General features: G+C 37.5%; 1 protein-coding gene across 1 annotated transcript; it reads right to left on the reverse strand.

Moving 5' to 3' along the window:
- Positions 1-9124: 9124 nt before the first annotated feature.
- Positions 9125-69810, reverse strand: PGM2L1 (phosphoglucomutase 2 like 1). Its single transcript, XM_044668139.1, has 14 exons — positions 69700-69810; positions 52511-52678; positions 50040-50146; positions 49310-49394; positions 41995-42078; positions 37044-37237; positions 32499-32688; positions 31829-31926; positions 31341-31521; positions 30423-30516; positions 28374-28503; positions 22496-22685; positions 11762-11895; positions 9125-9527 (listed from the first exon to the last, which is right to left on the reverse strand). The coding sequence occupies exons 1-14, from the start codon at positions 69808-69810 to the stop codon at positions 9425-9427; spliced, it is 1869 nt and encodes a 622-aa protein (XP_044524074.1). The 3' UTR covers positions 9125-9424.
- Positions 69811-144179: the final 74369 nt, after the last annotated feature.

Below are 144179 nucleotides of genomic sequence, written 5' to 3' on the forward strand. Positions count from 1 at the left end.
TTTGCAGTGGAAGCTATTCCCAGGTTCCCAGGGGTATTCTCATAGGCTACAAGCACTAGAGTTCTCAGAATAGATTTTGTTGACTAAGATGTTAGTTTGCATTTCAGATTATTGCCTTGGTCTTGGCCAGGTTCAGTATCCCCTTTCCTTCCAAATGCTCCTTCGTTATGGAACTGTTTTCCATAGTCATTGAACAGACTGGCCTGCCTACAATTAGCATTCACAGAAATATTCAGTTATCAGTTATACATTCAGAGGCATCCTGGGTTTTCATTTCTTAGGTCTAACTGAGCTAGCTGGTACTGAAATCGTAAGGAAGTGCAGCCAGCTGGAAAGTAGGGATTTAAAAGAGAGAATACTGCAATTATAACGGCCTTTAGGGACCCTGACTCCGATATTAGCTTACAGAGCAGGGAACAGAATGAAGTGATTAATGCAAGATGTCATAGCTTATTAAAAACAAAGGTAGGAGGGGGCATCTGGGTAGCTCAGTGGATTGAGAGTCAGTCCTAGAGTCAGGAGGTCCTAGGTTCAAATCTGGCCTCAGACACTTCCCAGTTGTGTGACCCTGGGCAAGTCACTTAACCCACATTGCCTACCCTTACCACTCTTCTGCCTTGGCTCCAAGACAGAAGGTAAGGGTAAAAAAACAAACAAAAAACAAAGGCAGGAGGGCTAGAACCCAAGCTTTCTGAGTCCTAATCCCTTGTTAGAGACATTTGGAATTTTGAAAGCCGTTCTTATTTCCAAGACAGCTTTAGTACAGTAGAAAGATCTGGGTCTGAATTCTTGGTCTGTTCTTCCTAAGGTGGGGAACTGAGCTTGCCACTTCTCTCCAAATTTAGGTTTCTTTGTTTGCATGTAAAAAAGGGACAATCCTATTGTCTCAAATACCTTACAGTGTGTTGTTAAACTACAAAGCACTAGATAGCTGTGCCCTATTAAGTATTTCCTAACACAATGATAGAAACACTATGCTATCTCAAACCTTAAAGTAGGTTTGAGAATATGGGCCTACTTTAAGCAAATATTCAGTAACTTACAACTGCACCACCATCACCGGAGAAAGTGCAAATATTTAAGTTAACATTAACAAAACAACTCAGATGGAAACTTACTAGGAAGAGAACAGTTTATTACTAACAACACTTTATTCAGCTAAAACCACGAAAATAATCCTTACACAAATGCTTAAGAAAAAGTGCAAATTTTCACAAGCAATATTTATAACACACCCTGGTCTCACAATGGGGAAATTATCGGCAACAAAGGTGCTGACCTGATGGAGTTAAGGTGGTTTAAACAAAGTCCCGATTCTCATTTCAGTTCCCTGGGTGCAAATCTTTTATCATCACACACCTAATAAGGAAAATAATTCTTCTTTTGTAACAATGCATGTAATCCCCTAACATTCAATAAAATAAAGCAAGAGGGTGTGCCGTTATGCCTGGAAGAACGTTCAAGGTTTCTGTAAACATTACTCATGCTATCAGTTTGAGCGTGTCTCATCAGATACATCTTTCTATGCGACATAAGAGGTTCAATAAGTTATGACACCCTTGGGAGAGTATGCTGCAGATTTAAGAAGGGAATTCTTTATGGAATCAACTCTATAACTCCAATAGCAATTGATCCTTCACCTACTTTGCCTTTAAAATGTAGACCGAGGGAATGTTAAGATACGTTACTGAATATTGACAATGAAATGGACTTTTGAGTTCAAGCTCACCCAGGCCAGTTCTCTGATTTCACAGTGGAGGAAACTGGAGCCCCAAGTGGAAAACTAGTCTCTCCAACGTCATAAAAAAAGGACCAGAACTAGAACCAAGGTCTCCTGGTCTAATGTTTTCCCACCATAATTTGTTGCTGCTAAGAGGTCTTTGAACATTTTGCAGATCTACAATAATCATTTTTCTCTGGACATCAAGACTTTTCTAAATCTAACACAACCAAACTCATTACTCTTATCACTCAGCTTCTGAGTGAGCTTCTCAGATAATACTTTGGGTGTAGGTAGAATCTTTGAAGCTTAGCTAGTTAGTTCAGTTCAACAAATGGAGGGCAAAACTCTCTCCTAAATGCTGATGGAACTGGGAGGTAGGTGGTACAGCACAAAAAGCCTGGATTTAGTCAAAGGACTGACCAAACTTTGAGTCCCAAGGTCACCTAGAGAGCAATCTATTCGATCTCTCCTAGTCTCAAGTTCTTCATATGCAAAACGAAGATATTTATCCTGCCCATTTCACAGGCTTAGATAATAAAATCAGATCACAAAGTACTTTGTAAACAATAAAGCACTATATAAATGTCATTTAATTATTAGAGTTGCATATAGCAAAGTATTAAAGACAATGTGCTATTATCCAAATAGGAATGGAAAGGCAGCATGGTATAATGGAAAGAGCAGTGGACTTGGAGCCAGGCCTCTGGAGCTCATGGTTCTGACACTGTACTTGAGTTAGGTGATTGTGGCCAGTTTTATTCCTCTAAGCCTTTTAAATACATTTTTATTTCTAAGCTTTATTTTGTTTCTCTAAGCCTTAGTTCTTCAACTATAAAAATGAGGATGATAATCTGTGTTCTATCTACCTTGCAATGGTGGGAATGCTCTATTGGCTGTGTAAAAAAAAAAGACACTGAAAATAGATATGTGGGTGCTTAATAAATATTATTTGAATAAATTTGGCAGAGAATACCTATTGCTTTTAATTTCTATAGGGCTATACAATTACAATGTTGAGTAATACTATAGAATTAGGGAGGTAATGAGCCAATGAATATATCAAACTACCATTAAGTAATAATTGTACAACTGAGTTTGATCCATACCAAAAAAAAATGATGGTTCCTTGAGGGCTGGACATGATACCTCACATGTGTCAATAGTTTTATATGACTCAAGTATTAAATGCCATGAGGATAATATTGTTGGTAACAGAACTAGGGGGATCCTTTAAGAGTTCAGTCTCCCCATCATTTGCAGATAAGTAAACCAACCAAGATGTGAAGAGACTTGCCCAGGTCACATCACAAATTACCCATGTTTTGGGGTTCCCAGTCCAATGCTTTTCCATTATACCATCTTGTTTCTAGTACCGAAACTAGAAAGAGTTTGAAGAAAGTTTGCTGACCAAGATAACAGAGTGGTGACTTTTGAAGTAAATAAGACTTTCTGAAAACTAAGACAGATAAGGGGTGGGAGAATAGCTGTGCTATTTAGAGAGGCAGAGAGAACAATTCTCTGACTTCTGACTTTCTCTCTCTGTCCAGTACTTTGAGGTTTGAGGACAAAGAACAAAGGTTTATTATGAATATTTTAAAATCCTTGGATCAATAGTAGTGAAAAAGAAACCTAACTAAAACCAAATGTTCAAATAGTCATTGTTTTGGGTAGAAACAATCGTTTCCCCATCATATTCTCAACATTTCTAAAAATATGAATTTCAAAAAAACCAATAATAAAGTAACAGTATTCAAACCCAAATAAGTTCTGAACAGGTTCAAATTTTTGTCTCCACAAATAATTTTTTTGATGGTAGCAAAACTAACAGTCCACAAATGAGCTCCATCAATAAGGTAATAGGATGTTATCTTTTCATGGTAGCAACATGTAGAATGGCAGTGGGGGCTGGGGGGGAGAAGAAAGGAAGTAGAAAACAGCAAAAGGAAACTTTTCTAAATGGAATCATATGGATGTTTCAAACATTATCAACATGAATAGAAAGCATTTGTAGCAAACACTGATAACAGCACTTTGCAGACCAATCATTTTCAAAATTAGTATGTCCTCCCACCTAAAAATGATGTTATTTCATTAGTCATTGACATATTCCAGAAATATATACTATCTGATTAAGAAACAAGGATTCATTTCCTGAAATAACATTCCCAAGTCTCCAACACTTCTGGATTTGACAAATTTCTTACATCTATATGGTAAATATTTTATGTGTAAAAACAAACAAATATTTTATGTGTAAAAACAAACAAACAAAAAAGCTCTGGGCATTCCTTAAAATGGAAAGGACATTATGGCAGGATGAATGAAAGGTGAAGTTTAAGAATATCTTTACTTGTTGCTGGGTTCTTTATTCAAAACTGGGAAAACCATTTGCAATATTATCTTCTAGATCCAGAATGAAACCCAATGGTAAATTTATTAGGGTTTTGAAACCCACCAAAAATGAATGCCTGCAGAAATTACAAAAAGTATAAGTAATTCATATTCCCATCTCCAGGAAATCTCATTCAGAAGAAAACATGGCTTACTTTTTTAAAGCATTCAAGAATTCGCTGCATCTCTTTGCACTCTTAACATTTAACACTTCTTGGTAGGAAGTTCCTCCTCCTTAACTTAAACCTCTCAGACCTTAAACTCAGATTCCTAGGAATGAAAAGGACCCATGAAATTATCTAATTCAAATCTCTCCTTTTAAATATAGGAAAACTAAGGCCTAGAGAAGGGAAATGATTTGCTCATATCACATAGCTCTCCTGCTACTTTTCCATCCCTTTGTTTGCTCTTGCTCTGTCTTCACTGGAAATGGAGAACAGCTACTTATCTTTCTCAGTTCAACAGCTGCCTTTGTTTTTGAGGACCTATTAAATTATCCTTCAGTCTTCTTTAAGATTGGAGGACTGGGATTCCTTTTAAACTTTTGTCATGTGTCTTAATTCCAAGCCCATTTATTTTAAAATTATCTTCCTCCTACATTAATCATCTGCTTCAAAGTCTTCACTTTGTTGTGGTGCCTGGATGGAACTTTATATACAATAATCACAACCACCAAGTACAAAGAGGAATTGAATTCTCTCTTGCTCTCTACTCTTTATCTTACTTATATTTGCTCTTAAAGCAGTAGACCGAGTTCACGTTTAGTTTCTTCACTATAATTCCTCTCTGTCCCTAAATTTTTTCATTTTAGAAACAGATAAATTCCCATAACAAAGCTGTTGTGAGCAAAGCTGGAGAGTAAATGTAAATTAATGTAAAACAACCTGGGTTCCCCATCATTAGAAGAGTTCAGGAGCTAAATTAGAGGCACTTAACCCTAGGGTCTATGAACTTAGTTAAAAAATGTGGTATACACATATAAATTGTATTTCAATGTAATTGGCTTCCTTTATAATTGAATGTATTTTAATTTTATGCATTTAAAAAGCATCATTCTGAGATGTTGTCCATAGGCTTCATTGGGCTGCCCAAGGAATCTAGGACACAAGTGAAGTTAAAAAGTCTAGATGGTCACTTCTTAGGAATACTGAATATTTTTTAAGTACACGAGTAGAGGTCCTTTGAGAACCTTTCCATCTCAAATTCTGTAACTATTACTATTCAACTTCCTTCTATTACTGTGATTCTGAACTGGTCTAAATATAATTCAGACTTTCCTTGACAAATCCAGCCTGAATGAAAATGAGTGTAGCCTCTTATCCTCTTTTTCAAAAGAGGATGGTCTATATTCAAATCAATACGGTATATATTTTTGTACTGTGTTTACACACGACCTCATTTTCATCTTGTTCTTGTCTTTCTAACAGCTTCCTGTTCTTCTACAAATGTACATCCCTATCTGTGCTGGCCCAATTGGTCTTTCTCATATTTGTTTCTGGAGACTTATTCAATTAATGTTTTTAAATTAATTAAAAAAATATGTTCCCAAACTTAGAATTCTAGACTCTCCCAAGTTTTTGGCAAGCTTCACAACTTTCTAACTTCTATAAACTAAAGCATATCCATCCCTATCCTATCTTCTATGTTGTAAGAGAAAATGCTAAACACTAAGTCTAAGACCTAGGTATGGATAACTCAGCTTGCCATTGTTTAAGTCTGATACTTTAGCCAGCTGTACATCTATCTATAGCCAAACTCTAGGATCCCAGAACTTCAAAGCTACATAGACTTCAGATCCAGCCTTTCATTGGACATATGAATCTTTCCTACAACACACAGGACAAGTGATCATCCAACCTCTGCATGACCATCTTCAGTGATGGGAAACTTAAGTACCGGAGTACTGCATTATTTATTTAACACATAAAATTGTTAGGAAATTCTTAAGGCCAAAATCTACCTCATTGTAAATTCTATATACTGGTCCTAGTTCTCTCCACAGCCAACATGAACATATATAATCACTTTCTTTTTTTTTTTTAAGCCCTTACCTTCCATCTCAGAATCAATACTGTGTATTGGCTCCAAGGCAGAAGAGTGGTAAGGGTAGGCAATGGGGGTCAAGTGACTTGCCCAGGGTCACACAGCTGGGAAGTGTCTGAGGCCAGATGTGAACCTAAAACCTCTAGTTTCTAGGCCTGGCTCTTAATCCACTGAGCCACCTACCTGCCCCCTTAGCATCATTTCTAAGACAGAAGAGTGGCAAGGGCTAGGCAATGGGGGTTAAGTGACTTGGCTAGGGTCACACTGTTAGGAAGTACCTGAGGCCACAATCTGAACCCAGGACCTCCTATCTCTAGGCCTGGCCCAAGCCACTTAGCTGCCCCCATTATTCCTTTTTAATGACATTCCTCCAGTATTTGAATCTGGTAATCATAATGGTCTTCTCTTCTTTGTTACTATTGAATCTATATTCTTTGAGAGTGCTTTGAAAGATCTGTGTAAGTTAAATAAATCTAGAGGCTGTGTGGTATACTAGTCAGGAAGACCTGGTGAAGTCCATCCTCTGACACAAATTAGCTGTGTGAACAAGAGCATGCCACTTAACTTCATAATGTCCCAGGCAACTTTCTAAAACTAAGTCATACATGAATTGTTGATTATTTGCAGAACAATTTCCACATCCAGAGATTTCCCACACAGATATAAATAACAGATCTAAACAAAATAAAGTAAAAAAGGATTGAAAATATTTGATTCTAGAAATAAAAATTCCAGAAACAAAGATTTTTTACCTTGAATTCAATGTTGTATACTAATGAAGTAGCCAAATAAAATTGTTCCCTTCATACTGGAACAAAAGAAATGTGGCTTTAATGATTGAAGGAGACAACCCATCTTTTTTAGCTTCACTCTGCAGAAACTTAAATACAGATTTTTACTAAAAAATATTGATCATATGGGTTCCTGGGCAACAAAGACAATCTCCTACATTACAATATACATTCATAAAGCTAAACAAAAAGTAATTTACAAGTTTTTTCCAATTTAGTGCAAAGCCTTTGTCAACATGAATTATACGCAAAAAATGTGGTTCTCTTTTATATCTCGTTACTTGCCTATATGCAAGTCATTTATGTCCAGCTTCAAGGACAGGGTTGGGGAGAGGTGAGGAGCAAACAAATGAGTAATTTTTCACATTAGAAGTGGAACAGTTTTGAAACTGAGCTCAATTAAATATGAACAGATGTAACAGCTTCAAACTGGAATCCTGATTTAACTGAACCAGACTGATTAGATAATGCCATGCATTAGACCACTAAAATCCTAGCAACTGTTTTTTCTTACTTGAGGGCCTATTAGTCCAGGAAGCTTTCACTCTTGTTACTTAGAATGCTTAATGTGATAAGTATGTTATAAAAGGTAACTGAGCAGTCCAAGAGGACACTAAATAAACCAATGAGTAAAATGGAAGGTTTTTTTTTTTTTTATAAGAGTGCTAAATAAACTAAGGAATAACAACTGTTTAAATATACAGCTTCTTGGAATGAAAGCAAATCTTCTGATCAGAAAGGCTGGAGAAATGAACCTAATTTTAAAGTAAATGTTTAAAATTTTTTGATAACTGTTCAGTAATATTCTGTTTCATAATACTTCACTGCTCTTTGTTTGGTTCAACATTAACAACGATTTGTCAGCTGTTAAAGAGCAGAGACTATATTGTAATATATGATATTTCCAAGCTGTTTAGTATTTAAATACTGAAACTAGAAAGGAGAGAAAAATTTGCTGTCCAAGATGACAAGAGCAGTGACTTATTTTCAAGGAAACAATACTGAAAATGAAGAACTTCTCTTTAACTATATTGGAAAACTAAGTTAGAGATATCTGAGGGTGTCACAGTTGGGCCACTGAGGAGGACAAAATCATTCCTGTCATCTTCCCACTTAAATATTCTATGCCTGTAAAACCTTTGAGATATATTAATGAAGAGGAAATGAGTGCAAGAAATACTTTCATATTTTGTGCACTAGTTAAATAGTAGTGTTAAAAGGATGAAATAAAATATTAGATTAAATAATAAAGGGTCTGGATTAGAACAACTTTCTCCACACTAATTTCTTAAACAATCTTGGAAAACAAGTGAATTTTAAAGAAGCCACAATAAATTAACATACTTTTCAAAAACTCAAGATGTGGTTCTTAAGTGAAATAAATATCTTTTTAGTTGAATATTTGGAACTCCATTTCTCTCTTTTTATCACAATTCTCCTTACAAGTAATGACACTGAACTTTAATATGGAAATTCTGAACAATAGTAGTATGTGATTTAAGACCTGCTTCTTATGAAGATCTTATTTGATATTTTTAAAACAACACCCTAGCTATTTGACAAAGTAGGTCAAACACCTTTGCCATCTAGAAGAATTTTTCAAAAAGGCGAGGAGCTGATGACACACACACACACACATACACACACACACACACATTCTCAAGTTCAATGGCTCCTGCTTGGGAGGGAAAATATCACTAGAACCTGTGGGAACATTATCTTAGCTCACACCAAACCCCTGGAAGGCACTGAGAGATCTGTCAAAAACAAAGCTTCCCAGGAGAATTGCCAGTATTGTTCAATAAACATCAGTATTTTTAAGATACACATAGGAAAAGTATGACTGATGAAGAATGCCTAAAATAAAGGTGCTATAACCGTATGCCATAACATCATATTGTCCTAATCTAGTAATTCTAACTATTCTAACATACTTATAAATAAAGACCTCTAACAGTGCCACGGGGGTGCTAAAAAAGTTGCATTGTATTCTCACCAACATGATGGTTTATTTTCCTAACTAACTTGACAACCACAAACAACATTTGGAATATTAGGTAATTTTTGTCTGAACTGTACCCAGACACAGATGACATAAATGAAATAAAAACATAGTCAAATTACAAAAGGAAAATTCACTCCTGCATGACCTCTATAGAGCTCTTCCAGTTGAAGGCTGGAGAGAATATGTTTTATAATGTTCAGTGTATATGACTTTTGGTAAAAAAATAAAACAACAACAACAAAAGTGAAAATCTCAATTATTTCACTTGCATCCAAATCTAAGTCTCTTTCCAACTTATGCAATTTGGTTAAATTAGCTGACAAGAAAGATCCTGCTTCATTTTAGGTCTTAAAGGAGTGAGTTCCAAAATAGACAAATGTACACAAGAACAAGGTTAAATGTAGGTCTTGAATCTTTTGTTCCACATGACAGTGCAAAGAGTCATTTGTAGAGCAATAGCTTGGAAGATGTCTAAGTAGATCGCCAGATCAGTCCATTCTTACTAGGCTCCAGAAAATTCTCAATTAGAGCTTCAATGAGTTTCTTCAATTCTTCTTCCAGTAAGGTGATATCACTGAGGGGGAAAAAAATTAAAAGCTTAGATATCCATAATTCAAAACATTACCCCGATATTTCAAGGGTCTGTAATTTCATCCATGTCAGAAATTGTTCAGACAGGACCTCTAGAAAACTGGTCAGTGAGTTGCCATGGTTGAAAAAGTTCATTTAATGGCTAAGTCTTAACGGGGATGAGCCTTTGATAACACACATAGTTTACTGCTAAAGCCCATACTCAAAGTCTTTCCAGTTTCATAGGACTAGCCAAAGTTTGTGCTCTTTTGGAACAGACATTAAGAACCTAGGAGTACACCTCTATGGAAGATGAGACATCAGAATAGGAATTAAGAATTACAGCTTTAAAAATAAAAATTAAATTATAAATCCTTTCCAAATTAAAAAAATCCAAAATGAGTGTCTCCCTGCTAAAATAATAATAGCTCACAATTATACAAGTGTTATTTATTACTCTTTAATTTGTTATTTTTAAATGTAATTTTATTTAGAAAAAGTTTTCATCACAATACAATTAGGTAGTCAGAATACATATTACTATGACCATATTAAATGTGAGAAAACTGATAATACATTAACTCTAAAGAAGGAATGGATTAAGGGATACTTGAGTGGGTTTCTGTAATGAATGAAGAACAGTGGCAGATGAAAAAGGTAGCTGGAATAAAGCAAAAGAATTTTCTTAGACCATGTAACTTAATGACGTGAAATAAAAGAAAAGGAATCTGAATAAAGTGGGATCCTGGAATCAGAATTATTCTTTAGCGTACAATCTTTGGACATCATTTAGTTCAATTATAGAATAATATGGTGGAGTCTTAATCTTCATGACACCAGATAAGGTATAACTGTCAAATAATAAAAAAGGGGTAAATCTTTATTGATGTGCCCAGTATAAGTTCTTTTATAGCAGGATCTTTCTTTTTTTTAGATATTTGCAACCTTAGAGAGTAGGTAAATGATTAATAAATGTTTGTTGATTGTTAAGTAGTACAGTATGGTAAAAAGAACAATAAATGTACAGTCAGATGACTTGAGTTCAAGACCAGGTTTTATCAAATCTTAGTTTAGGTAAATCATAATCTCTAAGCCTCATTTTCTTCTTCTGTAAAATGAGGACAGCAATATTAGTATTGTGAACTTCACAGGAACAAGAACACATTTCTTAAAACCACAAAGAGAGTAAACTGTACAATTTTAAACTCAGTTTAAACCTTAACTTGAAACTGTAAATGTGACTATTTTTTCTTAATATTGTATCTTATATGAGGGTTGTACTCAAAATTGTTACCTTAGGATGTTGGATATCTGTCACTCACAAAATCTCTGAAACTCTTCTTTATATAGCTTATAAATTGGACCTGAAAAGTATTTCATCAAAATCAATGTTTCTTAAATTGTGTGCCCATCTTATTTGCCAGTTTCAGCTATGAATTACTTTTGCTATTTACTCCCAAAGGAGAAATTTTGCCATCCCTGAAGACATTTTTAAAATGTGAAAGAGGCTATGAAGATAATTAAAAAAAAAAGAGAATTCCAAAACTATTTTGGACACTGAAAACATCTCTGAAATTAATACTCAATGTAGGTGGTAGGCAGCAAAGTGGAATATTAGTGCTGCTGGTTGGAGGGCTTGCATCTGAATCCTGGCTTTGCTACTTAGCACTTGTGGGCCCTCGTGAGGTCACCATTTCTCTAGGTCTCTGTTTCCTCATCTTTAAACTGAAGATGTGTTGCATTCTATCTCAAAGGTCCCCTTCTAGCTCTGCCTTTTACTCACTGGTGACAAGGGACCTCACCTCTCAGACTGAGTTCTCCTCATCTATAAAACTGAAAGAGTATTTACCAGACTTGTACCTTCATAAGTTGCCAGTTTAAATACCTACATGTTAGACTTATTGTGAGGAGTGTCTTCTAAATTGTAAAGTCTTGTCTAAAGAAAGCTACTATTACCCATAAGATTATGATTAGCATTATTACCTTCTATGAAACCTACAGTGAAATGGAAAACATTCATTTGTATAAACAAATTCTAGTTGAAAATTTTCGTGCCATATACTTTTAAGGACCACCAAAACTCTCATTTAAATAATAACACCATTTACCATTAAGAAATGAATTGTTGGCAAACAGAAAATAGAAAACTATTGACCTTTGTGTATTAAGAGATGGAAGGTTCACTTCTTGTGACTTGGTAAGAACATAAATGCCCTCAAGTTGGACCTCAGCTCTCACCTCTGCTCGGGGGATGCACACATCTCAGCATAATACTTTATCTTTGGTTCGGTTCCGCTTGTCCGTAGTGTGGCCACACAACCATTTTGAAAGGTAAATGTAATCATTTGGCTGTTTTTACTCACAGGCAGGACCTATGTATAAAAGTAACAACAACTGAATCCCAACGTGTCTTTTTTTTTTTGATTATCACATGCTGCACTTTACCATTTAACATTTATTAAGTGTTTACCTTGTTCCAGGTTTTTGGGCTTGGGGCTAAGGATAAAAAATTTAAACAAGATGTAGTCACTGTCCTCAGGCTGTTTACAATCTAATGGTAAAAGGAAAATAAATTCTAATACATATTAGAATGTGACAATGAATAGAGAGGTAACAAGCAATCTGCTAAGGAAGATGTCAAGAAAGAATGATTACTCACAGCTTGGGAGGTAGAATATACATTTACGGATGCCTTCTTAGAGGAGGTAGCTCATGAGTTTGGAAAGGAAGGAATTTTACTAAAGAATGGATTTGTATTTATGGAAATGTTATAACTAGATCATGTATAACTAGATCAACATGCTTACCTTCTCAGAGAGAAGGGAGGGAAAGGAGTGAGAAAGAGAATTTGGAACTCGAATTTTAGAAAACAAATGTTAAAAATTGTTATTACATATAATTGGAAAAAATGAAATATACCAAAAAAGAATGAATATGTATTTTTAAAAATACCTTTTCAAAGGCATCAGTCTTCCCAAATTTAAAAGGTCTTTTTCTCTATGAGATGCCTGAATGGAAAGAGTACTTGTCAATTGAGCTATCTATAGGTACATTACTATCACTACCTTCCACATAATGTGTATTAATAACATTTTATATTTTGATAGATATAAGTTTGAGTTCTTTCTCCACTAGTATAGATCAAAACTCCTCTCGCCACTGTAGCCTATGAAATTCTCATCCATATTCTCCATGGAGGATATAACCCAGGGCACTGGGGACTTCCATTGTTGGCAATGAACAGTACTCTAATGATGTCATATTGTAATTTTCCCCTTACTTCTTTGGATTCTTTGTTTTCTCTTTGAAGCGTACCTTCCATTATTCCCATGAACATTCTCCTAGATAACCTGATTTCTTCTGTATATATTTGGCAAGATCCAACCATTCTTCCCAGATCTCAGATACCTCATGGATACTAAGATGGTAGAGTCCAAATATGGTTTTCCACTCTGATCATTGATGAAGATAGATGACTAGACATGCTGGCAGACCAGTTCTATTTCGTATTTGTTTCTCCTCTTTCAGGCTTCACCTTCAAATATTCTTCCAATAATCTGGTTTAGCTGGATCTTATGCTACATTCTGTATGCAGGCCCATTCTTTACCTGATAGCTTTTTGCTGTTTTATGAGGCCAGGATGTTCATGATCTTTCATTTTCTTTATTAATGCTTTGCCAATTAACTTGTACTCTAAATCTGTGGCAGTCTCAGCTACCAAATCTCTTTATTGACAAAGAGATCAAATGTTTGCTAGTCCAGACAGTTTTGGTCTCTTATGATGATAACTATGCTGCATCAGTCATATTTGTCTATGGTTAATTTCCTTAACATCTGTATACTTCTAATTTTCAATAGTTTGTTAAAGTTCCTATAAATATACATGTGTCTTCTCATCTTTATACTTTATTTTAATTTAATATTTCCTTTGAAATTTGCTCCAAATAGTTGATAATATGACCACAAAAAGACAATTGATTCTAAAATGACTTATAGCTATAAAATGCTATCTTTTGCCTAAGATAGTCAACTTATTTTTTTGTATATCAAATCAATCAACAATTATCAGAGTGTGGGAGACAGTAATGTCAAGTGAAGATGGGAAGGTCAGCTGGACTTTGGTTGTGAAAGATTTTAAAAACTAAATAGAAGAGTTTATATTTTATCCTAGAAGCAAGCTAATGGAGTTGGCTGAGCAGTGGTGTTGCATTATCAGATCTATGCTTAATGAAGATTTATTTCGTAGCAAGGTGTAGAATGGACTGGCACGGGGAGACTGAACGAGAGTCTTGGGCTAGATATATAAATCTGGGAGTCATTGGAATAAAGATGATGATTAAGCCTATAGGAATTGATGATGTTATTGAGACTACAGAAAGAAAAGAGGACCTAGAATAGTACCTCAGAGAGCATCAACAGTTAGCTGTATGATGTAAATAATGAGTCAGCAAAGGAGACTGAAAAGGAGCAGTCAAGACAGATGAAGGAGAACCAGGAGAGAGCAGATTTATAAAAACCCAGAAAAGAATGTTTAGAATGAGAAAGTGGTCAGGTAGGTAGGGAAGAACTAGGAATGAGAAAAGACCATCAGATCTGACAATAAAGACATATAAAAATGAGAAAGAGAGAAAAAGGGAGAGAGGGGGGGAGGAGAGAGAGAGAGGGAGGGGGAGAGGGAAAAAGGAGAGGGAGGAGAGAGAGAGGGAGAGGGAGAGGTGAGAAGGAGAGGGAGAGGGAGAGGGAGAAGGAGGGGGAGAGAGAAGCACTTCAGAAAAAGTAGTTTCTCTTGAGTGATTAAGGTCAGAAGACAGACTGCAAAGGGTTGGTTAAGTAGGGAAGAGGAAGTGGAGACAGCAAGTATGGACAACTTTTTCAAGGAGTTCAGCTAAAAATGGGAGGAGAGATAGAGAGTAATAATTTGAGGGGACAGCAGAGTCTAATGAAAGTTTTTAAGGATCGGGGAGACTGGCATATTTTAAAGCAGTGGGGAAAAAACAGTTGATAGGAAGAAATTGAATATGAGTGGGAAAGAATACTGAAGGTGATGGACATAGAAAATACTTTCTGATTTTCTTGAATTAGTCATGATTTTCAGACATGAGGCTTTTGAATAATCTACAAACCTTTAGTATCTTTCATCTTTTGGTTTTGAATCATTTTCCAAAATTTTTTTTCATGGTAGTTTGTTTTTGCTTATCATGACCACTGAAAGGTGAGAAGACCAAGTCCCATCAAATGATGATGTTTCTTGTTGCCTGTGGGCATACCATAAAACCAACTCTTCCAACTTCTTAACTTGATTCTCAAAGGAGAATCTGTGAGCCATTTTTCCATTTAGTTGCAAATTCATGTCACCTAGTTTCATTTATAGGAAGAAAATCAACACATAGATGATTCAGCTCCTAAAGTTGACTATCAACTGACAATTACACAAAAATCTCATGCTGAATGTACAATCAACTAAATTTAATTCTTATAGATATTTCAAGAGCTATGTGAATTTCAGTACCCCATAACTCTCACTCTTTTCTTTTTTGCCATATTATGACAATCAATTAAAAAGTAAAAGAGGGTCATTCATATAATATTAAGGAATATTTTGAATTTATGTACGTAGTACAGAGTGCTGTGTACAAAAAAAAATCATGAACTATTAACTATTGGGAAATCCTTTAGTGGCAGGCCTTTGTGTGTTCAGGTAACTAGGTTCTTTGACAACAGAAAATCTATCACTAGCCTTGTATTTGAAGTCTTGTTAGCATGGCAGATACTTCTAAAGCTTCCGTTCTGCTGATATTGCCTACAAGAACAAAGGATCATCATCAAAGCAGCATCAAATTACATGGAGAAACATGGGGGTTTTATTTATGCTAGAGCATGTCTGGTTCTAAGACCCAATCAACATCTATTATCAACCCTAGGGTGTACAAGACTATGCCTTCTCAAGTTTCATAATTTAGGTGAAATGAAACTCCTGTTTTTGAGAAACTCATTTTCTCAAGGGAAAAATTAGATGATCCAAATGTTTATAAACATATTAGGGAATTAAGGAGAACCCTGTATGAATCCACCTAAATAAATGTGGTCTAATATAAATAACTGCAGAGTTCAAAACTGAATCTTAGGTCCAAGTCTTACTTCTACTATTTACTGCCTTTAAACAGATCACTCTGTTTCCCATGATGTCTACAAAGAATGCCACAAATCTGCTAGAGTGATTCAAATCCACTTAATCTGATTATTATCTGAACAAGAATTCCTTGTACAGCATCTCTAAAAAGTCAGAAGCATTTGCTTAAAGACTTTTGAAACCCATTCACTTGTGAGGCAGGCCATTCCACTTTTGGATAGCTCTACTGATTAAGAAGTTTCCTTCTACATTAAACTTAAATCCATTTCTTTGCAATTTCCAACCCCTATTCCTAGTTTTGCCTTCTGGACCAAGTCAAGTTTAACCTTTGCCTATGGATTAGGATTTCTGTAAATCTGCTGGTTCTGTCTCTCCTTTGCTGCTGGCTTGCACGGTGAGATATTTTGCCCTGGGGCTAGGTCTTTGCCCCAGTGCATGGATTTCTGGGCCTCACTGTGGGGTGGTGCCAAGGCCTGGGACTTCAAGGGGGTGGGTCTGGAGTGTGGGGTGCTCTGTTGTTGTTATACCTGGAGTCCAGAGATCCTGAAGTTGCCCTATGCCCAAGCCTGTTACCTGGTATAATAGGTGTGTGTGTGTGTGGGGGGGGCATTCAGCCATTACTCCACTGAATGTAGTTTTGCTTCCCATGAAAATTGATACTCTATGCCTATCTTTCAAGTTGTATTCAGTGGCAGAGCCCTCTCATTCTGTTTTGCTCTTGGTTTGCTCTTGGAAGGATTGGCAGAGTGGTTTCAGCTTTTGCTGCTACTAAGCCACCATCTTGGCTCTGCTCCCCCCCAAGTTTAACCTTTGGTTCTCACCCTGGCCCTTTAAATAGTTGAAGGTAGTTATAACTATATTCTGATTCTTTAGTACTGCTCCCCATCTCTATCAATTTTCACAAATCACTGATAGTGGCTCAGCAATGACATTCACCTGTTCTTTTAGGACAGAGGGATGTAGTACATCTGGTCCTGAAGACCTGAATACATCAGAGTTAAGTAGTTGAAGTCTTACTATCTCTCTACAAATATATCATTAGTATTAGCTTGTAATTAACCAGTCCAAAGATCACACTCTTTTTGGTAAAAGAAACAGAAGCAGAATGAGAGTTAAATAGTTTTATCTTCTTTGACTTTCTATCTGGTTTCCATTGTAAGCAATTATTCTTTTCTTCTTCTGATGTTTTTTTCCCTCCCAATATATGTGAAATGAACAATCCCTTTTTGTTTTTAACTTTTCCTGCCAGCCTCAGCTGAATGTCCACACACCAGATGAGGATCTTATAGGGCTGGACCACACTTTTCACTTAAGTTACCTGCCCTTGATTCAGTCTTCTGAATGTTTTTTAAAACTTCAAGTTGATGACTTCTTTGTACACCCATATCAATCTCTTTAGACAACTTCTCATTAAAATTTCCTTTGTCTTCAGAATTTCATATTTTTTGAGTTTTATTTTTAAATGTTTCATTATTGTCTTTCACCCTTATGTCACAGTCATTTCATCACCCCTTTCCTTGTAAGAAAAACAAAAAACATCTCATACAAATCTGACAATATTGTCATAGAAGTAGTTCTACAATTCTCACCCTCACCTGCCATGAAAGGAGGTGGTATGTTTCATTATCTGTCCTCAGTTACTCAAGAGATATTTTTACTTTTGATTCTGGTTATTTCATTCAAGCATCAATTCTTAAAAATTTTTCCATGTTTCTCTGAATTCTTCATGAGTCATTTGCTAATGCACAATAATGTTCCATTATATCCAAATACCATTATTTTTAAAGCCATTTTGCCAGTGGAGGAGAACCCATTTTGCCTCTAATTCTTTGTTAGCATAAGAACTGCTGCGATGAATATTTTGTTATATACTGAACCTCTGCTTCTGTCAGTAACTTCCTTGAGGTATGTACTTAGTAATGGAATCATCAGTTCAAAAATATTGATAGTTTAATTATTTTTCTTGAAAATTAAATTCAGAATGGCTGGATCAATTCATGGCTCTGCTAAGAGCATATAAATATTTCTCTCCAACATTGACTATTCCCACTTTTATTGAATTTTTGACAATTTTCATGGCAATCTTCTTTTGCATGGTAATTAAAAATTGTTATATAGTCAAAACTTTCTAGATGGCACAGTGGCTAAGTGATAGTATACTCTGAGAGCAAGACTGACAAGAGAGACTGATTTAGGGATGAACACAATGAACTGAATATACACTTAAAGTTGTATGTAATGAGATTTTTAAGTTTACACATAGTTCTCTTTTTCTGTTCTGGAATTGTAATTAATAAGACCCTGAAGGGAATCCTGCCTTAGCATTTAGTAGCTGGGTGACCTCATGCACATCTCACACTGTTTCCTTCAATATAACTCAGAGATGACATTGTCTATCTAATGCACTATGATAAGAACCCAACAAGGTAATATAAATACAATGGTTTGTGAACTCTAAGGTGCTAGATGTGTTAACTCGTTGTTTCATTTGTTTATTGTTTATTTTTTCATTCTGTATTATTCTGAACTTAAAAAATACCAAACATCAACATTTCTATAAGCCATATGAATCTCCTGATCTCATCTTTAAATGTTTCATTCTATTTTATCTTATATAATACCCTATTATCAATTCTCCTTCAAACTAAGCTATTGAAAGTATCAGATGTTGCCCTTTTCTAAATTTTTTAATAGTATCATCTCATATATTCAGATTATATGTCCATTTTGAACTTGTGGTATATAATGGTCTAGAACTAATTTCTGCTAAATTTCCTAAACGTTTTCCTAATAGTTCTTTGCAAAAAGGCCAATTACCCCAATAATGAATAAAAGAACATATTCTTGGGTTAAATATTAAGATTTCATTTTTGATTGCTTCTGTTTTCTGCTAATTTAGTATGTTAATCCTCTAATTTTTTTTCCTAACTGATAGCAAATATTATTGATGGCTATTGCTGTATGACATAGCTAGAGGTCTGGTAATATTATTCCCCTTTCATTCAGATATTGTTTTCATTATTTGATTTTTATTATTTTACTTGAGATTCTATACCTTTCTTTCAAATGAATTTTATTATTTTGTTAATTTTGAAAAGTGTTCTCAGAGAAATTTTACTTGTATAGCACTAAATCTACAAAGTAAATAATATTAACATTTTTATTATATTGCATGATATTATTATATGAGCATGGTTTGACCATGAGCAACAAATAGCTCTTCAATTATTTTATTTATTTATTTAAAACCCTTACCTTCCATCTTAGAATCAATACTGGGTATTGGTTCCAAGGCAGAAGAGTGGTTAAGCGTGGGCAGTGGGGGTTAAGTGACTTGCCCAGAATCACACAGCTGAGAAGAGTCTGAGGCCAGATTTGAAACCAGGACCTCCCATCTCTGGGGCTGACTCTCAATCCACTGTAGCTCTTCAATTATTAAGTCTCTCTTTAATTCTAAAAACATGTTTTATAGTTAGAGACAGAGATAAGGACTGGATTACTAATGCAGGTAGGTACTTTCTCTGCAACTTCTGGGCTATGTGAGTTGCCCTATGAGGTTAAGAATTTTGCTATGGTTTGAACAATCATTATCAGAGAGAAGCAGTACTTATACTTAGGCCTTCAACTCTGAAACTATCTACTCTTCCATACTACCTCTTTATAGTTGTACAAATCTTGTTTGTGTCATGATAGGTTAATTTCCAAATAATGTATACAATTTTCAGTTATTTTAAAAAGAATCTCATTATTTCTTCCTAGTTTTTGTTAGTAATTTTTTGTTGATAATTTTTGTAGATCTATTTTGTATTCTGCTATCTTACTGAAGCTATCATCTCAATTAGATTCTCCACTGATTTTCTGGGGTTTTCTAAGTATACAATCACACTGTTTGGAAAAGAGGATAATTTTGTCATTTCTTTGTTAATAGATGTCATTGTTTTCATCTTCTTGTATTGCTCCTTTTCTAGAAATATGTCAAATAATAGCAGAGGGGGCACCCTTGCTTTACCCCTATTTGTACTGTTAAGAGCTTCTTCTAGTGTTTCTCTAAATATAATAATCATATTAAAGAAGTCTTTCCATGCTTATGTTCTTTAAAGTTCTTAAAATCTTGCTTCCTGTCTCAGAATTGATTCTAAGTTTTGGTTCCAAGTTAGAAGAGTGGTAAGGGTTAGGCAACTGAGGTCAAGTGACTTGCCCAAGGTCATACAGTTAAGAAGTATCTGAGGCCAGATTTGACCCAGGACCTCTCATCTCCAGGCCTGGCTCTTTATCTACCAAACCACCTAGCTGTCTCTCTTTAGAGTTCTTGACATAAAATAAGTACTATGCTTTGTAAAAGGCTTTTCTGCATCTATAGAATTATGTAGTTTTTGTGATCTTTGTGGTATATTTGTTTAGTTAATACTAATTGATTTCTTAATGTTGTGGCTTCTTTTCTTCTCTGATATGACACCAACTTAATCACAATGAAATATTTTCAGGATTTATTGATATGGAATCCTTATTTTTTTGCATCCAATTTGAGACTGATCTATATTTCTCTTTCTCTGCTTTCTCTCTCTCTAGTGTAGGGAGATATTTGTTTTATAAAATGAACTTGATAGAGTACCTTTTCACTTGATTTTTTTTTTATGTTTTTTTTTAAACCCTTGTATTCGGTGTATTGTCTCATAGGTGGAAGATTGGTAAGGGTGGGCAATGGGGGTCAAGTGACTTGCCCAGGGTCACACAGCTGGGAAGTGGCTGAGGCCGGGTTTGAACCTAGGACCTCCTGTCTCTAGGCCTGAGTCTCACTCCACTGAGCTACCCAGCTGCCCCCTTCACTTGATTTTTGAAAATAATTTTTATAGATCTCCATCAATTGTGAAATATCTAACGAAATTATTGTACATATATGTGATAGGATATTGATGGATCATAAGAAATGATGAATATGAATAATTCAGAGAAGCATGAAAAGACATGATATATTTAGAAAGGTGATGAATGACTGTAAGTACAGAATGATGAATGAATGTAGGTATAGATTCTGACATACATTTTCAGATACAAACAATATATAACAAAATATAAAATATATAACAAATAATATAACTCAAATTTGTTTTGCTTACCTGTAATCTTTTATATAAGGAAGAGTTTTATTTAGGGGAAAGGTTTTGAAAAATTATAAGAGAAACTGTAGAGGTAGTGATAGTAATGCCAAAAATAATTACATCAATGAAACATAAGAAATACACAGAAGAGAAAAGAACAAAGTTCAGAAGGGGGAACAAGCAATATTGGTACTAGCACATTAAATTAATGGGACTACCATGGTATAGCTGAAGGAGCATAAGCAGCCATGGAGTCAAAAGACCCAAGTCCAAATTCTGATTTGAACCACCTCTGATGCTTACTACTTGTGTGTAGGCAAGTCACTTAACTTCCTTGGGACTCAGTTTCCTCTCTACAAAATGAAGAGTTGAGCTATATTGTCCCTGAGGTATTTTTCTATATATGTACATTTCTGTATATATACATATGATGTGTATGTGTACATATACATCAGTGATTCCCAAATTGTGGGTGCTACCGCCCCCGGTGGGTGCTGCAGTGATCCAGGGGAGTGGTGATGGCCACAGGTGCATTTATCTTTCCTATTAATTGCTATTAAAATAAAAAAAATTAATTTCCAGGGGGCTAAGTAATATTTTTTCTGGAAAGGGGGTGGTAGGCCAAAAAAATCTGGGAACCACTGATATACATACACATAGGGCTATAATGGAGTCAGAGTTTCACATACAAAAAAGAGATGATATTTCTCAAAACCAAAATTCTAATGCCAAAATGCAAATAATTCCAATGTGTAAGAAAAAGTAGAACTATTTAAAGAGACTAATGTGCATTAAAAACACCAGAAGTTTTAAAAGACTTAACTCTAAACAATGCAATGATTAATTATGATTCCAGAGGGTCAATGATAAAGAATGCTCCCTACCTCCTGACAGAAAAATGGACTAATATGAAGAATGAGAAACATACTTTTGGACATGGCTGATATGAGAATTTGTTTTATTTGACTATGATAGAATATTGTATTTAGTTCATTAGATATCATATTTTAGGAGAGACACCGTTAAATGGAAACATATCCAAAGGAAAGAAAATGAGACAGTGAAGAGAACTGAAAGTGTGCTGGTGAGATGGTGCAATGAATAGGAGGTTGGGGTTGGAGTACAAAAGACCCAAATGTCAATTCAGCCTCAGGTATATACTAGCACTGAATGTCTCAGTCTCAGTTCATAAAACAGGGATAATAATAGCACATATCTTATACTGCTGTTTTAAGGATTAAATGAGATAACATTTAATAATAAATGAGATAAATAATTAAAGTGTTCTGTAAACTATAAAATGGCATGAAAACACTATTATGTTATATTAGAAATGGTTGAAGAAACATGGGATTTTTAGTCTGGAAAAGTTAAGGCATAAGGGGAATGTAATCCTTTTCTTCAAGTATTTATTTGAAGAGTGGTCATGTGGCTTAACCATACATTCCTTGCTCCAGAGAACCAACTCCAAAAACAGGAGTATGTATAAATGCTTCAGAGTTGGGAGTTTGGCTCCATATAAGGAAAAAATCCTTACAATTTTGTTCAAAAGTTTTGTTCAATAAATGTTAACTTACTAACTGCCTAACAGAGCAAAAGTAACAAGGAAACAAAATAATGTTGTTATTTTTTTAAAGTGTAAGTCTCCTGACTCCAGATCCGGCATTCCTTTCCATTATACCATGTTGCCTTCAAGATGGCTAGAAAAGCCTTAAGAGAACTTTCAAAAACCACATCACTTACCGATTTCTGATTAAGTTGGCTGCTGTCATATCCAGTAGTAATATCTCGTATGTGCAATATGTCAAAAGCCCCACAAAATTTTGGATATTCTTTTGGAGAATGAAAATTGCGAAGCTTTTCAAATATACGTTTGATAGTAGGTGGGTCATAACATAAGAAATAAGATGTCTTTGAAATATGATATCCATATCTACACAAAAGAAAAACAAAAATCAGAATTTGAGTGTAAGTTAGCCTCTTACAGGCTTAAATAAGCACTTCATAATGCACACTACATTAAATTCTAAATGGAAACACAACCTAAATTTAAAAAATTTATGATTTAAAAATAATTTTAAAAAATAGAGAATGGAAAGATACCTTTCACAACAATTAGAAGAAAAATTCTTGATCAAATAATAGAAGTATTTACAAATGAGAAAATATATCATTTCAATCACATTTTGCATAAATAACAAAATCAAGAGTAAGAATGGAAACTGACTAGTAGGAAAAAATATCTTTGCATCTGATATTTGTCTAAGTATATGATGATTATAGCTAATTAATAGTTAATAATATAAGCTCCCCAAGCATAGGAACTGTTTTCTTTAAGTATTTATAGGAGAAAGGATTTGGGTGTAACTTCAAGGAAGCCAGGGAAATCTATTTTCACAGATGAGGAGAGAGCATTCCAGAAATGAGGGAGAACCAGAGAAAATTCTGAAATAAAAGATGGAATGTTTTGAGGAACTTAAAGGAGGCCACTATCAATGGGCTGAAAAATACATCAGGGAGTAAGGTATAAGGAAACAGGTGAGGTAGGAAAGGATTAGGTTATGAGGACTTTGAATCTGTATTTGATCCTGAAGGTAAGAGGGAACGACTGAGTTTATTGAGTAGTAGTGACATGGTCAGATCTGCATGTTAGGAAAATGACTTTGGTGGCTGAATGGAATGTGATTTGGAGTGGAGAAAGAGGTAAACCCACTAATAGGCTATTACAACTATTAGGCAAGAAGCACTGAGGGCCTGCACAAGGGTGGTGGCAGTGTCATAAGAGAGAAGGGAGAAGATTCAAAAATGTGGCAAAGGTGAAATAACAAGCCCTGGAAAAAGACTGTATGTGGGAGGTGAGAGAGAGTGAGGAGAGGAGGATGACACCCAGCTTATAAGCCTGATGTTGTTGCCCTCTACAATAGGGAAGGCAGGAGAGGGAGTTTTTAGAGGAAAAGATACTAAGTTCTGTTATGAACATTTTGAGTTTAAGACGTCCACTGGACATCCAGGTAGAGATGTCTGAAAGGCAGATGAAGATGCAAGATTGGAGGTCAGAAGAGAGAATGGAGTAGGAAAGATAGATCTGAGAATTATCAGCACAGAGATGGTCATTTAATCCATAGGAGCTGATGAGCTCATCAAGTGAAGTTGTATAGAGGGAGAAGAGAAGAGGGCCAGGACAGAACCCTTCCAAGGTGCCTATGGTTAGAGGGAATAATCTGGATGAGATTGAGGAGCAGTCAGAAAGGTAGGAGGAAAACCAAGAGAATGGTATCCCCAAAAGAGATGAGTGAAACAAAGGCTACAGAAAGGTCAAGGAGAATGAGGATTGAGAAAAGATTCTGGATTTGGTGATTAAGAGACCATTGGTAACCTGGGGAGAGCAATTTCAGAGGAATGATGAGGTTGGAAGCTAGATTGTAAGAGGTTGAGAGAGGAGAGAAAGTGGAGGCACCTACTGTAGATGGCCTTTTCAAGAAGTTTAGCTACAAAGGGCAGAAGATATAGGATAAGAATAGAATCAAATGAGGGTTTTTTGAAGATGGGGGAGACATAGGCAGCAGGGAAGCAGCCAGTAGACAAGGAAAAATTGATAAGTGATAGAATGATGATGACACCAGGGGGAGGAATTTGTTGGAGGAAACTGGATGGAACTGCTTGATCAAATAGAAGTTAGCCTTTTTAAGGAGCAAGGCCACATTATTATTTTATGCAATTAAAAACATTCTTTTTGCCTTGATGCACACCTACAACCTTCTTTCAATCTCTGTGGTGTAAGGCTTTGCACAAAATGCTCCTGGCTAGATCCTATCTAAAATGTCTATGGACTTCTCTGTTTCTCTATAATGACCTATGTGGAAAAATGAAAAGTTTTTCCTTGGATTTTCCCATTACAATTCAGTTTGATAAATTTTCTCAATCTTTGTAGAGGAGTTGTGATGAAAAAGCTCATATGTACTTCTTCCTATTACTCTACTAAACTTTGAGGCTAATTGATCTTTTAGGTGTTATTGTAATATTATCTCCTGAAATCCAATTTAAAATTTCCGACTGCCTACAAGAGTTTAAGCGAGATTATGTCTCCATAAATAGATCTTCATCAACTGCATGGCTGGAGGACTTTCCACTTTCCATCAGCAGCTCTGCTTTGTCTGTATTCTACGAAGAGCTGGTGGGTTATTGTAGAGGTTAAAATTAGGAGATTGACAAAGATAGGAAAGCAGTTTAACAAATTTTTGTTTTAATTGAGAAAAAATAGTAAAGACAGAAAGAAGAGAGAGATATTTAACTGTCTACCTTAGTACTACCTAAAAACTATCTAAATCATCTTATATATCAACCTATAAACTATGTAAAACTATTTTTGAGTCTCAATAATAACTTCAGCCTAGCTAACCAGGCCAAACCTAATATATATATACATGTATGTATATATACACACACACACACACACACATATGTGTATATATATTTTTTTCCTCCCCATACTAACTAAACAATGGACAGCTATCAACCCACACACTCTCCTTCAATTAGATTTTACAGCAGCCAACTGTCACCAGCAACTGCCAGCAGCACCCCTCAGGAAACCTTAGGAGCAAAAGGCCCCTTCTCATACTTCATGCTTACCTTAATCTCTCATTGTCATTCTTGTATCACTTCCTTTCTGAGAGTAGTTTCTATTTCTTTTAACTGTGGGCTGGTTTCCATGGTAACAGAACCTCTTATCTTTGGGCCTGGCTCTCTGTCCACTGAGCCAGCCAGCCAGCCAGCCAGCTCTTTCCCAGTTAAATTAGAGCAAGAGATTAAGAATTCCCTAAGTATCCTTTGGTAACACATGCTTAGTTCCCACTTTCCCACTTCTTTTTTTATTGTTTTCTTTCTCTGTTAGATTGTAAGCTCCTTGAAGGGAGCTGTCTTCTGCTTCTTTTGATTCCCCAACACTTAACACAGTGCTTGACACACAGTAGACACTTAGTAAATGTGAAATGAATTATTGAATTGGGATGATAAACCCAGAGGAGCTGATGAGTTCTATGAGTGTGAGTATAGAGAGAAGAGGGCCTAGGACAGGACCTCAGGATATATCCCAAGTTAGGGAGCATGATATGGATTATGATACAGCAAAAAAGAGTGAGAAGAATCAAGAGGATAGCTAGGAGAGACAAGTGCCACAAAGATCCAGGGAACAGAGAGTATCCAGGACAAAAGTATGGTAAAAGTCAAATGCAGCTAAAAGGTAAAAAAGGATGAGGATTGAGAAAAGGTCATTAGATTTGTTAATTAATAGAGCACTGGTGACTTTGGAGAGAGTGGTTTCAGTTGAATGATGAGGTCAGAAGTCAGACTGCAAAGAGTTGAGGAATTATGTGAGAGTAGAACAAGTTTAGAGGGATAGAAGCAAAAAGTTCTAGGAGTTTAGCTGAGAAAAGAAGACAAGAAATAAGATGGTAGAGTCTAGGGAAGTTGTTTAAGCATAAAGAAATTATTGTTAAATGAAGTAATGACCAGTGGGAGCTAATATAGAGTGAAGTAAGAAGCAGAACCAGGGAAACAATATACACAATGACTAAAGTAACCATCAGAATGAACACTAAAACAAAATGTAATTGTAAGAGTCAATATTGGTCAAAGAAAAAAGAATATGCCACCTCCTTCCTTTGTTGGAAACATAAGAAATTCTGGGTATGGAAATTTGTATCACACTTTCAGACAACATATGCCAACTAGTTTTGCTTAACTGTTTTTAAAATAATTTCTTAACTGCTTCATTTAATAGCTTTTTTGCAATCCTCACTTTTGACAGTTCTAAATATAATAGATCACTAACCCTTCTGGTGCTTTCTGATCTTCCTTTTCTCCTTGTTTTACTCCTACTTCTATGACTTCCTCTCTCAGCTTCCCTTCTTATTATTCATGTCCCATTCTCTAAGCATAGATATACTCCAAGACTCTGACCTAGGTCCTCTTTTCTTTACACTGTTTCTCTTAGTACAGTGATGGGCAACCTTTTGAGCTTGGTGTGTCAAAATTTGCCAAAAAACTGAGCATGACTTGGATGGTGTGTTACTTTGAGAAAAAAACACCATAATTTCATGATATTTATAGTTTAAATAACATACTTCTCTGAATGCTGCTGCATGTGGCAGCGAGTCATCAAAAATGGCTACACACATGTCATCAGTTTGCCATCAGGGTCTTAGTAGTATCAGTTCCCATGAGCTCCACTAACATCTCTATACAAAAGGTTCCCAGATACATCTCTAACCACCATCTCTCTTGAACTCCAATCCCATATTACTATTTGCAGCCATCTCATGGACATATTAAATTCAACATGTTCAAAACATAATTTATTATCTTTATCCGGTCGAAACCCATCTCTCTTCAAAACATCTTTCTTTTCAGTACCACCAATCCTAATCAGGTTTGCAAACTCAGAGTCATTTTCTATTTAACCCTCTCTATCCCACCTCCAATATTTTAATAAATGCTAAATCTTATCCATTCTACTTTTGAAACATGTTGTTTCAATCCTCTTATTTTCTCTCCTATAACAACCATCCTACCTTTAGTTTTCACAACCTCTTGCCAGGATTATTAAAAGTTTTCTAATTGTACTTCTTCTTATCTCTCCCCTTTCTAAACCATTCTTCACTATCAAGAAAATTGGATTATGCCACTCTCCTATTTAAGAATCTTCAGTAGCTCCCCCTAAATGCCTCTAAGAAAAAACTCAGTTCAGGTATGATTTATAAGGAGACTTATCTAGTGTCCTTTTGTAGTACTCTCTCCCAAGTAAATAATCGGTATGATAATTAATTTTGTATTTATTTGCTCTATCTCCACATAAAATGAAAGCTCTTGATGTCAAGGACTCTTTTAATTGTTTTGTCTTATATGCTCAGCATTTAGCAAGTCACATTGGGCTATTTTAGCTAGTACTTAAACATTATTTGTTTATTTTCTTTTAAGGGAGTAAATTCAAGGTTTCTTCCATTTTCCTTATCTCCTTCAGTGTCAAGAAGCAAGGGTGAATTAGAACAATGAATCATTTGCAGTCCAAGAGTACCACAGAATCTGTACCACAATTTAGGGGTGGGGAATTTCTATAGGTCAAAGAAGGGAAAAGGTGGGAGGTAGATGAATATTGCTAAAGCTGTGATTTACTGAAGGGGCTTAATCTTGTCTAAGCCATTTCTTCCTCAGGGGAGATTCTATTATCCTTGTTAATGTAGGGAAGGCATATATCCATATTCAGGTCTAAATAAAATTTATTAATAAGCATCTATAATAATTGCAAGGTACTGAGGAATACAAGGACAAAACACAACAAAAGAGTCCCTGCTCTTAAAGAACATTTACTAAATGTCCAACAGTCTAATATGAAGCCAATCTATTGTATTTTTAGATAACATATATAATCATATCACTTTCTAAGGGAAATTTAGAGTCTGATATGACAACCAAACTGAGAAAATTGGAACTCCTGTTCCTAGGACCTTTGCAATTTACAAAGAACAGTCAACAAGTGAGTGTTAATTCAATTAAAATCCAAAAAAAAAAAAAGATAATAAACAAGAGTCCATAATGTTAGGTTCACAACAACAGAACTTACCTTTCATAAACTTTAATAAGCTGTTGTGCCAATGTTAGGTTTTTGGTTTCCAGGTAAGTTGCCATTTCAGCAACAACAGCAGCTGCACTCACTCCATCTTTATCCAAAACAAAAGTCCCACACAGAAATCCTGGGAAACAAAAAAGAGCTTCAGAAAAAAAAAAAGTTTTTTTCAAGAGAAAACAGGCTTATGTTTCCATTAGTCTTATCGTTCTAAAGGACAAAATAAATCAAGGGTCATTTAATACCTGATGAAACCTACAAAGTAATATATTTAGTGTCTTTTAAAAAAAACCAGTTAATCACATCTTTTTCAGAAAAAGAAAAGATGGTTACAAATCAAAACTAAAAGACAAAAATCCCCTCTTTACAAGATTCCATGATGAATTCTTCTTGTTAGTTGTTTTAAGACAGTAATTTTCTATATTAAGAAATAAGTATTTTCTAATGAGCAAAGCTATCTGGAAATTAAATGATTTGTCTTGTGAGACAGTGAGTTTCCTATTAATGGAAATATTTAAGTAGAGGACGATAATATCGGAAGCTGAAGGGTACCCTGGAAAATCAACAAGTCCAAACCATTCATTTTATAGGAAAAAAAACGAAACAAAACCTGAGGCCCAAAGAAATGAATTGACTTTAAGTTTCACATAGCTAGTATGGGTTGGAAGCTATAACTGAAATCCAGGACTTCTGACTCCAAATCTACTATACCAGAAGATGAATAACTACATTTGGAGGATATTGCAAGTTTGTTTCATGTTTTCATCAATTCCCAGAAAAGTACAGTTGGAAGAGTCCAAAAGTCAAACTTCTATCTAAAGCATGAATCAATTTCCTCCACATGTCTAACACAGTCATTTAGATTTCTCTAGATAAGGAACTCACTATTTATCTAAAGGGAGGGATGTAAAAAAAAAATGTATATATTTTATAATTTATATTATATTATAATTATATTTATAATTTAATTCTACATCTACATACATTTATATATGTAGAATTAAATTATCTCTAAGGTCTTTTCCAATGCTGATATATATATGCATATATATGTATATGTACATATATACATATCTATCTTCTGTGTAGCTTACTTTAGACACTTGCTCTATTTTGCCCAGATTTCCAATTTTGCTTTCCTCATTTATACTAGACTCTGCCACACCCAAATTACATTGATTAGAAGGTTTTAAATCAGGAATCTCGATTCATAATGATTTCTTGGGTTTCGTTCCCATTTGAATGTATCTTTCCATATCATCTAATGAAGGGGAATGACTATATTTTTTACATGCATGGTTACAGCACGAACCATCATGTTTGTTATCATCATTTCTTTTTGATTCATTGTTGTTCTTAGACCATTTCGAATTATAGAAGGTTTTTCTGTTGCTTCTGTCTCTTTGATTTTGATTATTGTTTCTTGAAAAATCTATTTGCTGCTTAAATCTACAAAATCGAAGGATGTGCCCAATCCGTACACATAGGTAGCAACGTGGGGATGATTTTGTTCTTTGGGTGTTGCTAGTAGGTTGCCTATACTGATTTTGGCTCCTACTTGTTTGGAGAGCAAAATTTTTCACTTCCTCTAATTCTTTCTCCCGCTTTGCCTGTTTTAATTGTTGTTTCAGATTAGCTATCACTTCATCCTTATCAGTTTCAGATTGTCTAGCTAATCTTGGCTCTTTTTGTTTTGAGTTGTGAATGTAAGCTCCATTTTGCCTTACATCCTCCAGTGGTAGTGATTCCCACTGTGGACAACTCTGTCTAAAATAGTTTTGTATCGGGATTGAGGTTCCCTTCACAAACTGTCTACGTATGTGATCAACGGTATCCTGGGCATGTGTGTCTCTGAGACCAAGAATCGTTTCTGCAGCTTTGATGACCCTATCCAGAAAACTACTCCGGTGTTCTTCTTCCCCTTGTTTCAGTTTTTCTAAGCAGAAATATCCATTAGTAAAGTATTATAATAATACAGGTATGAGGTTATGAGTGCTACTAAAGTAGGAATAGCCACTATGGTCCCTCTGGTGTTCTCATACATACCAATGGACTCTTCAAATGCAAAAAGGACTTCTTTCCCATTTTCTATGAGTTCTTTTATTCTACTTCCAATCCATTTAAAACCTGGTAATGTTTCCTGAAATATAAAGTAGGATACTAAGTGACTTTTCTATCACGTGTATGTGTGTAAACTGATACATATATGTAACAATATGCATAGTGTTCATGTAGTAAAATGACATGGTTATTTACTGTAATACATTCCCAGTATCCATAGATGTACTTGACTGCTTTTCTGATTATTTACACTGAACTACTTATATACTGCTCCATAACTCTCAGACTTTGTGAAATACTAAATGAAATAACCTGTAAGAGTTATTGGTTTATCTTTAGTACTGAGATTGCTTTTCAACTGGCATGGAATGGAATGGAATAATACCACCACTTTAATAGTTAAATGCAAAATACAACATAAATTACTATAGACAATTAAAAAAAGAAAAATGTACATAATAATCTAACTTTAGACTCCAGCTTTCTAACTCAAAATACCATGAAGGATTCCTCATTTAAAAGCCTCATAATTATCAGAGGAAGCAATAATGTTGATTTTCAAAATTACTTGTTTGTTAGCTATTTAGTTACTTTTAAAACTTATGTTTCTTAAAGCTATCTCCAAAACACCAGAACGACTAGGTAAAAAAACAATCACTTTTCTAATGTTTTTTCTAACTTTGTTACTAATTAGCTGCATGACCTTGAGACAGTCATCATTTGTAAAATAAGGAAGTTGGATTCAATTTTTAATGTCCTTTCCACTGATAAACTTTACAAATGTAAACTAAGAAATAGCATTTTCTGAAATTATAAGTGAAATCAATGGAAATCAATACTTGTAAAAAATTTCTCTAACTTCCAGTTGTAAAAATAAACACAAAAATACTATCTAGCTCTTACTTCAAACTGAAATCCTTCTTTATGTGCAATTGCCTTCAAAATTTTGGAGGAGACTGTAGTGGCTAACATGTAAATGTTCTTCACATCAGCATTCTGTGACTTATTTTCCTTCCAGCAATCAAACATCCACCACCCAAACAACGCTGCTAACTCATTGCCTGTGAAAACTTTCCAACGGCCACTGCACAGAGAAGGGAAAAATCCATCAAAACCAAATTCTTTAAACTTTATATTAAAAACTATATTAAATTAAAATATTAACTATGTATTTACATTAAGACCTAAAATGGTAAAACAAAAACAAAAACAAAATCAACCCACATTTAACTAAACCCCAAATAGGATAGATGAGAAAAAAGATTGCTTTTTTTTAAAGCTATGAAAAAACCCAGCTATGCCAGGTAATAGTGCCATTGGGAAAAGGATAATATTGCTCTAAGGCAAAAGAACAATCAAATCAAATATTTAAGCCTTTATCAGGTACTTACTCCCCCTGCAGTTCAGCCACTGCCAGTCTGTCTGCATCAGGATCTGTGGCTACCACTACTCTGGCATTTTCCTTCTCAGCCAATCTCAGCGACAGCTCCTGGGACAACCATCCAAATATCCAGATTACATTGAAGAAATTGAGTTTATGCTAACTCTCAAATGTATGTAATATGTTCAAATATTAATCCCCTCTAATGTACTCTAGTTTTGGAATAACAGAGTTTAACCAAATTAAAAAAAAAAGGATCCTAGATTTTCCTAGAAATTATATGTTCATATCAAGGAGTTATACAGCATTAATACAGATTATAGAGCTCCCTTAAAATTTAAGAAAGATATAAAATATGACTTTTGCTTTTCTAACTCTTAAAACCTTAATTATTCTCTGACTTATGGGTGACAAAGGCAGCCTAGAAGAATGGGAAAAGCATTAGGTTTAGAATAGATCTGGATTGAATTTATGGCTCTGAAGGAAGTACAAGCCCCACTCTGGATCTTAGTTTTCCCAGATGTAGAATGAAGGGAATGAACTACATGATAAGATCATAAATTTGGGACCAGATGGGACCTAAGAAGATTGAAGAAGTCTATTCTAATTATGCTATTTTAAGATTCTTTCCATTTTAACAAAGTTAAATAATTCAATTTGGTAATAAAATACATAGATACCAGCACAGATTCTCCTTCTTCAGGATTTGGACATTTAACAGTAGAAAAGTCTGGATCCGGATCCTGTTGTTCTGGTACTGGAATTGGAGGCTTAAATCCAAACACTTTAAAAGCCAATTGTACATAATCATGACCAACTCCATGAAATGCTGTATGGACAAATTTCAAGCTTGTCTTTAAGTTCAGCTCTCTGAAGAGAAAAAACAGAATTCAATCAATATTATAAATACTTTTAATTATGATATAATGGAAAATGGCAATACTCTAATAAAATATAGTTAAAAATTCAGAATTCTGAGCAGAAATTTAACATGACTTAAAAATAAACCATGAAGTATTCAACTAAGAGAACAAAAATTTCTGGTCTGATCTTTCTAAGTCTAGAAAGCTTTGTTATGCTTGAAGGTCATTAAGGCAATAGGTACCTTGTGATACTTTTTGGCAAAATGGGCACCACCTTCCTTCAAGAAGCAAAACAAAACAGCTTTCTCTTCTGCTCATTTATTCTTATAACATCCAAATTCCTGTTTGTCACTCTTTTCCAGGTACAATAGCAAGGCATTCTCCTTCTGTTTCTCATTATCATTTTACAATGACTTAACTATATGGCCAACTCCAATCAAAGAATCTCAGAATTTGAGAGCTGGAAGGGATCTCAGTGGGCCCAAACCCAAAGCCATACAAAAAAGGAATTTCTACTAAAATATACCTAACAAGAGGTCATCTATGCTCTGCTTGAAGACCACCAAGGAAGCTGAATCCATGACATCTCAAGGCAACTCATTCGACTTTTAGATAGCTCTAATTATTTTTTCAAATTTTTTGGTTACATTTTGAGTTCCAAGTTGCCTCCCTTCCCCAACTCCCTCCCCCCCGCCACATGCATGTGTGTGCACAATATATACTTCCATAAATATCAGTTCTTTTTCTGGATGTGGATAGGATAGGATTTTCCTTTACAAGTTCTTTGTAGTTTGTTTGAATGGTCATATTACTCAAAATACTTTAGTTATCCATAGTTATTCTTTGAACAATATTGCTGTTACTATATACAATCTTCTCTTGGTTCTACTTGCATTATTTCATGCAAGTTTTTCCATGTTTTTCTTTTTTAACCTTAAAAATAAGTCACTTCAGTCTCTTCTACCCATTTACTTCCCCCCCACCCTGAGATGTCAAGCAATCTGATACAGATTTTACATGTGCAATCACTTCCATGTTTTTCTAAAACCAACTTACTTCTCATAGTATTCTATCAGAAACATACCACAACTTATTCAGCCATTCCCCAATTGTGGATATCCCCTCAATTTCTAATTCTTTGCCAGCACAAAGGGCTGCTATAAATATTTTTAAATATAAAGGTTCTTTTCCTTTTTTCTTTATTACCTTGGAATGCCACCCAATAGTGGTATTGCTGGGTCAAAAGGTTTTATAACTCTGGACATAATTCCAAATTGCTCTCCAAAATTAGTTCAGAATTCTAAAAACATTGTATTAGTGCCCCAGTTTTTTTCCATATCCCCTCCAGTATTTGTCATTTCCCCCTTCTATCATCTTAGCCAATCTGATAGGTGTGAGACAGGTACAACTCAGAGTTGTTTTAATTTGCATTTCTCTATTCAATAATGATTTCGGACATTTTTTCACATAACTATACATAGTTTTGGTTTCTTCTTCCAAAAACTGCTTGTTTGTATCTTTGATCATTTATCAAATGAGGAATGACTCATATTCTTATAAATTGACTTAGTTCTTTATGTTTGAGATATGAGGCCTTTAAATAAGAGAGTCCTTTAAATACCTGAAGCAGCTTTTATTTCTCTTCTTTAGTCTAAATATGCCCATTGTATCAATTGATCCTTATATGAAATAGACTCAAGTTTCTTCACCATTCTAATTACCCTCTTTGAGACTATCTCAAGTTAATTCAGTGTAATGTGGTGGTGCCCCAAACTCCCCTACAGGGGAGGTTTGAGGAGAGCAAGCGAGAACAGAGAATATCACTTTTATTTCCTCAAAGCTCTGCCATTCTTAATGCAACCTAAGACCCCATGATAGTTTTTGTCTACCACATGGTGTTGCTGCCTCCCCTCTTGAGCTTGTAGTCCACTAAAACCCCTAGATCTTATTCAAAAGGACTAATCTTCAGCTCATTCTGAAATAGAACCAGATTTTCAGAAAGGCTTTTTATTAGCAATTAAGGGAATAAGCTGAGGAATTTTAATAATACTATCATTATATCCTATATATTAATTTAATTTAATAATACTATCAATATATCCTATATATTAAAAAAATTAGGGGACATTAAGTGGCCAGACCAAACTATTAGACATCTTAAAAGAGCTTGGCCTTACCTCCATATGAAACTACTATTTTGCCTGAGAACAAACAGCTACAACTGGTCAACACATATCTCTTATTCTCTATGTTATGAAGCCTTTTGCTACTATTGGAATCTTCTACACCAACTTCGAGGCTGATCCAGAGCTCCCAGCAGTCATGAAAGGACAACATTAGCAAGATTCCAAACGTATTTTGAGAATTGACTGAGGGTGGTCCCTACTATTAGAAAAATCATACAAGTTGACAATACTGCATATAAAGACCCCGATATCTAAAAGGTGGTGTTGCATAGTGAATAGTGTATTAGATTTGGAGCCAAAATATACTACTTATTATGTGACCATAAGGAAGTGTGTTTCCTCTCCTATAAGACAGAAATGACCTTTGCACTACTTACTTCACAAAGTTGTTGTGAGAAAGCAGATTATAAATTGTAAAATGTTACAGAAATGTGGGTTATTAATTCTTATCCAGGAGAAGAAAAAGTCATTTCTTCCCATATACAACAAACATTTTATAGTTAAGGATATCTAAGTAAAAATACTGGTATTCAATTGACCAAACATCATTTCAAAAGAGTTACTTGAGGCCTTATATAGAAAAGGGAAAAAGTATATTAAAATGACTTAACAGATAATACATAATGGCTTACTAGGAAGAAAATTAGGAGAAATGAACAAGAAAAAACATTTCTAAAAATCTACATTGTGGAAGGGAAGCAACAAATTGGGAAAAATATAACAAAAACCTCTGACAAAGGTCTAATTATTCAAATATATAAGGAGCTAAATCAATTGTACAAAAAAATCAAGCTATTCCCCAATTGATAAATGGGCAAGGGACATGAATAGGCAATTTTCAGATAAAGAAATCAAAACTATCAATAAAGCACATGAAAAAGTGTTCTAAATCTCTTAAAATCAGAGAAATGCAAATCAAAACAACTCACCATCTCACACCTAGCAGATTAGCTAACATGACAGCAAAGGAAAGTAATAAATGTTGGAGGGGATGTGGTAAAATTGGAACATTAATGCATTGCTGGTGGAGTTGTGAACTGATCCAACCATTCTGGATGGCAATTTGGAATTATGCCCAAAGGGCTTTAAAAGACTGCCTGCCCCTTTGATCCAGCCATACCACCGCTGGGTTTATACCCCAAAGAGATAATAAGGAAAAAGACTTGTACAAAAATATTTATAGCTGCGCTCTTTGTGGTGGCAAAAAATTAGAAAATGAGGAGGTGCACTTCGATTGGGGAATGGCTGAACAAATTGTGGTATATGCTGGTGATGGAATACTATTGTGCTCAAAGGAATAATGAACTGGATGAATTCCATGTGAACTGGAACAACTTCCAGGAATTGATGCAGAGTAAAAGGAGCAGAACCAGGAGAACCCTATACACAGAGACTGATACACTGTGGCACAATCGAATGTAATAGACTTCTCTACTAGCAGCAATGCAATGATCCAAGACATTTCTGAGGGACTTATGAGAAAGAACACTATCCACATCCAGAGAAAGAACTGTGGAAGTAGAAACTCAGAAGAAAAACAACTGCTTGATTACATGGGTCAGTGGGGATTTGATTGGGGATGTAGACTCTAATCTAAAAGATCACCCTAGTGCAAATATCAATAATATGGAAATAGGTCTTGATCAATGACACATGTAAAATACAGTGGAATTTTGCATTGGCTATGGGAGGAGGGTGGAAGGAGGGGAGAGAAAGAACATGAATCATGTGACCATGGAAAATTTCTCTTAATCAAATAAAATTAAAAAAATTAAAAAGTCTACATTGTAGGGAGTTCTTTGGGAACTGGAAAAATGAAAACTGTATGGTACCCCCAAAAAGGGTAGTTTCTCAGTAATTTTCAGTGATAGCTAAAAAACCAATTTTAATAGCAATAATATAAAAGAAATATTATCTTACATAAGCTTCTAGCCTTTAAAAATAATTTCAGTATAATAAATACATAAGAGTGTTTGCCTTACTCTCTTCCCAGTAAAAAGTCAGAAAAGAATGATTATAAAGTAGCCAATGGACTACAAAACCCTGCTCCATCTACCCCCAATACAATGTGTCTATTTTCTCTAGGAGCTAAGGTGATTCTGTTACTGCAGAACTCAATCCTTATTTCTTTTGCCCTGCCTTAAAGTGAGATTATCAGATCTACCTAAGCAAGTACCTGTGAAAACAGATCTTTTTCAGATCTTCCTTGTAACGTGCACAAATATCCTGCAGAGGATCTCGCTTCAGGGGGCTGGTGTCCACTAGATTTTCATTCCAGGAATCAATCCAGGGCTCAACACTTTCTTCTATACATTTTAGGATCTCTTTATCATGAGGAGATGTAATCTGAGCACCTGTTTCCCAGTACACCTAGATGATTTAAGAACAATTAAAAAAAACTATTAAAGAACTTACTATGGGCACAGGGATACAAAATTGAAAGTGCAAGTCTCTTCCCTCAGGAAGCTTAAAAGTAAATGGGTAGATGTGGCATTTATACAAAGTAGTGTGATCTATGATAAAAACCCAAGACAAGAGAGAAAGAAGTATACTAAGACAAGTTAATAAAAGTGAGATTCCTTTTGGAGAAGAGGCTCAGGTAAACCTCCAGGGAAGAGAAGGTTCCTGTACTTGATAAGGATTTCAACAGAAGAGTTATACAATTTTGGGAATGGGAGACAATAAACACACATGAAGAAAAGAAACAAGAATTACAGAATTTAAAGTTGGAAGTGTGATGAAATTAGGGAACAAATTTAAAAAGGAGAGAGCTTTTGTTGCTGGATAGTACTTTATTATGAGTTAATTTGGTTCTTTAGAATTAAACCAATGAAGAGAAATTATATTATTTGTAACATCACAAAACAAGTCTGTACTTCCTTCTGTTTGAAAAATGTAGCCAACATATGATTCTCAGGCCTCCTTCCTTCAACCTCCTTCTCCCTTCCCTATCTCACTACTCCTTAATTTCTCACTCCTTGTGGAAGCATACAGATGCTTTTCCTCTTTAGGCAATATATCTTAAAATAGTATTAGACTAGTACTTAATATAAACCTCTTGGTCTAAATCTGAATGAAAAATCGCTCTCTAATATCAATTCCCAAACAATGTCCTGTACCAAAATCTTTCCATATCATTTTTACCAAAGGTCTTAATATTCCTGAGAGAAAACTGGGTCAATTTAAGAAGAAACTCTAAGCTCCTGGAAAATGGAAATAATGATAACCAGAATTAGATTGGAAACATTAGAATCTAATAAAAGTCATTCCCTATCTTTCTCTTGGAGTAGAATGAATAGTGCAGTCAATGAAGTCTCCAGGATGCACCAAAAGCTAAGTGATAAAATCACAATTGTTAACAAACTTTCGTCGAAGCTCTGGAGCTGTTGGTGTTGGGATTATGGCTTTATCTGGAAATATGATAAATTGTAACTCCAAAAAAGGTTACCAGAGATAGATTTCCCAGGGAAAGAGGAATGCCCATCCCCTGTTACTTTCTTTAGGCAGAGATCTTAAGATGGAGTCATGGAGCTAGAATGTGAATCTTGGCTTTGCCATTCAAACATGTTAGGCAAGTCACTGACTTTCTCTACGTCTTGGTTTTCTTTGACTAAGGGTCAAAGGAGATGGTTAGACTTGTATAGAGAGTCATAAATAAACAGTTTAATCTCTAAATCCTATTATATCCAGCTATAGCTGATGATTATAACTAATTGATGACTCCTTTCATTATTAAAAGTTTTCCTGTATAATAAATCATTTTAATTTAAAAAAGGGGGGAAATATGTGGGAAGCCAATAAGAGAACAGCTAAAAATCTGAGACTCCTCTTTTGACCCCTTTTGTGAACCTTGTGATTTCTTGTTGAAAAGTATTGTGGCCTTATTGTAAAGCTTTAAGTTCCTAGCTAACCAACAGTTAAAAGGTTAACACTCTTCCCTTTGGCCAGGAATGCAGCTGCCTGGTACAGCCAAGGCCAAAACCTTAGCTGGGGCAATTCGACCCTGAGAAAATATTCCCTGACTTGGCTTTCTGATAAGAACCTAGGCAAAATTCAGCCTTGGCTTTGTTCTGTTCTGAAGCCAATGAGACCTTTTGTGTATTGATATGACATAATTTGTAACTTCTGCGCATCTGCGAAGTTTCAGGGGGGTTCTTTTGTGTGAAATGAGTCTTGAAATATATATAATAAACTCCATGCTCTGAGAGACAGAGCTGGAAGCATGAGCTAAAAGATCTTCGTGACCTGTTATTTCCTTATCAACTAAACTGTCCTTATCAGATTATCAGAGATGATAAAAAGATCTCAAGAGAGACTTGGACCTTCTCAGAAGGCACTTCCCAGCTTCCACATCTCTGATCTAGGGTCTTCTTGACAAGTTCACAGTAGCAACTGTGTTTTTGTTCCTGTAGTGCCCAGTACTTTGAATGTCTATCTTTTGCTAATTGTTCTGCCCTTCTCTTTGGTGGTTGAATTCCTAACCATTGGCTTTTCTATATCTAAAACTAAAAAAAAAAATCATTCTTAGCTCTTAGGCATACAAAAATTGGTTATCAGGTTACAGTCTGCCAACTTCTGCTTTAAAGCTCAACTCAAAGTCTACTGCTCCTCTACAAGGTTTCTCCTCATCCTCTCAGTCAGGAATGAACTTGGAACTCACATAGCATATCTTTGAGGCTCTTGAATATTATTTGTGTATGGGTGACACCCTTCTTGTCCCCTAAGACTAAGCTCCCCCAAAACAGAGACTATGTGTCATCTAAACTTTGTGCCTTTACTCAGTACCTACCAAAGGTCTCTCCAAAATAATACTTAATCATTAATAATAATTTTGAATAATTTTTGCTTCTCTTTGTATCTCTGGAACATAGCACAGTGCCTGGCACATAGTAAATACATAATATATGCTGATTATTTGAGTTAATTAAATCAAACCTTTATGGTTCCTCTTTAATCTTTTTTTTTTCTTCTCTAGGCTAAACATTCATAGCTTTTCCTGTTTTTCAGGGACAAAGTTCAGCACAAAAGAACCAGAATTTCAGGGTTAGAGGAAACCTCAGTGGCTATCTAGTTGAAACAATAGTCACAAGTGAATTACCATTATGACATACTAGACAAGTGGTTATCCAGCTTCCCCTCGAAGACCAACAGTGAGAGGAAACACATCATTTTCCAAAGCAATATTTGGACAGTTCCAACTTGTTAGTAATTTTTCATGACACCAAAACTAATTTTTGCTACTGTTGTTCAGTTGTTTCAGTCATGCCTAATTCTTTGTGATCCCATTTGGGGTTTTCTTGGCAAAGACACTGGAGTAGTTGGCCATTTTCTTCTGCAGCTCATTTTACATATAAGAACACTGAGGCATACAGAATTAAACACAATACTACTTCAGTCTGAGTAGGGCACGGCATCTTCTTATACCAGGCATGCTCCTCTCAATTCAGGCCAAGCCCACATTCCTTCAATGGTCCTCCATATTACATTGCTGGCTTACTTTGAGCTTGTAGTCCACTACACCTTCAGGTCTTTTGGAAACAAACAGCTATCTAAACATGTTACCCTCATACTTGTGAAGTTGATATTTTGCATGTAAGTGAAAGGCATTATACTTATTTTTACTGAATTTCCTCTTATTAGATTCAGTTCAATGTTTTGGCCCATCAAGTTCTTTGTGTGAACTGACTGACATCTAGAGTGTTAGCTCTCTTTAGTTTTCGGTTGTATGAAAATTTCTTAAGTCTACCATCAATGTCTTAAAACAAATTACTCATGAAATACTTTTAATAAAAATGGTAAACAGAATAGGACAGTGATGGTGAACCTTTTAGAGATCAAGTGCCCAAACTGCAACCCTCATGTCACATGTGAGCCCCCCCTTTACCCCAGATAGGGGAGGGAAGAAGTGTGCCCATTGGGCTGCTGGGCAGAGGGGTGGGTGAAGTGAGAAATTATCTCAAATGCAGTGGAGGGGGAAAAGGGAGCGGTCCTCTCTGGGACATGTGCCATAGTTTGCTAACACAGGTATAAGATCAAACGAGATCCCTGAGCCATTCCACTGAAGAACTCTTGCTAAGGGTCACCAAATAATTACTTAAATTAAATATATTCACTGTTCTGAACCTATCAAATTGAACTATTGTCTAACCCAAATCTTTCCATCCTCTCCAAAAGAATGTATAAAAAAATTTATTAAATGCTTTCCTAAAATCTAGGTAAAGTACAGCCACAACATTCTTCCAATCTACTAATTTAATAAGCCTGTTAAGAAAGGAAATTAGTTTAACATGACCACTTGGTGAATCTTTTGAACTTTGGTTTTCTAAATGTTCACTATCTCTTTAAATTAATCTGTTCTAGAATTTTCCCAGAATAAAAGTCAAGTTTATTAGCTTAGAGTTTTCAAGCTCTATTCATTCCCCTATTCTTTTTTAAAAAATCAGGATAATTTATATTTCTCCATTATTGTGGCATCTCTCCTATTCTACACAATCTTTCAAATATGATTGACTGGGGCTTAGCAATCATACTAATCAATTTTGTCAGTACCCAAAGATGTAGTTCACTAGGGCCAAGAGGTTTGAATTCATCAAAGGTAGTTAGGTTTTCTTTTATGTTCTTCTTGCTTCCTATTTAATGAAAATAATATCTGTGCAGTTATTGTGGTAGAAACAAGGGCTTATGATAGCAGTCAGCAATTCTTTAGGTGACCTTTAAGCGACCCATGGCCTTTTGCAAAAATAGAATATGGCTGGACCTTTCACTATCCTGTGAGCACTCACTAATTTGTCAATGTCTCTTCTAAAGTATGGTGCCCAAAATTATACTCTTGAAGTGGTTTAACTAGTACAGAGCATGTCTATTTATCTATCATCTGTATTGTCATTATGTTAATAATGTTGCTTTTAGTTTTTCCTTTTACCTCATCATTATTTTTGCTTTTTAACTACTGTCAAGTCGGATCTACCTTATTCTAACTTTGGATGTTTAAATATTTTGAACTTAAATGTAACCCTTTACACTATCTCTGATAAATTCATCTTACTGTTTTAGCTCTAATATTTTATCATGTCAAGATCATTTGGACCTTGATTCTATCACACATCAATTGGACTCCCAAGATTTACCTTATATCCATTGTCTTCCTTACGATTATGGGAGGCAGTAATCATCACACCTGCAACTGCTTTCAGTTCCTGAACAGCATAGGGCTGAAAAAGAAAGTCATAATTCAAATTAATTATTTTGTTATTAGATTTTGATTTAAGAATAATTCTGAATGTTTTTATTATCTTTGTGTCCCCAGTGCTTACCACATTATAGGTACTTAATAAATAGCTGTTGGTTTTTTATATGCTGTAAGTATAGCTAATAATAAAAACAGATAGCATTTACATAGTACTTTAAGATTTGTAATCTGTTTTACAAATATTATTGAATTTTATTCTCACAGCAACCATGGGAGACAGATGTTATTATTGCCCCCATTTTGCAGATAAGGAAACTGAGGCAGACAGAGGTTAAATATCTTCTCAGAGTCACACAGGACGCAAATGTCTGAGGCCAAATTTGAACGCAGATCTTCCTGATTCCAGATCAAGCACTCTATCCACTGGGCCACCTTGCATTAAATATCATAATGCATTAAACGGAATAACATAAATAAAAGGCACAGACCCATAGAGAAGCTAAAAAAATATTAAATGGCTGTGTGAATGAGAAAATTAAAACACTATTATATTTAATCACAGTAAAGATACCAGAGAGACTAAAAAACATTTAGTAGGCACTATGTCTTAGGTCAGTGATGGGAAAACCTTTTAAAGGAGTAGGTGATGTGAGAAAAGTCCTTAGGTATGTGTGGAGAGGGGGAGGAGAGCAACCTGGCCCCTGCATCCATCTGGCTTTCTGGTAGTGAACTCTGTGCTGAGGCAACACATAGGTTCACCACTATTGTCCTACACACTGTACTAAGCCCTACGGATACAAATGCAAGCAAAGACAATACCTGTCCTTAAGGAGCTTTTAGCATTTTTTCCTTTAATCAAATTTTATTTATTTCAAAGAAAACCTGCCCTCCCCCGTTGAGAAAGAAAAATAAAACTCTGTTACAGACATAGATAAGCAAAACAAAACCCTGCATTGGCCACATTCAGAAAATGCACACGCGCGCGCGCGCACACACACACACACACACACACACGCACACACACACACACGCACACACACACACACACACACAGAGTTATCACCTCTCTTATCAAGAGGTGGGTAGCATGGTTCATCATCTGTCTCCTAGAATTGCATTTGGTCATTTCTTTGATGAGAATTCAAAAGTCTTTCAAAGTGATTTGTCTTTATAAAATTTGTTACTGTATAAATTATTCCACTGGTTCTGCTCACTTCACTCAGCATCAGTTCATACAAGTCTTCTTATGTTACACTGAAACCATGCCCTTAATCATTTTTTATGGACCAATAGTATTCCATCACATTCACAGCCTGTTCAGTGATCCCCAACTTCCTTAGTTTTTTTTTTGTTTGTTTTTTTTAAACCCTTACCTTCCGTCTTGGAATCAATACTGTGTATTGGCTCCAAGGCAGAAGAGTGGCAAGGGCTAGGCAATGGGGGTTAAGTGACTTGCCCAGGGTCACACAGCTAGGAAGTGTCTGAGGCCAGATTTGAACCTAGGACCTCCCGTCTCCTAGGTCTGACTCTCAATCCACTGAGCTACCCGGCTGCCCCCTCCCTTAGTTTTTTTTTTTTTTTTTTAAACCCTTGTACTTTTGGTGTATTGTCTCATAGGTGGAAGAGTGGTAAGGGTGGGCAATGGGGGTCAAGTGACCTGCCCAGGGTCACACAGCTGGGAAGTGGCTGAGGCCGGGTTTGAACCTAGGACCTCCTGTCTCTAGGCCTGACTCTCACTCCACTGAGCTACCCAGCTGCCCCCCTCCCTTAGTTTTTAATGGGGACTCCCTTAGTTTTTAAATCTTTACCACCAAAGAAAAGTTATTATAAGTATCTTTGTATATACTAGAGAATTGTTTTATTTAGAACCAATCCCTCCCTTGATTTTTGCTCCCTTATCTCTCTTTCCCTTCTCCTCTTTTTCTCCTATTTCCCTGTTGAGTGAAATGTATTTTTGTACCCAACTGTGTGTATGTGTATTCTACCTTTTTTAACCAGTTCAGATGAGTGACATTTAAGTACTGCCTATTCCCTCCCCACTTTTCTCCTTGTTTAGATAGATTTCTACTTTTTTACATAAATTTTGACTTATAATTATAAATTAAATTTCTCCACCCTTCCTCTCCTGTTCTCGTCTGATCCAAAATTATTCCTTTTCTCCCTTTCCATAATTCTTCTAAGATCAAAACATGACAAGACCACTTCCAGGTCCTCTGTTTAATAAATTTCTGTTTAAATAGATTCCCACTATGATCTCTAATGACAGGGCTTTAAGGAGATATATGTATCATCTCTCCATATTAGAATGCACAAAGTTTAACCCTGTTTAGTCCTTTATGATATTCAATCATATTTATCTTTTAATGTTTCACCTGACTTCTGAGTTTCAATTTCAGAGTTTTTCATCTTTTCATCAGGAATACTTGAAAGTCCCCTATTTCATTAAAGGTTCATTTTTTTTCTCCTATAGGATAATATACAATTTTGTTAGGTAAGTAGTTCTTTGCCTCCTGAAATATATCTAAGTTCTCCACTTCTTCAAAATGGTGGCTGCTAAATATATGTGAACCTGACTGACTCTTCAGTATTTGAATTCTTTCTTTCTGGCCTACTTTCAATATTTTTTCTTTGATCTGGAAGCTCTGGATTTGGGCCATAATATTTCTATTGCCATTTTGCCCTCTGTTTCTAAGAAATCTAGGCAATTTTTTTATGATTTCCTGAAACATGATTTCTCAGCTCTTTTTAGTTATAGCTATCAGGTAGTACAATGATTCTTAAATTTTCTCTCCTTGATCTGTGTTCTAGGTCTATTGTTTTTGCTATGAGATACATTATTTTCTTCTTTTTTTCAGTCATTTGTCTTTAATATTTTTTATTGCTTATGAAGTCATCAACTTCTATTTGTTCCATTCTAATTTTCAGCTGGATGAGCTTTTGTACCTCTTAATGCCAATTTGTCAAATCTATTTCCAATTCTTTCTTCCATTTGCTCATTTCTCTTCCAATTGTTTTCCTCTAACTCTTACTTCATCTCTGCCAGGAATTCTAGTTGAACTTGTGCCCACAATATGCTTTTAGTTGAGGTTTTGCTTATATGTGTTTTAGAACTGAGCTTTCCTTCTGGATTTGTGCCTTGAGTATACCTATCACCATAATAGCTCTTTAATGGTAAGACTCTTTGTCTTACCCAAGTGACTCTTTGTCTGCTCAGTCGTATAGCCTATATCAGTGATGGGCAACCTTTTGAGCATGGTGTGTCAAAATTCACCAAAAAACCAAGCATAACTCGGGCGGTGTGTCGCTTTGAGAAAAAAGCCATAATTTCACAATTTATAGTTTAAATAACAAAGATGTATAATTGTAATATATATATAACTGTATTTAATAAACCAAAAATAGGTAAATTAATATAGGTAGAATTGTCATCTATAGTGCACAGAGTGTCTACACTATACTACAGAAAATGTTTCATCCTCAGCATGTGGCCCCATACTTCTCTGTATGCGGCTGTGTGTAGCTCCCAGAATTAACCCCCTACTAATTGGTGGTTGGAATTTGGTCCTTGCCCTTGTACCTATCTCTCTACTTTTTAGACTTTAATGGGTTGTGTATCATTTGTAACCCCTTCACAGCTGTGACTCTTTCTTTGTGTTCTTTGTTTGAAACCAGTATAAAATAAACTCCAAACTCTATAGCGGTTAGATCAGCTATGGGTTAAACAATTAATCTGGCTGTTCTCATTTTCTGTTTCCTGTCTTTTCAACCTGATGCCATTAAACGCCACTTAGGACCCTATCATATAGAGTTGGCTCTCTATAAGAAACTAAGGGGGAGTTAGTATTTATCATTTGGGAAATGGCTGAACAAATTATTTTTGGTTTATGAATGTTATGGAATACTATTGTCTTATAAGAAATTATGAAAGGAACAGTTTCAGAGAAATGTAGGAAGAATCATATGAACTACTATGAAGTGAAATGAGCAAAACCAGGAGGAAAATTTATACAATAACTTCAACATTTTAAACATACACAACTATGAAAGGCTTAAGCTCTTTAATCAATAACAACTCCAGATGATGCTACTATCTATTTTCAGAAGTGATGGACTCAAGATTAAACTGAGACATATACATTTTGGACATAGCCAATGTGAGAATGCTATGTTTGAATATGCGAATTTGTTATGAGGGTTCTCTTTTTCTTTTCTTTCCACTGTAAGTGAGGGGGAAAGAAAAAAGATTGCTGTTCATTGAAAAAATTTAAATTACGCACATGTGTGTATAAACATGTGTATGTATACATATATAGTCTACAGATTGGTATTAAAAAAGTACTAAGAGGAACATTTATAACTATAAACATCTGCATCAACAAAACAAAGAAAATTAATGAATTTCGTATACACTTTAAAAACTGGAGGATGAAATTAATGAGCAGACAAAAAAACAAGATCGCATCAGAGGTGAATGCAATTCATTTTTAAAAAAACTGTAAATAAACCAAAAGCTAATTTTAAAAACTAACATAATTTATAAGTCTAAAAAAAAGTAAACCCAAATCACAAAAAACAGAAAAGCACAAGAAGAGACCATGAAATAAAAAATTGTCCAGAAAAATTAACAAAGATTACTATATACTGCTCTTAATATATTTGGGGAATCTAAAATAAATTAAATATCTACAAACAAGAAGTAGAAATCTAAATAGTCCCATCTGAGAAAGAAAAGCAGATTAAAAAGCTGCCCTTTAAAGAAACAAAGGCAATGGACCCAAATAGAATCACGAACTAATTCGAGCATATTTTTAGTCAATAAACAATTATTAAGTGCCTACTATGTGCCTTGCATTGGGCTAAGTACTGGGGATATGAATAAGAAAAAAGGAATAAAGTCTCTACTATCAAGGAGCTTACAATCTAAAGAGAGAAGGAAACACACAGAAGGAAGGTGAAAAGAGAGGGGAGGTACCCAATGTAGGGAAATGGTGAAAGCAGTCAGAGAAGTCCCAAAGTGGTGTAGCCAGGTGAGAAATGAGATGTTTGAGCTAATAATAAATGGAGGTTTGGAGTTCATGGCTCCACTCTCCAAATAGAGAGGAGGAGGGTAGTGATGAGATAAGAGTACAAAGGCTGATAAGATCTTACAGGATGATGAGGTTACCCCAGTAACATTCTTGGAGCATGGAGTGAAGTCAGAGATGTTCCAAAGTTGTATAGCCAAGTAAGAAATAATGCATACATGATATAAAATATTTCAAAATACTGAAAAAGACAGCTACCTAATTCCTATGGGTTAAATAGGATTTTGATGCCCAAACCAAATAAATGCAAAGCTAAGAAAAAAAAACAACACATGTAATGAGGAACTGGCGAATGAAGACCCCATCTTTTGATGCTAACTCACATAGATATATGGGGTTCCTGCTTCTGGAAGTATATTATAATATGTAATGGAGGTGGTACTCTGCCTCAATTCAGAGTAAGCATAGGTATTCTGTAGCTATTTTCTGTCTGCTTATTGAGTGGTAAAGAAAAGCCTTTTTACTGGCTACTGAGCAGGATTTGAGTGTGAATACAAAAGGTATTAACTGATCAGACTGAGCTCCCTTATTCTTCCTGAAGGCCATGAAGTATAAAGGAACCTCTCTGAGTTCCACAGGGCTAGAAGGTGGTGTTCTTTCTCCCACCAGGGCCAACCAGTGAAAGCCTGGTCTCCTAGGCTAGCTTGTGTCAGGTATAGGGGCACTACTTGTTTTCTTTCTTTCTTTTGGTATGGGGATTTGTGATATCTTCAGCTAAAGTAAACAGGTTATTAACCTAAGTCATGTCTGTAATCACACTCTTAGACTGAAGAAGAGATACAGTGTTGGGGGCAGCTTGGTGGCTCAGTGGATTGAGAGCCAGGCCCAGAGACGAGAGGTCCTGGGTTCAGATCTGACCTCAGATACTTCCTAGCTGTGTGACTCTGGGGAAGTCACTTGACCCCCATTGCCTAGCCCTTACCACTTTTCTGCCTTAGAAACAATACATAGTATGATTCTAAGGGCTAAAAAAATAATAAGAAGAGATACAGTGAGAAAACAACTGGCTTTGTATAGACCTGAATCTAACTTGCATCACTTCTCCTCAGAAATTAGTTTTCTTAGCTACAAAGGTTTTTTATATCTATGTAAGGGCTCTCCTGTTTAGGCTTATGTTTTAAGATAAAATGGATCTTAATGTTCTAAAGTTCAGATCTTAGCTGGTAAGGAGACATAAAAGGGGAGAAAAAAGTGATTTCTCACCTCCTAGATTAGTGAGAATTGTTTAATTAAACATACATTAAATATGTAATGAATAGTTCCAGTAAGAAATATTTGGAAAACTTAGCTTCAAAAGAATCCAAAATAGCAAGAACAAATAGAAGAGGAAGAGATCTTTAATTATGAAAATTCCTTGCAAGCCTATCCTGCAAAAGTTGATGCTAATATAATTCCATTTGCTTCTCTTTGGAGAATACTAGAAAGTTTGATGAGGATATATCTAGCAGGTAATGTTATAAAATGTTTTTGCTTATTTCTTTGAAGGGAAATCTTTGAAAATAACCTTTAATAATAATATATAACAAAGTTTTCTGTTAATAAATCAAGCTTTTAAGAAATAGTAACATCTCATTAATTATATAATGTTGGATAAAATCACTTAAAATGGGATAAAATCACTTAATCACACTATGTCTTTTCTGTAAAAACGAGAGGATTGGATTGAAAGATCTTTAAAGTCTCTTTCCAGCTCTAAAATTCCTATGATTATGAATTTCCCTAAAAATCATCATTTCTCTATAGGACCTAGACAGTAAGGCCATGTCATTCAGGTGCTAGGGGGCTTAGATGAAAAGGATTTTGTGTGCCATCTGGTGGCCAATAAACAACTGTTCTAGAAGTGAGAAATGCCAAAAGTGCAATGGCAAAAAATGATTTCTGGTCCTATTCATCTTAGAACATGGGTTGAAAACCAAATTGGCTATTTAAAATCATACACAACATGCCATGATATACTAAATGCCAAATGAGTTGTAGTTTATTTTTAGACTTTTAGTTAGTTGTGAGAAATTTTTTCAAGCTATAGTCTGTTATGTATTTCATATTTCCCCCAGCAGATAACGCAATGCTATGAATAGAAGAGTAACTCAAGTATTTGAATATTTGTTGATGCTGTTAAAAAGAAAATCATTAAATCAAACTGTGCAGCTACTTACACGGAACACTTACCACAAAAGGTGTAGGAACATATCTTGAAAACAAATACACAGGTACTCCTTTGGACAGCAAAACTGCAGCAGTTAGTTTTGCAAGCCTACAAAGAAAATACTGAACTTAGACTCATATTTTACTATTCTTTTTATAACTTTTGAAAAATATATGTTACCCCCCCCACACACACCCCAGAACTTCTGAAAGAATAGAACACTCTTTCCTTCTTTCAGATGATTCTAAAAGTCAATAAAGTGGAAAAAGGGCAAGAAAAACCAAAAAGGCAAAATAAAAGATATAGATAATCCAAAATCTACATATTTTGCCTCTAAAAAAGACTTCATATAAGACCATAAAATGATTATAGTCTACATACAAATATTTCATTACGCACCACAGTAAAGTTCAACAGGAGTAAAATGTGTTATTGGCTCTTTTCCCCAACTTGAAATCCTTAACCTGAAGTTAAAATTATATCAATAAAACAATATTTCCCTTAAAACTCTAAAATAATAACACTTTTTACTTTAATGAAATTTATTTCAGTTACAATTTAGCTTCTTGTCTTATTTGCTCTGGAATTCAAGTTCCTTCTTGACTTTTAAGTACAGTTCAGCAGCTCATGATTATATTTTTGGATTATCTTGTATTTCAGGGATCCTACTTAAAATCATTTATGTGACTGGATGAATTGCTTTCCATCTTGATCCAATTCAATACTTAATTTTCCAAAATATGTATCATGTACCTTTGGCTGCTGCAGCTGCTGGTCACCTGACCCCTGGTGTCATAGCCGACAACAAAGCCTCTCTGCTTTAAGTCTGAAAAACATCTTTCAAGGTATTTGTACATCCCCTAAAGCAGATAAAGCATAAAAAGTTAGCTCAAAGCTAATGCTTTCACATCATAGGCTTTAATTCAATTACTAGAACATTTGGTATTCAGTTTGTGTGTTCCCAGAGAACTAACTTTGCCCCTCAACATAAGTTCCTCTAGAGAGATTATTTGATATGCAAAGGCAATGTGATAATTCACTTACTACCTTTAGCTTTCCACACATATAATAGCACAAAACAAATTTTAAGAAAGAATAGTTTGGTTATTGTGCTATCCCCTACATAAATTACTCTGTTCTTGAACCAATACTTCCTTTAAAATACGTTTCTAACATTTATCCTTTCCTTTGTATTTCTATCAACTCAGGTTTACATTCTTCCAATAACCAAACTATTACCTTCTCCTTTACTTTTCTTCCAGATTAGCCTTCCTAAAATATCTGATGCTTCCCTACTTAAAACATTCAATGGTGTTTTGTTTTTAAAAGTGTTTAAAAGACCCAGTCAATAGTTATCATTCTAGCATTCATGATCCTATTAATATAACTTTGTCCAGTTTCAATGTCGTTAATTACTTTCAAGTATCATAATGTCTATGTTCCAACTAGTCTCACTTCCTAACAGTCCCCCCAAATTTCTCTTAGCTTAAAGTACCCTTCCTCTATGCCCAAATTCTACTTTGTCTTATAGATCCAACTCAAATTCTCTCTCTTTCATGACTAAAAGCTTTTAACTAGTTCCCAACTGCTATCCTTCCACAAATGAAAACTTTTCCCATTTATTCCTCTTAATCTTAGAGTAATTTTCTTTACTCTGCCTCCTGCAATATTTACTGTTTATAATACACACTCTAATATTTGGCTATATTTATAGTCTTGTTTATAATATGAATGTCTTATCTTACAAGTGGACTGTAAATGTGAAGACCATTTCTTATCCAGAGCTCACTGACTTAGTAGAAGGTTCGAAAGTATAGTGGGAAAAGCAATGGACTGAGCATCAGAAGAGCAATAGACTACAGGGGAAAAAATTGCAGGACAAAAAAAGATGACCTGATTAGGACCAGAAGACCCAATTTTGGATTTATCATATGATAGCTGCATGATTTATCTAGTTGTGACCTCTATCAGTATTGGTTTTTGGGCCTGGGAAGTAAAAATAATGTCTCTGGGTTATAGATTTAGAGCTTGTCTACCTCATCACCATTTCCCAGATGAGGAAACTGAGGCCCAGAAAGGTTAAATGTCTGGGCCTAAGGTCACAAAGGAAGTAAGTAGCAGATTGGGAATCTGAACGCAAGTCCTCTACTTCAAAGTTCAACACTATTGTCTTTCTCACAGATTTATTCTATGTTTCAAATGAGACAATGGACAACAAAATATCATAAAACTATAAACCATTATTTAAAATGTAGTGATTTGGCATATATCCTTTGTTATTTCTTTGGCACAAGATAAGACATTTAAGGAGGTGCCAGGTAATTAAGTAACTGAAAAGAAAAATTCTTTAATCCTATAAGAGAATTTCCTTAATGGTTTGTAATTGTCATAAGTGGGGAGGAAAATATCATATCACACTTACAAAGACTATTATCCCCAAAGCTACGTTATTTACAAAAACATTTACTACTAAGTCATCTTTTTAGGATAGCAAGGAATATTATAAAATCAGTTCCAGTTTGAAAGTCCCCAGAAACTTTGTGTTAATCACACAATGTCAATTGAAAGTACTATAGAAAATAATTCTGAAAGTTTTGAATGAATTTGAAAGGACAGAGGTAGAGCACTGGTGTTTGTCTAATCCTCCACTACTTTAAAGCTACCACCTTTTGGAGGTCACAAGGCAATTTATTCCCCCTTCCCCTGTAGACACCAGTTTCCTCATTTGTAGATACTACATGACCTCTAAGATCCTTTTTAGGCAATAAATCCACAATCATCATCTAATCCTTGAATACTTTACTATTGATACAGATTGTGATTCCCTTGGGAAAATGATGAAGAATCAATACTGTCAGATACCTGGGGTCTGATTTTTTAACTACTAGTCAGATGCCAGTTTAGATAATTTCTCACTTCCTTTGTATTAATTTGAAACACTATAATTCACTTCCTGTTTCAACCCACATATGGTTGCTAAGCAACTGAGCTATAACCCTCTCAGAATAACAAGAAGGAAACACATATGTAGAGCCAAACCTTGACCTTTAAGGTACACAGATGGCTTCCCAAAAGAGCCACAGGAATGTCCAAAGGTCACAAGTTGGTAAGTAATTTATACTGAAGAGAACATTCTTCCAAATAAAGATAGTTATTATCTGATGTATAAGCAAAGAAAAATGTAATTAAAAAAACCTCTGTACATGAGATATTTCAGTGCATACCTGTGTTGACTGGATCACCGTAAGGTCATTAATATAGCAAAATCCTGCTCCCATGGCAGAACGAAGCCCAGCAGTGCCAAAAGTCATCCTGCAGCAAAGACGATCTCTTAGCTCCTTATTCATTCCATTTCGTAAGAGATTTTCAATTTGTTCTTTTGTCTTGGGATTCTAGAAAAATAGAATTGTAAAATTTAATTTGCATGTCAAAATATAAGCAGAATCAAAAACTAATAAATCCTCAAGGCATGATATCTAGACCATTATAAACATAAAAATATTACATTTGGATACTTTAAATGCAAAATTCATACATACATGTAGGATAGGAATATTTGGCACAGTGAGCAAGAGTGCTTGACATGGATCAGGAAGTGAGTTCACTTCAGATGCTATGTGACCTTGGGCAAGTCACAACCTCTCTCAGACTCAGTTTCCTTATCTGTAAAATGAAGGCAATGATAGCACCTGCCTCAGAGTTATTTGTGAGGATCCAATAAGATAAATATGTACAACACTTTGCAAACCTTAAAGTGACATATGAATGCTATTACTATGATGAGAATGACAATGATTCTCTGTTAACCCAAGGAGGGTCAGCAATGCCTTCTTAATAACCTACAGTCTCCAAGAGTTGCCCTGAGCAATGAGAGATCTTACTCAAGATCAAAAAGTCATGATGCATGAATGAAATGAAATATTCTGCAATAAGAAATCATTCAAATGAGTGTGAAAATCATAAGAGGACTTATGTTGATACAGATCAAAACAAGTGGAACCAAGACAATATATACATAATGACATTATTAGTAATTAATTATAAAAATTAAAATAAGTGAAAAACTCTTAAAAAGAAATCAAATTCTGAGAAACTAAAAACCAAATGAAGGTACTAGAGAAAAGATAATATACCTTCACCCTCATAGCAAAGAGGTATGTTAGGGTAGAATACTATACACCAGTGGTTCCCAAACTTTTTTGGCCTACAGCCCCCTTTCCAGAAAAAATATTAGTTAGTGCCCCTGGAAATTAATTTTTTTTTAATTTTAATAGCAATTAACAGGAAAGCTATCATCGCCCTCCTGGATCGCTGCAGCACCCACCAGGGGGCAGTGGAGCCCACTTTGGGAATCACTGCTGTTACATATTCTCAGACAAGTTACCTGAATGTTTTTATTTAATTGATATTAGTTCCTTTCCTTTAAAGTTACCTTCCATGTGCTCTGTATTCATTTATTTATATAAGTTCTGTCCCCAATTAGAATGTAAGTTCCTTTAAGGGTAGGTGTGGTCTTGCTTTCTCTCAGTAACTACAGGGTTTAGCATGAATCAGAAAAGCTCTTAATAAATGCATATCCTCAATGCAAATTACAAGAACTCTGAGGTACCACTCTACTCTATCAGATTGGCTATTATGACAGAAAATGAAAATGGCAAATGTTGGGGGCGAGATGTGGGAAAATTGATCAAGTTATGAATTGATTCAACCATTCTGGAGAGCAATTTGGATCTATGCCCTAAGGGCTACAAAATCCAAGCACACCTGGGGCAGCTGGATAGTTCAGTGGATTGAGAGCCAGGCTTAGAGACAGAGGGTCCTGGGTTCAAATGTGACCTCAGACACCTCCTAGCTGTGTGACCCTCAGCAAATCATTTAACCCCCATTGCTAGCCCTTGCCACTCTTCTGCCTTGGAGCCAATACACAGTAGTGACTCCAAGATGGAAGGTGAGGGTTTAAAAAAAAAAAACAAACAAAAAACTAAGGGAGTTGGGGATCACTGAACAGGCTTTGACTTAGCAATACCACTACTAAATCTGTATTTAAAACACACACATACAAAAATTAAAAAAGGAAAAAGATTTATCTTTACAAAAATATTTAAAATAGCTCTTTTTGTGGTGGCAAGGAATTGAAAATTGAGGGGTACCCATCATTTGAGGAATGGCTAAAGAAGCTGTGATATGTGACTGTGACAGAGTACTAGTATGTCACAGAAAATGACTAAAATGATGATCTCAGATAAGCCTGGAAAGATTTGCATGAACTGATGCAAAGTGAAGTGAGTAGAACCCAGGAGAACATATTACATAGTAACAACAATATTGTATAATGATCAATTATAAATAATGTAGCTATTTTCAGGACTTACTATTAAAAAAAGCTATCTACATCCAGAGAAAAAATTGATGAGAATGAATGCAGATTGAAGCTTACTTTTTTTCCTCCTTTTATTTAACTTGGGGGTTTGGAAGGATGATTTTCTTTTACAATGTGACTAATTGGAACAATTTTGCATGATTAAATATATAATCTATACAAAATTACTTGTCTCCTCTGGGAGGGGGATAGGAAGGAGAAACAAAAACATTTTTAAATGAATGTTTAACATTGTTTTTACATGTAATTGGGAAAAATAAAATATTAAAAAATATAAATACATATCCTCAAGACAATGCCTATTTTCTGACCATCATCCTTTACTTTCCCAAAATTATAATTCTGCTTTTTGGTTCCTTTGCTCACCCAGGAAGCTTTCCTGTCATTTTGTTTGGTTTCCCAGACTCCAAGACACTTCCTGGCACCCTGATCCCTTTCAGATACCCTAGAAGGGCCATTATCTCTCAATAGAATGTAGGATTTTTGAGGGCAGAGAACTGTCTAGCTTAACTTGCTTTATACGTATTGTTAACAGATTGTTTCATCACAAGAATGTGGAAAGAGGAGGGCAATGACTTATGTAAAAAACCAAAGCATCAATGATATGTTTTTCTTTTTCAAGAAAACATTTGTCCTTAGAAAAATTCAGTTAGAGAGCAGCTGGGTGGCTCAGTGGACTGAGAGTCAGGCCTAGAGATAGGAGGTCCTAGGTTCAAATCTGACCTCAGACACTTCCCAGCTGTGTGACCCTGGGCAAATCACTTAACCCCCCATTGCCTAGCCCTTACCACTCTTCTGCCTTGGAACCAATACACAGTATTAATTCCAACATGAAAGGTAAAGGTTTAAAAAAAAAAAAGAAAGAAAAATTCAGCTAAAAACATGATAGGTAAAAACTATATAAACTCCTAAATTTCTACAGTTCAAAGTGACCAGAATTTAATCAACAAACCACTCAATTCAGGTTAATAAATGATGTTAAAAGTTGGACCCTCTTATAACAGATTTTGTGTATGAACTTGAAGTAACATCAAGGAAGCAGTCCAAGATACATAGCCTGTTAAAAAGGTCTTTGTTCTACATGTGAGTACATCTAGCATGAGTTGATTCTATTTACTGAGTAAGGCAGATCTCACCTCTCTCCCATAATTACATTTTGCTATCTCTTTTACAGTGAGAGAAATTCTTTGGGTGGGGCATAAGAGAATGACTACTGAGACTGAGGGATTAGAGCTTCTAATTCTAAACGCAAATATAGAAATAATTCAGTACATATTAAAAATAAACCTCAAATGTTATTTAGAACTTCAGTCTCTGGTATGAAATGGAAAATCAACAGAAAAATACTTCATATATTACAAGAGAAAGGCTTAATATGGAGAAAGTCACAACAAAGGCAATTCATTCTAAACATTTATCAATCTACCCTATGTTCAAGGAACCATTCTAACAGATACAACTCTAACATGATGCCAGCTTATAAACTAGTAGGGAAGATAAGACAAATACAAATAGAATAATAACTAAGTACACAGGAGAAATACAAGATCTAGGCAATAGGAAATTACTTGCTGTTTGAAGGCAGAAAAATATATTAGCTTCCTTGACAGTACCAACTGCTCAAGTATATGTATCACTTTAAGCTTTGCAAATTATTTTCCTCTCTCTTGTGAGAGAAATAATGCAAATGACTTCATTTTATAGTTAAAGAAACAGGTTCTGAGAAAGTTCATAATTTACACAAGTAACTAGTAAGTTAGGTAGGACCGAGTCCTATGTCTTCAGAGTTCAATTGCAGCATTCTCTCCATGCAAGGTCAACGGCAGTAGAGTTGGGCTTTGAAGGATCAATAAATAGAAATGGGGAAGTATCATACCTGAGGGAGAAGATTAATGAATTCTGTAAGGTCAAGGAACAACATGAGCAAATACTCTGAGACAAGAAAGGGCTGGACAAGACCAGAAATGACAATCAGTACTTTTGGGTAGGATAGTAAAATGTGGAAAGGGTATAGCATGAAAGAAAGCTGGAAATTTGGTTGGAGTCAAGTTACAGAAAATCTTAAAAGCCAGGGTAAGGAGTTTAAAATTTGAGAAGGTGGGGCAGCTTGGTAGCTCAGTGGATTGAGAGCCAGGCCTAGAGGCGGGAGGTCCTAGGTTCAAATCCGGCCTCAGACACTTCCCAGCTGTGTGACCCTGGGCAAGTCACTTGACTCCCATTGCCCACCCTTACCACTCTTCCACCTAGGAGCCAATACACAGAAGTTAAGGGTTTAAAAAAAATTAAAAAAAAAAAAAAGAAAAAAAATTTGAGAAGGAATGGAAAACCACTTAAAGTTATCAGGTATGTTTTAGAAGCAATTCATGTTGAGGAATGGGTTCAGCTGGATGGCTTCCATAGTCTCTGCCAGCTCTGAGATTCTGTGATTCTTTTTTTGAGCAAGTAAGTGACAAGCTCAGAGTTTTGACTAAGAAACCAAAGCCAGGAAGAATAGTAATAAGGCTATTACAATAATACAGGAAACTTCTAATGTGGATTTGAATGAAGCAATTTTTTAGGAAGGCATTAATTCTAAATATTAAAGAATGTCTTTATGCATAAAATTAATTCTAATTTGTGACACACTTTTTTACAGTGTGATATTTTTCCCAACAATGATACATTCTGCTTTATACTTTATATTATATTTATTTATAATAATTATATTATCATTTGTACTATATTTTGCTTTTTTAAGCTCAAAAAGAGATGCCTAGTATCTGATTGTTATGTCTGAAAACAAGCCAGAATGAAGATAAAGTTACTTTCACTTTTAGAGATAAAAACATGAAAGACATGTACAATAACAACAATATTGTAGATTAGAAAGACTTGAGATAATCACTTCAATGAACGACCATGACTCCAAAGGATCAGGGATGAAGAACACTTACGTTATCTCCTAATAGAGAGAGGATGAGTTAAAATGAAATGAGACATACATTTTTGGATAAGGCCAATGTAGGTATTTGTTTGCCTAACTATGCATATTTGTTACAAGGTATTTATTTTTCTTTTCAATTTGGAGTATGGAAGTAAGGGAGAGAGGCCCTAAAGATAGGCCCTCCACTCATCCCTCCCCAAAACATCAGAAGGAATCATAGATGACCAAGAAATCATTAAGGTTACATATTGAATTTATTATATGCTTAATTGAATTTATTACTTAAAAAGAAAAGCAAGCTCTATATAATGGAGATTTGCCATTTTCAATTACAATTCTCCCCCATATACTATATATCAAAATACTCTTCTTTTTTTGTGTTTTCAAAGTTCAAAATAAAAAAAATTTTTGAATTTTTTTTTACAGTAAAGTCCTACTATGTTTCACTATAATGCATTCATAACCCTGGGTTTTTGAAGACTATCCCAGATGTTTTGGTTGATCGTACCAGACCAAAATGGCTTCAAAAGTATAGACCTGCCAACAGATTGTGTATATTGTCTGAGGAACACCCTAGAAAAGTGGAGAGAGGTTCATAACAGAAAGTTAGCCGCCAGCCAATTTTTCCCCCTTGGTTACAGCAACTCACTAAGATCATCTGAAACCAAAAGATTGCAATTTGTGTTGGCAGAGGGAGTGCCCACACTAAGAAAAAAGATCTTTAAAATATTAAAATAAATATGCTTGAATCTGGATGCAAAACCATAAATGCCAAAATAAAAGTGAAAGAGAAACCTTTAAAGGAATCTGGAATTAAGCCATTTCTACTAGGATGTCAGTGTTATTTCAGATAATGTCTAAAACTAAACATTCTCCTATTCAGCCTCCAACTGGCTCCCCTTTTGAATATCTTTTCTATTCTTAAAATAATTGCTTGATTCTTCTCTTACATCCCATACATTCAATTGGTGACAAATCCTGTTATTTCTTCCTTCTATGTAATTCAACAAATTTATTATTAAGCATCTACATAGGAGTTTTTTAACCCTTACCTTCTGTTTTAGAAATGATACTATATTAATTCTAAGGCAGGAGAGAGATAAAGGCTAGGCAATGGGGTTATGTGAGGTTAAGTGATTTGCACAGGGTACATAGCTAGGATGTGTCTGAGACCAGATCTGATCCCAGCACCTTCCATCCCCAGGCTTCTCTACTGAGCCACCTAGCTGCCCCTTACACAGGAATTTAAAGTATAAAAGATTCACCAGGCATATATGCAAAGGTCTTCAAAACAAAAAGGAAAGCTATATATACTCCAATAATATCACAGGCGTCTTTTTTATGGTAGTAAATAATGGGAAACAAAGTCAGATGCTTACTGGTTGGAGAATGGCAAAAACAAGTTGTGATATCTAAATAAAATAGAAAATTACTTCGTTATAAGAAACAATGGATGTGATGAAAACAGAGAAGCATGGTAAAGTTTATGCAAAGTGAAGTAAACAAAACCAGGAAAAACAATATACATACTTACTAGAAAAACAAAACGGTCAAAACTGAATGCTGTATAATTATAAATGATCAATCTTTGCTCAGTTAAATGTGAAAAGGCACTTTTCCCCCTTCTTTGCCAAAGTGGGGAATTATGAATATGGAAGGTTCCATGATGTCAGATTTTTTTTTAAGTTTTGCTAAACTTCTTTCCCCTCTTTTTTGTTTGTTATAAAAGATAGGGATAAGTGGTGAGGAAGAATATGCTGGAAAATGTAGAAAATATACTAATAAAGTATATTAAGAAAAATCATTTTAAAAAAAGAAACAAGAGGCAGTAGAGATATAGTAGAATTAAGAAGATCTGGGTTCAAATCCTGACTTTATTATATTCTGGCTGTGTGACTAGGCAAATCACAAATAACAGTGCTCTAGGCACTTCTCCATAACTACAAATTGCACATTTCTGATCTGCTCTGGTATAGGGACAGAAAGTTCCTGGAGTTTCCTATACCAATAAAATTATAGAAATGGGAAAAAAAAGAAAAGAAAAGGAGAAGGGGGAAGGAGGGGGAAGAAAAACTATAAAGAATTCAGAGAGTGGGACAGCTAGATATCACAATTTTTTAGCCATTCCCTAACAAGTTTCTAGTTCATTACCACCATGTATCAATGGATAGAAAGCCAGGCTTGGAGATGGGAGGTCCTGGGTTCAAGTGTAACCTCAGATATTTCCTAGCTGTATGACCCTAGGCAAGTCACTTAACCTCAACTGCTTAGCCCTTACCTCTCTTCTGTCCCAGAACCAATACCTAGTATCTAAACTCAGAAAGTAAAGGTTTATTTTTTTTAAAAAAAGAAAGGAATTCAAAGAAGCACAGGTCACAGAATCATAAATTTTGAGCTTAGATCTTAGAGATAATTGAGTCCAACTGCTTCATTTTACAATGGAGGAAAGTGAGGCCCAGAGAGGTTCAGGAACTTGATCTCCCACCCCGAACCCCATTCAATAAACTCTAGTACCCCTCTCTCACCTCCAGGATCAAATATCAAATCCCCCATTTGGTATTCAAAATCCTTCATCACCTGCCCTGCTCCACTCACACACTTTTCCAGTCTTCTTAAACCATACAACTTACTCCATGAACCAGACTCTCTCATCTATCTGCCTCCTGTCTTCCCTGCCCTCCTCTGAGTCCGTTAGAGACTAACTTTTTATCTTTCTTTGTATCTTCAGTGCTTGCTTAGCACAGTGCCTGGCACAGAATAGGTGTTTAATAAATGTTTTAGTTGTAAGTGGTAGCTCCTCCAATGATAAATCCATTATCTCTGACCATTTCAGTCCCCTGCTTAAAATTTCCAGTGTCTATTGACTCAAGGCAAAAATACAAACTCTTCAGTTTGATATTTATTTTTTAAGAATATTTTTCCTGGTTACATGATTCATGTTCTCTCCCTCCCCACTCCTGGAGCTGACAAGCAATTCCACTGGTTTATACATGTCTTATTATCCAAAACCTATTTCCATATTATTCATATTTATAATAGAGTAATCTTTTAGAATCACAACCCCAAATCATATACCCTTCATTTTGTTATTTAAAGTCCTTCACAATTTGGCTCAAGTGTACCTTTCTGGACTCTTTTCTCCTTATTATCATTTCCCTTCACATACTCCATATGTTCTAGCCAAACTGACACACTTAACTGAATTTTTCATTTCACCCCATGCCTTAATAACTACTTTATTATGACTCCCTCCTCTTTTGTGCCCTGAAAAATGCTTAAATTCCCCTTCAAATATCACTTCTGTGTAGATGTCACCTAGATCTATATTTTCAGTGTTAGTCCGGCTCCTGAACTTCTTGTTCTGTATCACTATCTGTCTACTGGACAGCTCCACGTACATGTCCCATAAGCATTGCAAGCTCCACATAGCCAAAGTGGAACTCATTTCAGGATTCCTTTCAAGTATAGATTGAGATGGCTTGAGGTCCCTTCTGATTCTCAGATTCTATGATTCATCTTTCCCCCCAAATCTTCCTCTTTCTCTTACTTCTATGGCTTCTGTTTTAAACTGTAGTCATTCTGAATTCTTTTAATGTTCCTTACTCCCTCCTTATGCCTAAACAGTTGCCAAATATTACTGATTTTACCTTTACAACATTTCTCCCACTAACTAACAAGGCGACTTCCTTAATTCAGGTTCTTATCACTTCTCACTCAGACAACTCTTCTTCCTGCCTTCATTCCCCCATCCAGCGCCTGGTGACACCTCTTCTAAAGAAGCTGCAGTTGTTTCCTACTGCCTCCAGGATAAAAAATCAACTCTGTTGTATAGCAAATACAGCCTTTCACAAACTGGTCTCAGTCTCTCTTTCCAGTCTAATTTTACATTACTATCCATTCATACATTCTATGGTCTGGCCAAACTATATTTGGCTGAACAAGTTATGGAGTATGAATGTGATGTAATATTATTATGTTAAAATAAAAGAAATGGATAGGATGATTTCAGAAAAACCTGATAGACATAAACCAATACAAAGTGAAGTGAGCAGAACCATGAGAATATTGTACCCTACAGCATAATATAATGATGTTTAACTGTGAAAGGCTTAACTACTCTGATCAACACAATGATCCTAATGAAAAATACTATCTACCACTGAATAGAGAACTAAAGAATTTTGAGTGCAGACTAAAGTATTTTTTTCTTTATTTTTCTTGCTTGTCTTTTTTTTTTTTTTTTAACAAACTGGCTAATGTGGAAATGTTTTTTATGACTTCATTTCTGCAAGATGCATTATATTTCTTGCTTTATCAATGGGTGAGGAATCGGTTAGAGGGTGAGAATCTAGAACTGAGAGTAAATTTTTAAAAAATCATTTCTGCTCCCCCTCAAAAAAAACTGTTGCACCTTCTTGTCCCCTGTCCATGACATCTCAACTTCCATCTCCATGTCTTAACTCAAGCTGCTCTCATATATGGAAAGTATTCCTCACCTCACTTTTGCCTTAGGATCATTAATTTTCTTCAAGGTTCAGCTCAACTGCCACCTTTCACAAGTGGGAAACCATTCCAAATCTCCTGTGAGAGTCCTCCCTACCAGGTAAAATACCTTTGTATGTCTTTTATATGGACTTATCTATTAAGATGTTGTCTTGGATTAGAACAGTGATTCCCAAAGTGGGTGCTACCACCCCCTGGTGGGTGTTGCAGTGATCCAGGAGAGCAGTGATGGCAACAGGTGCATTTATCTTTCCTATTAATTGCTATTAAAATTTAAAAAAAATTAATTTCCAGGGGGCTAAGTAATATTTTTTCTGGAAAGGGGGTGGTAGGCCAAAAAAGTTTGGGAACCCTGGATTAGAATATAAATTCCTGAAAGTCAGATGTGTTTGTCTTCATATCCTCAGTGTTTAGCACCACATCTTACAAATAGGAAGTACTTGATAGAAGCTTTTTGAATTGAATTCAAGACTTCTTCAACCTATGTAAAGAAAGATTCTCCTGACCTCCCAATTGTTAGTGATCCTTTCTTCCCCCAATTATTTTATATTTAAATGTTTGAATGTTGGATCCTCCAGTAGAAGGTAAGTTAAGTTCCTTCCAAACAACTGTGACTTTATTTTTATTTTTATTGTATCAGTAGCACTTATCATATAGCCTCTTGAATGACTGACTCCAAAGAGGACAATGACAAAAAGTCTCTCATATGTACCAAAATCATCATAGTAGTACTTTTTATGAAAATAAATAACTAGAAACAAAGCAGCTGCTTTGTTTAGTCATCGAGAATGACTAAACAAAGTTATGCACTGCATTGAGCACTGGACCTGGGATCAGAAAGACCTGAGCTAAAATCTGACCTTAATTGTCATTAACTGTGTGACCCTGGACAAGTCCTTTAATCTCTGTCTTTGTTTCTTCTGTTATAATGGGGTCAAAAATAACACCTATGTCAAAGGACAGTTATGAAGATTGAATGAAATAATATGTAAGTGCTTAGCATGGTGTCTGGCACCCAGTAGGCACTTACTAAATGCTTGTTTATTTATTACTGCTATAATAAATGACAAAGATGAAAAATTCAGAGAAATATTTAGAGATTTTTATGAACTGATGTAAAGTATAATAAGCAACACCAGAAAAACTATATATATATATATGTGTGTGTGTGTATATGTACAAATATACACACACACATATATATAAATCATTTAGAACAATGTAAATGGGGGGGGGAAGAAACTTAAAGCTGAATAATTATAAAAGCCAAATTTAGCCCCAGGGTAGAATAAAGAAAATGTACCTCCCTCCCCTGTAGGCAGGTAAAGGGTACTATGGGTGTGGCCTATTGTACAAACTGTCAGATATGGGTAATAAGTTGATTAGTTCTGCTAAACTGCTTTTTTTCTTCTTTTTTAATCTTTGTTATAAGAGATTTTGCTTGGTGAGGGGGGAGGAAGGATATATTCAGAAATTAATGTATTATAAAAATAAAAAGCATCACTAAATATATCTTTACAATTTTAAACTTTTTTAAAAAATTGGGTGACTGATAAACTAAACTTCTCCAGCCTAAAATGTATACATAAGTGAGTTATTTCATATGTATGTGAGTGTGTTTAAAACATTATGTTACTTACCTTGGCAAGGTTATTTAACTTCTCTAGTTAAATTGTTTTATCTGTAAAATGAAAATAATACTTTATATGCCTGAAATGCAGGGAGCTGGAACTGCTGACCTTAAGGTCCCTTCCAGTTCTAAGATTTATGATCCTATGAATACATACATTATCTGCTTTAGAAACAAAAAGAATTTTTAGCTTTTGGTGTTAAGAACTATTTGAAGGGCAGCTAAGTAGCTTAATGGATGGAGCCAAAGTAGAGTCAGGAGAACTTGGGTTTGAATTTAGCATCAGATACTTCCTAGCTATGTGATCCTGGGTAAGCCACTTAACCCTGATTGCTTAGGCTTTACTTCTCTTCTGTCTTGGAACTGACTGATTCTAAGACAGAGGATAAGGGTTTTTGTTGTTGTTGTTTTTAAACTCTTACACCCCGGAAATTGGAGTTAAGTGACTTGCCCAAGATCACATAGCTAGGAAGTGTCTGAGGTCAAATTTGAACCCAGGTCCTCTTGACTTAGACCTGACTCTCTATCTACTGTGCTACCTAGCTGCCCCAGTAGATAAAGGCTTAAAAAAAAAAAAGTTGAGAAATATGGCAAGAGAAATAAATATTCACTAAAAATTTATGAAGGAGCAGTAACAATGTAATTAAATATATATGTATGTGTATATATGTGTATATATATATGTGTATGTGTATATATATGTGTATGTGTATATATATATATATACATATATATATATAAACTCTTACTCTTACTTTTTATCCTAGTAACAACTATAAAACAGAAGAGGAAGGGCTAGGCAAACAGGATTAAAGTGCCTTACCTAGGGTCACACAATTAGGAAGTATCTGAAACCAGATTTGAACCCAGGTCCTTCTGAATCCAGGCCTGGTGCTCTACATACTGTGCCACCTAGCTGCCCCTTAAAGTAAATATATTTTCTATCTAGAAAACTCAAAGTCAGTTATAGTGGCTTCATAACTGAGAACAATGGCAATTGACAGAACAAGGAAACTTTCATATATTTTTAAGGCCATGGTTATTATTGCTCCCAGTTTTTCATTATAGGTAAGAATGTTAGGATTTTTTGTTTTCTTAAAGGCACTAGTGGAAAATTTAATATAATAACTTTTTGGTGTGTACTAATTCTAAATCATTAATCATGTGGTCTATTCGGTATAATAACTCTGAACACCAGAGGGCAGCAACCTTAGTATTAATTAGCAATTATTGTTGATAGCAATTAACTGTGTAACAAACTCCTTAAGAAAAAATTCTCTAACAAACAATGTGACTTGATTTAGAAACCTTGTATGAAAAATGAAAGAGACGCTTTTCCCCACAGGGAATGATATAGCTAAATTAATGAAAAATCCTGAACATTCATTCAGCAGCAAATACATAACTAGTGATACCAAAAATATGTATTCTGTATATACTAAATAACTAAATGAAAATAAAATTTTATTACTCTGCAAAACATATTTAAAAAAAAATAAATGCAGACAGAGAATAGGGGAAATAATCCTCTATACCAGGAGTTAACTTCTTTTGTGGCATGGCACACTGATAAAGCTTATGGACCCTTTGTTGGAATCATGTTTTTAAGTACATAAAACAAAATGCATAGAAACACATAGGAAATTCATTATAGTGAAACAAGTAATTCTCAGTTATTAACATATTTGCACCAAGTAGTTCTTAGTCTCTACTATCCAGCCTCAGGTTATCAAAATATATATGTTTCTAAAAAACAAGTTCACAGACCCCAGATTAAGATCCATACTGTAGACCAAAGAGATAATATGGCAAATCTAAGAAAAGAATCAGAGATGGATTTTTGGAGAAAGTCAATTGATAAAGAAAAGCTTTAGAAAGGGAAACAAGGAGTCAAAGAAACTCAAAATAGAAAAGTCACAAAGATACAAGTATCTTTTTACTTGCACATGAAGAGAAAGACAAGGGAACTGTCAAAACTAGCTAGTTGTGAATCTATACAGTTTCATCTTTTTTATAAAAGCTGCTCACAGTTATTTAGCATTTTAAATGTTTATAAGCCACTTGCTTCACTACATTGTGATACAAGTGTAACTCTCATTTTACCAATGAGGAAAATTATGATAGAGGTTAAATGATTTGCTCAAAATCAGAAAAGCTAATGATATATAGCCTGTCTTGAGTCCAAACCTTCTGGCACTAGGGGCTAGTTCATGATACCATGCTGCCTTTCATAGAAGAGTATATGTTCAAATGAAGCCAGTCAGATAATAAACATTAAGTGTCTGTTTTATTATTTATTATTATTTACCAGGTACTCTGTGAAGCTTGGAGATTCAAAAAGTAACTTACAAATTTTAAAAGGATGAAGAAATGTAGGGAACAGAATTTTTAAAAGATAGAATTCCATTTTTCTTTTGTCAAAGGAAAGTATTAATTTATAAAAGGTTCATAAAATGTTTATATGCTATATGTTTTAGAAAAAAGTGATATTTAAAAAAATTATTTCCAAGGAAACTAAGTGACTGCTGCTTTGAACTGAATATTCTTTCGGCTCAGTCCTTATTTTTCACTGCCTGAATGTTAAGACCAGGTAAATAGAAAAGTCTGAGCAACTTGGGAGAATAGTCTGAGATAAAGCTTAGTGAGGTACAAAGAACTCTGATCTAGCATCCAAGAAAATGAGGGCTACAGTTACAGTTCTTTTACTTTATAGTTATGTGGCCATGGTCAAGTTTTTTTTTCCCTCTAATCTTTCTAAGATTTAATTTTTTCTTTAACTAGATGGTCTCTAAAAGCTCTTTCAGGGTAAACACATGCACACAAACAAAAATAACCAAAGACCAGTTATTAGTGAATTTTTTGTATGCATGCCACTTGTCCCTACAATTAAAATTTAAGCTTCTAGAAGATAGATGTTTATGAATCTTTGTATTTCTCACACTGCCTAGCATGGTGGCTTTCATTTGGTATGTGGCTCAATGAGTATTTAATTACAGGTTTCACATTTAGCTTTTTAAAAGAGTGATATAGTAGGTGCCAGAAGAGTGTATCAAAAATTATTCCTAATTATGTCCCCTATTTTTTAAAAAAGGACTTTATAGCAAAGAAGTACTATTTTCAATAACGTTTATATTTAGCCTTCTATGGACAAAGCTAATTGTTTAGCAAAGCTTTTTTCCTTAATTCTACATCATGAATAAATTAATCTTTGTTTGAATTCTGTACCCCCAAAGGGTACACTTTCCTTAAGGTTACAATTCTAATCAAGAATTAATTTTTGCTTACAATGAAGCAATTAGCCCAAAAGATATGCAAAAAGAAACAACATGAGATCTAGTCACTGTTTTCCCTTACATTAATATTTGTATAGTTTGTGCTGTATCATCTTAGTCATGGGATCCTTTCATTTAGACTGAAATTCTTCAAGGATAGTCATCTTTATTTCATTTGTAGTCTGCTATAGTACCTAGTACAATAAGAATTTAAGAAATGCTGGTGAAAATTATATTTAAGTCACTTGAGCCTTCCTGAGATAATAATAATAGTAATAAAACTAATAGCTAACTCTCATTAGCAATTTTAAGATTTGCAAAGCACCTGACATATATCATCTCATTTTTTCTTCACAACAATCCTGTGAGATAGTTGCTATTATTATCCCAATTTTGCAGATGGAGAAGCTGAGGATTAGAGAGGTAAAGCAACTTGTACAAAGCTGATAAGTGTCTGAGGCAAGATTTAAATTCAGTGCCTAGCATATAGTAGGTGCTTAATAAATCCTTGCTGACTTGAAAACTTCCTGACTTGGGAGTCGGGTACTTTTTCCACTACATCTCATCTAACTGTCTTGAAAGCAAGCCTTTCTAACAATTATTCCATCCTACAAATTTCACACACCTAACTTCACCAAAAACAAGACATAAATCTGATCACATCAGGCCACAAAAAAGAACTAGATTTACCAGCTCTGATCCAGGACACCTAAATATGCTTAGAAGGAACAAAATTCCCAGATGAAAATGACTCTGGTAATAGTACCCAAAGCAGAGACATTTTCCCATTTTCTTCATTTACTGAAGCACTATGTGCCAGGTGTTAACAATTCCAAGTAATTTAGACTAATCCTTTTTTAAAAGTCTTCCCAGTCATCATCTCATAGAAGTAATTACTACAATATTAATCTCTTAGTTTTTGTTCATTGTCGACAGCATTGATTTTGTTACCTGCATTTTGTGCATCTTGTTTTAGAGCATTCACCAGTTTCTTCCAAGCTCAATTCAATTGGAGAAACATTTACCACATATGAAATATCTGCACATAAACATCACTTTCTCACATACTCTGGTCCTTTCAAAACAAGGGATGGATATTTAGAATAAGAAGCATCAATCCCTCCCACCCAAGATAGCAGGAAAGGTGATATTTTTAGATAAATGGGAAAACACTGTCTGATAAATATTTACTGGAAAGAAAATGAGGGAAACACACTACTGACAGAACTGTACCTGAGGCTGGAAAGTAGAGACAGAACTACCTGGTGATAAAACATGGTAACGTAAGAGAAGGGAGTCAGGAATAACGGTTAGAATTTTGTCCAAGAATGTGCCTCCTACACACACCAACACATTCAATCGTATTAGGAAAAAGGAAGTGGAAGAAAGGAGAAGTAGAAATGGCATCACATAAGGAGAGACACCGTTTAGAATGAATGTTTTGGTGAAAAACGACAGGCACCTGCAGTTTTTTTTTTTTTTTTTTTTTAAATCCACTGCACTGCGAAGAGAGCGATTGCAGATGTCCCACGCAGAGGGGCACAAGGCGTATCCTCTTCCACTCTCTTGCAAACCATGAATGCCCTCCGCCCCATCCCCACAGGAACAATTTGGAGGGCAGGGTGGGGTCTAATCCAAGGAGGAATAATAAACACAAGGAGAATGTAAAGAGAAAGAAGCGGGTATCCAAACAGAACAGGAAGGTATTGGATACCTGGGAGGGGAGCAAAAGGAGGTGGGTTACTTGGGAGTCGAGAGGAAGGGAGCAACGGGGGTAGCTGTCAGTTAGGAGGGGACATTGATGGGTACTTGGGAATCAGAAGGAGGCAATGGGAAGCACTTGGCAATCGGCAAAAAAGAGAGTACTTGGAAATTGGCAAGAGGGAGTTAATTGGGAGTAACTGGGATTCGAGAGGGACACAATAAGGGGTACTTCCTATTTGGGAAAAGGGGGGCAATAGGAGGTACATGGAGGATTTAGAAAGGGAGGAATGAGAGATCCTTAGTGTGAGGAGGAAGGGCAATAGAAGTCCTTGGGCGTCAGGTAGGGGCGTCAGTGGGTTCTTGGAAGTAGAGAGGGGGCAATAGGTAGTACTTGGGAATCGAAAGGAGGTATTAGGCTTACATAAGCGTGTAGAGGGGCAATGGGGGTACTTGAGAGTTAAGAAAGGGTGTAGGGAGGTTACTTGGAAGTCTGGAGGGGAAAATGAGGGTTCCCAGAGTCAGAAGGAGACAATAGAAAGTACCTGAGAGAGAGGAGGAGGATAGCCATGAAGGGTACTTAGGAGTTAGGAGGGGATGAGAGCTCCTGACAGCCGAAGAGGCATAGGAAGTACATGGGAGGTGGGAGGGCAATGGATGGTATTTGGGTCGGGAGGGATGATGGGGGTACCTGAGAGTCGAGAAGGGGATAAGTAGGAAGTACATCGGAGGAGGGGGAAATGGCGGTATCTGGGGGTCCGGAGGGGATGATGGGGGGTACTTGAGAGTCGAAAAGGGAGCAATAGGAGGTACATGGGAGGAGAAAATGGGCGGTATTTGGTTGGGAGGGGATGATGGGAGGGGTACCTGAGAGTTGAGAAGGAGGCAATAGGAGGTACATGGGAGGAGGGGGTCGGTAAGAGGGACACGGGAGGAGAGAGACAATTGAGGGTCCTTGGGGGTCGGAAAAGAGAGAGACAAGGGCGGGTCGCGACGATACAGACCTTGTCCCAGCGGAGCCACTGGCCCACGGCGGTGTCCAGCTGCGGGTCTCCGGTAAGGTAGGGAGCGCAGGGCAGGTTGGAGTTCATGTCCCCCCCGGCGCCGTCCCCCATGGCGGCGAGCGAAGAGGCAGAGCGGGTGGCTGCTCACCGAGCTGTGGGCGCCCCTGTCTCCCCGCAGGGCATTGGGCAGTGAGTAAGTGGCTCGGGCACCTGCCGCAGCGGCAGAGCGCGGATACTGACGCGGCGACGGCGACCGCTCCTCAGCTCCTTTCCTTCCCTTCCTCCCTCCCAGACTAACTGACTGACAGACAGTCGGGGCGGGGGCGGTGGCCGCGGCGGCTGCGGCGCGAGCCGGGAACAACAGCGGGCCCCAGCTGTCTGGATCGTACCCGTCGCACGCGCAGCCCCTGGTCCCGCCGCGCGCGCGTTCTATCTCCGGCTCGGCTCCGCCCCCTCGCGCGGGCACGCGCCCGCGCTCCTGGCTCCGCAGCAGCTAGTCGAGCCCTCGATTCTCTTCACAGACCCCAAGAAAATAAAGAAGGGCATAAGAGGAGTCGTTAAGAAAGGGGTTCCTGTTCTCCCCTCGCTCCGACCCGTCCCATCCCTCTCCCCTTCCTTTCGCCCTAGAGGAGACTGCCCCACCGCCTCGGGCCACTCTTGGTGACCCGCTATTCGAGGGCACCCGTCGAACTCCGACTTCGGAGCACGAGCCTCTGCAGGAGTTGGGAGGGAGGAGAGATGTCTTATGGTCTCATGGGAAATGTAGTTCTCTTCTTTCCCTGGCCTTCTTGGGAGCTACTCTGGGCAGAGGGGAAGGGACTACCTCTTCCAGGAACCTCGGCTTCTTCTGCGCTCGAAATCCGAGAGTAGCTGTGTTGTGGTAACGGGTCCCCTCCCCGGACACTGTTGGTGCGAAATAAATGAAGCGGACTAAAGCCGGGGCAGCGACCTTCCTTCGGCTTATCAATGCAATTCAACAAATATTTAATAAGCCCTCCCCCCCCTTTTTTTTGCCTAGGACAATGCTAGGTGGTAGAGACACAAAAACAAAAATGAACTAGGCCCAGCCCTCAAGGAGCTTACCTTCCAATACAGGAATATTACTTAAAAACAGAAAGTGGGATTGGGAAGGAGGAGAAAATTAGAACTTGTGGGTTCACTGGAGGCAGCTCCCTTTGAAGAAAGTTCCAACTCCATTAAATATCTACAACTGTCCTGCATTTTAACAGAGTTGCTGGGGCCCTGAGAGAAAAATTAAATGATTTGCTCAAATGAATCAGAGGAGGAATTTGAACCCAGATCTTCCTGGCTCCAAAACCATCTTTCTATCCATTACCCAGACCCATCTGCTCTACCAACACCAAGTGTAAACACTGTAATAGAAAGTAATTTCAAGAAGCATCCAGGGACTAACAATGAGGAGAATCTCCAATAGACTGTTGTCCTTAGAAAAAAGCTGAGGATTCTGTGAGGGGTGCTATGTATATATAGCAATGTCACTTTGGGGACCTGAAGAATAGGTAATAAGCATACACAAATACACACACATTTGTTTTAAATCCAACATCCTGGAGTACTCCCCAAGAGATGAGCCTCTGTACTGTGAGCTGAGATGAGAAGATGTGCTTTGGGTCAATCCTGGATCTGAGTTCTGCCCTTTAGGATGTGAAAAACTTCTACTAATGCAAATTTATAATTTGGGAGGCTTGCCTAGAGGCAAGAACTGAAGTGACTTATTCTACATTCCTCATTTTGCACTGGCAACACTTGACCCCAAGTCTTCCTGATGCTAAGGTTTTCTCTGCTACCCCACACTGTTTCTATCCATGCCTTTTTTTATTTATTATTTTCTACTTAGAAATTTACTCTTAGGAGCAGTAAGGTAGGTTAGTTGCAGGACAGTCTTAGAGTCTGGTACTCTGATGTCTAAATTCTGCCTTCAATCACTTGCTAGCTGTGTTTTCCTGGGCAAGTCCCTTAACTCTTTTCTGCCTCGATTTCCTCTTCTGTAGAATAGCACTTATCTGGCAGGGTTGTTGTGAAGATCAAATAAGACCATATATGTAGTGTCTCCTAAACCTTAAAGCACAATAGAAATGGTAGCTATTACTTACAAATGACATGGCACAAACATTGAGCCAGGATTAGACAAAGAAAAACTCCTGAGTGAAATCCATAGTTATTCACAGTCATAGAATGTCAAAACTGTAAAAACCTTAAAACAGGGTATCAGAGCTAGAAGGGACCATAGATACCATATCATCTAACCATATCACTTTATAGAAGAGAAAACTGGGATTCAGAGTGGAGGAAGAATTTCCAGGATCAGCCAAAGCAGTAAATAGCTGAGCCTGGACTGAAATAGAGGTCTTTTAACTCCCAATCTAGTGTCCTTCCAACCATATCTCAATCCCTTTACACTGAAAAGACAGAGTATACACAATCCAATTTTGCCCATACTAGGTAGCTAGACAGGGAATCCATTGAATTAGCCCATTCATTCATTCATTCATTCATTCATCAAACCTTTCTTAAGTACCTATCTGTATGCCAGCAACTAGAGAAAATCCAGTTGATATGACATGATTCCTATCCTCTTGAGAAGTAGCATGAGATATGGCATGATAGGAAAAGGATCATGACACAAGCAGGGACCATAGAAACAATTCATTCCGTGTTCCACCCCCTCATTTTATAAAGGAGAAAAGGAGGTCATCTAGGTAGCACAGTCAGCATTAAACCCAGGTCTTCTGACTGCAAATTCATCATTCTTCCCACCATGTCATACTGCTGGAGGTGTACCTGTCTGTGCATTGAGAAGGAAAGACAATAAATCAACTAAATGCTATCTTGAAGATATTAAAAGAAACAAAGCAAGATTATTGGGGTATGGTTTAGATTTCCTAGAGAAGATTTGTAGATCATAAGGAATCAAGGTTCTTCATACTCAGGAGAGGACCAATGTCTTTTGAATAGTACATAAATTGGATTTAAGTGGGGCCAAATTGCACAAAACCGTCAGCCTCAATCTTTCTTACAGAGTCATTAAAGTCCAGTGGCAAGTCAAAAGTCAGGATGACTGGTGATGGCTCAGGATGAAGTAACTTCTCTGATGTCTAACCAAGCTCTAAGGTCTCCAGAGCACTTGCTTCAGCTTCCTTCATGGCCACTGGAACACATTGTCCTCATCCATCCCCATCTTTTCTTCTAATGAAGTCTTCACATGTTTGGGGTAGATACCTCACTAACTCATCAATGAGTTTGGGTCCTGTCAGTCACTCTCAATCTGGTTTAGCCTGCCTGCCAAGACAGTATTCCAGGGTATAGCTACATGCTACAAGTTCTTGGAGCTACAGGTGAGAGCTGGGTGATGGGTAGACACCAAGGAAGGAAAACAGTCCTGAAAAAAAAATAGGCTCAGCAAGCCCTCACATTAGAGATACCAGTCTTCCCTGCATCCCTGTAGCCCCCAATAATGAATAAGACAGGGTAAAAAAGAATATAATTCACACATGTAAAATACCCACCCACACACAGGTGATCACACATCCACCAAAGTACCTGAATATATTTATTTACATTTGTGATAACCCTACTAGATGTCAAGCTACATAAGGGCAAGAATATTATTTTCTTTAAGCTTTGTTGTCTATCTTTCAGTGCAGGACAGAGTGCAATGCTCTGAACATAGTAAGCACTTAAGGTTTGTTGAATTGAGATATAATAAAATTGATAGATATGGAGTCTTTGCTCTTGAATTAGGCCCTAGGAAAGGCTTTGTGAATTTGTCTATATCCTTTCCAACCCTATTCTAGGCATCATTTTGTTTTGGATGACCATAATAAAATGTTTCTTCCTGTGGGGCGCCTTAATAAATGGTTTTAGAAGGCTTTGAGGTTCGTAGATGAAAGGTGATATAAAAGTGCCATGTGTTATTATATTTCTCTTTAAAGTGCTATTTCCCAAACTGCTAGCATGTGGAAAGCCACATGTGGCTAGTACCTGAAAGATATGAAATGCGATCTTGGGAATTAATGTCTTTTGCTTAAACTTAGAATCTTTGAATAAAAAGAACCTCACAGGTCCTATAGTTCAAACTCCTATACCTGATACAGAAATATTTATTACATCTTTGGCAAATGGTCATCCAGTGGATACCTGAACATTTCCAGTGACAGGGAATTCACTATTTCCTAAGAAAGTCCACTTGTTGTTGGACTTCTCTAATTATGAGAAAAATTTTTTCTTACACTGAGCCAAAAATCTGCCTCATTTTTGTTTTTATTTTTTAACAATTGGAATTCACAAATTATTGGCAAAGTTCAAACCTCACGTGGTCATCACAAAAACCCTGTAAGAAGACTACTGAATTATAACCATATTATGGATAAGAAAACTAATAGAAACTGTCAGAGGTGGGGATTTGACCCCAAGTTTTTCTGATTTGAAATTTAATGTTCTTTCTACTTCCCCATTTCCCCCTGATTATCTTGTGAATATATTCTAAAATAATGGTCCTCCTCTTGACTCTGAGAGTTTAAGTATAGCAAATCATTATCATAATAGAAGATTAATTCGCTTCCTGGAAAAAAAAGGTAGCTTAGAGGGTGGAAAGAGCACTGGACTTTGAGTCAGAAGATGTAGGTTCAAGAAACTGTTCCAGTGCCTTTTATAAGCTCTATGACCTTGGTTTATGCCCCTTCACCTTTCTAGGCCACAGTTTAAACTCTCCCCAGAGAAGTACTTTCCAGTTCTCAAGGGCCACCTTGTGCTGACTCCTCTGGACCAGTACCCATGCCTTGGGGGACTTATCCTTTTCAGCTCTGGAACTCCTGCCCAAAAGAATTAATTCAGCGTTTGGAAGTAGGAACCTAGGAAGCAGACCTGTTTGTGGAATAGGAAAAAGCCAACCTTGATTTATCCCTGATTAAAGAGAACAGTCTTTATTCTTTTATTGATAAGATCCCAAAGCATGATAAGTAACAAGGTTCTGCCCAGGAGCAGTGGACTATTATTTAAGAACTGGAGTGCAGCCAAGGAGACCCAGCCTTCTCAGACCAAGTACAAATTGTCTAAAGATATCCAGAAGAGGAAGTATTGTTAGGATTCTTGCCAATATTGAGGAAGCTTGAATTTCTCCTGGAATTTTCTGAAAGATTTTCTTTAATCTGGAGGATAATAGTATATTCCAGCACTAGGAAATACTTGCATATCATCATATTCAATTCAGTTCACTTTTGTTGAGCTCCAACAACATACAAGACTGTCCTTAGCTTCAGAGATAAGAGTCAGTTTGATAAACATTTATTAAGAGTCTGTGATGGAATAATGTGGAATGATCAACTGTGAAAGACTTAGCAATTCTCAGCAATACAATGATCCAGGACAATTCTGAGGGACTTCTGACAACAAATGCTTTCCACCTCCAGAGAAAGAACTATTAGAATCAGAAAGCAGATGAAAGCATACGATTTTTCATTTTAATTTAGTTGGGTTTTTCTTTTTGTGTTTTAATTTTACATGACTATTCACTTATAAAAATGAACAATATGGAAATGTCTTGCATGATTTTATATATATATATATATAACCCAGATAGAATTGCTTGCCAGCTCCAGAAAGGGGGAGGTAAGGGAGTAAGGGAGACAATTTAGATCCTATAACTTCAGAAAACTCATGTAGAAATTTATTACATGGTACAATTGGTAAATAAATAAATTACCAAAAAAAAAAAACCCATCTGTGATAGGGCAGCCAGGTTGCTCATTCTATCAGTGGATAGAGTACCAGGCCGGGAGTCAGGAAATTCTGGATTCAAATCTGGCTGCAGACACATCCTAGCTGTGTGGCCCTGGGCAAGTCACCTAACCCCAATTACCTAGTCCTTACCATTCTTTCATACTTAGTATTTTGATTCTAAGGCAGAAAAGTAACAGGTTTAAAAAAAGGCTATATTGTATATGACACAGACAAAGACAAAATGAAATAATCTATATTCTCATAGAACTTGTATTTTACAGGGGGAGGTAGGGAGTGGAATCAAGCATTTATACAGATATATTGCATTAACTTGTAAATAACACAGAACTAATACAGAACTACTAAAGTAGTCAGAAAAACCACTCTTTAATCAGGAATAGGGATAGATTCAATATTTCAGCTGCCACACAGGGCCAAATGCTCTGGAACCCGTACCCCTGGGAGAAGACACCATACTGTAAGATACCAACTCCACCCTAGGAGAAAACACATTAGATGCTCTCTCTGAAAAGGAAAAGAAATTGGGAGTCCTTATATTCTCTGTATAATTAGGTATCACAAACAGGTTTGTAAACCTCTTTGCAGCCAGCAACTAGGGTATTAAGAAGCATCAGCTGTAACAAATCAAAGGCAAAGGTCAAACTAAGAAACTGGGCTTCATGAAACCTCCAAAACAAAACATTCAAACCAAAATAGGGGTACTTGGCACTGGAATTTCTCAAAAGTAAGGGTAAACTGAGTCATCCAAAAATTCATGTTGACAATTGTGTATGTATGTATGTATGTATATATATATATATATATCTCACTTATGCAGATATGTTATATAGTTAGTTGTATAAATACTAGATAATTTGAGGAGGGAAATTAGGAAAGGTTCAGGGTAGGAGATGACATCTGAGCTGAGCCTAAAAGGAAAATTAAAAATTCTAAGAGGAGGAGATGAAGAGGGAGTAAATTCCCTAAATGAAGAGGGAACATCCAAGACAAATCAGGAGGGGGAATTATAGAATTTGGGATAAAGCAAGTAAGCCACTTTCACTTTAGCTGGAAGAAAAAAAATACATACATATATATATATATGTATATATATATACACATATATATAATAGTCCTTGCCCTTGAGGAGCTGACAATCTAATAGTCTATGTGTGCATAAAAAATTATTTTCAAGGGAGCATAAGTACAAAGGTGGGATAGACAAAATGTATGACATTTGAGGAAGATGAGATCACTTTAAGCTGGGAGAATCAGTGAAGGCATCATGGCATCTGAGCTGGTCCTTGAAAGAAGAAAAAGGCATCAATAGATATAGAGGACCTGGATTTGAATCTCAATTCTGTTACATACTAACTATAAGACTTTGGGAAAGTCACTTAAAATTTCTTGGCCTCAGTTTACTGTTTTGTAAAATAAGGACCTAAATGATCTCTAAGTTTTCCTTCAACTTTATACAATAATAGCTAACATTTATACAACCGTTAAGGTTTGCAAAGCTCTTTACAAATATTTTATTTGATCCTTACAACAACCTTGGGAAATATGTGCTATTACTATTCTTATAGATTAGGAAACTGAGGTAGTTAGAAGTTCAATGACTTGCCTAGAGTGACATAGCTAATAAATGTCTGATGAATTTGAACTCATGTCTAACCCTCTATCCAGTATGCCACTTAGCTGCCTATAAGTCTATGATCCCATGATTCCAGTAGTATAGGGCAGAATTAGGGGATGGGGAGAGAGGAATCCATTCTGGCCATAGATGACAGAAGGATATGTCAGAACAAGAGAGAACAGAATAAAGATATGGCACAGAAAATGCAGATACAAAAGCAAGAGAGAAAAAACTGGTGTGAGGGGTTAGAGAGAGAGATCACAGAAAGCCTTGACTGCCAGGAACAGGAATCTATACTTTTATTGTCTGGTTAGTGAGAGCCACTGAAAGTTTTTGAGTAGGAGAGTGACATGAAGAGAATGGTGGTACATTGGAAAAAATACATGAGTATCTTGTGAATTAAGTATCTAAAGGGTATTGGGGATTTTAGATGGTCAAGGAATGATTATTAGGACCAGAGAGAAAAGAGTAGAGGCAGTATTGATAACACTAAGAAGGGAGTGATACTGACAAGTTAGAGTGAAAAAAACTGTTATTATTTGATTAATTTATCTAGCTTTAACTTAGTTAATGTAATCAAGATAATGATCCAAAATAATTCCAAAGGACCCATGATGAAAAATGCTTTCTTCCTCCAGAGAGAGAACTGATGAACTCTGGTCTGAGTGCAGATGGAAGCATATTTTTTCACCTAATTTTTTCTTGTTTCTTTGTGTGTGTCTTCTTCTGCAATGTAACTAATATGGAATATGTTTTGGGCAAGTTCACATATAAAATTGATATTATGTTGCTTGCCTTCTCAAGGAATGGGGCATAGAGAGGCAGAGAATTTGGAACTCAAATTTTTTTTAAATGTTAAAATTTTTATGTAACTGAAATTTTTAATGAAATAAATTAAATGTATTTAAAACTTTCTTTTAGTTGCCTATTTTTAGTAAAGTTGTCTAATGTCAGGTGACTGAATGCTAGAAGAAAAAAAAATGATTTTCAAGTATTGGGTCAGTCTTGCCTGAAAAGATTCAAAGAAGGAAATGAAATTTCACCACAGGCAAATTCATCAGACATGTTATTTTAATTACAGATATGTTCTACTTTAAGAAAACCACAGCTAGATCAAGGGAAACATGCCTGGGGCTTTACTCCATCTCCTTAAAATGTAGAGGGACACTGAGAGCAGCACTTTCAGGCTTTTGGCAGCAAAGAAACAGTCTCACTACCTAATAAGCAAGAATACTTGGTTAAAATAAGGAATGACTATATATAAAATGGCCCTCGGCAAGTCACTTAGCCCATTTGCCTTATTTTTCTCATCTGTAAAAGAGCTGGAGAAGGAAATGGCAAACCACTCCAGTATCTTTGCCAAGAAAACCCCAAAACAGGGTCACAAAGAACGAAAAATGACTAAAAAAGGACAGAAAAACAACAAAATACAAGATGGCTCCCTCTCCACCAGCAAGTTAGGTGAGGTTCTTCTCAAGGATGGCCTCCAGCCACTAGGTATTTGTTGTCCTGTGTAGTTTTCATATCTCAACTACTCCCAAATGACATGAGAGTGATTTAAATAGCATTTGCCCTGGCTACAAAGGCTGACAGTTATTGCTCTGCACCCAGCTTTGAAAATCGGAATTTATAAAACCAAGGAAAAACATGGGTCGTTTCTGCACATTACAAAAGGACTCGAACACAAAGGATTTGTATTTAATTTGCATGTAACCTTTGAGGGACCACATCTATTAAGGAAAGTGAGGAGAAAATTATAACAGCTCCTATTTCAATAATATTTTAAGACTTACAGAGGTCTTTTCCTGATCACAGGTGTATTACTTAGTGGATATAATGATTTTTTTGTTATGGATAGGGAAACTCAGCTGAGGGAGGTGAAGGGACACACGTATCCAAAGAAGCATAGCTTTTTAAGTATTAGAGCTGTGATTTGAAGCCATGTCTCCCATCTTCAGGTTTAATGCTCTTTCTATGATCCCTGATACATTATGGAGTCAGTACCAACCTTTGAAGCCTCAAGTCATTTAAAAAATACATTAAAAGACACTTCCCGGCTGTGTGACCCTGGGCAAGTCACTTGACCCCCATTGGCCACCCTTACCACTCTTCCACCTAGGAGCCAATACACAGAAGTTAAGGATTTAAAAAAATACATTAAAAGAAAACATGAAAAGAAAATGAAGAATTATTTAAATTTCTTATTTAGCAAATGCTTTCGTAGTTTTTGTTTTTTGTTTTTTTTGCAAATGCACTGGTTATTGAGAGAACAATCTGTTTTCAACTACTATAACAATTAATATTAAGCCTGTTGATTCACTGATTGATGAGACCAAATGTTCCTGTGACATAGTTAAATAGTTTGATTCGCTATTGTTAAAATTGAGAAGAACGCTGGGTTTAAAGTTGGAAGGTTTGAGTTTTGACCATGCCTCTCGTACTTATTTCATGCGTATTTTGCCGTTTGGAACCTTCCCCTCCCAGTTTCCTATTTTATTAAATGTTGAGGTCAAACTCAATGATCTCTAAAATAAGCTCTAACATTGTTGAGCTTCAAGCCCAGGAAAAATAGTTTTCCTGTGGAAAGCAGTGTGAAATAGTGGAAAGAATTTGGTATTTGGAACCAGATGGCCTGCATTTGAATCCTAGCTCTGCCACTTAATTACCCAAGTCATTTAATCTCCCCTTCTCTGGGACTCAATTTTCTCATCTGTTAAATGAGGAGATTAGAATGGATGATCCATAAAGTACTTTTCAACTATAAATCTATGATCCTGGTGTATTATCCCCATTTTACAGTTGAAAACACTTCCAGCTTTAAATCTAGGAACCTATGAATTTCATCCAGTTCAGCACAATGCCTGGCACATAATAGGTGCTTAACAAATGTTTTGTGATTTTATTGACGACTCCTGCTTTCTAATTATCTATAACTGTAACGTGTTCAAAACTATGATCAAAGCTTTTCAAGATGGAAACTTTTTTTCCTCTTTTTTTCTATGACTCGGAACCCTCTGGTCAGGTTCCAAAAGAATAAAATTAGCTTTTAATATGGCTAGCTACAGTTTCAATACTTTCAATTTCCTCCCCTTTCTTCCTACTCCTGCCCCACCCAAATTTCTGCCTTTTCTGTGAGTAAGCCTTCATCTTAACAATTAGACAGAGAAGTTTCTACTAGACTATAAGGGGCATAGAAGCAGGGACTCTGTCTTATCTATTTTATTTTTTTAAACTTTACCTTCTGCCTTAGAACCAATATTAGTTCTAAGGCAGAAGAGTGGTAAGAGCTAGGCAATAGGGATTAAGTTGCCCAGGGTCACATAGCTGGGAAGTGTCTGAGTCCAGATTTGAACCTAGGACTTCCTGTCTCTAGGCCTGGCTCTCAATCCACTGAGCTACCCAGCTGTGCCTGATTCAGTCTTATCTAAATGATGCATCTCTCCTAGACTTGGGCGTACTATTCTTGCACCCAGGAGACACCAAATAAATTTGTTTAATTTGAAGTTAAAATTTTGTCTTCCCTATTCTCTCTCTCCTCCTTGTCCTGGATCTGGGGGGGTGGGTGGGGAGGTCCCAGTCCTTTTATTCAATAACTGGGTAGTCTCTATGGGATGTATGGAATGTTTAGGGAAGACTAGCACCTTCGGTGTGAGGGCTTGCCTAGGTCCTTTCCAGGGCTGCTCATTCACCTTTAGTATTCACCTGGTACTCAACTCTCACCCATGGTTCCAAGAAGCTGTAGCATGCTTAGTAGCCACAGCCTGGTAAAACCATCTTGGCAGACAGGACAAAACAGGTTGAGGGTAACCGACTGGTCTCAAACCTGTGGGTGAGTGAGGGGGATGTGAAGTCTTCTTCCTGGTGAAATGAGAAGATTTGTTCCATCAATCATGAAGGCGGAGAAAGCAAGTGCTGGAGGGCACTTAGAGCTTGCCAAGGCCATCCACTGAATCCTGGTCCAACAACAGTTGTCCCAACTTTTCTCATGCCACTGGATTTAGAAGACTCTGGAAGAGAGAATGAGGTGGATGACTTTGTGCAATTCTGCCTCTCTTAAATCCAGTTAATGGACAAGTCCAAGATATCACCCATAATATCACTGGTTGTCTCTAAAAACTAAGGATTAACAACAAGAAATCACTTCATGCCCTGAGCCTTAGTTTCCCTTTCTGTACACAGCATGATGTGGAGGAAAGAGGGCCACTCTTGGAGTTAGGCCTGAATGTAATTCCTCCTCTGATATGTACTGGTTCTGTAATTATGGGGAAGGAAGTACTTTTGCTTCTCAGAATCCCAAGCATCTCTCTAAGACCTCTCTAAGGCACAGCAATGAACCATTGTGGCCAAAGCCACAATTTATTACTCAAGGGTCATTCTGCTGGAGATGAGCCCCTCTCCACTTAGGCTGGCTACTCTGTGGATAACAGTCACAGTCGTGTAACATGCTGATGCTTTACAAGTCTTGTGCAGTTTAATAAGAATCTGACATCCTCTTTAAGAATCCAGGATCATCTCTCTGCTGGGAAGGTATCAGCTCCCAAGGATGCAAGGAAAGGAAGAAGCTTTATGGCTGATGTTTGCCCTCAGGGATTAGAAACCAGCCTGAGTATGCTAAATAGAGCCAGACTTGTGGGCCCAGAGCTGGAGTTCACTATTAGAGAGATGAGGAAGGTACATGCAGAGAAGGACCAGAAGCTCAAGTGAGAGTCATCAAGTAGATGGAACAGAGCAGTGTGGGCACAGTAAGAAAGGGAACCTGGAGAAAATCATTGGGTGAGTTCAGAGGGACAGGAGAGAGGCACTTGAGTCACGAAGGGCAGATGAGGAGCTGGGGACTGCTGGCTGAAAACGGAGACTTGATCTGCAATCTGGAATAAAGCTGTGGCCTAGACCCTAGTGCCTCTTCTAACCACAGAGATGAAAAAAGCATTTTACCTCACACAACTTGTCTGAGCTGTGTTTCAGAGCACTTCCTGATTCCTTTTGGGAAGATATTCCTGGAGTACAGCAGGTCCAGGCACAAGTATGTGTGATTTTTTTAAACAGTTTTGTAATGAGGAACCATCATAATGGGACTTAAATTTTTTAAAAATTAATATCTTTTGTTTCCATATAACCTTTAATTTTGAATTTTACCCTGAATAGAATCTAACTTTAATCCATTCCCTATTGGGTAAGCTATCCCTTCTAACAAATGGTTCTTAAAAAGAAAAAGTTTAATGAAACAAATCATCCCATCAACAGTACCTGAAAGAGTACTCTGTACTCCGTACCCACATTCTCCCATCTCTACTAAGACAAGTTTTCTCTGGTCTCCTTGGAGGCCAAGTTTGGCCATTACCATCATATATATATAGAATGTAGTTTCATTTTTGTGGTTGTTTATTCTATGTACATCATTTTAGTCATCACAGATGTTTTATTCTATATCTGTTTATTTCACTCTGTATCCATTCATATTAATCTTCTAAGGTGGGACCTTTTTTTCTAAATAGCAAATATTTCCTCTATACAGAGCATTTTATTAATTGTATTTATGGAAGGTGGTAGAAATTCAAAATTTAGAAAAGGTATTATCATTATCAGGGGCATGCTGATAATTCTTTAATAACCAGGGAGAAAATGTACATGGCACAGTGTTAAATTTTCTTTGTAATATTAACATTTTCTCTATCACTTTCTTGTCTAGACAATCAACAAAACAATACTTTTTTTTAAAATTTGTGGCCTCTTCTCTGATTTCCAGAGTATAAATGTTCATACTGAAAATTTATAACTCATTCTTAAGATCCTGTTCAAGTTGGCTCCAGTATATTTTTAGAGTCTTTACCATCATGGAATTTATAGTCTAGGATTGATTAAAGCATAAAGAAACATGACTGATATATCCCATTACATGATAAGTGCATTAGCAAGGTACAGAGTTCTATATAAAATCTGACAGGAAAGGTTATTTCTGACTCAGGGATTCGGGAGGGCTTCCTGGAGGAGGTGATGTTTGAGTTGGGTTTTAAAACGTAAGGAATTCCTAGCTGTGTGACCCTGGACAAGTCACTAAACCATAAGTGCCTAGCCCTTACTGCTCTTCTGTCTTAGGATTTATAGTCTAAAATAGGTACTTAGTACCAATTCTAAAACATAGGATAAGGGTTTAAAAGAAAACATGGAGAGGAATTCAACAGGTAAATAGGAAGAAGATGTCTATTGCAGGTATAGAAAAGAGCCTGAGCAAAGACAAAGGAGGAAAACTAGTATGGGACATATTCATGGGACCGAGAGTCATTCAACTTGACTGGAACATGGAACACTTGGAAGATATGTCCTTATCTTTCTCGGAAAAAAAAGCTATGTGACCATAAGCAAATCTCTTCCCCTCTCTGAGCCTCAGTTTCTTTACCTGTAAATCCAGATTGGCCTTCATGATCTCAAAGGGTGGAAAGAACTTTAGAGAAAGTTTGGGCTTTAGAAAAATAAGTATTCAGTCTTGTGAATCTTCTGTTAATTGAGACACAGTTTCACAGTCTGTAAGAGAATGAAGGAGCTTGATTTAAAGCTTTATTCTTCTCCTATTCTTTATCCCAAGTATTATTCTACTTACTCTGCCCCTGGGAGCATGAGGCTTGATAGATGTCTCTCCTGTTGAAAGGAAGCATCTTCCCTCCAGGAGACTAGGTAGTTAGGGGACTGAGTTGTGGACAAAGGGAAACAGAATCCACAGAAGCCATCTCTGGGCTCTTGGAGGGATGCCATGGTTTGTAATGGTGATGTGATGTCTCCAGCCTGGTGCCTCCTGGGGCTGCCACTAGAATCAGAAGCAAGTGACTCATTCTGGACTCTAAGCCATGGGAAGAAGCAAATCATTTTTGAAAACATTTTTTTTCTTTTTAGTTCTGTTTTAAAACATCAATAAGCATGAACATTTCAATATATGACAAACAGGAAAGGATGAATAAAATACATGAAACTGTGAACTCTTTTGTAAAGATTCTTTTAGAGTGACTATTAACTTTAATATGACAGTGACAACACTGTCCTACTTGTCTATGTCCCCTTTTGAACTCCTGCTCTCTTCTGTGTATTTTTTCTAAATGAAGAAACATGCTATGTAGAGAGGCAAAGACTTAATCTAATACAGTCTGTTTTTGTAGGCACTTTGTCATGGAAAAGGAATTAGTTTATACAGTTGGCATGAACTTGAAACAGGCTACACTCTTGGGTTGGGAGGTCTGTCTGTTTAGCTATTATATAGGAGTTATAAGGGATACTTAGAGATTATCTAATTCAATCTTAACATTTTAAGGGTGAGAATAACCAGGGGGGGCAGCTGGGTGGCTCAGTGGATTGAGAGCCAGGCAGAAAGACAGGAGGTACTGAGTTCAAATTTGGCCTCAGGTACTTCCCAGCTGTGTGACCCTGAGCAAGTCACTTAAACCCCATTGCCTAGCCCTTTCTGCTGGTGAGGAGGAGCCCATGTTCAAACTTAGGTCCTATTTGTCTAAATATAGTAGTCTTTATATTAGTTACACTGTGTCGCCTCTCTTTCTTCTTTGACTTTTTTTCTGTTTTTGTCTCTCAGTGTCTCTATCTGTCTCTCTCCTATCAATTTACCTGTCTACTTATTATTCTATCTATCTATCTATCTATCTATCTATCTATCTATCTATCTATCTATCTATCTATCTATCTATCTATCTATCTATCATCTATCTATCTGTCTGTCTGTCTGTCTGTCACTCTGTCTTTCTGTTGTCCTCCTCTATGTGACCTTGGGTAAGCTACTTAGCTTTTCTGAATCTCAGTTTCTTCATTTGTAAAATAGGCTTAATATCTGCAGTAGGATCACAGTTTAGACCTGGAAAGAGTCTTGGAGGTAATCTAGTCCAATTTTGTAATTTTGCAAATGAGAAGACAGAGTCCTGAAGAAGTTAAATAAGAAAGAGATACTAAACTCAAACCCAGGACCTTTGACTCTGATCCCATTGCTCTTTGCAACACTCCAGGATCCTCCCTACCCACTTACCAGAATTTGGTGAAAATAATTTTCTAAACGTTAAAGTACTATTGGGTAACACTATTGTTATCCCTATAAATCTAGCCATGTCTATCCTTTTCTACCCATTACCCCTCTAGATCTCAATTATTCATGACAATAGCACCAAATGACTGTGTAACACATATAATCAAATGCACAAATATTCCCAAATCCTAATTTTAGCTAAGAAATGTGGATTCTTTTCCCATGTGTCAGAATGAGTAATGAGAAACGAACTAGATTTATTTCTGTTTCTTCCTGTTTGAAATTCCTTGCCAAACATCAGTTAGAGATATTAATGATTAGGTAAACAGCCAAAGACTAGTAGTAGAAATAGTCAAGACCCTGAAAATTACTCTTGTGAAAGCTGTGTCACCTTAGGAAGGGCCCTGATCTGGAACTCTAGAAACCTGGGTTCCAGTCCTAACTCTGTTAAAAAAAAAAAAAAAAGCTGTGTGACCTTTAGCAAATTCCTTCCCCTCTCTGAGCCTCATTTTGCTTCTCTGTAAATTCATCATTTTGGGCTATGTGATCTCTAAGATCCCTTCTAGGAACTAACCTCTTGTATTTTACTAATCAAAGTGACATGGACAGAATCAGGAGCCTATTATTTACAACAAAAACACTGCAAGGACATAGGACTTTGAAGAGCTGTAAGAGCTATAATCAATACAATAATCATCTATGATTCTAGAGGACCAATGATGAAACATACCATCTACCTCCTTGTGAGAGGTAATAGGTTTAGAGTACAAAATGAGACATACATATTTTCATATACAGTCAATGAAGGAAATAATTTAGCTCAATTATACAAATAATTTACAAAGAATTTTGTTTTTTTTTCTACTTTTTTCAATGAGGTGGGAGGTGGAATAAAGAGAAAATAGATTTTTTTGTTAAAAAACAATTAAAAATAGAGAAGTTGGGGTGGGGCTACAAGTTTAGAATGTTGCATGTTCTTTTTTTTTTAATCTTTACTTGCCATTTTAGAATCAATACTATGTATTGGCTCCAAGGCAGAATAGTGGGAAAGGCTAGACAATGGGGGTTAAATGACTTGTCCAGGGTTTCACAGCTAGGAAGTGTCTGAGGCCAGATTTGAAGCCAGGACCTCCCATCTCTAGGCCTGACTCTCAATCCATTGAACCACCTAGCCGCCCTCTTTTCATGCACTTTTAGATGAGTTCACCATATCATTGGCTTTACTTAATTGTTTTACTTTGTTAGAAGAGACTTCTCATGGGCTGGGAGTAATCTGCAAACATTTTTAAAGTTAAAACAAGACACATCAATAAAACTTAAAAAGTAATCAGAAAACTCCTACAAAGGTCATTAGCAATAACAGTTAATTTATATAGCAAATATTTGATTGGCTATGATGTTATATAGCATTAGGACTAGGCCCTCTAGGAAATTTAAAAAAAAAGTACTGTTTTTAACACATGTTCACTGTATTTGAGAAGCTGTTGTTCTGTCATGTCTTCATGACCCCATTTGGGCTTTCTTGGCAAAAAAAATACTAGAATAGTCTGACATTTTCTTCCTTCTTATAGATGAGGAAATGGAGGCAAACAGGGTGAAGTGACTTGCCCAGGGTCACACAACTAGGAAGTGTCTGAGGCTGAACTCAGATCTGTCTTCTCTAGACCCAGTATTTGATCCATGTGACATCTAGCTGGCCCTAAGCTGCTTAGAACCTAAATAGGGAGAAAAAGCATAGGTGTACATAGCAAAATTATATTAATGGATAAAATTTAACAGTTCTACTGTGGATCATCCTCTACACCTCTGTACTAAAGAAGATAAAAAATAGTAGCTGTAGTGGGTGAAAATGCTGGATTTTAGTTGAGGAGACCAAGGTTCAAGGTCCAATTCTGCTACACAGGGTAGTTGACTTAGGAAAGTCATTTTTCTTCCTCTGAATTTGTAAATAAGAGATTTAGACTAGCTAATCACTAAAGCCCTTTTTTGCTCTAAAATCCAATGATAAGACATGGCACCTATCTTCATGGAGCTGATATAAGACAAAACTAGAGGTATCAAAAGATAATATATAGGAAGAAGTGGAGGGCAACTAGGTGGTACAGTGGCTAGAGCACCAACTTTGGAGTCTAGAAGTCCTGAATTCAAATGTGACCTCAGACAGTTCCAGCTGTGTGACCCTGGGCAAATCACTTAACCCCATTTGTCTGGCGGCTCTTGCCCTTCTGCCTTAGAGTTGTTACTAAGACAGAAAATAAGGGTTTAAAAAAAGGAAGAAGTGGAGTTGCCACAGATGAAAATGGTAAGGAGGGCTGGTGGGGATGATGGAAGATGAGATCAGCAAAGCTCACACTGCCCAATCAGATGAGCACCATCTTTGGTAAAATAAATTTCAAGGAAATCCCAACCAAAATCATTTCTGAGGATGACTGATATTTTATTTTCCACACCTACAAGCCCCAACTCATTTCCTGGGGATACCTAAGAACCCATTACCCGGATATCTGTGGCAGAAGAGGATAATGGAGATCTTCTTGGACACTTAATGATCATTGGCAAGAAATGTGCAGCTGACCTGGGACTGAAGCCTAATGGTGATCAATGAAGGTGCAAATGAGGGAGCAAGAGGGCAACGCATTTGACACTCCTCTCCATTTGTGTATCCTTAGGGGACCTCAGATGAAATGGTCACCTGTATAAATTGTTAGGATGATTTCTTTTACTTAAACAAGGCAGGTTTCCAACAGAGATGTTAAGCTGAGTATGTTCAATGTTTTCTGTGAAACAAGAAATTGCAATCACTTCAAGATGTACATAATAAAAGAGAATTTTTTGTTTTCCATGCTTCTGGAAAAAAATGTAGTGGAATGATACAATCTATTACTCAATAAACAAGCATTTATTCATCCAAAGGCTGTTGTGAGTTGAGAAATCAGAAATCACTATGGGTAGCACAGTCAAGGAAGCCCTTTATGGAGGAACTGGGACTTGAGCAAGTCTTTTTTTATTTTTAACCTTTATTTTCTGTCTTGGAATTGATACTAACCATCAATTTCAAGGCAAAAAAGAGGTAAGGGCTAGGCACTTGGAATGAAGTGATTTGCCCAGCCTTATACAGCCGGAAATGCCTAAGGCCACATTTGAATTCAAGACCTCCTATCTCTGGGTCTGGTTCCCAATTAAGCCACTCAGATGTCCAGAACTAGTCTTTTGACAGATTAAAAAGTATAGAATCTTAATGGTAGGAGATGTCTCAAAGGCTCCCCAGTCCAACTCTTACCTGAAGCACGAATTCCCCTCGGACATACTTGTCCTCTTTCCCCACTGATGGTCCAAGCTCTGCTATACGTACACCTCCGGTCAAGCTACCTTCTAAGCTAGTTCATTGCATCACCAGAAAGAGGCAATTTGTAGGAAAAAGGAGAGAGGAACAAAAAGAAAGAAGAGGAGGAGGAGGAACATTTGGGGCATAGGGAGCAGGCAGATGATGGAAGTAAAGTAAATAAAAGTATGGAAAGTAAGTCAAAGAGAAATGTGGTCAAGGCCACAGCTTATGTGACAGGACACAGAAGGACATGTAGGAGAGAGCTGAGAGATGTGCTGATAAGAAATTCTCAACAGTTTCTCTTATCTATTTCCTTCTGGGATGAAACAAAGCTATACAGAGAAATGATACTCCATCCCCTTATGGCCTCTCCCTTTAGAATCCTCTGGACAAAGGCCTATACTGCAAGCTGTCCTCTTCCCTGTGAAATTTTCTCCTTATAAAGGTAGAGAAATGGTATACTGCATCCACAGTTGGCTCCAAATGATTCAGCAGAATAAGCGGTCTACTTCTAGCTCTTATCTTAATTCGACCCTGCCATTAGGGAAATGGAAATCTCTGTGTCTAAAGATTCAAATAGGTGGAATTGAATTGAATTCCCAAAGAGCTCACTTCTTTCATGTAGCAGGAAAAGCTAGATTTGAAGTCAGACAGCTGAGCTTTGATTATGAGTCCTCCCATTGACTAGCTGTGGGACTTTGGGGCAATCTTTTTCTCCTGACTGATCCTCATTTTTCTTCCTTTAAAAAATGAAGGGTTTGTACTTGATCAGGGACTCTTAACTATGTGTACATGTGATAGACCCCTTTGGCAGTCATCTGGTGAAGCCTGTGAACTCATTCTCACAATACTGTTTTAAAATACCAATTGTATTTAAAAGAAACCAATTGTGGTGAAATAGTTATCACAATATTAAAAAAAATACATGGGCTGCAGGTTAAGAATTCATGAACTAGATGATCTCTAAGGGCTCTTTCTTTCTTTTTTAAATTCTTACCTTCTTTCTTAGTAATAACTCTAAGGCAGAAGGGCAAGGCCTAGGCAAATTCAGTTAAGTGACTTGCCCAGGATCACACAGCTATAGAAATCATCCAAGGCCATATTTGATCTTTGCTCCCAGCTCCAGACTTGGCACTCTATTAAGGGCCCTTTCTGATCTAACATTATTGTCTGTTTCTAAATGACTTTGAGGTGCATTGATGGAGTGGTTAATAGAGAACCAACTTTGATGACAGGCAGACCTGGTTACAAGTGTCACTTCTGACCCATGTGAGCTATATGACACTGAGTAAAACACTTATTCTCAGTGCCCCAGACAGCTCTCTTTAAGGCTATAAGTTGGGAGAGATAGGTTCACTAGAAGAGAAAAAAAATGTCCTTATGTCAGAGGCTTCATGGTGTGTCATAGAAAGAAAACAGGATGTGGAATCAAGAGAGTCCTGGTTTGAATTATAGCTCTTTACACGCTTGCTCTTTTCTGTGTCGCCATGAGCAAGCCACTTCCCTTGTCTCAAGCTGTTTCCTTGTCTATAATACTTTGACAACTTGCCTTGGATGATTGTTATGAAGAAAGTACTTTGTAAAATTTAAGGTGCTAGAAAGTGTGGGTTATGTCCCAAGACCCTTGTCAGGTCTGATATTCTATGCTCTTAGGCACTTTCTAAGTCTGGCATTCTGAATTTTAGTTTTTTTTTTTCCATTTAATAATTTTTATTTTTTAGAAAAGTTAACATGGTTACATGATTTATGCTCTTACTTTCCCCTTCACCCCCTCCCCAGTCCCCCCCCCCCCACCATAGCCGATGGGCATTTCCACTGGTTTTAACATGTGTCATTGATCAAGATCTATTTCCAAATTATTGATAGTTGCATTGGAGTGTTAGTTTCCAGTCTACATCTGTAAGAGGGAGATTTTTGATATTATATAGATATATATTTAAAGTGTGGCCGCCAGGAATCAATAATTCAGATTGATTCCATAATTAAAATAGACTCAAGTCAAGATCGGGTTTAAGGTAGTTTATTTACAATTAGGAAGGTAAAAGGTAGGGAAATAGAGAGAGGGAGAGGCTAGTCCAGGCCTGGAGAGGCCTGGACGGAGGGAGAGGGTTAAAAGGCTGATTAAACTAAATTACACGCCACAAGGCCTTAGCAATCAGAGAGGATAGAGCCTACTTAAGGTAGAGTCTGGAAAACGCCAAGGTAGGCCAAGGAAGTCAGCCTAACTTACCCATGTGACCATTCAGAGTGGAAGCAGCCTGAGGTCTCAGCCGAGATCTTTCAGCACCAAGTTCAAAGCGGGGAACTGCCCCAACAGGAAGTAACCAACATATTTGAAGAGAAAGTGTCTCTCGTTACTTCCTGTGGGTCCACCTCTAATTTAAGTGGACAAATGGCAGCCTCTACACTGATTTGGACTGCCCAAAGGGCAGTCCCTTGTTCTTGATTTGTTACTTATTGTCAGGTGTGGGTAACTCGTCTCCCTCCCCACTAAGGGAGGTGGGGATGATATCATCTCTGGTGGTTAGAGTTTTGACTATGAATGGACTAGAGCTAATTCCATTTACACACATCCCCAATCATGTCCACCTCAAACCCATGTGTTTAAGCAGTTGCTTTTCTTCTGTGTTTCCACTCCTGCAGTTCTTCCTCTGAATGTGGGTAGCATCTTTACCATAAATCCCTCAGAATTGTCCTGTGTCATTGCATTGCTGCTAGTACAGAGGTCCATTACATTCGATTTTAGCATAGTATATCCGTCTCTGTGTACAATGTTCTTCTGGCTCTGCTCCTTTCACTCTGCATCAGTTCCTGGAGGTCTTTCCAGTTCACATGGAATTCCTCCAGTTTATTATTCCTTTTAGCACAATAGTATTCCATCACCAGCATATTCCAAAATTTGTTAAGCCATTCCCCAATTGAAGGGCATGGCATTTTGTATTTTAAAGCCTCTTCCAAATCTCACACAATACTCTAGGATCCCTCCTGGTTCTGATATTCTGTATTCTAGGGTCCCTCTCATCTCTGACACTCTTTGTTCTAAGGCCCACCCCTCCAACCTCCAAGCACTGACATTCTCTCTTCTGAGATCCCTCCTAGCTCTGAATTCTCCATTCTAAGGCTCCTGTCAGGTCAGACATTCTATGCCCTAAGGCCCTTTTCAGCTCTGGCATTCTGTGTTTTAAAGCCTCTTCCAGCTCTCACATCTTTAAAAAAATTTTTTTTATTGATTAATTAAGGAAATTCTTCCATGGTTACATGATTCATGTTCATTCCCTCCCTTCTTCTCAGAAATGTCTTGGATCACTGCATTGCTGCTAGTAGAGAAGTCCATTACATTCGATTGTGCCACAGCATATAAGGTTCTGCTCCTTTCATTTTGCATCACTTCCTGGAGGTCATTCCAGTTCACATGGAATTCCTCCAGTTCATTATTCCTTTGAGCACAATAGCATTCCATCACCAACAGATACCACAGTTTGTTCAGCTATTCCCCAATCGAAGGGCATCCCCTCATTTGCCAATTTTTTGCCACCACAAAGCCAGCTCTCACATCTTATGCTCTCAGGTTCTTCCTATTCCTGATATTCCCTATTCTAAGATCCCTCCCAGCTCTGACTTTCTCTGTTCTAAGGTCCCTGTCAGGCCTGCCATCCTGTATTTTAAAGCCTCTTCCAGCTCTCACATCTTATGCTCTCGGATTCCTCCTGGTTCTGACCTTCCCTGTTCTAAGGCCACTCCCAGCTCTGACATTCTGTATTCCGAGGCTTTTTCTAGCTTTGACTTTTTGTGATTATGTTTCGTCTTTCTATAAATCTGAATCAGTTAAAAAGGGAAATGACCTTCAAGATTGGCCATGAGCCTCTTAAAGACTGGTTGAGCCAGTTTTTTTTCCTTTCTTCCACTAACCAGGTCAAACAAGTGATTATTCTGACTGGCCACAACTGTAGCTTATATATTAAAAGAACTGAAGATGAAAAGGAATCAACCAGGCCAGTAAACCTTCTGGAGCCAACTCAGATTTTGCACCTGTTTTGTCTCTCTCACTGGGCCTGGCTCGGTTACCATGGCAACCAGAAAGCCCTTGGGGAGAAGCAATTACTTTGGCTTCTGCCAGAGAGCAGGGGTAGGAGTTGGATGGAGAGCTTCAGAGGGGGTATGACTAGAGGACTTCAAGCTTTGGCTAGAGAGTTGGAAGCGTTATTCTGGAGGTCTGGAGGGGGCAGAGTGAAGAGTCTCAAATTTCCCTGACTTCCTTCAAGTTTCAGCTCAAATTTCACCTTCTGCAGTAGGATTTTCCAGGGGCAGCTGGGTGACTCAGTGGACTGAGAGCCAGGCCTAAAGATGGGAAGTCCTGGTTCAAATCTGCCCTCACACACTTCCTAGATCTGTGACCCTGGGCAAGTCACTTAACTTCCATTGCCTAGCCCTTTCTGCTCTTCTGCCTTGGAACCAATACATAGTATTGGTTCCAAGACAGAAGGTAAGGTAAAAATGAATAAATAAATAAATAGGACTTCCCAGGCCCAACCCCACCAACGTCTCCTTACTGTTAGCATCTAGCTAGTTCCTTCCATCTATTCTGTACATACCTCATACCTTACCTGAGACTTGTGCCTGCAGCTATTTATTTATTTATTTATTTTAAAGATTTAAAGATTTTATTTTTTTAGAAAAATTTTCCATGGTTACATAATTCTTGTTTTTACTTTCCCCTTCATCCCCTCTTCATACTCCCCTCCCCATATCCAACACACATTTCCACTGGTTTTAACACGTGTGATCAATCAAGACCTATTTCCATATTATTGCTTGGTGTGGTTGTTTGGACATCCTCAACCATGTCCACATCAACCCATGTGTTCAAGCAGTTGTTTTTCTTCTGTGTTTCCTCTCTTGTAGTTCTTCCTCTGAATGTGGGTAGCATTCTTTGCCATAAATCCCTCAGAATTGTCCTGGTTCATTGCATTGCTACTAGTACAGAAGTCCATTACATTCGATTTTACCACAGTGTAAAGCCTCTGTGTACATCTGTAGCTATTTAAATTATAACTTGGGTTCCTTAATGGAAGGGACTGTCTATCATTTGCCTTCATTTATATCCCCAGGGCTTAGTACAATTCCTGGGATTTGGTAAATGATTATTAAAAGCTTGTTGACTGACTGACTGACTTAGGGCATGAAAGGATCATAGATTTTTTCAGAGCTGGAACAAAATTTAATATAAAGAATATTAGGAGAGCAGCTAGGTGGCTAATGGATTGAGAAGGAAGTCTGGAATCAGGAGTTCCTGGGTTCAAAACTGGCTTCAGAAACTTCCTAGGTGTGTGATCGCGGGAAAGTCACTTAAACCCAGTTGCCTAGCCCATATTGCTCTTCTGCCTTGATTCTGAGACAGAAAGTAAGTGCTTAAACAAAAAAGAAAAGAAAACAGAATGTTAGAAAGGTTCTTAGAGATTAGATAATGCCCAATATGATATTGTATTTAAGTCTAGAAATGAGGAAGAGCCATTGGAGTTTATTGAGTAAAATGGAGGAAAGGGATGATGTAAGAATATCTCTTCTTGCCTCCCCATGAGCCACCTAGAGACATCCATTCTATAAGTATGAAATACAACTTAGCCTTACATTTAAAACCCTCTAAAATTCCTAGCTACTACCTACTTTTCAGTTCTTGTTTCAAATTACTCCTTTTTGTGAACTCTGGGTTCCAGATAAATTGTCCTACTTGATATTTTCCAAACTTGACGTTCCATTTCCCACCTCTGCACCGACTATCCCATAAGTCCAGAATGCCCTTCCACCTTGCTTCTAGGAGGAGAGTCATTCCTGGGACCATTAATTTCCTTCATGTCTCATGACAGTGCTGAGTTCCTCTCAGTTGTTAGTGTTTTTGCTTTGCTCCATTTATTGTATATATGCTATATTTCCCACTCTAAGCTTCTTGAGGGCCGGGACTATTTTACTTTTGCCTTTTATTCCTAGAGCCTCAAACAGTATCCGGAATGTGGTAATGCTTTATAAAAATTTCTTAGATTAAATCACTGTAATCCTAGAGAATCAACTAAAAAGTTAGTAGAAATAATCAACAACTTTAGCAAAGTAGCAGGATACAAAATAAATGCACATAAATCATCAGCATTTCTATATATTTCCAACACATCACATCAGCAAGAGGTAGAAAGAGAAACACCATTTAAAATCACCCTAGACAATATAAAATACTTAGGAATCTATCTACCAAAACAAACATAGGAATTATACGAACACAACTACAAAACACTTTCCAAACAATTGGAAAAACATTGATTGCTCATGGGTAGGACGAGCTAACATAATAAAAATGAACATTCTACCCAAATTAATTTACCTATTTAGTGCCATACCTATCAAACTAGCAAAAAAACCTTTTTTACTGAATTAGAAAAAACTATAACTAAGTTCATTCAGAAGAACAAAAGATCAAGAATATCAAGGGATATAATGAAAAAAAAAAACATGAAGGAAGGTGGCTTAGCAGTACCAGATATTAGACTATACTATAAAGCAGCGGCCATCAAAACAATATGGTGCTGGCTAAGAGACAGAAGGGAGGATCAGTGGAATAGACTTGGGGTAAGTGATGTCAGTAAGACAGTGTATGATAAACCCAAAGAGCCCAACTTTCGGGACAAAAATCCACTATTTGACAAAAACTGCTGGGAAAATTGGAAAACAATGTGGGAGAGATTACGTTAGATCAACATCTCACACCCTACACCAAGATAAATTCAGAATGGGTGAATGACTTGAGTATAAAGAAGAAAACTATAAGCAAATTAAGTGAACACAGAATAGTATAATTGTCAGATCTATGGGAAAGGGAAAATTTTAAAACAAAGCAAGAGTTAGAAAAAATTACAAAATGTAAAATAAATAACTTTGATTATATTAAATTTAAAAGCTTTTGTACAAAGAAAAACCATGCAACCAAAATCAGAAGGGACCAACAAACTGGGAAAAAATCTTTATAACAAAAAACTCTGACAGAGATCTAATTACTCAAATATACAAGGAGCTAAATCAATTGTATAAAAAAATCAAGCTATTCCCCAATCGATAAATGGGCAAGGGACATGAATAGGCAATTTTCAGATAAAGAAATTAAAACTATCAATAAGCACATGAGAAAGTGTTCTAAATCTCTAATAATTAGAGAAATGCAAATCAAAACTCTGAGGTACCATCTCACACCTAGCAGATTGGCTAAAATGATAGCAGGGGAAAGTAATGAATGTTGGAGGGGATGTGGCGAAATTGGGACATTAATGCATTGCTGGTGGAGTTGTGAACTGATCCAACCATTCTGGATGGCAATTTGGAACTATGCCCAAAGAACTCTAAAAGACTGCCTGCCCTTCGATCCAGTCATACCATTGCTGGGTTTGTACCCCAAAGAGATCATAGATAAAAAGACTTGTACAAGTCTTATAGCCGTGCTTTTTGTGGTGGCAAAAAACTGGAAAATGAGGGTATGCCCTTCTATTGGGGAATGGCTAAACAAATTGTGATATATGCTAGTGATGGAATACTATTGTGCTCAAAGGTAGGATAAACTGGAGGAATTCCATGTGAACTGGAAAGACCTCCAGGAATTGATGCAGAGTGAAAGGAGAAGAGCCAGAAGTACATTGTACACAGAGACTGATATTCTGTGGTAAAATTGAATGTAATGGACTTCTGTACTAGGAGCAATGTAATGACCCAGAACAATTCTGAGGGATTTATAGAAAAGAACATTACTCACATTCAGAGGAAGAACTACCGGAGTGGAAATACAGAAGAAAAACAACTGCTTGAACACATGGGTTGATGCGGACATGATTGGGGATGTAGACTGGAAAGGACCACACCAATGCAACTATCAATAATATGGTAATAAGTCTTGATTGATGATACATGTTAAAACCAATGGAAATGTGCATTGGATATGGGGGGCTGAAGGGAGTGAAGGGTAAAGTAAAAACAAGAATCATGTAACCATGGAAAATTTTTCTAAAAAAATAAAATATTTAAATCTTAAAAAAAAAAAAAGATTAAATCATTGTACAACTCCCAAAACCTGGTGCCATCAGGATGGATGGTGCCTTTGGTATGGTATTCAGAACAATCCCCTGGATTCTTTTAATGAGAGGAACTACTCTAGTCCCTAGAGTCAGCAGCAGTGGTGGCCATAGTAGTCCCTCTTAACTCCAATTCACCAACCTGCCTAATAGTTCCTAACATTTTATAAAACTGAATATTCAGAGCTTCCAGTCTTCAAGAAGTCCTCACAAATATATTCCTAAGTGAAGGGAAAAACATTGTTGACACTGTAATTAATAAACTGACATTGTCTATTGTCCACTAATAACCTCCTCTTCATGTGGAAGAATCCTTGCATTCTCACAGGCTATGCCAGCAGAACAGAAATTCTGGCTTGTCCTAACAAGTTTATGGGACCAGTATGTATATTCCTGTTGTCTGAGAACCATCTCAATCAAGCAGAGAGAGCTTGTGTGCCAGGTTGGCTATCTCCTCATGTCTGGACTGTGTCAGTAGCTGCTGATTGAACTCCCTGACTCAAATCTCTCTCCATTATAATCTATCCTCCTCTCAGCTGCTAAAGCTCTTTTCCTAAAACCTGCCTATGTCGCATACCCCACCTCCAAATAAACTCTAGTGCTCCCAATTACCTCCAGGATCAAGTGTAAAATCTTCTGTTTTGCTTTTAAATCCCTTTATAACTTGGTTCTTTTCTATATTTCCAGTCTTCTTACAATTTACTCTCCTCTACATAGTTAAGATCCAGGGACACTGACCTCCTTACTGTACCTCACTCAATTCACTAATCTCCCAGCGTTTTCACTGGCTGTCCTCCATGTTTGGAATCCTCTTCTTCCTCACTTCTCTATTGGCTTCCTTCAAGTCTGAGCTAAAATCCTACATTCTACGAGAAGCATTTCTGGATACTCCTTAACTCTAGTGCCTCTCCTCTAGTGATTATTGCCAAATTACCCTGCATCTGTCTGTTTGTACACAGGTCTTTGCTTGCTATCTCTCCCATTAGAATGTAAGCTCCTTGAAGAGACTTTTCCTCTCCTTTCCCTTATATTCCAAGCACCTAGTACAGTGTCAGGAAAATAGTAAGTATTTAATAAATGCTTGGGGAGTGAAGACTTTTTTTACCATAACAACTCTTTAAATTGATCAATTAAAAAAATTAAACTATTCTATTAATAGATTTTGTTTTTATACCACATTCATTTCTGAATATCACCCTCCTTAGAGAACCATCCTTGGTAAAAAAGAATAAAACAGAAAGAAAAAAATCAACCCTACAAAACCAACCAACACATCAATCATGTCTGGCTATGTATAGTCATATATTACATATATTATATTACATGTTAATATATGACTACACATGTATAACATATTCTATAACCATGGTCTCTCAGCTCTACAGAGAAAGAAGAGAAGTGTATCTTCACACCTCTTTTCTAGAGTTAAGCTCAGTCAGTTTCATTTTTTTTTGTTCTCTGTTAGAATCATTGCATATATTGTTTTCTGGTTCTTACTTAAGTCTTCATCAGTTAGTAAAACAAACCTTCACATTATTCTCTGAGTTATTCATATTTGTCTGGAATGGTAGGGATTTAATTTTCCCCATCCATAGTTCAGCTGGCATAAACACAGAAAAGAAGGGACAGATGTATACATATACATGTGTTTATATATATATATATATATATGTCAATTGAGCTTATACATATATATGTGTGTGGGTGGCTATCTAATATATGCACATGCATATTCCTGGTTCGTGTATGTTATAAATAGATATCTAATCTTGGCTTGGGCCACCTCATCTCCAAGGGAAAAATGTAGCTTCCAACTTTGGTGAGGATAGGAGGAGAAGAGGGCCAGAAATCTAGCAGGGGGCAGGGGACAGACAGGATCCAGTATCATCATGATAGAATGATTTCTTGTTCCTTTTCCTGTCTCCAAAAGGGGTATTAGGCTAGATTTATATGTCTGCCACACTTCAAGTGTCTGTAGTCTAGGGGTAAAAGCTACTTTCCCTGATAACTCTCAAAGGAGAGTAACAATTTATTCTTACTATCTTAGCTTCCTTTACCAAATAATGGTTGCATAAAAAAATCATCATGAATAACTAACCTCTTTATCAAAGTAAAAAGTAAATAGAAATCATAAATTATATGTTATACAGAGCACAACTAGTTGATACAATAAATGGCTTGCTGGACCACGTCCATCCAGAAAGACCCAAATTCAAATCCTACTTCAATACTTTCCTAGCTAGGTGAACCAGAGCAAGTCAGTAAAGCTCTTTAAGCCTTAGTTTCCTTTTCTGTTAAATTGTGGTAATGATAGTATCTACCTCATAGGATTATTGTGAGAATCGAAACAGGTAAGATGAGCAAACTGCTCTGCAAATCTTAAAGCATTATGTAAATGCTAGAGCCCTTTGCTGCTGTGACTTATTATTATAGGTGATAGAATACACTTTTGGAAGTGAGATAAGATCCCTTTTCCCAAGGATAGAGAACAGTCTCACTAGGATAGAATCTGCTCTTAGCTGGTAGTCAAAGAACATGTTGAGGGTCAGATTTCCCACGTATCAATAGCTCTGGGGTGATATCCCATTCACCATTCAAAAGTTCATGCTTGAATCTCTTGATTTCTTCTTTCCAGCTCCTCTTTCAAAGTGTTTGCTCCCCTATAGGGATAGAGCATGGTCATGTCAGAGAAGCCTCTCAGCCCAAATATGTAGCACAGAGCTTCACAAGGCTGAGCTTCAGGGAACTGTCCAACTCAGGCAGGTGGCAATGTTACATTACTCCCCTGGGCTGAAATTTTTTTGCAGTCCCTTACAAAAATCAGCCTAGGTAAGCTTGACATGTATAACTATACAGCATAATCACAAGCATCAGTGCTTTAAAACAAGAAGTTTGATTAATTATCTTGGTATTCCAGGGAACCAGCTTATGATACCTTTGAAAATAAAAGAAAGCAAATGTGCATTAATAGTTCATCTCATAGACATGTCAGTAAATCACCTGACATGGTACTATAGTGACCACATGCCCAAGACCACACATGTAAGGCATAGTGTGTATCCTGCTCACATATGTCCACAATATATAGCAAACAATCACAAACAATAAAACAAAATGTCTAACGAAACAAAGCTAGGAAGTTGCAATGATAGCACTATGAATAAGTCTATTTAAAAAAATTCAGCTTTGCTATAAGTATTAGGATATGTTGTAATATTAATATAAAAGCAAAATAATTAACATATTCAATATGTAGTAATTAACATGTATACCAATTAGCATATGCAAATACTTCACAAAGTCGGTCTCTATGACATATACTTATATATGCTTATATGCTATTAGATACACTTACATATAATATATCACAATCTCCATCACTTTTAAATGTGTGACTATTTCTTTAGATTTGCCTGTAACATTATAATTTAGTCTAGTGTTTACTTCCGGGGTCTAGTACCATTACCACCAACTTATCTTTCTGCTCTTAAACCCAAACCAGTAGATGGTATGGGCTGACTGAACTTCAGGATGATTATAGACTTGTTTGTCATATCTAGGTTGACTGACTCTGGAGACCAATTGACTATCAGTATGTTTATTCTCTGTTATTTTTATCTATGCTCTAGGAATCTCTGAAGCAGTTCTAGACAAGAAAGGCGTTGCCCCTGGGTTCCATTCCCTTACTCTGTAATAATACACATTAGCATCTTTTACACAAAACATCACTTTCAACTCCCTGTAGTTCAGATAGTCTTTGTACAGTTGGTGGACAATCTGTTTTTTTGTATCTGTTCATTGGAAAGTCCAACTAATGCTCCAGTGGGCAAGAGGTGATTTCAGTGGTTAGTCTTTTTAAAAAAAATTATTAATATTTTATTTGTTCTGATTGCATGTAAAAATAATCTTTAACATGCATTAAAAATTTTTTTGAATTCCAAATTCTCTCCCCTCTTTTTGTCTCCTCCTCCCTGAGACAGCAAGAAATTTGATATAGGTTATATGTGTGCAATAATGCAAAACATATTTCCATATTAATCATGTTGTGAAAGAAAACATAGACCAAAGAAAAACCCATGGAAAAAATAAAGAAAATAAAAAATAGTATGTTTCGATCTGTATTCAGACTCCTCTGGAGATTAGTAACATTTTTCATCATGAGTCCTTTGGAGTTGTCTTGGATCATTATATTGCTGAGAATAGCTATGTCATTCATAGTTGATCATTGTATAATGTTGCTGTTACTGTATATAATGTTCTTTTGGTTCTGCTCATATCACTTTGTATCAGTTTGTGTTCCAGGTCTTGAAAAAACCATTCTGCTCATTATTTCTTACAGAAAAATAGTATTCCATTACAATCCTATACCACAGCTTATCCGGTCAATTCCCAATTGTTGAGCATCCCCCCCAATTCCCCATTCTTTGACCCCACAAAAAGAGCTGCCATAGATATTTTTTTCCTTTTCCCTTTTCAAAAAACATCTTTTTCGGATACAGACCTAGTAGTTATGTTGCTGGATCAAAGGATAGGCATACTTTTATAGTCACTTTGGGCATAGATCCAAATTGCTCTCCAGAATGGTTGGATTGGTTCACAACACCATCAATAGTGCATAGTGGATAGTCTTAATAGAGCTCCTTCTATTCTCTGAGGCGATTTTTATAAACAGGCATGTCTCTTAATAATTTAGTGTGGATTGACTTTCCAATGTTGAGCTAACTTTGAACACTAGGTCCTTTGTTCTTTGAATGCCAAAGTTTCTTAGCATAATTCTATCTCCTCGTCGAAGGTCTTAACAATATATTTGAGCATCACACTTTTGTTTCAGTCCTAGTTCTTCTGAGCTGAAACTGTGACTAGTGGCAGGCTTATTTCTTCTTCTTTCTCAGCTAAGAGAAGTACCAAGTGTTTGTATTTGCATCACCTTAGTTTCTCAAACACGTCAATAGGTAGACATGTTTCTTGTCCAAACACGAACAAGTAAATAAAGGCTGCTGGGATGGTATGCCTGTAACACAAATGACATGTTGAATGTACTAAACTTTTTGTTCTGGTCTCAGAGTTCCCAACCCACTCAACATTATATGAAATGTCCAGACTGTACATCTCCTCAAAGATGGTAAGGCTAATATTTCCTTAAGTAGCTTGCTCTCACAGTCTTTACCTTGGTCAGAGTGGATCCTGGCAGGGAATCCCTTTTCCCACAAACCTTTGGTAATAGTAGATTTCTGGTTTCTGGTTGAGGTTACTTGGGCATACTGGTAAAATGGTAAATCACCACCAAGATATGACATATTTTTACTATCTTCTTCCAAAGGTCTAAAATCAATACAGAGACATTCCAAAAATATACTTGCATTTACATTCTCCAGATATGCAGCAGTGGTAATGCTTTTCTTTTTACATTATATATCTGGTATAAGATTCGTGTTTCTTGGTGACATCTTCAGTCATTCTGGCCTGTAAACTGTTTCTTACCAGCTCCAAGGTCTTTTTTTTTTTTACCTGTATGTTTAATGTCATTATGTAAGGCATTAATGACTATTGGGCAGTAAACTCTGGGGAGCACCAGCTATTTCCTGGTTCTCTGAATGGCATTAGTCATAGCCCAGTACAACTCTCCATTGACCAGTTCCCATTTCTGCCATTGTTTCGGCAGTAAGGTGCCTTCTGCTGACTCAAATATGAACTTTTTAGGATTCTATCTTTGCTTTTTAGCTCAGATCCCTTCACTCAGTACCTTATCAGACATTTGTTCTGACTTCCAGCCATCTGCAGACAATGAAGACACTGATAATTGGTTCAATGAAACAAGATTTCTAAATGCATTTAGCACTGTGGTACCTACTATGTGCCAGACTCTTTGCTAAGCATTTTATCACATTTGATCCTCAAAACAACCCTAGAAGGTAGTGCTTAGTTTTATTTCTATCTCCTAATATTATTACTTCTTTTAGTTGAAGAAACTGAGGCAGAGAGAGGTTGAATAACTTGCCCAGGGTCATACAGCTAGGAAGTGTTGGAGGTAGAATTTGAATTCAGGTTTTCCTGACTCCAGGCTTAGAGTTATATTCACTAAGCCACCTACTTGCCTCAACAATTTTTAAAAAGATTGTTTTGGTGAGAGATAACTATGCTAGGAACACTGTGTCTTAAAAATATGCACATTTCAGCAAATGTTTTTAGATCCTAATTGAATTAGGAAAAAGCCTGTTCTTTCAAAAAATATTGAATCATATCTTATTACAAAGAGCTCCTCCTGCTCAAATTTAGGATGCTGACCTAAATTTAGAATGGCCTTTGACCTTGCAGCATCTTAATTTGATTGTGAATTGGACAAAATGTAATCCTGCTTAAACCCTTGACCATGACGCATTAACAACAAAACAATATTATTTTCAATATAAATATCAATTAATTCAATAATAATAATAGGAAGTAATAGTAATTATTTTCACTATCAATTCATATCAATAATAGTAATAGGAAGCATTTATATAGTACTTTAAGGTTTATAAAGTGTCATACACATCTAATTAATAATTATTAGTTTTATAGAGGAGGAAACTGAGGCAAGCAAGGGTTAAGTGACTTGCCCAGAGTTACACAGCTAGTAAATGTCTGAGGGTGGATTTTAATTCAAGTTCAGTGCTCTTCACTGTGCAATCTACAAGGGATCATTCAGTCTCTGCTTGAATATCTCTAATGGGAAGCCCATGTCCTCCCAGGGCTTCTCACTCCACTATGACATTTCTAATCATTAGGAATTTATTCCTGGTGATGAGCTGAAATCTCCTTTCTTATGACTTCCCCACATAGGTGCTGGTTCTTCCAGGGGAGTGCTAGAACAAGCTTGAAAAGATGGTGAGAGCTGACTATTAAATTTTCAGTATGAGCATTTATATCCCCAAATCAGCAAAGGCTTGGCTGATTGTTTTGTTGATGGTCTAAATTTAAGAAAGTGAAGGAAAAAACATACATCCATTGATAAGCAGATTGAATTTAAAAGTGTGTACCAAAGGGGCTTTTTTTTTCCTCCAGAGAATTGGTTATTAAACATTTATGCACATAATTCTGGGCTTTTTCCCTTGAGAGTCAAAACAGAATAAATCCAATTCTAAGGCCTATAACCTTTTATTTTATTCCCCTAAGTCTTACTTTTCAAGTGAGGTGGGGGGGGGGGATGGAAATTAAATGATCAGGCTCATACAAATAGTAAATATCAGATCCAAAATTGGAATTCATTTCCTAAATCCAAGGCTAGCCTAGGCAACTAATTTGGATAGAGCACTGGGCCTAGAATAAGGAAGATCTGCATTCCAATCCAGAGATCCTGTCTTTTGTCTTGCCACTGGACTTTCATGACTAGAAGAGAGAGTGAGGCTGTTGACTTTGTGTAATTCTGCCTCACTTAAATCCAATTCCTGCACAAGTCAAAACCTCACCTGATGATGTCATTGGTCCTCTTTAAAAATGAAGGAGAGGGGGCAGCTGGGTAGCTCAGTGGATTGAGAGCCAGGCCTAGAGATGGGAGGTCCTAGGTTCAAATCTGGCCTCAGACACTTCCCAGCTGTGTGACCCTGGGCAAGTCACTTGACCCCCATTGCCCACCCTTACCACTTTTCCACCTAGGAGCCAATACACAGAAGTTAAGGGTTTAAAAAAATCTCTTTAGGGTACAGACCTAGTAGTGGCATTACTGGATCAAAGAGTAATGCACGGTTTTAAAGCCCTTGGAGCATAGTTCCAAATTGCCCTCCAAAATGGGTTGGATCAATTAGTATTGATTCGAAGACAGAAGGTGAGAGTTTAAAAAGAGAGAAAATGATGGAGGAACAATAACAAGGTACTTACTATCAATGTAACACTAGGCAAATCACAACCTTTGGATGCCTCAACATCTTCAAACTATAAAATGGAGATCATACTAGTATATACTTCTCAGAGTTATTGTGAAAATAAAATGATATAATATTTGTAAAGTGCAGGCATAATTTACTACTACTACTACTACTACTACTACTACTACTACTACTACTACTACTACTACTACTACTACTACTACTACTATCTCTAACACTAGGCCTGCAGTCAGAAAGACCTGAGTTCAAATTTGATCTCTGCTACTTCCTAGCTGTGTGACTCTGGACAAGACATATAACATCTGTTTGTCTCAGTTTCCTAAACTGCAAAATGGGGTTAATTATGGTACTTACCTCACAGAGTTATTGGAAGGATCAAATATTTGTAAAAAGCACTTACTATAGTGCCTCGTACATAATAAACGCTATATAGGTGCTTATTCTTGGGGGCAGCTAGGTAGCTCAGTGGATTGAGGGCTAGGCCTGGAGATGGAAGGTACTGGGTTCAAATCTGGCCTCAGATATTTCCTATTTGTGTGACTGAGCAAGTCGTTTAACCTCCATTGCCTAGCTCTTACCATTCTTCTGCCTTGGAACTCATATATACTATTGATTCTAAGACAGAAGGTAAGGGTTTAAAAAATAATAAATGCTTATTCTTCTTTCTTTTCTTCTTCTCTTCCATATATCCCAAATTTCAGGATCAAAGGATATTAGAACTTGGAGACAATCCAGTCTAGGACCTCCATTTGACTGATGAGGAAACTGAGGCCCAGAGAAGCTAGAGCTCTCACAGGTAGCAAGAGCCAGAGTGGAGACTCGAACCCAGGGTCTGTGACTCTAGATTCAAGGCTCTTTCCTGTATATATACCACACCATCTTTTACAATATGTTAGTGATCACTTTATCTATAAAAATGATAAATATAGCATCCTTGCCTTCTTGCATGATAAAACTGATAAAAATGTTAGACAGAATAGGGCCAGAGAAAGAGCCCCGGGGTCCTCTAGGTCAAACGGATGTGGACAGGAATGCAGAACTGGGTAATATTTTTGAGTAATATTCACATTTCATTATGATTCTCTATTTACTCATAGCTGGTCACATGTGCATGCTGTTGACCTGTTAATAGCCATTAAAGCTTCTTACATAATTAATATATTCCTGTAGCATTGTGGATTTGGAGCTTCATTATGATTTCTTCTCTGTCTTTCTTTTATCTCCTGATCTTTCACTTCAGGCACAAACTAAACTATCTGGCAAGTTCTTATTGGGAGAAAGACCTGGGGTAAGCCAACTTTACATACTGTATCAGTCAAAATAATGAATTAGCTTTTGTTTATCTTTGTTTCTTTTTTCCTATCTGCCTAGAGGCACCCCATGCTGCCCTCCTGCCATTCTGGGCTAATTGCCATCTTCCTCCCATCTCTCTGTCCTAATCACATTTACTGCTGTGTAGATTATCCTTTAAGGACCAGGTCCCATATGCTATCCCTTTCAAGCACAAAATGAAAGGATATAGAAGGAAAACTAGGCTGTGTTAAAAATAAACAAACAAAAAATATCAAATAAAATATTTTTAAAAATTTTTATATATAAATATATATTTAAATGAGTTAGTCTAGTTGCTTTCTGAGGTCCTTTCTAAACCTATGATTCTCTGATCTGCCTGGACTACAGCAATTATGTCCTAGAAGTCTAACTGCCTCTCCTCTTTCCCTCCTCCAATCAACCCTTTGTACATAATCTAATTTTACTTAAGTAAAGAACATGGCACCAAGTAGGTGGTCTCCTATGATCTACCAAATAAAAAATGAATCCCTTAGAAGAACAAAAAATGATCAAAATATGTTAGAAGATAATTTTGGGTTAATTTCCAAAACTACTCATTTCCTTTCTGGTCTACTCTTAAGAGTGAAAAATCCCGGGGGCAGCTGGGTAGCTCAGTGGATTGAGAGCCAGGCCTAGAGACGGGAGGTCCTAGGTTCAAATCTGGCCTCAGACATTTCCCAGCTGTGTGACCCTGGGCAAGTCACTTGACCCCCATTGCCTACCCTTACCACTCTTCTGCCTTAGAACCAATACACAGTATTGACTCTAAGACAGAAGATAAGGGTTTAAAAAAAAAAAGAGTGAAAAATCCCCAACTGGCATTCAAGGTCCTCCATCACCTAGCCCATCCTACCTTTCCAGCCTCATCTCCCATTCACCATAAGCTTCAGTCAAAGTGGATAAATCTCTGACCCCCATCTCTTTGATCTCACCATTTCCTCTACTGGAATTATGCCTTCCCTCTCTTATTTCACCCTGTGACCCTCAACCTTTCCTTTAATGCTCATCTCCAGTGCCGCCTACTCCACGAAGCCTTCCCCCCATATCCCCAAATAACTCTTCATGTCATTCTGAAGCATTTGTCATGTAACATTGTGTATTATATTTATCTATGTAGGTATCTTATCCTTTGCTAGATTAGGAAACCCATGAGGGTAGGGACTGTCTTATTTAAACGTTATATTTATCCCAGGACTGAATGCAGTGTTCTGGCCACAATAAACATTTTATAAAATCTTAGATTGTATTAAAAGAGCTATTGTGCTTGGGATTGGAGAGGCAATGATCTTACTGTCCTCTGCCTTAGACAGATCACATCTGGAGTATTGTACTTAGTCCTAGACAAGTTGGAGGACACACAGGTGTAGGTAGGGTGGGGTGGGAAATAATTATATTAGTGTAAAATCACGAGGATAGGTTGAAGAGTTTGGTTAGCCTGGAGAAGAGAAGACTAAGGAAGACTACAATAACTAGCTTCAAGTATTTCAAGAACTCTGATTTTTGCACAAGTCATTTCTAGCTTGGAGAGAGAGATGTCCAAATGGGTATAGTCCCCCATGTCCTTGATGTGACTTGGTCCCAAGATGATTAGAGGTAATATTTATAGAAATCTTGAACAAGGCAAAAATTAGAATATGTTAAAATATAATTTTGGGTTACCTTTCCAGAACTACTCATTTCCTTCCTGGACCACTCTTCAGGAGTGAAAAATTTCTTCCTGTAATTAATAATTAACCTTGAATTTCAAAAGAGAGGACATTGGGCTTAAGTGGGTTAAAGTACCAGTCATTTCAGGGGGTAGGAAGGCAGGCAATGATTTTATCAAGATAAATGTTAAGTGTGGTTATCACCTTGATTCAATTTCAAAGAAAACTTTTATTCTTCCTATTTTCCTAAAGGGAAATGTTTGCCAAGAGTTTGGGCTGGCTAAATGATATTTCTTAATATTTCTAGAGAAACTAAAAAGGTGTTTTACTATGCTCCCAAACATGAAAGAAAGATTAGACTTAATCCACTTTTTATGGTGGCAAAGAATTGGAAATCAAGGAGATTTGTCAGGAATAAAAATTAATCTTGGAGACTTTATACTACATTTGTAAGCATTCATTAGTAAAGAGAAAGAAAGAGAGAAATAAGGTTTCCAGTCTAACTTGAAGTCCAAAGGTCAGTTACTTCTGCTTAGATTCTCCAAGGGTCCAGCTAACTATTTCATCAACACTAGTCAAGGAGTCCAGCTACCCACATGGCTGGGCCAGACACATTAAGGCCAGCCAAGGAGAGGACTTGAGTTCAGATGTTCCTAGATTCTTAGTCAGGCATGGTTCCTGCCTATGGCTTACATAGATAAGCCCTGGATGGCTGCAAGAGGGCTCTTTTCACAAGCCCCAGAAATGGTGGGGGTGGGGAGGAGAGAGAGAGAGAGAGAGAGGGAGAGAGAGAGAGAGCACACTTGCTTCATGCACTGGCTTTTTCAGCTTAGTCTAAACCCTTCCCCAAGATCCTCCAACTAGCTAGAGTTCCATCTTAGTCCCTACATGTCACATCCCTTGACTCCTGAGACTTCTGCTGAAAGGAAAGGAATCCTGCCATACTGGCAAATTAAGACACGTGACTTTGTCACCCCCCACCCCCATTACATAAGACTTCTAGGATCTGGGGTTCTCCTAGATATTTATTCACACATGCCCATCAATTGGGGAATGGTTGAACAAATTGTGGTACATGTTGGTGATGGAATACTATTGTGATATAAGAAATGATAAGAAATGATAAGCAAGATGATTTCAGGAAAAGCTGGGAAAATCTGCATGAACTGAATCAGGAAGACTCATCTTTCTGGGTTCAAATCTGGCTTCAGACACTTTGAGGCTGTGTGACCCTGGGCAAAACACTTTCATGCTGTTTGCCTCAATTCTTCATTTGTAAAATGAGCTGGAGAAGGAAATGGCCTACTACTCCAGTATCTTTGCCAAGAAAACCCCCAATGGGGGCAGCACAGTAGCACACCAGGCATAGAGTGAGGAGGACTTAGGTTCAAATATGGGTTCAGACACTTACTAGATGTGTGACCCTATGCAAGTCATTTAACCATGTTTGCCTAGGCCTTTCCCTTCTGTCTTAGGGTTGTTACTAAGAAAGAAAGAAAGAAAGAGTTTTTTAAAAAAAGAAAAGAAAACCCCAAATGGGGTCAGAAAGAGTCAAGTATGTCCAGAAAAAACAACAACAAGTGAACAACAGAAACTGATTGACTGAATTGGAACTATTCATAAGTAAAATGGACTGCCTTAGGAGGTAGTGGGTTCTCCATCTCTGAAAATCTTTAAGTACAGGCTGAATGGACCACCTGTAGGGTATGCTGTCAAGGGGACTCTTGTTAAGGTGTGGGTTGAATGTGTTGCTCTCTGATGTTCCCTCTCATTCCCTGATTCTATGACTGCATATCTAGGGTACCGACCACAGTTGCCATGGATACAGTTCCCCTTGTGCTCAACTGTAGCTGTGAAAATGCCTGGAAAATTTGGCTTTAACTCCCTGAATGAGTGAGAATAATGTCCGTTCTCTTCTTCAAGATGATGTCACATGAAGATTCTTGGCCAAAGCAAAATCCAGTACAAAAGATTAAAAAAAAAAAGAGGTCGGAAAGGTTCACAGAAAGAAATAAAATTTTGGTTAGTCTCTTGTTAACATGAATATGTACATTTTTTCAGCAAAGGCATTTCCTGAAATGGCAGTTAATAAGTCCATCAGGAAACATTTAAGTGTGTGATAGTCACTGAGCTAAGTGTTGGGGATGCTAAGTAAGAAGGCAAAAGATAGTCCTTGCCCTCAAGGAGCTCACAATCTCATGGCATAGTAAGTATAGCAATTATTGAACACGCCTCTCTCATAATCCTGGATATATTCCATAAATTTACACAGAACCCATGGAAAGAAAGGGTTCAGCCTTGGAATATAATGGTTTTGAGGGACATATGTAGAATACATGAGTGATATGTACATTTTTTAAACCTTTACTTTCTGTCTTAAAATCAATACTAAATATCAGTTCCAAGGCAGAAGAATGGTAGGGTTAGGCAATTGGGATTAAGTGACTTGCCCACGGTCACACAGCTAAGAAGTATCTGAGGCCAAATTTGAACCCAGGACCTCCTGACTCCAGGCCTGACACCCTATCCACTGAGCTACATAACTGCTCCTATACATACATTTTAATTAATTTGCATTAATTGTTATTGTGACATTATAGTAAATTATAGCCCTAGATTTATTTTTGTATATATGTAATGGGAATGGAGGAAAGGAGAGTTTGTGTCTTCTTCTATGTATACGTGTTGTTTCTCACTAAAGAAAGCAAGCTCCATTAAGGCAGGGACTCTCTCATTTTTGACTTTGAATCCCCAGTGACTGACACATAGTAGGAATTTAATAAATGTTTCTTGATTGATATTTCATGCATAATGGTTTATTTTGGTTTAAGCATTTGGATATTTTGTTGTTGATTATTTTTTGGAAGAAAAAAAAGAAATGCTGTATAATAAAAATCCATGACTGTGATCATGTAGCAGAAAGACAGAAAGAAATAGAAAAGATTCCAAGGAAAATCAGGGACTATCTTTTGTTATTAGAGGGAAAATTTATCAGGCATATATGATACATATTAGGAGCTTTAGAAAGAGGGTTGGAAGAGTGTCTACTAAACACCTGCTATGTGCTAGGCACTATGCAAATAGTCCCTCATTTGATCCTTACAACACCCCATAAAGTAGGTGCTATTATTATTGTGATTTTACACTTGAGGAAACTGAGGGCAAAAGGGGTGAAATGACTTGTCCAGGGTCACACAGGCTAGTAAGTATCTGAGGCCAGATTTGAACTCCAGTCTTCCAGATCCCAGAAGTCTATTCCAGGTACTTCAGAAAAACACAGATATACCATATTAGGGACTGAGCATCAGATGTCCTAGATATATAAACACAGTGTATGGAAGTTTCTAGAAGAGGCAGGAGAAGGGCATGCAAGGCAAGAAGTTGAGGAAAGGCGATAGTCCAGAGTAGAGCAAACAGGCTGCAAGAGAGGATAGGTCACCCAAACTAGAGCAGTTTTGTGGGGGAACTATCTAACTATTCTTTCCTGAAATGGGGACCCAAAGATGCAGCTCCTTTTGGCCTTCCTATCTTCAGGGGCTTGCAAAGGCCAGCTCAGTAACCTGAGGTCAAAGTTTCTTCCAGGTCATCCCCTATATGTACCTCACAGAGGTCCTTTCTCTCCAGATATCTGCCTATCTGAAGGGTCACCTGCACCTCAAATTATCCCTCCACACAGGAGGAAAATTTCTTCTCAGCTCTTGCCAACTGTGCTATGTTCAAGCCAATTTCTATTCTATTGGAACACCATAATAATAATCACATTTCTATGATAGTTTCCTCACTACTTATCTGGGAGAGGGTACAAGTATTATTATTATCATTATTATTACATATCACAGATGAGAAATCTGAGGCTCAGAAAGTTTTAATGACTGGAAGTACAGTTCGACTCCCTATTTTTCAACAGTTAAACTGCTTTTGCACTTCCCTAGAACTCTCCAATGTGTTCTGTGTAGGATACATTCTCCTACTTCCTCTCATTTCAAGCTTCCTTTTCAGAATTGTCTTCCCCCATTAGACTGTAAGCTCTTTGAAAGCAAAGGCTATCTTTGTTTTAATTTCTATCCCCAGTACCTAGGACAGTGCCTAGCTCATAGTGGGTGCAATGTTTATTGACTGGTTGACTGACTTGTGGTCAGACTGTTGATAAATGTCTGCAGTGAAATACCAACCTTGAGCCTCTCAACCCTGTGCCCAGATTTCCTTTCATTACCCCCATGCTCTCTCTCTCTCTCTCTCTCTCTCTCTCTCTCTCTCTCCCCCCCCCAAACTATAGATGTTAAGGAAGCTTTTTTTTGAAGGAATTGAGCTAGTTTCTGAAGGATGGGTGAACTATGGATAAGTGAAGGATGTGGGATCTCAGAGGCAGAAGAGACTATGGAATCCTCACTATTTCTTCTTCCATTCACTAGTAGAGGAAACTGAACCTCATATACAGGAAATGTTGTTGTTCAATTATTCCAGATGAGTCCCACTCTATGTGATCCCATCTGGGATTTTCTTGGCAAAGATACTGGAGTGGTTTGCCATTTTCTTCTCCAGTTCATTTTATTTTATTTTATTTTTTAAACCCTTACTTTCCTTCTTAGAATCAATACCGTGTATTGGTTCCAAGGCAGAAGAGTGGTAAGGGCTAGGCAAGAGGGTTAAGTGACTTGCCCAGGGTCATACAACTAGGAAGTGTCTGAGGCCAAATTTGAATCTAGGACCTACTGTCTCTAGGTCTGGCTCTCAGCCCCATCCTGTTAAATTTTTTTTAAACCCTTAACTTCTATGTATTGGCTCCTAAGTGGAAGAGTGGAAAGGGTGGGCCTTGGGGGTCAAGTGATTTGCGCAGGGTCACACAGCTGGGAAGTGTCTCTAGGCCTGACTCTCAATCCACTGAGCTACCCAGCTACCCCCCGTCCAGTTAATTTTAACAAATGAAGAACTGAAGCAGACAGGGATAAGTGACTTGCACAAGTTATTCTTCAAATTTCTGTTACTGGATAGAATATTCTCTTGGTTCTGCTTGGTTCACTTTTCATAATTTCTGTAAGTCTTTCCATGTTTTCTTAAAAAAGTAACATGCTCGTCATTTCTTATGATGCGGTAGTATTGCATCACAATTATATGTCACAATTTGTTCAACCATTCCCCCAGCTGATGGGCATTCCTTCAATTTTCAGTTCTTTGCCACCACAAAGAAAGCTACTATAAATCTTTTAGAACATAGAGGTTTTTTCCTTTTTCCCTAATCATCTTGGAAATAAGCTTAATAGCAGTATTGCTGGGTCAAAAGGTATGAATGAATTTATAACTCTTTGGGAAGAGGGGAAGGAGAGAAGGAAGAAATTTGGAACTCAAAAAGTAAAAAAAAGTTAAATTTTTTACATATAATTGTATTTGATGATGAAATATTTGATGAAATAAATAAAAATATCTAAAACACTTCTGTTTCTGTGTTTATAGTTCTCTTGGTAAAACCCATTTCACTTTGTATCAGTGCAAATAAGTCTTCCCATGTTTTCCTGAAACCATCCTCATTATCATTTCTGTAACAATAGTATTCTATCATATACATAAATCATAACTTTTTTGGCTGTCCCCTAGTTGATAGACATCCCTTTCTTTTCCAGTTCTTTGTCAACACAAAAAGAGCTTACTAAAGATATTTTTTGCACATATGGATCATGTCCCTTTTTCTTTTATCTCTTTGGCAGTATAAAATTAGCTGTGGTATTACTAGGTCAAAAGGTATGCACAGTTTTATAGCTTTTGGAGGTATAGTTCCAAATTGTTATCTAGCATGGTTGAACTAGATTACAGCTGTACCACAAGTGTGTTAATTTACCATTTTTCCCCCGCATCAAAGAGTTTGCATTCTAATGGGAGAAGGAAACATCCAAAAGGGAGCTGAAAATTGGGAAGTAAGGATGAGGTTGAGGAGGAGAATGAAGTTACCCTGTGAGGGGACTTTATTTTAAACCTGAGAAGGTAATGAACAGTGCCAAGAGAAGAGTGAAGACATTCTGGCCTTCTTCACAAAATGGAGGCTTCAGTAAAAACTCACCCATGATAGACAGTTAAATGAGCATTATAAAGGCATATTCCAGAGGCTGTTGGGGTGGTCCAATATTCCCCTAGGTCAGTGATGGCAAACCTTTTAGTGACTGAGTACCCAAACTGTAACCCTCATGCCGCATGCATCTGGTACACTACAGCACACGTAGCATAGGTTTGCCAACATCGTCCTAGGTCAAGGAAGCCCCAGGTGCTAAGGGCTAAGTTCTAGATTGAGAGAGTAACAGAAGTCATTGAAGAAATAAAGAATACAATAAGGAAGGGAGTAAATAATATAATTTTAGACCAGTTCCTCTCTCTCAGAGGAAAACAAAGAGACCCCTTGATCAGAGTCCATTCTTGATTAAATTAACTTCTTGACCTTTCTCCTGCTCTACTCTAGACAGGAATCTAAGTCTCCCTGGAGAGGGTGGGCAAAATTCCAGAAATATCTTTCTGTTTTTCCAAGAGCTACTTTTAAACAGTTCAAGTTGACAAACATATCTCACATGGGTAACACACATTTTCCAGAAAGATAGAGAAGTGATAGGTAGAGCAACAGAAGGATAGAATAAAAGATAGATAGTAGATAGGTAGATAAATGTTATAAATCAAAAGGTCCAAGGGAGATGTATAGATGTACAATGATGTTGATGATGTATCTATGATCTCCTCAGCTGAAGTTGGTGGGAGGAACACCTACCCCTGTCACCTTGACTGCTGCTGTAAGTTATTCCCTTCTTTATAACAGTTGCCTAAGTAAGGATCTTCAAGAGGTTAGATAGATAAGTAACCTTTCCAGGTCCAATCTGGGGTTAGATGGATTTGTATTGGGCTAATGATTTGCTTTGGATAACGTTTAGGATCTGACTGCATTTGATTCCCTTCCCCAGGGCCCTGATAGACAGACCATTCAGGAAGGTACTTATTGTTGATCACTCTTAATCTATAACCAGGGAAAAGATAACAAAGTCAAGGATTGGGGATTGGAGATCCTATTGATTTATTATCTATAAACTAGTTGACAATCAGGACTGGAGGCTATTGATCAGGTGGAAGCTGGAGATTTGCTCACTCCCACTATCTCTGACCAGACCTGGCCACAGCCAAACCAGAGAATAGGGAAGCTATTGATGCAGCTGTATTGATGATCTTATTCTCTCAGCTTTCTCACTACCAGTGTTGGTGATGCACTAGCTCTCACAGTTGAACAGGAAATAGCTTCAGAGATATTCCTACCCTCTTCTTCATAGACCTCCCTGCCACCCTTCAACCACCCACTCAGTCCAGAGAGACTTCCCAGTCCAGAGACTCCTGTCCAGAGACCTCCAGAGAGAGCCCTCCTCAAAGTGGCTGTCAGGGGTATTTATACCATAGGGCCAACCGATGTTTGCCCCTGGATCATGGCACCTGGGAACATTCCAAGTCTTCCAACTGCCATCCCTGTCAGTCAAGGTGGCACCATCACTTCCCAGATTATGAATATAACATAGACTACGACATTTAAACTACACCCTACAGAACAATAACTAGGGATTTTTTATCTTGGGGCAAATATCCCAAACCACACACTCTTAGTTGGGAGAAGAAGAGAAGAGATATAGATTCAGGTTTCTAGTTTACATCATTGGAAGAACTCTTCCTAGTAAGGTCCCTTTGAGAACTGAGGGAAGAGTAGGGCTAGATAGGCTCTCACCCCAACCTGGGGCTTTATTTTAAGCAATTCTTATTGCTACCTTGATAACAAATTCTATCCATTCCAGCCTGCTCAAGGTCTTAGACTGACTGCAAGTGCTGTCAGATCCCTCTCATTTCAGTGCCCTCTAAGTTCAGCACCCTGGAGCAAAACCCTGCCCTGCCTTAAGTATAATTCACTATCTAGGCTGGCACATTGGTCTTTTATCCACAGGAAGTTACAGCTGTAGCTGTACTTATAGCTACTGTGTGTATTGTCTGTTTTATTTTTTATTTTGGGATTATCCAAGTCCAAAGAGAACTGCAACCAAGAAGTAGGATGTGAGCTCCCCCCCACCAAACTGAAATTCCTGGGGTTCTGGACCTACTTATTTTTTGTACACCGAGCACAGTGCCTGGCCAGTAGAAGCAGAGCCACAGATGCTTCTCTAATGGACTGGAATTGACTAGAATCATCATAAAATCATCTGCCCCAGGGTTAAAAAAGTAGGACAACAGAGGGGAAGTAGGCGGGTGCCCTTTGAAATCATGATCACATGGAAGAAATAGAGGTGTGGTCAGACTATCTCTTAGGTGCAGGCTTGGCCAATATTCACTCGTTGGGGGCATGTGGAGGGTTGGATGGAACTGCAGGCAAGCTGATGGAAGCCATCCTTTTGGGAGTAGATTCTCATCTGTGGCCTGGAGGGTTGGGATTGACCACTTCCTTTTCCTTACCTCTTATACCCTTTAATTTTAGCTTCTTAAAAGGAAAACCTTCCTAACAATAAAAGCTGTCCCCACATGCCAGGGACTGCCTTAGGAAGTAATTCAATTCATATGGATACTCTGTGCTCCTTCCTGGGGATGCAATAGAAACCAACTGCCTTTCCTTCCATCAAAGAGACTACTGACAGTCTAATATATCCTTATGCCAACAAGTCTATAATTTAGTAGTTGTCTTAGGGAGTTACCTGAAGCCATTCATAAAGTGCTATATAAATGTGAGCTGGTATTATAGTTGGGGTTATTAAATGTCTTTCTCCAGGTCACACAGCTATTAAGTGTCAGAGACAGATTTGATCCTAGACTCTCCTGATTCCAGGTCCATATGGAATCAGGGGAAGTAAACAAATATGATACAAAGATTGGATAAGTGCTAAGGAGAGGTCCAAGCAAATTTCAGGTTACACAATCTCTTCTCATTCTTTGGTGTATCTTAAAATGCTTGTGTTGATTAATTTCATTTGCAATAAACAAAAAAATCTTTAAGAGAAAAGTGAGAAGGGTCCTTAAATTCATTTTCACCTGAAGTGAAAAAACTTCATGAAATACAGTAAATGACATTTGAGCTTGGCCTTGAGGGAAAGATAGGGTTTCAACAGATGGAAATGGGGAATTGGGGGAGGATGAGAGGATATGGCATAGAGTATGGCATGAGCAGAGACACAGAGATGGGAGAGGGCATGTTGCGAATGGGGGACAACCAGTGTTCCAGTTTGTCAGAAACAGACTCCATGAAGAACTACTAAGAGAAATGGCTGGATGCAGAGATCAGAGGTAGATTACCAACAGCCTTGAACAGTCTTGAATGCCAGAGTTAGGAGCTCTGTTCAAGGAATTGTTGAAAAAGTTTTTTTTGTGTGGAGGAGTGAGATGTTAATAACAGTGAATTGTGAATTACTTGAACAGAGGTGGGGAGAATGGATTGAAGAGGAGGAGACAGGAGTTCCAAGGATTAATTTGAACAGGTATTCTGAACCTTTTTTGTATCATAAATCCCTTTGGAAGTCTGGAGAAGTCTATTAGAATAATATTTGTTGTCTATATACATAATGGAAGGGAATGCTAAATTTCAGTTGAAGATTAGTGAAAATCAAGAAGTGATTTTTTCCCCCATTCAAATTCATGGACCTCCTGGAATCAATCCATGGAGCCCTTGGTCAGAAGGGTTGTTATAGGGAGCCACTAGGGGAGCCACTCAGAGAAATAGCGTCTTTTTAAAAAATCTGGATCCCCATCAAGATCGATATGGCTGACAAGGTCTTGTGTTGATTTTGGTGGCCTGAGCCTGAAAGGCCGGGCCACGAGGTAGATGGCTAATCCAAAAAATTTGACCCCTCTCTGTGGCTCTTTTCTGATCAGCTCTTTTTATTATTGAAAGCATTATAATTTAGTTTTTTGAATGGCCTCAAAGAAAAGCCTCTAAGTACTGTATAATAAACCAGCAGTTAAGGAGTTAACAATTTTCCCCCAAGCTGAAAAAAAGCAGAAATTAGCAGAAACTGCCCTGTATCTTCCTTTATATTGCAGACATCCCAAGGACACTGAAGGGAGGCTAGACAAATTCCATTCCACACTTAGGTACTTTCCAATGACAAGATTTACCCTACAATCTTAAAGGCTCATTCTTTAAGATAGATTTTGAAGTATGGAAGCTTTTTTGCTAAAATAACTTTTAGATAAAGTGAGGCTCATTTCTGACCTTGGACCTTGTCTCATCTGGGCATACTCTTCATGAGAAAAATCTTTTGTAGAATATATGCCAATCAAGATGTAATTCTGTAACCTTGGTGTTTATGCATCTGTAATTTTAATGGTGCTTTGTAGAAAAATGTATAAAATAAACCATAAGCTCAGAGACTAATGGGAGCAGTCATGAGCTGATAGACAGATGGTTCCCAGCTTCATTCTTTCTCACTTAAACCATGCACCTCACCAGATCCTTGGAGCTGATGGATAGCTTCCAACAGGTTGTGGAGTTAAGAATCCCCAAGTTAGAAGGTAGATACAATACTCTGATCCCTATCACTATAGGGCTTCAGTCAGAGGCTCAGTAACCTCCACTTGCCTGGATTATGAAGAGGGATTTTTGTTCAGATATAGGTTGGATTAGGTGACCTCTGAGGTTATTTCCCCCTCTCTGAGATTCTGTATTTCCATAAATTCCCCGCAGATACATGAAGAATATTTCTTTAAGGAAAACAGTGGAATGAAGGCATAGCTGAACCCAAAGGACACATTAAATGGGGACTTATTTGCTTTACAAAAGGATTCACAATCGGATGCTTTTTCACCTATGATATGCAGAAGTTTCAGGGAGGCAGATTCTGCTTAATGAAGGGGTTTCCCTCCATCAGAATGAACGGCTTGAGTCATGAATAGTTACAGTTGGAAGGTCCATTAGAACAAGATTATGGACAATGGAAGAAACCTTGGAGAAGAATCTAGTCTCATCCCATCATTTTGCATTGGAGGAAACTAAGGCCAAAGAAGGAGAATCCTGGTTTTCTGACTTCCACATCAAAATTCTCTTTTCCTATGACTATCCCATTACTGATTTTCATTGGATTCTGGGAATCCAATCACTGCCTGTGTCACCTTCCTGCACCTATCATACAAGGTTAATCAAACTAGAATTTTTTTTCAGAGCTGAACAAAACCTCAAAGACCATTGCCTCTGGCCCCTCCCAAGGTCCCCAGAGACTATATTGTGGAAGAGATGAGCTACTTCAGGCTTTGGGGCTGTGTTATATTAATTAGTGAATACTTCAAGTGGCCCAAAAAATATTTAGCCAACTCTTGATCCCTAACCTGACCATCCTTTCTAGCCCTCTTCCTGCTATGTCACTACATTCCCCTCTCTCTCCTCCCCCTTCTATGTCTTTGTTGGAGAATATCAAATGGATACTACTATTGCTTTTGCAAAGGGCATGACCATGCAATTCAAAAAATACAGGATCAAAGGGTATGTACAATTTTATAGCCCTTTGGGCATAGTTACAAATTGCTCTCCAGAATGGTTGGATCAGTTCACTACTCCACCAATAATGCATTAGTGTCCCAATTTTGCCACATCCCCTGTAACATTTATCATTTTCCTTTACTGTCATATTGGCCAATCTGCTAGGTGTGAGGTGGTACCTCAGAGTTGTTTTAATTTGCATTTTTCTATCAAGAGTGATTTAGAACATTTTTTCATGATTATTAATAATTTTGATTTCTTCATCTGAAAATTGCTTGTTCGTATCCTTTGACCATTTTTCAATCATCTGCCTCCTCATCTTAAAATCCCTGGCTTCCTTCAAGAATCAACTTAAGTATCACCTTCTATATAAAGCCTTTCCTGATCCCCCAACTGCTAGAGTCTTCCCATTTAAAGTGATCTCTGCTTTGTATACATTTTGCATAAAGCTATATATGTGCATGGTTTCTTCCTTGATCAAAGAATGGAATGTAAGTTCCTTGAAGACAAGGACTATTTTCTTTTGTCTTTGTATCCCTAGCACCTAAAAATGGTTGTCATATAGTTGGTGTTTAATAAACGTTTTTTAAAATGTATTTAATGGAATAAATCTGTCATATTAAGAAATATCTACATTTTAAAAAATCCTTACCTTCTATCTTGGAATTGATACTTAGTATTGGTTCCATGGCAGAAAAGTGGTAAAGGCTAGACGATTGAGATTAAGTGATTTGTCCAGGGTCACACATCTAGGAAGTGTCTGAGGTCATTTTTTTACCAGGACCTCCTATTTCCACACCTGGCTCTCTATCCACTGAGCCACCTAGCTGTTCCCTCCTACATTTTTTCTTTCTAGTTTCCTATTAAGACATCCACATATTGGAAAGAATGGAAAGACCCAAGGATATAGAACCAAGAAATCTGGGTTGGAGTTCCAGCTCCAACAATCACTAAGTTTAAACCTTTTGGAGCCTCAGTTTTTCAACTGCAAAATGGAGATGCCCCTACCGTGCCTACCTGAGATACCAAATAAAATGGTATGCAAATCTGCCTGCCAGCCAGCAGCATCCCTCTCAGCTGGATCTAGGAGTGATTAACCTGCAGCTTAGTCCTTCTGAGATGGCCCTGTTCTCTTCTGTGAGTGAAATGAACATTCCCACCTGACCCAGAAGTGCTAAATTGTTAAGAGCCTCCCTAAAGGTTCCTGATGTTTCCTCCCATTAGGAGATTCTCCTGTGGGCTCCTGAGAGTCAGGGGTTGGATGGCATCCACATTTCTAGGCAGCCAGCAGGAGGCTGTGTGTGTGTGTGTGTGTGTGTGTGTGTGTGTGTGTGTGTGTGTGTGTGTGAGAGANGTGTGTGTGTGTGTGTGTGTGTGTGTGTGTGTGTGTGTGTGTGTGTGAGAGAGAGAGAGAGAGAGAGAGAGAGAGTAAGTATGTGTCTGTGTATCTATGTCTGTGTGTGTTGTTTTTTTATTTGTTTTATAGATGTCTTTTGTTTTTACATTACATTCATTTCTAAATATATCCCTCTCAACCCCCTTTCCCAGAAACCCATCCCTTACAACAAAGATGAAAGAAAAAACCCAATTTAATAAAGCCAGCTACTTATTAACTGTGTCTGAGAACAAATGCAACATTCCACACCCAGAATCCCCCACCTCTCCTCCCTGGCTAAACTTGGTCTTTGTAGCTACATGATGTCCAGTTGCATTTCATCCTTCTTTGGTTTATGTTGCTGTAGTCATAGTATCTATTGCCTTAGAGACAGCTCTTTTGTAGTAGAATAAAACACACAGATGACTCACTCCCCTCACCAATCTTTTCCTCAGTATTTCCGACACATCTTTCAAGGTACATGGCCAAAATCATTCCTGTAGTTGCTTGCAAATGGGCATCTGGGAGTTTTACCAAATTCTACAGTTGAAAAGGGTCTGAGAGGAAGTACTAATGATAACTTACATTTTCGAAGCTCTTTATAAACAACTTGTTGTTTGATTCTCACAACAACCCTGTAATGTAAGTGCCATTTTCTGCATTTTATAGATGAGGAAACTGAGACTGAGAGAAGGAAAGTGACTTATCCAAGTTAATTCAGTTAGTAAATGTCCCAGGCAGGATTGGAACTCTAGTCTTCCTGACTCCAAGGCTAGTGCTCAATTCACTACCCAACTAGGTTTTATGACCTCTTAGGATCTCCATTTCCTCATCTACAAATGAAGGAATTGGACAAAATAATTTCTCTGTATGTGTTTAAAATGTTTTGTTGAAAGAATTTGTTTGTGTTAAATTAAAATTCCCAGAAATTTCCCTCCCTCCCTTCTTTGCACTAGAGAAGGCATCATTTGAATATATATATATATATTTTTTTTTTCTTACCTCTAAGTGATATTCTATCATAATCATATACCACAATTTGTCCAGCCATTCCACAAATGATGGACATCACCTCAGTTTCTGGTTTTTAACCACTACAAAGAGAGCTGCCATTACTATTTTAGAATATATAGTCTCTTTTCCTTTTCCCCTGATCTCCTTAGGAAATGACAAGAGGATTTCTAAAGTCCTTTTACTGTGGCACAGTTCAGAACTGAGAGTCAGAAAATTAGATTCAAGGCCTGGCTCATCTACTTACTACATCTTTGACCTTGGGCAAGTCACTTTACTTCTGTTTAAAATGAAGGAGTTAGACAATCAAATTGTTTGTCCTCTCTGGGAGTAGGAAGGAGAGGAAGAGAGGGAGGGAAACAGTTTGGATCTTATAATTTCAGAAAACAAATGTTGAAATTTGTTATTATGTGTAATTGGAAAACTAAAATATTAGAAAATAAGTAAATAAAATGAAGGGGCTAGAGGCAGCTGGTAGTACTGTAGATAGAGTGCCAGGCCTGGAGGCAGGAAGACATGAGCTCAAATCTGGCCTCAAACACTTTCTAGTTGTTAACCCTGGGCAATTCACTTAAATCCCATTGCCTCGCTATTTTGGCTTTTCTCTCTTAGAATTGGTACTAAGGCAGAGGGTAAGGGTTTAAAAAAATGAAGAGGACAGACTAGATGGTCTTCTAGCTCTAAATCAGTGTTTTGGCGATCTTATTCTACCTCTGATATTCTCTGATCCTATGAGTCCAAGAAACATGCCTCTCCTTTTCTGCATTTTTAACGAGTTCAAACAGTAGTTCTTCCTTCTCCTGTTAGCAATGCCAAAACTCTTGTTTATGATGCTGAAGCCTGGCCATGATGGCCATTAGGATCAGATTTCCACCTGCATGTACATGTTATTGGAGGGGAGAGCATAGAAGAAGATTTTCCTCTGACAAATAAAGAGAAAGATAGCCAGCTCAACTTGCCTGCTCCATTGTGGGGGTCCTATAGATATAATTGACCTTCATGAGCTTATTGTGGAGAGGAATAAGAAGGGCATTGAAGGAGATGCTTATAGAGTTGGGGGGGTGGGGTTTGACTTAAGAAGGTTTTGCCAGGGACAGTGAAGTGGCTCAGTGGATTAAGATCCAGAACTAGAGAAGGGAGGTCCTGGATTCAAATTTGACCTCAGACACTTCCTAGCTGTGTGATCTTAGGCCAATCACTTAACCCCCATGGGCTAGGTGATGGCAAATCTTTTAGAGATGCCCCCACCACATGGTGGGTATGCTTTCCACCCCTTACCTCACACAGGGGAGGGAAGAAGCACTCCCATTGGACTGCTGGTCAGAAGGATGAATGAAGTGAGGAATGTCCTCAGGGATTGTAGAGAGGGGGAGGGAAGTGGCCTGAGTGCTCTGCTCCCAATCAGCTCTGCCACCTGTGATCCACCCACCTTACCCTCTGTGCGCTCCCATTGGCTGCTGGGCAGAGAGGTAGGGGATGTGAAAAAATGTTGTCAGGCACTGTGGAGAAGGGGAGAGAAGCAGCTCTGTCTGAGTCCCCCTGCCTTTCTAGAAATGAACTCTGGGAGAGGGGCTGTGTGTGTGTGTATGTGTGTGTGTGTGATATGGTGCATGTGCCCACAGAGATAGCTCTGCAAGCCATCTTTGGCACCCATGCCATAGTTTCACCATCACTGGGCTAGCCCTTATCACTTTTCTGCCTTGGGACAGAGTATTGATCCTAAAGCAGAAAGTAAGGGTTTTTAAAAAAAAAAAGGCTTTGCCAATTATTTGCCCCTCTTCTACCCAGGGTGTTGGAGATTCTGTAGCCTGAGAAATACTGATCCAGAGAGAAACAAAGCAACAGTTATGCTTCAACTGGGCAGCTATGAAACACAGAGTGCCAGATCTGAAATTAGGAAAGCACATCTTCCTGAGTTCAAATCCAGCCTCAGACACTTATTTGCAATGTGACCCTGGGCAAGTTACTTAACTCTAATTGCCTCAGTTTTCTATCTGTAAAATGAGCTAGAGAAGGAAATGAAAAACTGCTCTAATATCTTTACCAAGAAAATGCCAAATGATTTATAGCCGTGCTCTTTGTGGTGGCAAAAAATTGGAAAATGAGGGGATGCCCTTCGATTGGGGACTGGCTGAACAAATTGTGGTGTCTGTTAGTGATGAAATACTATTGTGCTCAAAGGAATGATAAACTGGAGGAATTCCATGTGAACTGGAATGATCTCCAGGAATTGATGCCGAGTGAAAGGAGCAGAACCAGGAAAACATTGTACACAGAGACTGATACATTGTGGCACAATCGAATGTAATAGACTTCTCTACTAGCAGCAATGCAATGATCCAAAACATTTCTGAGGGACTTATGAGAAAGAACACTATTCACATCCAGAGAAAGAACTGTGGGAGTAGAAACACAGAAGAAAAACAACTGCTTGATCACATGGGTCAATGGGGATATGGTTGGGGATGTAGGCTCTACGATCACCCTAGTGCAAATATTAATAACATGGAAATAGATCTTGATCAATGGCACATGTAAAACCCAGTGGAATTGTTCATTGTTGGCTATAGGACTGGGGTGGGAGGAAGGGAGGGAAAGAACATGAATCATGTAACCATGGGAAAATATTCTAAATCAATTAATTAAAAAAAGAAAGAAAATGCCAAATGAGATCATGAAGAATCGGACATGTCTGAGAAATAACTCAACAACAAATGCCTCAATAATTCAGAAGATCTGTGACCTAATTGATATGAATATTCTCTCCACTTTTTACATACCAAGCTTTTGCCCACCTTCTCATCTGGGACTGATCCAATGTTCTGAGACCCTTTCTTTAGCCCAGGAATCCTTAACTGTTTTTGTTTCATGGATTCTGCTGGTAATTTGGTGAAGCCTATGGGCCCTTTTGAGGATCATATTTTTAATCTATAAGATAAAAAACATAAGATTACAAAGGAGATTGATTATACTGAAATACACTTATCAAAATGTTTTTTTTTTAAGTTGACAGACTTCAGACAAATAATCTTTGCTCTGAGTTGTTTTACATGAAATGGATGCCTGTAACACTTCCTAGCTGTGTGACCCTGGGCAAGTCATTTAACCCCATTTGCCTCACCCTTGCCCTTCTGTCTTAGAATTGTTACTAAGACAGAAAGTAAGAGTTTAAAAAAATGGGTACCTATGGGTTACCAGTCCATTTGCTGGCCTTTGCTTTTGCTATATCCTCAGCCTACATCCTTTCCTAATCATACATTTCCTTAATTATTTGCCTTATGCTGCTTCCTGAGGATAGGTCATCCTTAGAAATGTGCTGCAGCCTACTTACTGCCACCAAGCATTTGTCCATTCCTCTTTGGGTTCCCTGTAATTTTGATTCCTCAGAGACTATGGCATTATAGGGTTTACTGCTATACAGCATCATTAGGAAGAATGCTACTGTTAAAAATAGAGAGTCTTCTTTTTTAAGCATTGGACCTTAGAATCAGGAAGACCTGAGTTCAAATCTTGCCCAGTTACTAGCTGAACATATTCGCCTCTCTTGGTCTTTGATTCTTCATTAGTAAAAATGAGGATAATGATAGCACTTACTGTACTTCTCAGGGCTGTTGTGAGGATTAAATGAAGTCATATAAATCTATATCTATATATCTATGTATATGTGTGTATATAACAAACTTTAAAGTGCTCTCTAAATGTTAGCTATTATTATTGTCAGAGGATTGGTAGAGGAGTTGCCTAAAATAATTAAAAGCACTATGGTATTTCTCAAATATAATCCAGCCTACTTTCTTCCTTTTGTTGCTTCCTGGATATAGCTCCCTGTCCATCTGTTATACCTGTCCTAAGTATGTGCACTAATGAACTAATTGAATGCACTACTCAGCCCACTGCATGTCACAGTCTCTACGATAGTAATTTTCTACCCATTTGCACTTCCTCTAAGGAAAATGGAGACTGTGATAGACTTGAATACCTGGGTTCAAGTTCTTATCCAGACCCAAGGCATTATCCAGCCTCATTTTCCTTGTCTGTAAAATAAGGGGGTTGGATTTGGTAGCTTCTAAAGTCCTTTCCAGCTCTCTTTCTATGATCCTATGGTTGTTAGGTCAATCTCTTTGGAGTAATCATGGATCTCACCTGGAGGTAGCTAAGCAGGGGCCATGAATAGAGTCCTGGGCCTGGAGTCAAGAAAACCTGAGTTCAAATTCAGCCTCAGATACTTTTGAGCTGTGTGACCCTGGGCAAGTCACTTAGCCTCTGTTTGCCTGAGTTTCCCTAACTATAAAAAGGGGATTACAATAGCACTTTCCTCTCAGGGTTGTTTTGAGGATCAATTGAGGTAATATTTGAAAAGTTCTTAGCACAGTGTAGTTACTTAATAAATGCTTATTTCTTTCCTTCCTTGAAGAGACCTTGGAAACTCTGGGGTCTAATGCAAATAGCGCCAATATCATTCACAAACAGTATGTCTGGAGGATCTCACCACCTACAAGGAATCCTTCTCCCATTTGGGCCCCAAAAAGGACAATGTCCCCGCCAGTGATGGACGTAATGATAAGCCTTTATCTCTTTTTCTTCAGCTTCTCTTCATGAGAATAATCGGAAATCACTGAAGAATCTTGTTGCATGTTGAAGGAACTCTTTTAAGAGTGCATTGTGTTCTACTAAGACAAAAACAGCAACAACAATAAGCCTCCCCTCCTCCCCAGGTGCCCAGCCCAATTAAACAAGACAGAAAGCCAGAAGCTGGAAAGATCTTCCTATTTGGATTCCAAAGACCTGAATTTGAGTTCTAGTTCTGTGACTTTGGTAGACTATCAAGGCTGAAAGTGTCTTCTAGGTTTGGCTAGAATCTAATACCTGGAGGGGGTTTAATCTATACCTGGAAAGGATTCCCTTCTATGTGTTTCCCCTAAAAACAGTCATCTCGAAGAGGAGGGATTCGTGGCTTTTGGATAACTTGTATAGTCGTTGGGAGGGTTATTTTTTTTCTCACACCAAATCAACTGCCTCTCAGCTGAGTCTCTGAGGTTCCATTTCCAAATCTATAAAATGAGATGATGTATTCAAAGCATTTTGAAACCACAAAGTGCTATACAGACACGAATTAGTATTGCTGCCCATTAGGTAGGACCCTCCTAAAGTCATGGGTGGAAATATGAAGTCATTCCAGAAAACAATCATTAATATAATTCAAGTGTTAGGCCCTGTCCTTGCACATGATAGTCCTGAGTACAGTCTTAATGTCCTCTTCATAATAACTTAAAAAAACCTCTTACCTTCCATCTTAGAATCAATACTGTACATTTGTACAACCCAGTGGAATTGCTTATTGGCTCTGGGAGGGGGGAGGGAAGAGGAAAGGGAAAGAAAATGAATTATGTAAACATGGGAAAATATTTTTAAAAATAAAATAAAAAATTTAGAATCAATACTGTATAGAATTGCCAAGGGCTAGGCAATGAGGGTTAAGTGACTTACCCAGGGTCACACAACTAGGAAGTATCTGAAGCCAGATTTGAATACAAGACCTTCTCTCTCTCTAGGCCTGGTTCTCATTCCAATGAACCACATAGTTGCCTCCTCCATAATAATCTTAATGGCTTGTGTCCCCAGCTAAGATTACCTCTGGGAAAATCTGACTTGTTTTACTTTCCCAGTTCCCCAGCAAGTATTCAAGATGTTGGTAATGACATTAAATACAAAACAGATTTATTAAAGGCAATAATGTGCCCAGAAAAGATTTGTATTTGAATCCTTAGCAAAAGCAACAGGAGAATCTGCCAATGACTCCCATTTGCTTCCCTATCATAAGGTTTGTCATGACAATGCACTAAATGAAGTCCCTTGCCTCATAAGGGTAATCCCAGGAGCTATTGCACATATAATTTCTTTTTCTTTTCTTTTCTTTTCTTAAACCCTTACTTTCTGTCTTAGTAAGAACTCTAAGACAGGTGGTCAAAGGCTAGGTAAATGGGATTAAGTGACTTGCCCAGGGTCCCACAGCTAGGAAGTGTCTGAGGCCAGATTTGAACCTAGGAACTCCCATCTCCAGGCCTGGTACTCTATCCACTGTGCCACCTAGCTGCCCCAAATACAATTTCAATATCCACAAGCTTATCAAAATCTTCCCTCCTTCCCTTTGTGTACACCATCTTCACTCCAGTGTGCCTACAATTCTTTGCTTTATGTTTCATTTAACATGAATAATCAGAAATCCTCGTGTGCTGAAGGAGCTCTTTTAGGGTGCATTTTGGTCTACTAAGACAAAATAGCAACTATAAACCTCCCCTGCCCCCATAGTATAAGTAATTAAACAATATGATAGGAAGCAACCTCAACTCTCCTCTCTCTGTCTCTGTCTCTCTCTGTCTCTGTCTGTCTGTCTCTCTCTGTCTCTGTCTCTGTCTCTCTCCTGCTGCCTCCCCCATATCCAGTCTATTGCCACTTTTTCACCTTCCTCACCTCTCCTGCATATCCCCCCCATCTCCTCTGGCACCATCCCCACCCTGGCCTAGGCCCTCCTCACCTCCTGTATTGCAGGAGCCTGATGGTTGGTCTCTTGGCTCTTTCTAGTCCATTCTCTACACAGCCATCAAAATGATATTCCTAAAGTTTATCTGATTGTGTCATTCCCCATCTGCTCAATAAAATTCCCCGTCACCTCGAAGCCCACTTGGAAAACCCTCTGTTTAGCAGTCAACGTCCTTCACAACCTGCCCTCCCACCCACCTCACCCCTACCTGTCTGGCCTTCTTACACCGTACAACCCCATTCCCCACCCCCATGACACTTATTGCTGTTACCTGCTCTTCCCACACAGTAATAACTCTGACAATAAAAACACGTCCCCATTGCATGAATATTCAATATATAATTATGATCATGGTAGTGACAAATTATATTTTGGTGCTGCTTTGAAGTTGGCCAAAGCAGATGATGGATTCAGAATGAAGAGACCAGGGTTCAAATTGTGACACAGCAGATGCTTCATGTCCCACTTCCAGTCATTTTCACTGACTGTCCCCCATTCCTGGACTTTCTCTCTCTCTCTCTCTCTCTCTCTCTCTCTCTCTCTCTCTCTCTCTCTCTCTCTCTCTTCCCACCCCTCATCTTTACCTCTTGGCTTCTTTTAAATCTGGGTCTTTCCTGATCCCCCTTAGTTCTTTTTTTTAAATTTTATTTTTATTTTGAATATTTTCCCCTAGTTACATGTTTCATGTTCTTTCCCTCTCCCCCAAACCCCCCTAATCCCCCTTGGCTGATGCACAATTCCACTGGGTTTTACATGTATCATTGATCAAGACCTAATTCCATATTATTGATAGTTGGACTAGAGTTATTGTTTAGTGCCCCCTTAGTTCTGGTGCCTTCTCTTTGTTCATTTTAATTCGTTCTGTATGTACTTGTTTGCATGTAGGTATGTCTCCCCCTGTTCCTCTTTGCATCCCCAATGCTTAGCAATAAATGTTTATTGACCAACAGACAGTGTCTTTCATGGGATCACTGCCACCATCACTGCTTCTTCTCTCTGCCTCCTCTTTTCCACCAGAGGAAGAATTCCATCTCTCCTACCCTACACTAGCTGAGGCCAATATTTGTCCAGGCAAGCTGACACACTTCCAGTTCTTTTCTTAGGCTGGCTCCCACAGTTCCTCCTTCAATGCAAAGTGCTCCTGTGGTGGCAATTGAGGCTTCCCTTCTCAACTGTTCCACGGGCTTGCTCTTATCCGACCTCCCAAGTCTCAAGGCAGAGAGACTGAATTCCATGCTCTTTCCTAATTTCAGTCCTCAAGCAAAGTGTCCCATCCCCCTCAGTTGGCATTTCCATCTGAGTCCTTTTGGGATTAGGGGAAAACAGATGGCTTTCTATCCCACCTTTCCATCTCCCATCATCCCTTCCCTCTAACTGGAGCCAAAACATGTAAATTATTCTGAGGCTCTGAAAGAAGCCTCAAGAAAGCAATGAACACAGCCGAGGCGGGAAGGGGAATAAAGGGGACATCTGCTGCTGGCACCCTGCCACAACAGCCAAAACTCATATCCCCGTGGTGTTAATATTAAATGTAGAGGGGGCAGCCAGAGGGCTCAGTGGATTGAGATACCAAGTAAAGGTACTGGGTTCAAATTTAGCCTCAGACACTTCCTAGCTATGTGATCCTGGGCGAGTCACTTAAGCTCCATTGCCTAGCCCTTCCTGCTCTTCTGAATTGGAACCAATCTTGATTCTAAGATAGAAGGTGAGAGTATTTAAAAAAAATTAAATATATAATAATAATGATAATGACAAATTCTATTTCTATGCTGCTTTAAAGTTACTGAATCAGAGTGTGGTTTACTAGATTTGAAGTTAAGAGAACTGGGTTCAAATCCTGTTGTAGCTGATTATTAGTTTTATTACTAGCTTTTAGAGGCAGTTAAGTGACATAGTAGAGAGCCTCAGGTCTGGAGTCAGGAATACCTGAGTTGAAATCTGGCCTCAAACACTTACGAGTTATATGATCCTGGGTAAGTCATTTCATCACTGCCAGCCTCAGTTTCTTCATCTGTAAAATAAAGATAATAATAGCACCTACTTCCCAGGGTGGCTGCAAGGACAAAATGAGATAATATTTGTAAAGCATTTTGCAAGCCTTTTAGTTCTCTCTAGATGTCAGTTATTATTAATATTATTTATGACCCCAGGCAAGTTATATAACTCCTCTGAGCCTCAGTTTCCTCATCTATTAAAGAGTGATAATAATACCTACCACTCCTTTCTCCACACTGCCGTTGTCAGGCAAATATTTTGTGAACTTTGAGGTGCTGTGGAAATATGAGCTTTGGCTATTGATTCTAACATTAATTCTGGGAGGGAGCTAATATGCCAGCCCATTGCTTCATTTTTCTAGGGGCTCAGAAATGTTAATATTTATTTGGGGAAAGAAAAGAGGAAGGGGAGGAGAGAAAAGAATTTGTTATGGGAGAAATATCTCCTCTCTAAGCTCATGTAGCTGTTGCCAAAATATATTTACCACAATGCAAAAATTATAGTAGGAAACACCTAGCTTTTATTGTTACAGTCAAGCATAGGGTTAGGTTCAGAGCAAAAAATAAACTTCACCAGTCACTAGGATTCTAATTAGGCCTCTAACAGGCAAAATTACATCAGGATGACAGAAATAATTCTTTTAAATATTATAATCTTACACATTTTTCTTAAGCCATAAAAACTTAAGAAAAGACAAAATCTCCAATCTTATGATTCGTTTAGTATCATAAAAGCTGAACGAAGATAGAGTCCAAATCTCATACATAAACAACTCTAGTTAAACAGATTTTATAGGCAAACTAAGTCAGGTTACTGAGTAAACTACATTTAGAGGGTTCACAAATAGACTGAGGAGAAAGATTACATGTCACCAATGAGTCAGGTATAATGAGATTTTTTCTCTGGTTCCCTATCTAAGAAATATTTGAGGTCCCAAGTAAATTTTCACATCCGATAGAACAGGTTTCAACTAGGTGAGGTTAATATTAATAGAAGATAGGCTTTTGGTTAACCAAAAGTTGCCAGAGAAATGGCCTGGAGGCCCCAGTGATAAAAATTAATAAAAGGAAACTAAATTTAAAACACTCATTACAAAATGAATCTAGAGTGTAAATCAGTGAGGTATGAAGGAATTATAGAGGAGGCAATCTGTTAGAGAAGATGGGATAGGATGGGATGGGATCACTTGGAGATAGTAGCAGAAGTCATCTGAATGATGTAAGATGAAGATGGAGAGGAAAAAGAAGGGTGAAGATGTGAGAAAGAACTGAGGGGTTGACAGTGGAATTGCATGTTGGTTATGGGTTGGGGGTGGGAGGAGGGAAGGGAAAGAATATGAATCATGTAAGCATGGAAAATTTTTCTAGATTAATCAATAAAATAAAATTTAAAGCAAACAAATAAATAAATAATAAACACTAAAGAAAAGAGAACTGAGGGGTTGAAAGATTGGAGGTCATATTGAATATGAAGAAAAGCTTTGGGGTTACAAGGCAGAGAGAGAGAGAGAGAGAGAGAGAGAGAGAGAGAGAGAGAGAGAGAGAGAGGTGGAATGACAACAAGGCTAAAATGGAAGAATTTTAGAATTCATGAACATGGAAGTGGTTCATGTATGGGTGATGGCAAGACCAAGGGTAGAACCATGCCAGTTTGTAGCTGAAATGGAGTGGAGAAATAAGTTGTGTGAAATGAGTAAATTGAGAATTTGACGGGTTAGACTGCTTGAGGAAGTATTAATATGTATGTGGAAGCCTCCTAGTATGAGGGCAAGAGTTGAGGAGGAAAGATTTATTGTGAGCCAGGCACCGAACTCACTGAGGGAAAAAAAGTGGCAATATTTTGGAGTTTGGTAGACCACAGTTATCAGAATTTTAATTGGGTGATAGATCTTGATTGAGAGAACTTCAATGGAAGAGAGTGATGGGTTAGACTTAGAGGGAGAGCCTGGTCAAAGATACAGGGAGCAGCTCTCTCACTTCAAGCAGTAAATCAGGCGGAATGGGTGAAGATGCAGCCAGTGCTGGAAAGAGTGGCCAGGGAGGTGGCTGTTGTCAAGTCCAACACTCTGTGTTCTATGTACAAGGGACCCTTCCAGCTCAAACAGACTGTGACTCAGTGTCACAGCAGGTTGGGGGAAGGGGATGTTTTGGTAATTCAGCAGAAATCTGCCAGAAATGCTGCGTAGGTGTGGCTCCCCAGTAACTGCTGCTGCCCGAAACAGAGTGTGAAACAGAAGTAAAATCTACCTCACGGAAAATCTGCTGGAAAAACTAAGCCAAAGAAATTCCCTTCCCCCTCTCCTCCATTTAAGCAAGCTTTCGATGTGGTTATTATAGATGAAGGAGGCACATGTTGTGCTGGGCAGGGGAAGGGCTCTCTGGGCTTGGCTTCAAGGTGGAGGGAGATTAGCAGGCAGATTACATGACATCATTATTTCTAATATTCACAACAACAAAGAGAGCCCCAAGTTCGTCAAAGTGGGTCTTTGCTTCACTAGTACAGATCATGGCCCCATTAGGAAATGGCTCTATGAGTTACTCTGTCTTAAAAAAAAAAGTCATCTCCTAGTGGCCCCATTTCTGAGGATGAGTATCCTTAGCCAGGCTAACTTCACGGACCTTGTTTCACCATCCATCCATGAAGTTCTTCAAGCTTGGAAGTGCATTCCAGAGCACAGACTCTGCTTATAGAGCATGTGAAAAACCAACCTCCACCTCTTTGATGGAGGACCAAAGTCCTGTCCTAGGAATATCAATAGCTCTTCCGTGGCACTTTATAGTTTACCCTGCAAATCTCTAACATTTCCACCTATGAGCTTTATCCTGGTGTTGTGAGGTAGTCAGGGCAGGAATTCCCATCTTTCAGATGAGAAAATGGACTCTGAAAGAGATTAAGGGATCTTCCTTAAGGTCACATAGCTCTTGAAGTATCAGAGCTAAGAACAAGGAATCACTCCTCAGTTCTAGGCTCAGTTATATGCCTCTGATTCTCAGCATGGGTTTTGTACACTTTTTGCACCTTCTTTAATCTCTTTAGTTTGTACAGAAGGAAACCTGATGCCCAAAAAGGTTAAGGCATCTCTGTCCAGGTTGATGGAGTAAGTCCATGGGAAGACCAGGACTCAAACCTAAACCCAGTCTTTGGCTTTGCATCCTGGGCTTTTCCCCTTGAACTTTAGCTGGCACGTAGAATAGCAATATATCCATATCCATATGCATGTATATGGATTCACATACATATACATACAGTACAGTGTATATTGATATACATGTTTGTTTATATATACACAAAATACATACATTTACATGTACATGTGTGCATTTCCATTTACACATACCCATGTGCATATATACAATTATACAAACATCACCCTCATTCCGTTAATTGTATTTAATGTTTATGCAAAAGAGGGTCCAGGAGGGATTTGCTGCTTTTTTTTAACTCTTATCTTCTGTTTTGGAATTAATATTGTATATTTTTTCAAGGCAGAAGAGGGTTAAGGGTTAGGCAATGGGGGTTAAGTGACTTGCCCAGGGTCACACAGCTAGGAAGCCTGAGATCAGATTTGAGCCCAGGAACTCTTGACTCCAAGCCTGACTCACAATCCACTGAGCCACCTAGCAGCCCCTGGTAGTTTTAAAAGTAGGTTTAGTGCAATAAATTTCAGTTCTTTTTCACCCTCTTTCAGGCACCAGAATAGAGATACAGACTATCCCTCGAAGCTAGAGCATTCTGATATTATTATTTGGTCATCTTGTACAAATCCTGAAAATTCATATTTTTCAACATGAATTTCTTTCCATCCTTCATAACATGCTTGAAATGAAGAGGTTTCCTATCCTGAGAGGATGTTGGAGTAGATAACCACTAAGAAGATACTTTCAGGTTCTGACATTCTGAGTTCTAGGGTCCTCCCAACTCTGATTCTATGTTTTAAGGCCCCTCCTAGCTCTGATATTCTTTTTACTTGTTTGTTTGCTTTTTCCTTGAGACTAGATCTCTCTTTTTCACCCCAGGCTGATCCAGTTACAGATGAAGCTTTGACCTTCTGTTCCCAATCTGGGACTGTTAGCGCCTCCCAATTAGCCTGACGCCCCTCCCTCTCCATCCCATGTACACATCAGATTGGTGCTAGACCGTGAAGATAGATTATTTGCTTTAGCCTTAAAGCAACTCAGAACTCCTAAGCTCAGGTGATCCACCCACCTTAGCCTTTCCAGTAACAGGAATTACAGCATGTACTCCCATGCCCACCAACATTCTATGTTCTAAAGTCTTTTCAAGCTTTAATACCCTGTATCAGTGATGGGCAAACTTTTTAAAGAGGGGCCAAAGGAAAGGAAATGCTCATCTCTCAGTCTGTTTCTAAGGCAACTCTTTCGAAGTTTCATTGTATTGTATCCTACTCATTGTATTCGTCAGCTTAGGGATAATGTCCCGTGGCCAGATAGAACATTTCAGCGCCCCCCCCCCAGTCTGGCCTGCCTGCCACAGTTTGCCCATCACTGCTCTATATTATTCATCTTCCTTCCAGGTTAGGCTATCCATTTTGGCCCAAGATCCTTTTTAGCTTTAATAGTCTATGCTTTTTGCATTATGTCCAATCCCATCAGCTTTTCTGTCTTTTGGGTTTCTTGAACAGAGTCCCACTTATCTAGATGGTTCGTCTTTGTTCTCTTCCCTCCCATCAGTGCCATGCTCCTACTTTCCAATTCCTGCCACCATTTCTGTTAGGCACTCAATGCCCTTGTTAACTCGTTTGTTATTTCCTTTCTTCCTTCATTCAACATATATTTGTTCCATGCTAACAAGTCAGAGTACATGGGGGTACTGAAGGAGATAGAAGAAAAGAGGAGAAGAGGGGGCTTGCTGAGCTGAAAGTCAGGCCTAGAGACAGAAGAGGTCTTGTGTTCAAATGTGACTTCAGACACTTCCTAGTTGTGTGACCTTGGGCAAGTCATTTAACCCCCATTGCCTAGCCCTTATCGCTCTTCTGCCTTGGAAGAGATGCACAGTATGGATTCTAAGATGGAAGGTAAGGGTTTTAAAAGAAAAAGAGAAGAGAGAGAAAAGTGAAAAAAAAGTAAGATGTAGTTTGGAATAGTTTGGTGCCTTTGTGATTGGAGATTTGTGGGACCATTAACAGAGACAGGAATATGAGGAAGAATGGATTTAGAGTAGTGGGAAAACTGCTAGAAGCCTATGGGCAAGAGGACAGATTCCTTCTGTGGCTCTTTCCTGCTCTGTAACCTGGCACAAATCTCATTACAGCTCTGTGCCCAGTTCCTCCTTAAAGCACTTCAGATATGTGAGTGTTACTATTCAATTCAACAACTGTTTATTTGGTGTCTACTAATGTGTCAAGCATAGTGTTAGGGTCTGGAGGTCAATAAATGCAGAGACTGGCAAAGGCTACAGGATCATAGGATTTAAACCTGAAGGGACCTTAGAGATTCAATGACTCCCATTCAACTGAGGCTCAAAGGACCAAAGCCTGGGATTTGAACCCTGGTTCAAACCCAGTGCTTTTGCTGCTTTTCTTTCATTTAGTCTAGTCCCATCCCCGATTTTGGACAAATGATGTATCTTTATCCCTATTTTATAACAGATTACCGGGGCCCAGATGGTAAAGATACTTAGCCAAGATTACAAAGGTAGTAAGAACTACTGAGGCATGAAAGGGTTCCAAAAATGTTCCCATTAGCTCTGCACTGGGCTGAGGAAATTCAGGTCTCATCTTTCAAGTGAAATTACCCCTAGTGGTAACAGAACTAGGTCTAAGCTTATGCTTTTACTGGAATAGGGAACTCTCAGGGTTGGAGATTCCTTCTACCAAAGCAGGTTGATAATTTCTCTACAAATTTATGTTGTTTTTTTAAAAAACCCTTGCCTTCCATCTTAGTATCTATACTGTGTATTGGCTCATAGGTGGAAGAGTGGCAAGGGCTAGGCAATGGGGGTGAAGCGACTTGCCCAGGGTCACACAGCTGGGAAATGCCTGAGGCCACATTTGAACCCAGGGCCTCTCATCACTGGGCCTGGCTCAATCCCCTGAGCCACCCAGCTGCCCCTAGATTTATATTCTTAAAGAACTTCCTAGGGTACTGAGAGTTTAAATGATTTACCCAGGATCATACAGACAGCATGTATTAGAGGCTAGCCCAGATCTTGAACCCGGATCTCACTGGCTTCAAACCCAGTTCTTTATTCTCTGCTATTCTGCTTCTCTCCGCAGGGATTCTCTCTCATTTGCCCAAGAAGGAAAGTGAGATTCTGGGAGAGAAAGAGAATGGTCATACAATAAATCTTAGATTGTATCTTCAACGAGTTCTCCGACATTATTTATTTAGCCCTCAGGGCTCTCCCAGGTGGCAGCCTTTTCCCTTTCCTCAGAGCTTTCTCTCGAACAGGAGGCCAGGCCCCCTCCTCTCAACCCCTTCTAGTAATTCAATCTCCCTGGGTCTCCAAACGGGCTGGGCTGGGGCAGCCACAGTCCTGAGCTCAGATGCACAGACGCATAAACCCGATCCTTTCTCACTGGGTGGAAGAGCCAGGATCAAATGGCTTAGGGACTGCAGTGCTTTCTCCTGATTGGCTACTCATGACGTCACCCCTTTTGGAGCTCTTCACTCCCCTAGAAGGCGCTGCTAATTTTCCGCTCTAGGGAGCCAGAGTCTTCCGGTTGTTGTTCACAGAATCCTAGAATTTGTGAGAAAAGAGGCAGCCTTGGTAGGGTGGGAAAAGCTCCAGTCCCTGAGCTTGAGGGTACGTACACAAGACTCCGGAAGGTGCCAGTGCCTTCCCTCTGTTCATTCTCTCCAATTTATCCTACACATATCTTTCATGTACCCAGTTATTCGTATGTTATTTCTCCCAATAGAATGTGATCGCTTTGAGAACAGTACTTGTCTTTTGCTTTTGCACGGTGCCTGGCACACAGTAAGTGCTTCATAAATGCTTGTTGACTGACTGGAGAATTCCATATAAGTCTTTTCCCTTTCATTCCATCACTTTCCATCCCTCTTATTCATTCACCGTAGGCAGTGCAATAAATGTGCTACTGCTCCAGAATTACTACATGCCATATAGCCCTCCTTCATTCTTTTTTTTTTAACCCTTAACTTCTGTGTATTGGCTCATAGGTGGAAGAGTGGTAAGGGTGGGCAATGTGGGTTAAGTGACTTGCCCAGGATCACACAGCTGGGAAGTGTCTGAGGCCAGATTTGAACCTAGGACCTCCCGTCTCTAGGCCTGGCTCTCAATCCACTGAGCTACCCAGCTGCCCCCCTCCTTCATTCTTGATTGGGGTGAGTCCCAACTGTTCAGGCTGCTCCTGAATCCTGTACTCTATGTCTCTGGGATATCTCTCAGAAACAGTCCTCTCTTGCCCTATTGCCTCTATTCTAACATAAGTTCTATTTACTACTAACCTGTGGTAAGGGGCTCCCTAAGAATTCCATGTCTCACCTCCATTCTCTGATGAGTGGGAGTAAATTAGAGAATACTGGGAGGAAGACTTGGAGCTGATCCAGACTGAAGCAAGCAGAACCAGGGGAACAAGATGCATAATGAATTACAGTGATAAAACACAAAAGAACACTAAGACAGAGTTGAACTCTGAGTAACTATAGAGATCAATATTAATCCCAGAGAATATAGAATGAGACATACCTTCCTCTTTTCAGTAGAGAGGTAAAGAACTAGGGGAGCAGAAGGCTGTATATGCTGTCAGATGGTCATTTTTGTTCTTGTTCAGTTGTTTCAGTCATGTCTAGCTCTTGGGGATCCCATTTTAAGGTTTTCTTGGCATAGATACTGGAGTGGTTTGCCATTTCCTTCCCTAGCTCATTTTATAGATGAGGAAACAGGCAAACAGGGTTAAGTGATTTGCCCTAGGTCACACAACTAGGAAGTGTCTGAGGCTAGATTTGAACTGAGGAAGATGAGTCTCCCTGACTCCAGGCCTAGCATTCTATCCACTGTGCCATCTAGTTATTCAAATAAGTGTATTTGTCATTCTAACACCAGAAGACAGCTTTGACTTTTCCACTCAGTGAGACTTGCTGGGATTGGATTCAACTTTAATTTCCTTCCGGAAGTGTATACTCTATTTAAAATGAACAAAATAGTTATAGTTTTTGTTTAAGAGAGAGCTAATATAGCACTGTATCTAAGACTACATGCTCATCAGAGCCGGAAGAACATTGTAGATGATCATAGCAATATTGTACAATAATCAAATGGGAATGATTTAGCCATTCTCAGCAATATAATGATCCAAGACAATTTCAAAGGATTAATGATGAAAAATGCTATCCACCTCCAGAGAAAGAACTGATAGGCTCTGAATGCAGATCAAAGCATACTTTAAAACATTTTTTTCTTTATTTTTCTTAGTTTTTGTGTCTTATTTTCTTTCACAACATGACTAATATGGAAATGTATTTTGCATGAGGGCACATGCAAATTATATCAAATTACTTACCTTCTCAATGAAGGGGAAAGGGAGAGAAAGAGAAAATTTGGGACTCGAGATCAAAAAATATTTAAAATGGTTTTTACATGTAATTGGAAAATATTTTTAAAAATAATACATTCTCATATGATGAAATTTAAGATGCTGAGGGGAAATTTTGATAAAGAACATTTGATAAAGACTAATGGGAGGGGGAGCAGATAAGTGGCTTAGGGGATAGAAGAACCAAGCCTGGAGACATGAGGTTCTGGGTTCAAATTTGACCTCAGAGATTTCCCAACTGAGCAAGTCACTTAACTCTAGTTGCCTAGCTCTTGCCACTCTTCTGCCTTGGAACCAATACTTACTTTTTTTTAATTTAAAACTCTTACCTTTCACCTTAGAATCAATATTCTATTGTATTGTCACAGGCTAGACCATGAGGGTTGTGACTTGACCAGGGTCACACAGTTAGGAAGTATTGGAGACCAGATTTGAATCCAATATCTCCTGTCTCTATGCCTGGCTCTCAATCCACTGAGCCACCTAGATGCCTCCCAATAGTAAGTATTGGTTCTAAGACATAGGATAAAGGTTTTTAAAAAACACAAATATTAAAATGTTTTTACATGTACTTGGGGGAAAAGTATTAAAAATTAGAATATATGCTAATGTGATGAAATCTAAGATCCTGAGGGGAGAAATATGGTAGAGAACATTTGGGTAAAGATGAATAGGAATCAGACTATAAACCGCCTTAGGGAAAAGGAAGAAAGGTGAGGGAAAGAAAGTCTGATTTCTAAGATGTCAGAAAACAATTGTCAAAAATTGTTTCTACGTGTAACTGAAAAATAAATAAATAAATAAAAAGACTAAAAGAAGGTAGAAACAGAAGGAGTATTGTTGTAGAGCTGAATTCTAAATCATTTGACCTGAAGGAGGAATCAGATGGGGAGTGAAACATATCACAAACCAGGCACAGAATCATGATAACATCCTGCTGTTATCCTGGTGGTTTTCAAATTCCCAACATTTTCTGGCCCTTTGCCAAATGTAAGCAGCTGATAAATCTGTGCTTTTATTGTTCAAAAAATGAAGGAAGAGACCAGAGGAGTTGCTATTCAAGACCAAGAACTGGTTGCTGAAATGGAAAAGACCGGAATCCACAGGGGCAAGTGATTGTTCCATTACAGAGTTCATTATCAGCGAGAAGAAGGGAGTGTGTAGTCTGACATACACCATAGATTTTTGGAGAGAAGATTTCAGAGGATTCAGAGAAGGGATGGATAGGAACCAATGATTTCTTATTTTATAGAAACTGACCCAAGAAGAATGGGAAGTTCTTAAGCAGAAATATTCAAATGAAGAGGAGAAAAGGGAGTTGCCTAAAGAAATTGATCTGGATGTCAATACGGTGTAGTATTGCCAAGGGCTAGGCAATGAGAGTTAGATGACTTGCCTAGGGACACACAGCTAGGAAGTATGACAAATTCACATTTTAAAAAATTCATGTAATTTAGAACTCAAAACTCTTAAAAATTTTTTACTGGTAATTAGGGGGAAATATTCTTTAAAAAAACTTCATGAAAACACTAGAAAGTATAGAAATAGAAGGGCCGTTCCTCTAAATAATAAACAGTATGTATTTAAAACCATTAGCAAGTATCATCTGCAAAGGGAACAAGTTAGAAGTCTTCCTAATAAGATCAGGTGTGAAACAAGGATGCCCATTATCACCTCTATTATTCAATATTGTACTAGAAACATTAGCAGTAGCAATTAGAGAAGAAAACAAAATGGAAGGGATTAAAGTAGGCAATGAGGAAACCAAACTATTACTCTTTGCAGATAATATGATGGTCTACTTAAAGAATCCTAGAAATCCTAGGAAAAAAAGACTAGTAGAAATAATTAACAACTATAGCAAAGTTGCAGGGTACAAGATAAACCCACATACATCATCAGTATTTCTATATATTTCCAACAAAATTCAGCAGCAGGAATTAGAAAGAGAAACTCCATTTAAAATTACTCTAGACAATATAAAATATTCATGAATTTACCTACCAAGACAAACACAGGAATTATATGAACAAAACTACAAAACACTTTTTACACAATTAAAACTAGATCTAAATAACTGGAAAAACATTAATTACTCGTGGGTAGGATGAGCTAACATAACAAAAATGACAATCTTGCTCAAATTAATCTACTTATTCAGTGCCATACTTATCAAATGATCAAAAAACTTTTTTATAGAATTAGACAAAATTATAACAAAATTCATCTGGAAAAAAAAGAGATCAAGAATATTAAGGGGAATAATGAAAAAAAAACGTGAAGGATGGGGGCCTAGAAGTACCAGATCTTAAATTGTACTATAATGCAGTGGTTATCAAAACAATATGGTACTGGCTAAGAGATAGAAGGGTGGATCAATGGAATAGACTAGGGGTAAATGACTTCAGCAAGCTAGTGTTTGATAAACTCAAGGATCTCAGCCCTTTGATCCAACCATACCACTGCTGGGTTTGTACCCCAAAGAGATCATAAGGAAAAATACTTGTACAAAAATATTCATAGCCATGCTCTTTGTGGTGGCAAAAAATTGAAAACTGAGGGGGTGTCCATCAATTGGGGAATGGCTGAACAAATTGTGGTATCTGTTGGTGATGGAATACTATTGTGCTGAAAGGAATAATGAACTGGAGGATTCTATGTGAACTGGAATAACCTCCAGGAATTTATGCAAAGTGAAAGGAGCAGAACCAGGAGAACATTGTACACAGAGACTGATACACTGTGGTACAATCAAACATAACAGACTTCTCTACTAGCAGCAATGCAATGATCCAGGACAGTTCAGAGGAACTTATGAGAAAGAATGCTATCCACATCCAGAGGAAGAACTGTGGGAGCATAAACGCAAAAGAAAAGCATAGGATTGATCACATGATTTGATAGGGATATGATTAGGGTTTTGATGTAAAAGATCACTCTACTGCAAATATGAATAACATGGAAATAGGTTTTGAACAACAATACATGTATAGCCCAGTGGAATTACTTGTCAGCTCTGGAAGGGGGAAGAGAAGAGGGGGAATCATGAATCATGTAGCCATGGAAAAATATTCTAAATAAAAAAATTTTAATTAAAAAAATTAAAAAACCTCATGTATGATGGAAGATAGAAGGGCAGATAGTTGTTAGGAAAACAAAAGAGAATACAAAAGAATGACACAATTCTATAAAGTTTGTAAGAGGAATAAAACTCTTGAGTAAAATTTTTTTATTGGTCTTGACTGAGGTTGGTGGTAGATGTTAATGAAAAATTTTTTTTTCTCTTAGCTATTCTGGGTACAAGAAAAATATCAAAAAAGGGCTAGGACTGCTGCTAAGAAGGATGGAACAATGATAAAGGAAGACAGTGAGGAGAAAGAACTCTACTAAATTTTTAATGTGCTTTTATTATTTTTTTCTAAGAGAAAAGGAGAAGCATGGTAAAGACAGGAAGCTGACCTTGGAGTTGGAAGACCAGGTTTTTAGGACCAACATACTGGCTGGGTGACCTCGAGAAAAATCATTAAACTCCGCAAAATACTCTAGGTACCTCTCTAAGACTATAAATTGTAAAAAATGGTGCCAATCTAAATTGGTGAAGGGATTTTTCTCATCTGGAAGTTCTTTTAATAAAATCACAGGTCCAGTCTCTGTCCTTATTTTTTCCTTTTCCAAGAAAAATATTCTTTGGACCATGAAGGACAAATAAAAAATAGAAACCTAGTATAACTGAAGACTTAGTCAGGGAACATTTGGCTCCATTCAATGACTGTAGCAGACCCAGAAGAATGAAAGCATCAAATACTGAATCAATTGTACAATGTAAGAGACCTGAGTGTGGTGGAACATAGCTATAATCCTATTTACTGAAGAGGCTGAGTTTTGTGGATTTCTTGAGTTCTTCGCTACAACAGACTAGATGAATTGGGTGTTTGGCATTAATATACTGAGACCCTAGGACTGGCAGTGAGAGGCACCAGATTGCCTGCGGAGGGGTAAATGGTATATCTGAGAAGTGGAGGAAGTCAGAGTTCTCACGCCAGTCAGGGTGGTATTGGCCTGAATAGCTCCTTCACTTTTAGTTTGAGAAAGATAGGCAGACACAGGCAGGCATGCAAGAAATAAGGAGAGAAGGAAGGAAGGAAAGGAGAGAGGGGAAGGGGAAGGAGAAGGGAAGAAAGAAAGAAAAAAGAGAGAGAGAAAGAGAAAGAGAGGAAGGAAGAGCATAAGGGTAGAAAGAAGGAAGAAAAGAAAAAGAAAAAAGGAAGAGAAGGAAGGAAAGAAGAAAGAGAAAGAAAGCTACTTTGGAGAATAAGAGAGTCAATTCAGGTGCAGAGGACAAATGTTACAATTTCCAAAAAGTAGGAAAAGAGTCTATAAGCTATAGACCAGTGAACTTGACTGCTCCTGGGAAAATTCCAGAACACATTACTGAGAGGATGATTGGTGAATTTTTTAGGTACAAGAATGATTACTAAAAAATAACATGGCTTCTTCATCTAGAACAGGTCAGGCCAGACTATCCACATTTTACTTAGTTGGATAAATATTAATAGAAGAATGTTATAGAAATAGTATACTTTTAGTTGAGAAAAATATTTAACAAGCTCCTGTTCTGTTTGTGGAGGAGATAGAGATATGAGCTAGATGATAATATAAATGGCTGAATTTGAAACTGGTTGGATGAATTAAAATTTAATTATTAATTATGAACTTGGAGGCCTCTGCCAGTATACCCCATGGATTTATCTTTGGTTCTGTGTCATTCAATATTTTTTATCAATGAGTTAGATTTTAAAAAAGCATAGATAACATGCTTGTCAAATTTGCAACTTGGAAGGAAATTGATATGTTAGGTAACATATTAGTGTTAGAATTCAAAAAGACCCAGATAGCCTAGAACAAAGGGATAAGCCAAACAAGACAAGATTTAACAAAAAAAAAATTGGCAATGAGTTGGCATACTGGAGGGAAACAGGGTGTAGATTTAAAAAGACTCAGTTTAAATACTCCCTACTTGTATGACTACTAAAATTGTTTAAATTTACTGAGTCTCAATTTCTTCATCAGTAAAATGAGGATAACAATACTAGCACTTAATTTATAGGGTTGTTGTTGGAGGATCACATGAGATAACCTATGTAAAGCACTTTGTAAATCTTAAAGTGCTATGTAAATGTTAGGAAAGGAAAGAAAGAAGGAAGAAGGAAAGAGAAAGAAAGAAAAAAGAAAGAAAGGAGTAAATGTAAAGTTCTACAATTGGGTTCTAAAAATCAATTTCACAAAAACAAAAGGCTTAGACATTGGTTCTTGTGAAAAAGATCTGAGGGGTTCTGCGGACTGTGAGCCCCAAATGAGTCTACAGGAAAACCTGGTGGCCAAAAAAGCTAATGGTTCCCAATACTGCTTTAATAGTTCTGTGGTCCTCAGTCCTTGTCAAAGAGCATCTATCTGTAATGTTGCGTGATCTTAGAAACTGGACCTCACTTTTCCCATAAGTGAAAATGAGGGAGTTGATTAGATAATCTTTTACCTGTGACAATCCATGTTTTGTGATCCAAAGTCCCTCCCTAGCCTTGTATTCTGTGTTCTAAAACCCCTTCTAGCTCTGACTTTCTATGAATCTTGTATTATCTATAGGTTGGTAAATGGATTACAGGTGCTGAATTTCCATTCTCCTCCCTTCCCTATCCTCATTTCGTCTCCCTGCTTACATTCCCCTCCTCCATCTGCTAAGACTTTTGAACCTCATCCAGAAGCCCCAACAGGTGTTCAGTAGCTCAAGTCAACCGGTGCCTTGGCAGGAAAAGGACAGGGGAGGAGAAGGGTGGAGTTGGCCCTGGGGCCATCCAGTCTTGTTGCCAGATCAAGTTCAAGGTCTTCAAGGAGCTCTCCAGAGCCCTTTTAGTCAGGTCAA

The sequence above is a fragment of the Gracilinanus agilis genome, chromosome 3, assembly GCF_016433145.1.
Source record: "Gracilinanus agilis isolate LMUSP501 chromosome 3, AgileGrace, whole genome shotgun sequence".
NCBI lineage: Eukaryota > Metazoa > Chordata > Mammalia > Didelphimorphia > Didelphidae > Gracilinanus > Gracilinanus agilis.

What these genes read in the sequence shown, in the direction of transcription:
- PGM2L1 (XM_044668139.1), bottom strand. Translation starts at nt 69,810, where the DNA reads ATGGGGGACGGCGCCGGGGGGGACATGAACTCCAACCTGCCCTGCGCT. An exon ending in AGTGGCTCCGCTGGGACAAG is followed by an intron (nt 52,679 to 69,699) that starts GTCTGTATCGTC and finishes CTATTTTTCTAG; the next exon opens with AATCCCAAGACAAAAGAACA. An exon ending in AGGAAGACAATGGATATAAG is followed by an intron (nt 37,238 to 41,994) that starts GTAAATCTTGGG and finishes TAAATCATCTAG; the next exon opens with GTGTACTGGGAAACAGGTGC.